Below are 117,088 nucleotides of genomic sequence, written 5' to 3' on the forward strand. Positions count from 1 at the left end.
ATCTTAGAAGGAAAATAAAAACAAGACATCCAATAAATATGAAAAGAATTAAAGATCGCCATAATTGGAATGGACCGCCCTACTTGAAATAAAAGAATCCGGATCAGCTGCCCACATGGGGACAATTGGGGACAGATCTGACTCAAAATAAAAGGAAAATTTCCAACTCCATGATAAGACACTGCCGTACAATATACATATTCTTATTAAAAAACATTGGAGTATCCAAATATGTTGCATTTTCATCAATAGGTTTAGGGGGAAGTTTTCACACACGGCCGTGTAAGCATGTACGATCGTGTCCCCTCTCATAAAGAGTGGAAAAAGTCATAAACCCATCCCCATTAATTAATGCCTTGAGACTCCCACCCTCTCACATACACGACTTACACAGTCATGTATGAAAACTTTCCTCATAAGTTTAATACCAATACTACTTATAACCATATCCCTAATAGTCTCACCAACACATCTATTATGCAGTAGACCAGTTTTCCTAAAATTAATCATGATCTAAAGTTGTCAAGGTTGAACTTCAATCAATTCTTATACCTTCATGTCTCATGCAGGGTTTTAGTAATCGATATCGATTTCAGCCGATACCATGCGAGACCCATTTGAGTGGATTCCATATGTGCGCCTCATGAATTGGCTTCTCTAACCTTTATGTACAGAACCATTTCATGGCTGGCTCATTGGTGCACTCTCTATGTCACTTGCTTCAACAACCCTCTCTCATATTTTATTTACAAGTTGAGGACCACCTTCTTAATATAGCCAACTTGTCAGCATTACTTCTACACGAAATACATTAACAATGACTTTATGATAGATATAATCGTGGGAACATGTGCTTCTTATAATTTAAAATAAATTAACCCTTTTAATCGCTGTCATCTGACCTCCCAATTAAAAAGCCTATTTTCAAAGACGCACAAATATTCTATTTATTTATTTATTTTATCTATTTTTGGTATCAATTCATTTCTATTTCACAGTCTCCCCTCCTTACATTATCTTTAGTTATGGGTCCACAGATCATAAAGTGTCACGATTGAACGGTTAAGATTCATTTTAACGGAATCATTTTTTACATTGACGTGGAAAAAGAGGGAAATGTACTGAATAACAAACGGTGACAATGCACGTCCCCTCGTGAGTGGAGAATCTTCATGTACGTGAGTGTACGTGAATAGTTCACAGCCGTTCAGATGAAATCCAATCTACTTCTTCGAAATTACTTTTTAGGGACTCTCCTCCTTCATCTTCGTCAATGATTTCACCGTCACCGATGACCCAAGCAACAATTTCCCGACGTCAACCGTAAACGTATCGTAACGGAGGAAGAATTCCACCAGCATGAGCCTCGATAACAGAATCACCAGATCCTTTCCCGCGCACTGTTTGTTTCTCTCCGTCGGAATCTCCGTTTCACGACCGTTAGACCAGTACACATACTTCAATAGCTTCTCTCCTTCTCCAATGAATCTTCTCCCCATGAACTCCTCAGGATTCTCGAAGACCTTAGGATCTTTAGTTGCGAATGGTTGATACCCAAATATCATCTCACCTTCCTTGACCTGAAATGCTGCTTCATGGCTTTCGATTATGAAATCTTTCTTAGCCTTCCCGTACTGGAACGGCACAGGTGGTTCGATCCTGAGAACTTCGTAAACTACTGACTTTGTTAACGGCATTTCCTCTATTGCAGATAATGTCACGCTTCCCTGTCGAAACAAGTTCGAATCGAAACTGTAAAAACATATAATAAATGGTTCGATTTTGGTTTCAAAATTGAGATTGTTTAGTTAAAAGATGAAAAATAAAAATGGAAAAAGTAAGTAAGAGGAAAGAGGCACAACCCAACACGTCACGAGAATCTCAACTAAATGAGGTCTGCTATAAGGATCATTGCCCTCTAAGAAGACTCTATCAGAGGTCATACTTGTTACAAGACCTAGGCTATGCACGTCCTTCCTCACAACTTCTCGTATGATCATTTTAAGTCTGTCCCTAGTTCTTTTAGTTTCTTCAATCGAAATCCCATATTACTCCTCCTTACTGGTGCGTCTCTAAGCCTTCGTTGGATAGACCATACCACCTCAAACAGTCTCTTATAGCTTGTTATTGATCGGGACAATTCTCAAGTCAGCTCTAATACATTTGTTCAGTACTTTATCCTTTCTAATTTTTTTCGCACATCCATCTTAACATACTAATCTCTGCTACACAGAGCTTCTCAATATGATACTTCTTAATTGTCCAACATTCTACCTCATACATCATAGTCGGTCGTATAATAGTCCTATAAAACTTTCTTTTTAAGTTTTAAAAAAATACATCTATCACGCAACACTCTGAACGCTCCTCTCCTCTTCATCCATCCTATTTTAATTCTCTATGAAACATCATTCTCAATGTCACATTCTTTATTTATAATTGACCCCATATATCTAAAATAGTCACATTACAATATCTCTCTTTCCTCAATTCACACTATGTCAGCAACCATCATAATGTGACTAATATTACACGTAATTTACTCTGTCTTCGTTCTAATAATCTTAAAGTTTCTTGTTTCTAAGATTGATCTCTATAGATATAACTTAGCGTTAATCCCTTCTTTTCTCTCATCCACTAAAATAATATCATTGACAAAAAACATACACCACAGGACCTTATCTTGAATGCTCTTGATTAGGTCATCTATAATGTGAATACATAATTATAGTAAAAATAAACAAATCCCATTAATTTTAATTAAAAACATTTAACCTTTTGAATAAAAAAATAAAAAATGTATATATAATTATAATCTTATAACTATTAATTCAATATTTGGTAAGTAATAATAAGTAATTCTAAAGCAAGAGTTTTCTATCCAAGAGCATGGGCTCTTCACCAACATGCGGCCAATACGAGCATATACAAAAGCATTAATAAGGACAGTATTTCCATTTTTCATGGGGATAGGGTTGTCATTTTATCCCATACTTTGGTTGGGCGCAAGAGCCATGCTCTAGGATAGAGTCATTTTTCCTCATAAATAATCGTAAAAAATCTTATATAGAACTGAACCGAATCATTTACACTGAAACCAAACCATTTAACATCCATACCTGTGACTTGACGACACTTCTGATCTCATCAGCAAGCTGTTGATGAAGCTTTTCTCCAGCTAAGCCAACCCACTTCATAAGAGCCGGAAACAGAGTTTGCATTCCACCGCAAGCATTAAACCCAGCAAGAAAAACGAGGTTATGACACGCTTCATCTCTCTTGATTCCCATCTCCTCCGCTTCGTCTAGAATCTGACTCGCAGATTCATAAAAAACATCGTAGAGCTTCTTGTAATCAGATTTCACAAGAAAGAAAGGAAGTGGAAAGGTGTGTAACAATAGATCTTCTAAAAGATTTGGAAATTTTTTGGTCACACCAAATGTTATTAATGGAGCAAGTTGAAAAAAAAGCCACTTGGAGAAAATATTTGGACCGTCAGATCCAATCTTGGTATCAGATGGACTTTTATCGCACAAACATCGAAACACATAACTAAAACACATAGAATTACTGATACTGTTAAAGTCAGCTTTACCATTGGTTGCAATCTGCCCTTCGAGTTGTGGAAAAAGGTCGTCAGAAAGACTAGATCGGAATTCGGGAAGGAATATTTTATGACGAGAAGCGAGAATTGAGAATAAGAAACGTTTGAGAAGAACGTGATTGGGTTCAGAAGGATCAAGAAACGCACAAACGCGATAACCACCGGTGTAATCAGTCGACGGCATGAAAGTGCCGTCGAGCACATTTTTTTTTTCGATCTTTGACATGTCGAAGAGGACAGGGAAGCTATTGGAGTCGAGGAGAACGATAACTTTAGGGTTAGAAGCCATGAAAGGTCCAGGTGGCATGTTGGCTCTAAAGATGGTGGATTTGTATTTTTGCATTCGAGATTTGAAGAACTCATCTTGGCCTTGAGTGTAATAGTAAGAGATACGATCTCTTAAAGCTCCAATTAATGGAAGACCATCAGTTCCTGGGATTTCTTGAATCTGGAGGAGTTTCGACCGTTGTGATGGTGAGTCACCGGATGCTTCAAGTTCTGTAGAAGTAGACATTTTCTTCGCTGTAATGAAAACAGAGAATTAAGAAGTTGAAGAAGAGATGGGAGGATTTTAGGGTTTCTGTGGAAACTGCAAATCGTGGTTTGGACAGATAGAATAGATAACGTGGTTATGACATTTATTAAGGTGACGAGAAAGTTAATTAAATAGGATTAGATCTAGATACAACTAATCCCTGACGAAATTTATGAAAAGAAATTATAATTTTAATGACTAAAAGAATAAATTATATTAAAATATTTGAAAAGTAATTACCAATTCAGATGAAGGTGTCAACAAGAATTATAATGGTAGAAGGCAAATAAGTTATTGTGCACGTCCTTAGATTTTAAAGGATCGAGATCCTCTCCAGCGCACATCGTGCGGCTGGGGGGCTTTGATCCACAGCACCGCACACATACCGGTGCAGTGGCATGTGGATCGAGGCCTCCCCAGTTGGACGATGTGCGCTGGACATCGTCCCGTGCGGGAGAAGATCTCAATCCTATTTTAAATGGTTTTCATTTGGAGGCAATTCAGGGATCTAGGCTGTCATCTAGCCCAGCCAAGAACTGTTTGGGTCATTTCACAGGTGGACCCCCTATGAAATGACCAAAACACCTTATGTTTTTGTTGGGCTGGATCCTCCAACTCCTGCCACGGTTGGAGGAGAGCCAGATCCATTTGGAAGGTGTTGGTTCACCCCGGCAAAATCGATACCAATATCGACACAACCGTATTGGTATGTACCGGTTGAGATTGGATCAAAAAATCATATTTTTAACCAAAAAATCTAGGGTGGAAGTCCGTGTATTGATATCATATCAGTTTTGTATCAGTATTAGATATGGCCAATACTGACGGATTGACTGATATGCCCAATCCAATACCAAAACCCCTAAGTTGGATTACACGCAAGGTTTGAGGAAGCAGAATTAGCAACCGGATGAATATCGACCTCAGTCGATTCTGATTTTGTTGGAATCAACAAAAAATCAGTGAAAATCGACCCAACTAAGTCATTGGCCGAATTTAAGAATAGGGAAGCAGATTCAGCAGATTTTAATCGGGATTCCAATCCTGTCAACCTCGATCCAATTCCGATCACTCAATCCATTATTTTGGATTTCAAGGTATTTGGTAAAAATTATAAGCACACAAAAGTTTTAAAAAATTACTACTTGATAAATATTTAAATGGGCAAAGGAACGCTAACCGGTTGCTGGGCATGGCGTTTACCAGTGCCTAGACACAGTTCAGCGTGAAAAGATTGGCGCAACCCCTGAAAAGGCGGAAAGGATCAGGGATGCACTGATCTTTTCGTGTTGGGCTGTGTTTGGGTACAAGTACATGCCGAGACACAACACCGGTTAACGCTCTTTCTCCCTAATAAAATTTAGGGCAATAGATCTCTACTTGATGCTAGGAATGATTTGTTGGCATAGATTTTTAAAGGGTTTTTTTTTTTTTTTTTTTTTTTTTTCTTGTTCTATCCTACTCAAGGGCCCACAGGCTAACTACAAACTAAGGGGGAAGGCTAAGACAAGCCCACAATCTACAATTAAGGCGGGGGCGGGGGGTGAAGGGGAGAGTGGGGTGCCATTTTGACACAATATGCAATCCAGGAGATCGATCCCTTGACCTCTTGGGTGGGCATGCACTCAACTTGCAATGCCTCCAACCAACCGAGCTAGCGGTTGTTTGCAAAGGATTCAGTATATGGGAGAAAGTGAGATTATATACATTTTTTATTTTTTTTGAATTGCCAGGTTTGACCAGGGGTAGGATGAAAGTTTCAATTACCTTACTTTGCGTAAAAGGAACTCTTGGCATGAAAATAGCATATCTCAAAAAAAATTTCTTTTTTGCATGTGAGGGAAACTTGAAAGCTCTCCTACGGAAATTTATCTCCTCCAATTTCTTGCCCGGCCTAGTTCCCCCTGTGCCTGTAATAAGGGGGGTGGATCCACTCGAGTAGAGTCTTCAGGTAGGGGTAGGGTGGTCATTGCACCCCCCTTATTATAGGTATTAGGGAAACTAAGCCGGGCATAGAACTGGATGGAACAAAGATCCAACTAACTCCTACTTGCCTAATTGGATGGCGTGAGAATACCATACACTCCCAGAGTTCGTGGACTATAATGGAATTGCAAGGTGGTTAATTTTACGCTGCCTAGTTGCGTGGTCCCTGCACCAGCACATGGCCAATAAGATGATAATACAACATGTAGAGCATCGATCAAAGGGATTTTTCATTTTTAGCGGGGTAGGACGGTCATTTTAGAACGGCTGTATCTGGACACAAGACCACAAGACTGGGCAGCATTCTTTTTTCCACTTTTATCACAAGTCTTTGTTGGACCGTTCTGTGCAATCCAAGAGAGTATCTTGGGTGTGGAATAATATACCAAGAGTGTTATCTTTACTTAATCAAATGGTCTGTAATTCGTGTTAGTGATTAGCCAACACGAGATTTGGGAGGATCCTTGAATTCCAAAGTTGATATGGGTCGGTTTACTTTCACCTTGTCGTCGACACTCTTATTTTAGTATAATCCAGAACTTTATTAAAGAGAACGAGTGGAATATTGAATTTGCATTCTCTCAAGTGCAATGCATTGTCTAATGCACCACACTTAAGAATCCAATCGTAAAAAAAATTGACAGTGACAACTTTTCATCCTTTCAAGTGTTGGGTGGACGGTTGGATCTTAAGTATGGTGCACTGCACTTCAGATAATAATTTTCCATGGAATATTCCTCCCCTGTCTAGCATGCTGCCTTCACCCCTAGTGACTGTTATTCTTGAGGCTTCACTGATGTATTTGAAAAATGTATAAAGACTATGACAACTTTTGAAAAATGAAAACAATAAATCACTTTCAAATTTTATTTTTTTTAAAATTTCTTATTTACCCGACTTAAAAGAACTTTAGAAAATCTGTGCACCTTGGCTTGCCTTTGATTTCTTCTAAATTTACTGTGCATCATTGTTCACCTATCCTTGATAGGCTTCGAAAGAGACTCCAGCTCTGGAAAAGCAGATTGTTTTCTTATGCAGAGGGGCTGAAGCTCATTAGGTTAGTTATGCAAGCTTCAAGTATTATTTTAACAAATTGAATCTCTAATGGGAATGGTCAAATTTCCTCCATACCTGCAGTGGGGAAGCTGTGAGTCTCCCTAAAGAGGAACTAGGGCTGGGCATCAGAAAAGCTAAGGTGGTCAACCATGGTGCCCTTATCAAGCTCAAAGTTTGAATCTTGTGAGATCTTCTAAGCCCGTTGTTCCTTGGCATAAATTGATTCGGGGTAAAGATTTCCTCCTCGGACACAGCTTTACTGCCTGGAGTGCTATTAATGACACCCTTCCCACCCAAGTTTTCTTCCACCACAAAACAATTTTTATCATCAATTGTTGTTTTCTGTTGGAATGCTTCTGAGGATATCAAGCATCTCATTTTCACATGCCCTTTCTCTAAATCTGTGGGGGAAGGTGTTCTTGCAAAATGTTGACCTTCTCCTAGGCCTATTTAGTCCTTCTCGAGGGAATGGACTTGGAATGCTCTACCAACTCTTCCAGCTCAAATCGACAGATTTAAAACTTCATCCCTTCAAGATCTCAAACTAGGATAACAGGGCAATCAGATATTTGGATGCCTCCAGTAATTCTGACTGAAAGGCAAATCACGCAAGATATCGATTCTTGAAACACCAACCTATTAGACTTGACTCCATTGAATAAATCACAACTAACCATTATGAATCTTGACGATATGTCTTGAGTCATATGAGGCAGCCTATCCTGCCAGTAATGTCAGTAAAAAATGTAGATGACTGAGAAAGAGGAAAATTGATTGTGCCCAACATAGTTACAGAGAATATACAGTAGCTATTACATAAATCAATAATTCTCAGCAACAGGTCTAGATGGGAAGAGCCTTATAAGAAATGTCATTAATGACCAGAGGCAAACTAAACCAAGAACCTGGAAAGTTACCAACAAAGCAACCAGGGCACCACTTCTCTCCATCAGTCTTGGGGATACAGATGGGTCCTTCATAGAGAAGATTAATTTCTCAATAAAGTGAGCAGCTTTGGTCAATTGATAGAGTCTATAAACCTGCCAAAGCAATTCAAAGTTGTTAACATCACTGTTGTTGTTGAATACCAGTGAGAGTGAAGAATTGTTCGGAGAGAAACAGCCAAGATACCTCAAAAATGATTGGTACTAAGGGCCAACATGAGGAATTGCGATTTTTTAGATGCACCTCAAATGCAAATTGAGCAGCACAGCCAATCAAAAAAGGGGCCACTGCAACCAATGCTGGTAAGCCTAACACTGGCCAAGTTGCATAGACAGCTAATAGAGGTGCAACGATCTTGAACCCCATGGTGAAGAAGGCAGAAGTTAGGTATCCTCTAAGCCCTGTGATGAGACCCCACCTCTTTGAACTGAACTCGAGATATGGCCCCTGAACATGATCAGCTACTAGCAGGAATGCAGCCAAACCAATATAGAACATGACGTCCGAAAAAAACGAGGCCACAATTTCTGCAGAAATATCGTCATAGTGATGAATACAAAATTATGTTTCAAACCAAAAACTTGAGCCAAAATTGCAAAAGCTGCACAGATGTAAAGGTCTATAAACTAGAGCACAACACCTTTCAAATGATTCCTCTAAAAAAGGAATTCTATATAAACAATTTAACTAAAACAAGAAAATCAGGATAATTAGCTACCAAGCAGCAGATTGTAGGTTTGTCCCAAAGGAAATGTTGTGTATGCCTCATATGTGACCAACAACACAGGCTTCCAACATATAAAAGTTTCACAAAGACAGTCCAACATGAATTTCCATAAAAAATGCACAATTAATAAGAATAGATTAAAAAAGAAAAAAGAAACCTAGAGGAGGGGGGATTTGAGGGCCGAGCAAGTTTGACAGAATACTTCAACTCAGGGTGTCGGCTAAATTCTAGCAATCACAGGTCAGACACAAGACAAACTAGAGGTGACCATTTATGCTGTCATTAAATAGTTGAGGTTGAACATTAACAGATGATATAAAATATTAATACTAGTAATAAAATATATCAGCCTTTGATGCCACTTGAGCAAAGTACAGCATACGGAAATGATTGAAGATATATTCATTTATGTATGTTCTATAAAGATTTGAATGATCCTAAAAGGCGATCTGATGTGCCCCAAGGATGGGGCTACCAACTTAGAGCTAGCTAAATATCTAAGGGTTTTCTTTATTATAAGAATATATACCAGGCACTGCAACCATAGATCATAGTGCTCCTAGATCATAGTGCTCCAAGTACCAAAGGCACAATGTACAATCTAATGGATACCTGCCCATCTAAAATCCACCATGAAGTGGCATTTGTTAAACCAACTTTGTCTGCATAAACGAGTATAAAGAAAGCCCAGCTTTGGAAACCAGCCCCAAATTTACGACTATTGGTCAGGGTAGAAAGTTAAAACGTATCAATCCCAACTTCCTTTCACCAAAATTTTCTCCTATACCAAGTGATTTATCTGGTTAATGCCCACCAAGCTAACTCTCTCATAATTCACAAGGACAAGAAACATAAGTTTGGGCAATCGACTACTGATTGCAGAATCTATGCATGATTTGTTCAACTAGAGGATAACAATCAGAAAAGGCCAACAAAAAAAGAGGAGTGGTGCATGTTATTGGGGTTGATCCTAGACCTAGATGGCTAAACCAGATAGGTCATTAATTATTATTAGTACTACTCAGTTCCAACTATTACTCAATTCAAGTATGGACATATCCTCAATCCTCAAGTTGTTTACACACCAACGCCCAGAGAAGAGTAAGCTTCTTTGCCTTCATTGCAGTCCTGTAGGAGAAGGTTGCTGCCCTCAAAAACTCTTCCATCCTGTCCCAACCAGACCAAAGGACAGAAGGACAAAAAGGTTGCCCAAGCTTCCTACCTTCCCTATCAACTATCTGTACACTCCAGTTAGAAATGAGCTGCTCAACCCCTGCCACGAAAGAAGCCCATGCCTGACCCAGAAAGATTGCTAGACCTCCAAAGAACAATGAGAGAACATGAATACATGCAACATGGTCTTCATAGCTCAAGTGCACATATAACAGGCATTAGGGACAACATTCCCTAACAGATCAGGTGATTTAATGTAAAGATTTCCTCCAGTTTCGAGCACCACAAAAAGAAATGTATCTTTGAAGCTTCTCCTTTCCTCGTCTCAACCAGGAAAAGTTCGGTTTCTGAATAAAGTCTCACATTGAAGCTTAAAAATGCACGAGACAGCGGAAGTACCATCCACAACCCATGTAATATGTTGAGTGGTTGGAAACGGCAGGTACTGACCGCAACACCAACCTCCTCCTCTCACTTCGGAAAGATTTAGCAGTATTTTCTTATGATGACCTGGTCGAGAGAGTATGATACATCGGTGCAGAAGATTGAATGGGATCTGTGAGGTTGGTTATTGTAAGGCCTGGCCTGAAGTGCACGGCTCACGAAAAGGTAAGCGGTTAGGTCGACTTTACCCCCATTTTTTGCTTTTTCTGAATCTGAATCTAATCCCATTTTGATTCTCCATGGGATCTCTGTTTCCTAGCCACTGTAATCAGCTTCACTTGGAGATATCTTAACCTAACCAAAAGGTACGTTCCTATGAAGGTTAGGTATCTTAAAGGCCGACTAATTCAAGGTATTTGAATAGTGAGAAACCATACCACCTTCTTAATCCACCACCAGATTTATATAAAAGGAAAACAGAATTGTAGGGACTTATCCCAAGATAATTGATCAGACCAAAACTTGATTTTTGAGATGTTCCATACCTGATCCCCACAAAATTGTAGATAAATCTTGCTTGTGTTTGGCCTTAAATAACATGCAAATACACACATGCTTCCTTTATCACAAATAAGCATGAAAAATAACATAAAAGAATGTACTTTGAAATGTCAACAGGGCATCTTAGAGTGAGAGGTTTTCTCTCTCGTGACTACATGGGAGCTGATACAACGATCCAAATTCCAGACAATCGATCTGATAGAAAAGGCTACTGGATCAGTGACCATGTATGGTCCCTTGTCCATATCAGTGGCTCAGCACCATACATGTTTCGGGAATAACATCTCTTATATTTCCTTTAAAAATATTTTTAAATAATCAAATGGATCTCTTTAAGCCACACACCAAGGGCTATTGAATTGAAGCTTACTACATTGTAAGGGGTAATAAAGTAGACCCATTTTTGCTCAGTTCAGCTGCCTTGTAGTAACAATTCTAATGTGAAGGCTTTATCCTGTATGCCTGATAACCTGACCCAGAATCTAGGCGAAATAGAGTGAGAATAAATCATCCAAAAGAAAATGCATAAAGAGAAATCAGCTGAAAGCAACCTCGTGAACACTTTATATAAGACACCAATAGTTATCATACTTCAGTAGCTAAACAGTCCATTCATATTTTACTTTCACTTATTGCTGAATGTTGAAAAAAAGAAAGGTTTTCTCAAACTTCTTAGAGAACAAAAACATTTTTTCTAAATCGAGAGCAATTTAATTACTTATTGATAAGATCATATTTTCTAAGAATAGTATAAACCAAATGTATGTTTTGATTGTTTCAAACTTCCAATAGCTTGATTCTTCAGTTTTGCTGTCTTTTAGTTCTTTTGTGGCTTAATATCGATTTTTTATTACTTAATGTGACTTAATATTGATTTTTGATGACTTGATGTTGCTTAATATTGATTTGTTATGACTTGATGTGGCTTAATGTTGATGCTTCATGATATAAGGTACTTATTGTAGCATACTAAATAATGTTAGAAAAGAAAGGAAATAAAAAATAACAATTGTGCGCCTAGGTAGGCGCCTAGTCACCTAAGCGCTTAGGCACCCCTCCACAGCCTTAGGTAGCCTAGTGAATGAAATGTATATTTTTTTTTATGAAAGTGTAATCACACAAACCACACACCAATCCCAAAAGGTTAACCGACTTTTAGGACCGTAGAATGGCGGATATACACAAGTACACAACACACACCATAGTCACACACCCGATGTGGAACTAAACCCATACACCCCTTATTTTTTTGATGAAAGTGTAATCACACAAACCACACACCAATCCCAAAAGGTTAACAAATGAAATGTATTATAATAAGACTAAACTAGGGCAAAATCATCAAATGTTGTAATGTTATACTCAATAGGAAATCAAAGGAGGACAACACACAACTAGGAAATACCTGCAAGGATCTCATCCTTTAGAAAAGCATCAAAAGCGCTGCTCAGGAAAAATTGTGGAAGCAGCAATGATGATATCAATGCCACTGGAGCCAAAACCCAAACAAAAGAACCAGTGTCATCCTTGAAAGGGGAAGAAACCAACTTCTTCTCTTCAACTAGCTCGTAGGTTAACCCATGAAATGAAACAGAGCCTGGTTTTCCACGGAATCCCTCCAAGCGATCAAACGCTACAGCAGGCAGATGAGGACTCCGCTTCCGCGAAGACTTCAATTTTGCATTTACATCGTAATTTGAAGTACCGGAAATAGCTCCTGTATCCGATTTGGCAGAGTGAACGCAACTGATTCTTCTCTGGAAGCCAAGAATCATACATGCTGCACAAAAACTCGAATCAGAATACACTTAAAAGCAAAACAAAACGAATACCCATTCATTAAACTCCCCAAAAAATCACAATATAAACGATACATTTTGAGGCTTTTCCATATCGAACCCTCCCATCTCTCCATTTGATATAGCTTCCAGAAGGTTCGCGCCAAATAGAGCAGGGTGCAGACACCTATTAAAAAAAACCATAACAGGAACTGAATAGAAGGAAAAAAGCAAAGCACAGTAAGGAGCGAAGCTCAAGTCTGTAAGATTTATACTCTCAAGAAAAAAAAAATCTGTAAGAAAAATGTATTACCATTTGAGATAAGCCAAAGCGATGATTTGATAATGTAGTTTTCGGCAGTCGACGCCATGAACAGACCGACTGCAGCTCCATTTGGTTCTTTCTAGTCGCGAGAGGAACGATTTCCTACTTCTGCAACTGTTTTCCCAAACTTCAACCGTTAAACTTTAAACCCTAAACCCATGCCCATCCCTAGACGAAGCCACGAAAACAAAATGGACACAAAACCCCTTAAGAAACACTGCTAAAATACGCACGAGTGCTCATTTTGTCAAGACCAAGAAAGCAGGTGCCACTTGTCACTTAAGAAACGACTTGGCGTTTACAAATTGTTTGCTTGTGTGACCTGGCAAATTTCAGCAACGCCAACTGGATGATGTATATGTAAGATGTTGTATAGCACATGATTTTATTTTTTTTTTGGGTTGGAGGCTGCCTTAGCCTTGGACTGGGCCCGTCCGGCCCAATCTCAATCTGGGATCGCCTAGTCTAGTCCACTGGGTTTTCAGACCAGACCAGAAAAGGCTTGGGCTCTGAATAATGTTAGGAACCTGTATATAATTTTGGATTTTTTGGGGGGAAAAAAACGCTACCTGGTCACGTATCCCTACGCCTAGATATGGGGGTGCAAAATGACCGACCCACCCCATGGAAAGGTGGAAATTTCATCCCTTGTTATTTTTGTGCACACGCTATCATTGACCCCCATGCTGGTGCAGGCCCATGTGACCATGTAGTGTTTTCTTGCCCATAATTTTAAGGAGGAGTGTTCATTGGTTGGGCAGACCACAATGAGAAATTTGAGCATATTTCGGGCACTTTTTGTTCTTTATTAGGTAAGGATGTAGTTTATTGATAAAGAAGACGTGCTATAGTCGAGGCATCAAAATTACATAGGTCTTGGAGCCAAAGAATGGCATACGGCAAAATTGTCTTGCACGTACAAGACAAGGCCTTCCGGGGCCAGGGAGTCAACAATGCTGTTAGTCTATATAGGAAACATGAGTATTTATTACATGGGGAAAAAAAGATCTCTACTTGGTGGTGTTTCCTACACCCTCTCACAAGGCACCGTGAAATGACTCCTCTACCCCTAGTAGATACCCAGGCATGCCCCTCATTGGCCCAGATGCTTGTGTAGAGACCATTCGACCAACTAGATATCTCTTGCCCTTATTTCATTTACATGATTCATTGCTCCGGACTATGTATTCCCTTAGTTGCATCACCGAGCAAAGAACCCTTTGCCTAATTTTTAAAGTTTTAAAAATTAAATCAAACTCTTAATTAAGTTAACAGTTTATTGCTTACTTATTTTTGCGTGTTTTCTATGCCTAGACACAAACCAATGCCTTTGTACATGAAAAGACCATTCAACCCTCTAGAGAAATCAAAAATTGAATCTAAATCAATGCCTTTGTGCACACTTTCATTGGCTACTGCTCTGGTGCAAGCCGCGGGGACTACATGACTGATTAACGTTCTCTTGCTCAAAAATTTAATATTCCACACCTATCATATTAGTGAAGGTACATTATATATTCTAAATCACTGGCGAACTTCACAAGTAAATAGTGATATATGATAGAGTATAATCGTATAACCACCTTATATTATATGCGCAGGGCTGGGCAGGCCTTCCGGCCTTTAGCCGAAGCCTGGCCCTGCCCGAACTTTGGCTGGGATTTTTGGCCCTAATCTTGGGCCATGGGCTGAAAAAAACCCATTCAAAGCTTAGTTTTTGGATGGGCTTTAGGCGGCCTCATATGGAGATGAAATATTTTGGGCATATGGGGTACCCCAAGATTCATTCTTGATGGGCTGTCAATAAAACTTTTTAAAATTAGAATGACTCCCTTTAATTGAAAGGGTACTTGAGAGGAAGGGTAGTGAACTTTCAAATCTATTAAAGAAACATTAGGAATCATAACCTCCACATAGTTATGTCGTTAACTCCAAATTATTTCATATTTAACTATTAAATTTCATTTTACTTTGCATCTAAAATTTTCATCTCTCACTTTTCTTATCGCATTTCTTCATTTTTCATCTCTATTCCCTCTTTACTTTGTTTTGAAAGGATCCATGTAACCCACCACTTCAGTTGGGACAAGGCTAAATTGTTGTTGTTGGTGTTTATTTCTAAATTCTTTGGATTTGAAAAGTAAAATAAAAAATAAATTAAAAAATTATTATTACTAAATGGGCAAAGGATTCATGTGCCGCTGTGCACATGCATTAAATACACCCATCAACTTCATTTTATAGGGGGCAGGTGTCTAGTAATTTGAGATCACTTGATATATGGCAGTGATGCACATGCACAACCACATATGAAACCTTTTGCTTTATTAAATATGGTAAGTTTTTTTTTTTTATTTATGAAATTTAAGTAATTTATATAATCATATTGTTTGGATAATGATTACAAAAATTTTATTTTTTGATTTGATAGAATTTATTTTCCTTCACTTTAATTTTCTTTGCAATCAAACGGAGCCTATGATATGACAGAAAATGTTATTTACACAACCCATCAGGTAATCCTTATTTGATGATCTACCCTTTTTTGGTTGGGGGAGGGGGGTATTTGGGTTCTTCATTCAAATGAATTGTTGGAAGGGAAGCACTCAACTCGGATTAGCCACGAGTTAATATTTTGGTCCATTTTCCCTATAGTCCTTTTTATTTTTACTGGAAGGATATCGTTGTTTGTTTCATTGAAAAAGTTTACACGCAGCAGATGGTATTTTTATGTAAACATTTCTTTCATAAAAATTTTCAGGGCATTTTGTATTAAAGTAAATAGCAAAAATTCCAGTTTTACAAGAAAAACTTTCCTTTCCACCTTTTTACACGGAAATAAAAGGAGCCATGCATTTTAGCCACAAAATAAAAAAGGGCCATGTATGAAATACCATGTTGAAACATTTATCTTTGCATATTTTATTGCTTCAATTGATATTGCACCAAATTTCTAAAATTGAACTTTCAAACATTTATATCTTCATATGGGAAAGGACAGAGGTTTTCTTCGTAGCCCACTTGGGAAACCTTCTTTACAGTACAAATATACATCATGTGGTAAGTTAGATGGAGTCCAAATTTTGTAGACAGATAGATCCTAGTTTCCGATCTCAATGTCAAATTTCATCCTAAATGGAATCATCCAAATATTAAAATAATACTTACAAAATATAAGACTACAAAAAAAAAGATGTGTGGATTTCCAAATGAATGCATTCCTACACAAATGTGAATGCCAAAATACAAAAAGGCAAAGGATTGAATTAGGTTATGATATAATTGACATGAGGCCTGTATTAAAGAGGTTTTCAATGGAATAATCACTTGTGTTGGAACTTAACAAGTTGATAGAATATTAGAATGTATGGAAAAAAACCACGAGACTATGCTCCTAATGAAGTTGATAAATATAAAGCTAACACATTACAAATGAAAAAAATAAAGTGCGATACATTATTGTTCATTACGTGACAATACATGGGTTAATCCATGTGATAGGGACTAGACAAACATCTTTTAGCTTAAATAAGTAGAGGAAGTAACTTTGAAGATAATAATCCTCATATATCCCTGTATCCTTCTTTTGCTTAGTTTTATATATTTTTATTTCATAAAAAATAAAAAAAAAGTAAAGGAAATAACTAAAATTAGAGTCTAGATCTGTTCCCCACTTGAGGTCGGTGGGGACAGATCTGAATCCTCCATGGGATGGGGTCCCACACCCCAAAGGTGGGTCCCATAGCCCATAGAGGGTTGGGATCTGCTCCCACTACTCCCCATATGCGCTGATCCCAACTCCTAAAATTATATAAAAGAGGGGGGGGGGGGGAGGTTAGCCTTGGGATTTATTAAGAAGTGGGGCAGTGTTATAGAGGGTGGTCTGCGGTTGCCGGTTGGAGAAGGTGGGTTGGGACGAAGGGGTGGTGGGGGCGGGGCGGGGCGGTGCGGTGCGGTGGTGTTTAAAAAGAAAATAGGGTTGGTGAAGAAGATGATGTGGGTCCCACTATATTGGTTATTTATTAAAATAATCTTCCTATATATATATATATCCATTCATGAAACATAATCTACTTATTTTTAGTATTTAATTATTAAATTATACATATATCAGATCCAATGGTAGATACCAAAATATCTCCCTCCATGCTTTAAAAATGGCTTCATGGATATTGTGCTATTGCTCTTTCTTCCAAAGACAAATAAGGGAATATGACTTTTGTGGGGGAACGTAGCGCTTGTGCCAGACACAGAAATGGCCTAAATGATTGCCCCACTTGACGCTTCCATGTATGCTTTCATTCGGTTGGCCATATTGTCTTTCAGGGAATCTTCTCCCTAAAATTGATTAAAGAGTGTTAGTCCTTAATATAAAGGTGCCAAAATGAAACCAAAATTAAATATTAGAATTGGAACTAACCGTTTGCAATTGAATCAAATCACACTACACAAAAATGATCTGTTTTGATTTCATAGCTTTTCTTTCTGGTTCAATTTTGATTTGCACTATAAAACTGATAGTTCTAAATCGAATAGGAACCGACAAAAATTGAATAGAAATCGATATCTCTCACTCGAATACTAATCCATGCGTCAATTAGGTTAACTAATAAATTAATAATTAATTTAATAAGCAACAATTGTTGCATCATACTTGAAACATTGAGTAAAATATCTTGGGACTACCTATTATATATATATGTTCAAATGCATATTGAAAACGGTAGGTCAACTAATGAAAGAAATAGTTTGTTTATCATGTGAGAATGAAGAAGGAAAAAAAGGAAAATAGTGAACAGGGAAGAAAATGGATGGGTGAAGATGGGATGATTTTTTATTATCACAGAAATATGGAAAATAGGATGAGTGAAGGAGTTCGGAAAAGAATGGGGAAACACGGGAATATATAGGATTTAAAATAACTAAGATTGTCTTCATTATTGTTTCCTAAAACCAAAGTATAAACCGCATGTAAATCGATTGTGGATCGAATAATAAAAACCCGTAAAATCGGATTATATAAAAAAAAATCTAATTTTGATTGATTCATATCCGGTTTGATTTTGATTTCACTTTGTCAAAATGTAAACCGCATCAGTGAAAGTGTAACTACCCCCACTTCGGCACACTTTGTCATTCTATCATTCTGATAGGTACCCATGTTGCTTCACGGCTTGAATCACCAACACAAATTCCACCAGTTTCTGCTACAAACCAGAATTCTATATCCACTACCCAAACTGAACCCGAGCCACCTCCAGTCCCACCTACAACCTCCGCTCATCCCATGAAAACTCGGTCTAAGAGTCACATTTACAAACCAAAAGCTTACTCCACAGACCTACCGAATCTACCCAATCCATTGCCCGTTGAACCCACTTGCTTCACCATAGCCACTAAAGATTTAAATTGGCGAAGCAATGGTTGTTGAGTTTAATGCTTTGGTGTGAAATGGGACATGGGAATTGATTCCACATAAATAAAGCATGAATGTGGTTGGTTGCAAATGGGTGTACAGGGTTAAAACCAAATCTGATGAAACCATAGATCGGTATAAAGCCCGTCTCATCGCAAAGGAATATAATCAAGAGCATGATTTTGATTATGAAGAGACCTTTAGTCCAGTGGTGAAGCCCACAACTATACGCCTAGTACTATCTCTTGCAGTTACTTTTGGATGAAGCATCCATCAGTTAGACGTTCAAAATTCATTTTTAAATGGAACCCTAACTGAGGATGTATATATGGCTCAACCACAGGGATTTGTTAATCAACGGCATCTGGAACATATTTGTTATCTCCGCAAAGCCCTCCATTGTTTAAAACAGGTTCCACGAGCCTAGTATAATCATCTCAGCTCTTATCTTTTGACGATTGGGTTCCATATCTCAAAATCAGATTCTTCTTTGTTTGTTAAGAAAAATGATACACCAGTGCTTATGATATTAGCCTATGTTGATGATATCATACTCACAAGAAGCGAGTCTAGTTGGGTATCTTCCCTAATTTCCACATTGGGGACTGAATTTGCAATTACCGATTTGGGCAACTTGAATTATTTTCTTGGGATCGAAGCCCATAGATGCTATAGTGGTTTTATTCTAACACCTACCAAGTATATGAAGGACTTACTCCACCGTACTGATATGGTAGATTGTAAACCATGTTCCACACCAATGTCTACATCAGGATCAAAGTTGGCAAAGGATACTAGACCATTATTCTTTGATGCAACCCTATATCGCAGTATAGTTGGCGCCCTACAGTATTTGATGTTGACTCGCCCTAATCTCTCCTTTTCGATCAACAAGGTATGCCAATTCATGCAAAATCCAACATTGGATTATTGGATGCAGTGAAGCGCATTCTATTATATATAAAGGACACAACAAATTATGGCATCGCCATAAGATCTATGTCGAAATTTGAACTTACAGCTTCACTGATGCAGACTAGGCTGGATGCCCAGATGATGGGAAGTCCACAAGCGAGTATTGCATTTATTTTGGTCCAAACCTAATCTCATGGAGCTCGAAAAAGCAACCAACGGTTGCAAGATCTAGCATATCTAACTATAAAGGGCTTGCCAATACGGCTTCAGAACTTATATGGCTTCAATTTATCCTTCATGATATAGGCTGCAAGTTGATAAATTCACCATTGATTTGGTGCGATAAAATATAAGCCACATACTTGGTGGTCAATCCAATTCTTTATGTCAGAACAAAACATGTTGAAATTAACTATCACTTTGTACGTAATAAGGTCTCCAAAAAGGTGCTAGATGTTCGCTTTATCTGTACACAAGATCAAACGGCTAATGTTATGATTAAGCCGTTGTCACACTCACGGTTCAAGCCAATTCGGGACAAGTTTACAGTTCAAGAAATCCCGTTGTGCTTGAAGGAGTGTGAAAGTATAACTACTCAAGATAACTCATCAAAATCACAAGTAGAGTCCTCAAACGATAATTCATCTCAAAGATTATCTCGAGTTAAGTCCTAAACTATAGCAACGGCTCTTGTACTCATCTAATCTTGAGTAACCATCAAATTACATTTAATGTAAAACTCTTATATAGATCAATATAAATATTCAACCTCCCATACCAACTGAGGAATTCTAAATCATCTCAAACTTTACAATGAGAAGTCAAAAGGCATGTTTTGTAGGAGCCGTCGCCGGAAATCCTTACACGTGAACATGTGTTTTACATGTTAATCTACCTAGCTTCGGTCAACATTCAGAAATCATTTGGTTGACTTTTATCAAACTTCAGTCCAAATCAAAACCGTAGATTCCGAATCTTTGTCATTGACATATACCAACCATCTTCAGTTTTACTAATCTTTATTAAGGACACCGTCTACAGAAAGACCAAGACCGTGTTGACTGAAATGACCATCAAGGTTTTCAAAATCGGATCGGTCTATCTGAACAGACAACCGGTTCGATTCAGTTCAGTTTTAAATTGGTCCAAATCAATTTCGCAGGTTTTTATTGAGTTTTCTTAACAGACTCTTATTGGTTCATTATTATATTTTGTTAATGATCTAGTTTGGGTTTTGCATGTATATTAAAAGAAAATAATGAAAAAAACATCATAATTATAATTTTTTTATTTTGGTATGTCTAAAAGTTTGGTCCAGCCAGTTCTGATTATGCGCCGGTTCCTAAAAATCCCAAAATGACATTGTTAGGTTTGGTTTATTGGTTCCCTAAGTCTAACCGGTTCAGATTGATTTTGACACCTATAAAATAAAAAATTTCCCTCCGAGGACCAAAATTCCCTTTCGATACCCTTTTCTATTTTTTTGCTAGCTCAAAAGAGTTACCCAACCTTTTCAAGCCGTGGAGTGTAAAGACAAACACACACCCTATCTAAGGGTGTCAAACGGTGCGGTTTACATTTTGATAAAGTGAAATCAAAATCGAACCGAATAGAAATCAGTCAAAAGCATAATCGTTTTGCATGCAATCCGGTTTTAGCGGTTTCTATTCGGTTTTCGTTATCCGATTCACAACTGACTTACAGGCGATTTGTGTAGTGTCGTTTTGAGAAACAGTAATGAAAACAATCTCAATTTTCAAGGCCTTTACATTCTCATGTTTCCTTATTCTCTCTCGGTCTATCATATTTCTCATGCCTATGTGATAAAAAAAAAACTTCTCATCTTCACCCACCCTTCTTTTTCTTTCCTATTGTATTTTTTTTTTTTTTTTTTTTTTTCTTCTCCACTATTACATGATAAACAAACTATTTCTTTGAACAAATATAATATATAGTTAACCCATGACATTTTACTTATTTTATGTCTTACCATATGAACTTTCATTTTTATCTTCTAACTAGGCTAATTGATTCCATTACTCAATCATAGGAAACTAATTGATTTCAATTCTAATCATAGGAGTAAATTAGGGGCAATTGGGTGATTGACCTTTGTAATATAGTAAGTATTCTTGTATAAATTAGACACTCTTTATCAATGGACAATTTCAAATCCCATATTCTTGGCTCCTTATGTTTATTATTATGTTTCAAATATGATGTAATAATTATGTTTATTAAATTAATTATTATATTATTAATTAATCCAATTCATGTATGGATTAGTATTCAAGTAAGAGGTATCGGTTTCAATTCGATTTTTTCGGTTTCTTATTCGGTTTAGAACCGTGATTTTACGATGCAGATCAAAACCGATCCAAAAAGAGAACCTATAAAATCAAAATCAGATCATTTTTCTACGATGCAGTTTGATTTGATCTTAAAAAATTGGTTTCGATTCCGATATTCAATTTTGATTCCATTTTGACATCCTTAATCCTGTCCACCCGATGTGAGACTAAACCCCACTGCCTGAGTACAAGCCATATCTTTTTATGGATTTCGATACCAAAATTATGCAGCAAAGACCATGTACACCATATGAGGCCCGTTGTGACACATGGCCTCTGCTGCACCGCATGATGCGCTACAGCACCGTGCTGTAACAGCAGAGGACGTGAGTTGTTCTACAGTTGAGACATCCAAATAATGGACAGAGAGATTAGACCACAGATTAGGTTCACGCACGTGAACCTTGGGAGTTGGGATCTAATCTATGCCCATATAGAATCAAAAGGGCCCGCAGAGGAGACAGTAGATTCCATGTGAGAACAGATCAGGTCCCAAGGATGGACCACATACGTGGACCTTATCAGAGTTCGACGCATAGAAATCCGAGAATCTAGAGCGTCTAAAAAATATGGAAAGTAAAACTCAAAAGATGACGATCAGATATCGCCAATTCGCACACCTTTCACGACTTTCCCCCCCTTTCTTTCAGTCTTTAAAATAAAATTCTCATTTCTGACCTTTCCGTCCAATCCGTCTCCGTCCATTGCCGGGCCTTTCTGGCTGTCCTCGTAGATAAATAGAAGTCATCAAGTGAGAAAGTGGGGAAAGCGAATTGAATTGATTACTTTTGAATCATAAATAATAACATCAGGTACTGTAAAGAAGATTTATAAACAACTCTCCACTCTCCTTTGATCTGATCCATTCCGTTCCATTCCATCACTCAGAAGCAGACCCAAAAATGGCTCTTTCCCTTTCTCTGCAATTCCAGTTGAATGGCCAGAAGGGATCGCCAACAACTCCTCTACCAATCCATCACCATTACCTTCATACACCAATCAATAGACCTATCCCCAACTTACGCTTCTCCGTCCGGCCGATCTCCGCCTCTATCTCCGAGAGACCATCTACGGCTGCCGCTCCTCCTTCTCCACCGTCGTCAACGGCAGTAACCTCCACTCTTCCGATTCGTGAAATCCCTGGAGACTATGGTCTGCCAGTCATCGGTCCCTTGAAAGATCGATCGGACTACTTTTACAACCAAGGACGCGACGAATTCTTCAAGTCTCGTCTCCTGAAGTACCAGTCAACTGTGTTTCGTGCTAACATGCCACCTGGTCCCTTCATCGCTAAAAACCCTAACGTCATCGTTCTCCTCGATGGCAAGAGTTTTCCGGTCCTCTTCGACACTTCTAAGGTCGAGAAGAAAGATCTCTTCACCGGAACCTACATGCCCTCCACCGAATTTACTGGCGGTTACCGAATCCTCTCTTACCTCGACCCTTCTGAGCCCAATCACGCTAAGCTCAAGAAGCTCCTTTTCTTCCTTCTTCAGTCCAGCCGCGACAAGGTCATTCCTGAGTTCCACTCCACCTTCACTAACCTCTTTGAGACTCTCGAGAGCGAGCTCGCCGCCAAGGGTAAAGCCGATTTCGGTACCCCAAACGAAGAGGCCTGCTTCAATTTCCTAGCTCGTGCCTTCTATGGGGTGAATCCGCCCGACACTAAACTCGGCAACGACGGTCCGACTCTGATCGGCAAATGGATTTTGTTTCAGCTTGGCCCTCTTTTCACACTAGGACTACCCCAACCCGCGGAAGACCTACTCCTTCACACTTTCCCTCTCCCTCCAGCCCTCATCAAGGCCGATTACAAAAAGCTCTACGATTTCTTCTACGAAGCATCGGTTTCGATCCTGGACGAAGGGGAGAAAATGGGAATTCAGAGAGAGGAAGCCTGCCATAACCTCATTTTTGCCACTTGCTTTAATTCCTTCGGCGGGATGAAGATCTTGTTCCCCAGCATACTCAAGTTTATCGGCCGCGCAGGCGTGAACATTCATAAACGCTTAGCAGAGGAGATCCGAACGGCCGTCCGATCCAACAATGGGACAGTAACGATGAAGGCGATGGAGCAGATGCCACTGATGAAATCGGTGGTGTACGAAACTCTCCGGATCGAACCTCCTGTTGCTATGCAGTACGGGAAGGCGAAGAAGGATTTGGTGATCGAAAGCCATGACGCAGCTTTCAAGGTGAAGGAAGGGGAGATGCTGTTTGGATTCCAACCATTCGCGACGAAAGACCCAAAGATATTTGATAGAGCGGAAGAGTTCGTGCCGGAGAGGTTTATCGGGGATGAAGGGGAGAAGCTATTGAACCACGTGCTCTGGTCCAACGGGCCTGAAACAGAGAACCCAACTCTGGAAAACAAGCAATGCGCCGGAAAGAACTTCGTGGTGTTGGTGGCGCGGCTGCTTGTGGTGGAGCTTTTCATGCAATATGATTCATTCGAGATTGAGGTTGGGTCTTCACCTTTGGGTTCTTCCGTTAAATTAACTTCGGTTAAGAAGGCCAGTTTCTGATGAACAAATAAGCACCGGCGATGATTCGCCGGCGAGCTTTCTCTTTCTTTCTTTCTTTATAATCTTTTAATCTTATCCCTTATTATTTTCTTCTTTGGGGAGTGGGGTCTGGGGGAGGGGTGGTGACTGTCAAGTCTGCAACTGTCTCTGAAATACAGTATTGGGTTTTTGGGTTATTTTGGGGAATTGGTGACCTTGACTTTCATGTCTCCATTGTAGAATAAAGAAGAAAGAAGAAGATAACTGAGAAAAAAAGTGGAGGTTCATTGAATTGCTGGGCCATGCGATCGTTGTTTTAAATGTCCCCAACAGTGAAGCGTCAGTCGGTCAGTGGCACTGACCTCCCAACAACAAAATTCAGCACCATCGTTATTGTTCTTGGTTACATCATGGAGGGATTCGATTAAGTTTTTTTTTCCCTTTCTTTTGGTTTCTTATCAAGTTCGGTATTTTTGGTTGTTGCGTCTATCAGGTGTTGAGTTCTCAACTTCGATTGAGGTGTCAAGGTCATCGCACTGTATTTTTAGGAATTGGAGAGGATTTTTTTTAGATCAAAGATGGTGTAAGGGATGGTCCCAGGCCCTCCCTAGTAATTAGGAAAGGACGGCAAGCCTCGACTGTTTAATTTTTCTTTTTTTCTTTTAATATATTTTGTTATTTTGTTATTTATCAGACTATTTTCTGGTCCAAATAATCACAAACTGTACTGGGTTTGATGCGAAAGGAATAATCTCATTTTGAATGTGAGTGGTCTCATGTAAATATTTGAGCACTTGGGCATCATTCTCTTAATGGCTAGTTTTTAAGGATGAGTTACTGAGGCTAGGATACACTAGCATTTCTAGTTTATCTTCCTCTTCCAAATCATAGTTGGAAAATCAGGTTTTGACTCGGGTGAGTCACTCAAATCAAGTCAAAAATTGAAAAACCTGATCATGACTCATGTAGACTCGATCAATGTTAAAAATAACTAGACTCGGTATTTATGCCCGAGTCACGAAATTCAATGAGTCCGATTAAAACTCTTTCTATACTAATGGACATTTTGTAAGATTTCAATACAAAGGCTGGATTTTTTGCATAGATAAATGTATAGATTTATCATAATAAATATTATCAATTATTAGTAAGCTAAATGCAATTCCCTTCCCTAAGCATAAAGACCAAAGGTCTTGCCCCAAGGTGGACTGGTTTATATGTTAATGCGTTTTCCCGAAATATGAGTGTATTAATGTATTTATTCACATTTAATAATAAATAGTTAAATACTAATAATGATGCTTTGATTCTTTTTGAGAATGAAATATTTAATGTTTCTCAATTAATTTTTAATAATGAAAAAATTCAAAGGTTATGTCCAATCTCGGTATTATGTATATTATTGGTTATTAAATGTGTTTAACAATTAAAAAAACATGACTCGCCTTAATCAGGTTTGACTCGTCCGAATCACCGGATTTTGAGAAAGGCGAGTCAAGTTGAAAAACTTGATTTTTCCAACTATGCTCCAAACATGAAAATGAGTACCATGGCAACTATTAGTCTCCTTTTAGTAAATTAATGGGCACACAAGAACTTCTAATATCTTTTTTTATTTATATTTTATTAAGAAAAAATTGTTACAGTGTTCTTATGGAGATTCTCTTATTCCCTCCCTAGTCATATAATAGAGCTCGGATCATGTCACTGGATTCCATTGGGTATAGATCAGGTCCCAAGGTCGGATCACGTAGTAGATTTGATTCGTGCTCTATAATAAATAGTGGGACACTGACATTTCTCTCTAGTATTTTGACCATATAGGCCTATGTAGACCCCATATGGATGATACCATTTTCCAACCCTTCACTAGTTGTAATGCGCAAATTTCTTCTTATACTTACCTTTGGGAAAATCATGGCTCTTCAAATAATGAAGAAAATAAATATATAGATTATTTTATTGATCAAATTGTTCAAGTTGATTTTCATAAATTCATTCTAGTTAATTTTTAGGTGGGGCCTACAATAATTGGAAACATGAAAAGTTTACCAAAAAAAAAAAAATGCCTAATCTTTTGCCTTTTTTATTTATTTGTTTATTTAAATATCATGATCAGCTATATGTAGTGATTGGAACAAATCGTGATACCACGCCACCCTTTTGAAGGTGGGATGGACTTTAATTGGATTAGTCAACATCGATTTAAAAAAAAGAAAAAAACCAAAATAAATTGGAAATTATTAAAAGGATTAAGGAGAGAGTGATCTTTGGTGGATTTTTTACTTATATTTCTTGGACAAATTGATGACCCTACGCCACATTTTTTCTTGTATGGCCGTGTATGGTGCACGATCGTGTCTTCAACCGTTGAATGGGAATGAGGAATCATATATTATACATGATCATGTTTATCCAACAGTTGAAAATACGATCGTGCGCATACACGACTGTGTATGAAAACTCTCCCCAAAAAAAAATAGAATCAGCATTTGCTAGCCAGTGGCCTACATCCTTAATATAATTTAGTCCCTCAACTGAAAATTAGTCTCAACTACTGATTCCTTGTTAGAATAGATTTATTCTTTACCGTACGAAATCAAAATATTGTCAATTGTTCCATTATTGCTGGGGTGTTTATCTCAATTATTTAAAATTAGATCTTAATTGATAGCTCTTGCAAAGAAGAGTTTAATGATCTACAGGTCATACCATAACATACCTAAACTAGAGAAATAAATAAAGTTAGGAGTAGCGTTCTCTCTAGGGGAGCATTGGGGTCACATGCGCACAACAGTCAATGAGAGCACAGGCGTTGGCATTTGCATGGGGCTCATCTCCAGGGAGCCCAATGCCCAGGGAGGATCCAACGGTACTGGGTTCATCAGGATGGGTGCTAAGCACACATCCCCACGTGCCCAGCAGCCCAGCGTTGTGAGATGCCTCTCTAGGCACTCCCTGGATGCTGGGGTCCCTGGAGAGGAGCCGAATCCTTGGCATTTAGGGGGGTTACTCGAGATGTATACGGTACAGCTCAACCGCTGGATGCCCCCTGACAGCACCCTGGGTGCACGCCTCCCTAGAGACAAACTAAATTCTTTGATACTTTTAACTTTTAAAGGAGAGCTCTTTAGTGGATGATGATGATCAGTCGCCACTAAAACAAAAGGGACCTTCATGGAATGTCAATTTGGCGACCACGTGCACCACTACGTTTGTTCTCCAACGTACACCATATAAAAAGCTAAGGACATATAAAAAACGCACGTGAATAAAATGACCGTCAACTTTCAAAGAAATTTAGATCTCATTATATAATTCTTGAAACTCCGCCATTGTTTGTTGTCGGTCCCAAGCCCAATAAAGGAGGGATCCAGATCCTCTATTGCGGTTTGTCCGTTTTGTGTTGTGCTGTGCAGATAAAGCAAGGTGCACAATTATCGCCTTACCCCTACTCAGGCAAAGCACTCGGGCAGGGTTCAGACAGTAATTGCACGTCTTGTTGTGTCTGCGCAGCACAGCGCAGGTCGAACAGGCGGCAGTAAAGGATCCAAATTGATAAAAGAAGGAGGGTTAATGTGTCAGGTCGACAGCTGACACCGCAAAGAACCCAGCCAAACAATTTTTGGGAGGAGGATCTCTATCACGTTGCAGGGCTCTTGCACCAGCAATAAGGGTCGGCCAATGAGAGTATCGTGTAAGAGAATCCATCAGGAATGAGATTTTTCATTTCGTATGGATGGGGTAGTCATTTTGCCCTTCATATGCCTAGATGTTGGCACCATGCAACCTGGCATGAGTTTATGTCAACATTCCTCTATGTCAGCAATTGTGCAATGATTCAAATCTGGACCGATTATGTGCGGTAGAATCACAAACATGGTGATCAATCAGCGAAGCATCGATCATGGCCATGAGATTCCAATGGTTAAAATAGGGATTTAAAAATCCGAATCAGGTCGATCTTTGTACAAAAACTAGTGTTATGGATCTACACACTAATTTCAAGGTCGATTTAGACTAATTCCGATCCAATTCCATGTTTTTAGACCCTAGGTTGAAGTGAAATCACACTATGGGCAACATTATGGTTCTATACTACATATCTTTACTGCTCAACTAGAAGAAAGTACATAGATCAATTCTCACACAAGATCTCACATGGAAGAGCATAAAAGAGAGTCTTCTCTGTCAGGGAGTGTGGCCCTCTGCAATAAAAACACAAGTGGAAGCATCAATAGAGATAGTATCTACACTTTTCATGGGGGTGGGGCGATTATTTCACCCATCTCTCCGTCTAGGTATAGGGCACATGCTCGTGGACAAAGTTCATTTTCACAAAAGAAAATTGAAAGATAACCCAAAATCCCTAGAGCCTTTGGCATACTCGTAATGCTTTGCCCTTGTGGTCAATGGTTAAGGAGAAGCTAAAATCTTTTTCTCTCTCATGATTTCAAATATTGGTATTGGATTGATTTACCCTATTGATATCGATGTATACAATCTTCCTATATTGGTGTTGATATCTATATCGACCAATCCTAGAGTCACAAAAATAAGGTCAATCAAGATCAATTAGGGTTGGGCTACAGTTTTGAAAAACCCGGCCCAACCTGGCCCTGTTTCACCCCTAGGTTGTATATATAACCCCCTCATTGTTTGGATTATGACTTATGACTACCCAAAAAAAAAAATTTGTTGGGTTATGAATAAAAGTAGTCAATGTAGAAGACTAATTGTATTTAGAAAAAGGGGGAAGTTTTCATACACGGCCGTGTAAGCATGCACGGTCGTGTCCTCTCTCACAAAGAGTTGGAAAAATCATAAACCCCCACCCATTAATTGATGCCTTGAAACTCCCACCCTCACATACACACCACCGTGTATGAAAACTTTCCCCAAAATAAAATAAAATTCTATTATTTGCTATTAAAGCAAGTAGATATGGACCCGGTTATCCATCCATAGGTCGGCCCCATATGGCTTATCCAACTGGATAAACCCGAATGTATCCGGACAGACAGATTTGACGCATCAGGTAATCCATATTCCAAACAGTATGGATTATTTCATTCATCTGGGTAGCCGGTAGGAGGAGAATACGACGACGACGACAACTTTTTTTTTTGGTTAATTGGGAGCTTTTATATATATAGTTGATAGAAGGGGCGGGGGGGATCGAACCGGGGAGGGGATAAGATACCAGCCAAGAGACTCAAACTCGAGACCTCTTGGTGAGCATGGGCATGAAGCGCACCACGGCTCACCAACTGAGCTAAGCAATTGTTGGTACGACGACAACTTTTTAGATTCTTAGGATTGCTTTGTTTTGCCAAGATTTCTACTACAAAAGTTCCTTCTTGACGGGATGAGCTTTTAGCTCAATGGCAGGCAGGGTTTTAATAATCAGTATCGGTATTGGTATCTGTAGAGCGATATTGGTTTTTGGCGATATCGATTCGGATAGGTTGTTTTGGTCTAAATCGGGTTTTTTTCATCAAAAATTTTTCTTTAAATTTTTTTTATCCCTGTTTGTATCGATCCATCAATACAGGATCGATCGAGATCAATACCGATATAAATCGATCATATCGGTCGATCTGATACTGATACCTCAAACCATGGTGGTAGGCGACAGTTGAGTCTAGTGTAAATCTAGGTAAGGGTTTCTATCCGTTTTGTTTCGATTATTCAGCTTGATTTTATGTGGGTTCAAGATATAAAATATAGAAATCAAGATTGAACTTAGAATAAGAACATGTTTCAAAACAAAAAAATCAAACCAATTCGATTTGGTTTTAATTTGGTTTCATATTCAATTTAGGTCATATTTAAATCCTTATTTGTCAGGGTTCATAGTCCACCAAACTTTTCTGAACATTCCTCGACCAAAAAATTAAAAAAAACTTTTCTGAACATTAAAAGGAAATAGAATATATCATCATCATTTGATTGAAATATTAAATAAAAAAAACAATTATACCCGATTCCTTATTTGGTTTGAATATAGATAATTTGATTTGGTTCAACGATTTTAATCATGAAATTAAAAACCGAATCGACTTAAAGATAGATTCCAACTTTAGAAAATAAAATCAAACCGTTTTATTTCTGTTTTAAACAGTCATTTTGGTTTCGATTCTAAATTGACACCCTTAAGTTCTAGAAAGGTTGAGACTTCAACCCTCCTAGACCCCAACCTTCTTAAAATAGTAGTAATATAGTAATCTAGTAATAAGTGTGGCCCAATAGGTCCTTGTCTAGCCCAATTGGGCCCTAACATTCCCATTTTTTTGTTTTTCGGCTGTCTTGCTCTAGCATGAAAGTAGCAAGAAGAGGCAAGCTAAAGTTGTCATAGAATATCCATCCAATTATGGAAGCTTCAATATTGTATAAAGGACCTCATGCGTGATCTACTCTTACCAACATAATCAACAAAATTTCTTTCATATTTAGGTGTTTTTTCGTGATCCAAAAGAATAAACGGGTCTAGCTTTCCAAACCCAATGTAATGTTTGATATGCATTTTCGAAATAAATTTTGGGTTGAGTAGAACACATTCTGAAGCAAGAAAATAGAGAGAAATCGAGTTTCAAAATGCGTTTTAGACCGAAGACTTAAACCCATAGGTAGGGTGGGGAAGGGGGGAAGAGCTAATCCCAAATTATTATTGTCTATTATTGTAGTTAGTTAATTGCTGTCACAAGATTCACAACTCACAAAAGCTATGGAACTATTTTTTATTAATTCAATAATTAAAATCATTGTAGCTTATTTTGTCATCTTGTACCATGTGACATTTTTAATTTAATTTTCAAAGAAAAGCATGTGCAATTATAACACAAAGAAAATGATGAGCAACGAAGCATGACTCCTTAACAACTACAATTTTTTATTTGTTTTTGGTAAAAAACAGCTACAACTTGAGATCTTATAAAGATATTGTAAAGAATATATGTTTGATCAAAGAGTAATAATAAATATTGTTATATTGGATATGCTTGGACCAAAGATTTCATTTGATGGGGGCATAGTTTTGTAATAAAGAATTGAAATTAGTCAGAACCTATCTGGATCTGGGTTCTGTGTTTTTAAATCCTAGTTGGAGTGAAACCATACTACGAGCAACATTATGGTTTCACACTATGGCAGTGTTTGGTATGCATTTTAAGTCGATTTTACATTCTCGAATAATAAAAATAGTTATTTTTATCGTTTGAGAATGTGAAATCAACCTAGAATACATACTAAACACAACATATGGTTCAATACTCTCTAATGCACAACCAGATGGAAGCACAAAGGTCAATTCTCACACATGATCTCACTGGGAAGAACATAAATTAGATAATTAGTAAAAAAATAAACCAAACTCTCTCTCTCTCTCTCTCTCTCTCTCTCTTGTGTCTCTCTACCTGATGTGTTGTGTGTGACCCCTTATTGTTGGGGTTTGAAAAAGAGATAAAAGTGTGGGAATGAGTATGCTAGCGGTATACTGTAAACTAATACTCTATGTGTCTCTCTCTCTTCCTCCCTTTGAGGGATAAGAGAGTCATTTCAAAGGGAAGAGGAGAGAGATAGACACAAAGGGTGCTAGCTTATGGTATTGTACTGCTAGCATACCCTTCCCTCTCCCGAAATATATTTAGAAGATTAAAAGCTCACTTGCTATTAAAGGAAGTAGATATGGGCCAAGTTATTCATTCATGGGTCGGCCCATATGGCTCATCCAACTTGATAAATCCAATTGTATTGGGCCGACAAATATGACCCATCAGGTAATCCATATTCCAAACAGTTTGAATTATTTTATTTTATTTTTTATTTTTTATTTTTTGGTGCAGAGTTTGAATTATTTGATTCATCTGGATAGCCCCATACGTGACAGAAAAAAGGAGAGAATACAATAGTTTTCTAGATTCTTAGGATTTCTTTGTTTTGTCAAGATATTATACTTCAAAAGAGAGCAAGACAGCAAGGGCCTACTGGGCCTTACTTATTGCTCCATTACTGTACTATATTACTATTTCAAGAAAGTGGAAGGGGGGAATCTTTATCTCCTCCAGTTCCAGAATTCCTCTAACAATGGGGGCTGAAATGACCACCCTGCTCCTGTCCAAACATTTTGCCTGGGTTGGGTCCACCACCCTATTAGAGGAACTGGGGAATTCGGCCAGGCAGAGAACTGAAGGAGATAATTTTCGGGGGAGGGGGGAGGAGGAGGGTCGACCTCTCGACCTTCCCTAGACTTAGCTTTTAAATTTTAGAAACTTCATTATCATATAAAGGACCTCATCCGTGATCTACTCTATCAACATAATCGATAAAAAAAAATTTAGCAAAAGGTTTCATGTACAGTTAACAACAGTTGCGTAGCGTAATTGGTGAGCTGTGGTGCGCTTCATGCCCATGCTCACCAGGAGCTCTCGAGTTCGAGTCTCCTGGCTGTTACCTTCTCCCTCCCCAGTTCCCTCCCCCTCCTTTAAAGAAAATAAATAAATAAAGGGTTTCATGTACGGTCGTGCATGGTACATGGTCATACTTGAAACCCTTAGGCGGAGATAAGACCCCTTAAAATACCAAAATCCGCTCCTATTTACGAAGTTTTTGATTTGCAAAGGTGGTTATACAAATCCCCTCCCCTCATATTTGGGTGTTTCTTGAAGATACAAAAGAATAAATTGGTTTAGGTTCTCAAACCTAAGACTTTGTTTAGTATGTATTCTCGGAATAAGTTCTGGATCTAAAATACATTCTAAAACGAAAAAATAGAGAAGAATTGGATTTTAGAATACGTTATGAACCTAGAATTTATTTTGAGACTGCATAACAAGCACTACCTAAGATTTAGCGGGATAAATTTGGGAATAGAAATTCTGAAGTAGCATTGTTTATTGAAAAAAAGTTAAGACTAATTCACCAGAAACCAAAAAAAAAAGGTTAGGCAATTGTTTCTTGCAAGAAAAATGGTACACTAATGTTATCTCAAGTTTCAACCCTAATTGAATAGGCTACGTGCAAAATAAAAGTTTAGACACAAAGGGTGCTTACTGTATACCGCTAGCATACCCATCCCTCTCCTGAAGTGTAATTAGAAGACTAAAAGTTTACTTGCTATTAAAGGAAGTAGATATGGGCCAAGTTATTCATTCATGGGTCGACCCATATGGCTCATCCAAACTTGATAAATCCAATCATATTGGGCCGATAGATTTGACCCATAAGGCAATCCATATTCCAAACAGTTGGAGTTCTTTGATTCATCTGGATAGCCCCCATACGTGAGAGGAAAAAAGAGAATACAATAGTTTTTTAGATTCTTAGGATTGGTTTTTTTTTGCCAAGATATTATACTTCAAAAGTTCCTTCTTGCTATCTTGCTTAAGGTGGCACGAAGAGGCTAAGCTGAAGTGGTCAGAGAATATCCATCCACCTTGGAAGAAATCACTATGAGGAATGAAGATATATAGAAGTAAATTTTATTTTCTTTCAATATCCACACTAGGATTACAAGTGTTTAGGGGAAGGTTTCCCCCCCCCCCCCCCTCTTTTTTTTTTGGGTGCTAGGTCCCACACCATGGGTGGACAAGGACTCATTAGGGGCAGAAGGGGCCCACTGGATCACATTTATTACTATTACTACACTATTGTATTACAATTACTATTTCTAGAAAGGGAGGGGGGGGGGTTAGGAGGGTCGAACTCTCGACCTTACTTGGACTTACGCTAGACTCCAACTGCCAAATCTTTTACGATTGGGCTTGAAGCTCATCCCCGGATTGTACCAGCTTTCAAATTTTGCAAGCTTCATTATTGTATAAAGGACCTCATGCGTGATCTACACGGTCATACAGGAAACCCTTTGATGGGGAGGATAAAACACCCCTCAAAAAACCAAAACCCACCCCTATTTACGAAGATTCTGATTACTAAAAGGCTCGTACACAAAATCACTCGCCTCATATTTTGGTGTTTCTTGGTGATCCAAAAGAATAAATTGGTTAGGTTCCCAAACCAAAAACTTTTTTTAGTACGCATTCTCAGAATAAGTTCTGAATCTAATATACATTCTAAAGCGAGAAAATAGAGAAGAATCGGATTTCAGAATGAGTTTTGAACCTAGAATTTATTCCAATATTACATACCAAGCACAACCTAAGATTTTTCTAAATAAATTTGGGAATAGAAGGGTTGAAGTAACATTGTTTAAAAAATAAACAGTTATTCATTAGGAAAGAAAAAAAGTTAAGCAATTGTTTCCTCCATACTCCCCCTGTGTGCCTATATCTGTCATTTGTCATATTTTACGTAAGGGTGTTAATCGGTTTGGTTTCGGTCATTTGGTTCGGTTTCATGCCTTGATGATGTGAACCGAAATCGAACCAAAAATTGATTCAGTTCTGGAAGTGGAAATCCAATCCGAACCTGCTCAGTTCGGTTCCGATTCTAATACGGTTTCAATTCGGTTCTCCAATACAGTTCCATTCTGCTAGGCTGTCAATTGTTGTTGCTTTAATGTGTTCTCAAGAAACTCCATTTGTATAAATAAAATGCACACCAAACCTTAAAGGAACCAGAAATATTAATAAATAAATGAGAATCAAGTGAGTTCTCTATTTTCAATATTATCTTTTAGTTTACCCATCAATACAGTAAGAGAAACACATCAAAATTATAGTTGCAAAAGGAAAGGCAACACTATTAAAAAAAAAGTTATAGGGTTTTGAATTTAAGTGTGGTATTCTGTTTGGTTTCGGTTCAAACCAATGCTTTTTGAAGTGAAATCAAAATTGAACCGAACCGAATTAAATGCTCATATACCAAAACCGAAACCAAACCGAATTTATTAGACTTAGTTTTGGGTTCAGTATTCGGTTTCGGTTTAGTTTTGACACCCTTAATTTTGGAGAAGGCTAGGACATTGGTACACCAATGTTATCTTAAGTTTCAACCCTAATTGAATTGACTATGTGTAAAATAAAATTTTATACATGCAAAAAAAATGTATAATTGAATATACAATGGGTATATCATCGATTTTATATTTGAAATTTGGCAAATATCCAATCCAAACTATTCCATACCTATCCAATGGTCATACATAAATAGATTTATAGAAAGCCTTTTGGGTAATACAAAATAAATAAAACAAATTATTTATGATTATGTTATTCATTCTCGTGGCTAAAAACAACACATGACAGAGAAATTTAAGATTTTCAAACTTACATTTATTGTTATTGCATTCAATTTTAGGGTATCAAGCATTGTATATTTTATATTTCAAATATCCAGGGGCAATGAGGTTAATATTTTAATGAGCTTATAGGTTGAGATATTTGGCAAAAAAAATTAATTTGTTGTCATCATATTCCCTGTGGTTTCCCAGAACATAACAAAACTATATGTTTGAAAGGCAAGATAATGTCCTTGTAACATGTGTGATGATAATTATAGCTTACATATCTTTAAATTATAGCATTGAAAAAACATGAGAGAATAATCCTAATTGAAGATTGTTTTTATTTTTTATACCCTTTCTCTGCATTGAAGCTTTGTTTGGGAATTTTAAATGATAGGTTTTCTATAAAAATATTTTCTTCTTTATTTTATCATTAACTCAAAAAAAAAATTTAAAAATAAATCAAATTGCGATATAACATCCTATATTATTTTTCTCGTTATTTTTTATAATAAGAATTACAGAATTTATATTTCGTAGATAAATAGATAAAAAATAAATGATGTTACAAAAAGATAAAAAAAGTAATAAACACAAAGTGGGGGTGTGGGGGAGGGCTATTCTCAAAATATCAATGTCTATTACACTATTATTGTTTATTAGTGTAGTTGCCACATATATTATTCCAACAAAATCATTATAGCTAATTTTGTCACCTCATGATATTTTTATTTATTTTTCAATGAAAACCATGTGCAATTATAATAAAAAGAAAATGATAGGGCAAGAGTAATGGAGCATGACTCTTTGACTCCTTGATGACAAATTTTGATATTTGAACATCATAATGACCCTAAAACAATTTGATGGTAATTCTCATGAATTTGAGATCATTTAAAGATATTGTTAAAAGGACATGTATGACCAAAAGATTGATAATGAATTCTAATGCATGCACACCAAAGATTCCATTTGAAGGTGCATAGATTTGTAACAAAAAAAATTCTCTCATTTTGTCCATCACATAATGGATTGACCATTATCAACAAATTTTTTTTTTTTGGGGGTGGGGGGGGGGGGGGAGAGGAGGAATAGATAAATTCATTTAATAAAAGAGCAGAATTCCAGGAAAAATTTTTGACTGCACATGATAGAGGGGTTTTACAAGGAAATAGGGTGGATGGCTCCACCAGACAAGTAGATATTAGCAATAAAAACATGATATTGCATTGAGAGAATACTTGTGGCTTCAAATTTAGTTTGAATTTCCTTTTCCTGCTTTTGATAGTAAACAGCCTTTATCAACTGTTCTATAGATTATCTATTAGAAGTACTTCGACTTTTCTATCTCACACTCTGTTCCTTCTTAATTTTTCCCTGGCCTAAATTGCCTGGCAGAGAGAATCCAGGCAGTGATGAGGTTTCATGCTTAAAGGCTATGGTGCCTAAACAAGTAAACAACTATGGTGTGTAATGGAAGTAAATCTGATTGCCTAGCTAGGAGCATTTTCGACCTGCACTTTCTGTGAGTGCCTGTGCGGTTGGTTGGTGTCCCTAGATGCATATGTTTAGTTGAATAAGGTGAGGGCTTCATGGTAATCTAAAGAATTCATTGATTTCAAACATTACAATCACTAAGAGCAGAAAATGGTTCTTCTTACTTATATCTGTCTAAAGCTGCACTTTCATGAAGGAAGATTCTTTCATCCAAATCTACACTGCACAAGATCGTGTTTTTAAGAATAATTGGTCATTTCAAAGCTAATGCCTGGATTTCTCTCAATGTTTCCATCCTCGCGTGCAGTTCAAAAGAAGAGACTCCCAAGCACCTACTGTTCTGTAATTTTGTTCAGGCTGTTTGGGAGCTTTCGCAACTGTTATTTTGAGATTCTGGAGGAACTCATAATGCAAGTGAGTGTAGAAAACATTCCTTAGAATTTGGCTTTTGCCAAACTTATGCTCTTCACCAAGTCATCATGGAAGGTGTTGTGCTCAGTTCTTCCATATTGTTGCTAATTTGCTTCATGATGCTTAGGTGACTACCTTGATCCATTGTGGCAGTTCAGTAAAGAGACTGTTGACAGCAGGAAGCTTCTTGAACATAACTCCACCATTACTATTTTGTTCCTAAACAGGAGTTCTCTGCAACAATGTGGCTTATTATGATGTTAAAGCTAATTAGCTGCCTTACGGAGAAAGAGGATGTATTCATTACACTAATATTTGAACAAGTTTTCTGCAAGAGTGCTTTTCCAACCCCCATCCCCCAAAAATAACAGAAAATGAAGAACAGCATGCAGTTTTGAGAGAGAGATTTCAGCAATTCCTCTGTACATTCTTTTTCTATATACCCTTCACTTGTTTAATGCTGGCTTCTACATTGTTTCACTCTATACCCTCCATATTTCAGATAAGAATGGAGGGAGATAATCACAATTTCTAACTAGGATGCACAAATATGAGAGAAAGAGAGAGATTCATAAGGTGTGGTAATGCTGCATGCTGCTATGACACAAAAAAGCAGCTTTTACCTTAGTGTATTACATGAACCAATAAACTGTTGGTAGAAGGGGAGCTCTGTCCACTGGCCCATGGATCCTGCACAGAAACAGGAGAGCTATCCTTCACCTCAATCTGTAATACAGAGTCACCCTTCTGTGGCACTAGCAGTCTCCTACTCCCTGAACGGACCTTTTCAATTCTTACTCCCAGAGACTTTTCACTTCCATTGTGAGGTGATGAGCAAGTGGATGCACTTGACGACTCGACGGAGATGCCCTCTTCGAGAGGGTCCCATCCACTAAGCCTGATGCGCTCTAGCTCAGCAGCAACTTCCATCATAGAAGGCCTCATATCCCTATGAAATGCTAGACATCTGAAAGCCAACTCCGCCATCTTGTGCACAGATGAAAGTGTCCAAGCATCCGTATGTGGCTCAAGGAACGGGTCTATTATCTCATCAATACAACCCTTCCCAATCTTTTCAATAGCAAGTGCAGCCAAATTCACTTCACTGTGAGGCCGAGAGAAGTCCACCACTTTCAAAGCAGTAATAATCTCCACAAGAACAACCCCAAAGCTGTAAACATCACTTTTATCAGAAAGGTGGAAGTTCTGATGGTATTGAGGATCAAGATACCCCGGCGTCCCTTGTGGAGCTGTGGAGATGTGGGAATCCTCTGTCATACCTAGTCTGGAAAGACCAAAGTCAGCTACTTTCGAGTTGAAATTATAGTCTAATAGGATGTTACTGGATTTAATATCCCTGTGGTATATTGGCGGGTAAATGGCGGAGTGGAGATGGGCGATGGCTTGAGCAGTTTCAGTGGCAATGGTGAGGCGAATTGTCCAAGGAAGACCATTGCCTCTCTCCCTCTGTAGATGCTGAGATAGAGTTCCATTTGGCATGTATTCATAAACAAGGATCTGTTCACCTCTCTCTATGCAGCAACCCAAGAGACGGACTAGATTTGGATGGCTAACAGATGAAAGAAGCTTGATTTCGTTCATGACCTGCTCAATACCATCAGTGTCTCGGTGTCTGATCTTTTTAATGGCAACCCACTCTTCATTGTGGAGTTTTCCTGCATAAACTGTTCCATAGGCACCAGTTCCTAGCCTTTGTTTTTCCTCGAAACCATTTGTGGCTTTCTCAATTTCCTTGTATGGATAAAAAGGGATGCTACAGTTCCCCGCAACATCAGAAAGTAAGCGTTTTGTGCTCTTTCGGGTTTTGAGAAAAGTGGACTGTTGTCGGACAAAGTAGCAAATAACAGCTAGACCAGCCATTATACAGGCTCCAGCAACAAGGCCTGAGAAAAGAGATCTTTCATATTTAGGGATGCAAATCATGATAGAAAAATATTTAAGACTAATTTTTTTTTTAAAAAAAAAGGGGAAAGAAAAGGCAGTTGTTTGCTATTTAAGGTACATGCATTGCCTAGACTCTGAACAGATAATTTATGTTTTCTTCTTAGACATGAGTTGTCATATATACATTTCTAAAACAGAGGACAGCAAACTTGAGGGAATCTTGAGATAACTGAACACAATCCAATGTACATACCAGTTTGGCCCATCACAGCTAAAGAAATTGAACACACTCCCCCCCCCCCCCCTCCCTTTCTTGCATACTTATAAATATTTGATGGGAAAAACTGCGATAAATTTACAGCAGACATCTAAGACATGCTAAATGGTCCTCTTTTGTGAGACATTTAAAAACCAGAATACAGAAATGACTCCTCAAAACCAGAGTACAAAAATGACCCCTCAAAATTTGATCTCCAAAGACGGTGAGACATTTAAGGAAGGAATACAAATCGAAGATAATTAGTTAAAAGACCTCAAATGATGCTATTATTCATTGGCCCCGTCTGGAAGAACAAAAAGAAAGCCAATCTGCCTCATAGAACTGAGCAATGCCATCTCAACAAAAACTTGAGAAACTGTGAGACAACTCAAGAAAAGCCAAGTTGACTCAAACAAACAGTCACTGCTAGAGAGTACCATCAGTTAGAATAACTTAATTTACAAAACCTGGAGCCTATTCATTCTAAAATGCTTCTTTATTTGCAAGCTAACCCCAGGGGTAGAGGTGGGTAAGGCATCTGTACAAAACATATCCTCATTTACAAATTCTGAAGGTGCAAGCATATAAGCTGGTGCATTAGCTTCTCTATGTAGTTGAAAACAAAATGTATATCATGGAAGGTGGAGTTCAGAGAGAGGATGTAATCAACATGCCATCTTGTTGTAAAGATTTACTTGCAGGGTTCACAGTACTAGGAAGGAATGCAAGAGTGCCAAGACATTAAGATAGTCTAAATGTAAGTAATCAAATAAATAGCTATTTACTGAAGAAGAAGAATATACCTCCCACCAGAACAGCAACTCTTGTGGTTCCACCACATTGACCAGACATGTACTTCGAAGGGTTGCAATTGGAAGAAACTGTTTCAAGTTTAAAAGAGAAATGGTTAGTAGAGACAAGTGCAATAAACTAAAACTAGTGCAACTTGAATTCCAAGAAACTACTACCCAGATAGGGTAGGTTTAACTTTTCGGTGTGCTTCTTTCTTTTCTTTGGCTGCTCAAGAAATCGTCAGAGACAAACAAACCTAGTAATTAGAAATTTTGCGGAGGAAAGGAAGCTGAAGCTGAAGCTGCCACGAGCTATATTCGCGGCGGACATTATTACATATTTACATTTCTATAGCTTCTACTTGTTCAGACTTCAGACTTGACTTCATAGGCAAACAAAACCCGCAGGAATTCCCATGAGATTTTCAGACTGTTGACAAATCCCTTCTCTCATTCAGTACTTTTGACAAACAGTAACTGTGTGAGTGCCAAAATTCTCCCGTTTCTACTCTATTTCCAAGAGCATTTTCGACTTTTCCAGAGAATAAATGAAATGACCACTACACCCTTTAAGTCCATTCCTTTCATAAAAAAAATAATAAAAAAAAAAAATGGCAGGTGAAAGTGAAATCCGACGACCGGAAAATTACCTTTGCGGCAACCAAGTCCAGCCTTGAAACCATCTCCTTCGAAGCCGTCATTGCAGCGGCACCGGAATCCTGACTTTCCGTTATACGGAGATGTAATTTGAGTACAATTGGCATTCGGAGAACATTGGCTACACTGCCCTTCTAGCCACCACCCCAGCTCGACCGTCTGTAACTGCATCGAAACCGACGAAGTCAAATTCGAATGAACGGCGATCGCTGAGAACAAGAGCCCACAGTTGCTTTGATTCACGTAATCGAAAGTCATGAAACCAGCACTATTGCCTCCTTTCGCTAGGCAGCTTAAATTCTCGTTCTTTGGTTTGCATGTTTTCATGTTAAAATAAGACTCCACCAGCGTTGGAGATATCAAACAACCGGAGAATTGCGGGTGACACTGATACAATAAAAGCTCATTCTTCCATGTCAGCGCGTAGTTCTGACTGAAGAGCTGCTTTAGGTGTTCGATTGAACGGTTGCATTGAACTGGTATTGTGACCACGATACTGTCCGTGATTACGCTCTGTACTGGGAAATCGCCGATGAAGATTTCACCGTCTCCGCTGCAATTTAGACTGATTTGACAACCCTCTGAGAATCCAAAAGGGAAGGGGACTCGATTCCTCGGGTTGTTGCGGCAGGATTGGTTGCAAGATGAGGCGTGAGCAGCTGCTGACGCCAGAACAAATATCACCAAGAGAAGAACGAGATTCCAATTATTTACCATCATCTTCAATTGGAAGTAGATCGAATTGAGGCGATAAAAACTCCGATGTTCTGCCGAAGATCAACCGGAAACAGAGGAATATTCATTTTCCAACTTTTTTTCCTGCTTCTTCAATACAAACATGAACCTATAGCTTCAAGAACAACCCTTTATAGATCAACCAAGAGCGAATACAAGATTTGATCCACACACTCAAGATAAATGAATCCCAAGCTCCCCTGTTTCTCACGTTTAGAAACTCAATTTACTGCAACTAATCATCGACAGAGTAAAAAATGCTATAGGTGATGATGATGTCGTTAAGATGATCGTCGAAATCTTTATTGCCTCTTAGTCCTGATCTCAAAAATATCCAACACTTGGAACTCTGCTAAAGTCTAGTCTTTGCAGTCTTACCTGCCCTTCTCTGCAAATTCTTCAGTGAACTCTGAAATTTCTCTACGAATTACGAGAGAGAAAGACTTGAAATGTACAACGAAACCCAACTGAAAAGGAAAAACCCTTTCAGTCCCTCCTCTCTCTTCTCTCTCTCTCTCACAGTTTCTGAAAAGAGAAAGAATGGAAGCCAATATAAAGTCTGAGTCCAAACGCAAAATACGTATTACGTTAATTACAGAATTTAATACATGAAAAGCTTGCTTACAGAACCCTTAAATAAGATCTTAAGAAAGAACACTCATGATGGTGGGTCCAGGGGTGTTGTAATTAAAAGTTAAATACCCCCACTAGTAAGCACTTGGAAGAGATTGTATTTGTATATATTCCATGAGGGCATTTTCGGTATATAAAAGTTGTGGCGTATTAATTTTTTGGGATAAAATAATGCAATTAATTCCACCAGCGGTTCCTGAGAATGACTCAATTCAATTACTTAATAAGTGCTGCGTTTACCTTTGGTAACATAACTATGTTGCAGGAATAGTTCGCAGTGGGTAAAAATTATTTTTCCAAACAAGACCTTACACCGAGTAAAATTACAACTCTATCCTTTTCCATTTTTAATTAGGTCCAGACGTTCACAGTTGAAACTGTAGACCCTACACGAAAACTGTTACTTTGGAACCTTTATCCCTCCAGATTTGTAGTCAAACTTAATCAAAGAACAAAGGACAAATTATTCAAAATCATAGGGAGAAGAGGCTAAGCCCCTTCTTAGTAAAGGAGACACAAAGAAAGAGGGTGGAAATTGCCACCAAACGCGTGAAGTTCTTCTACGTAAAACCCATGTAGCTAACAGTCACAGATGAGCCTCTTTATTAGAGGTTTTGAAAACAAACAAAAGTGTTGGGCGTAGAAGGTTAGTGTCTTCTCACGATTTTGGGACTAATCGTTCATCCTACACAAGAAAATAAAATCACACCCTCTCTACCTGTAATTTATTAAGCGTTTGATCTGAAAGGCCAACAATTGGCATAAGAGCCAAGATCTTAGGTTTGAGTCACTCAGAAAACGCTGAACCCCATTGTTGGACCTAGAAGGTCAGTGTTTTCTCGCAACTCTATCGCAACAACCGAGAAACAAGGACCACATTTACATCTAGCAGCCATAAAAGATTCAGTCTTTTGTGCAAAAAACAACCCCCTACTTTGGTTAGTTGAATTGAGAAATGTTTATAAACAATAAAATACAAATTTTTTTAAAAGAGTCATACCATACGTATTTAAAAAAGTCTTTTTCTGCATAAAACAACCCCCCTACTTTGGTGAGTTGAATTGAGAAATGTTTATAAACAAAAAAATACAAAAGTTTTTAAAAGAATCATACCATACGTATTTAAGGAAGTCTCTTTGTGCAAAAAACAACCCCCCTACTTTGGTGAGCTGAATTGAGAAATGTTTACAAACAATAAAATACAAATTTTTTTTAAAAGTCATACAAAAGAGTCATACCATGCGTATTCAAGAAAGTCCCTTTGCAGATTTATTATTTTTCTTTTTTTTTCGTTTATGAATTGTTATATTTTTTTTTTGGAAAAAATGAAATGGCGACGCCGGAGTGCAAATTCTAAGAAATATTAATCAACAATACGATACAAAAGTTTCTAAAAAAATCATACCATACATATTTAAGAATGTCCCTTTGCGTATTTATTATTATTTATTTATTTATTTTATGAATTAATATAAACCATGTATAATGTTTAAGATTGAGTTTTTTTTTTTCTTTTTCATGAATTGATATATGTTTTTTTTTTTTTTTTTAAGTAAACCAAGTATTATGTTTAAGGATATTCTTGTCTAAGGTTATAGAGGAATCAAACTCAAGACATCTGCACTTCCTAAGGCATGGTCCCTCATCACTCGAGGTACGTCCCTTGAGGGTATTGATATATGTTTTTTTTCCAAAAAAAAAAAGGTGGATAACACTAGAGTAGAGATTTCATCATGCACTGTTTTACATAATGAGATGTAGGATCCATAATGATATTTCTCTCAATAAACACATTTTGTTTATTGTGTGAATGATACTATTCTCTACACTGTCATTGATATGGCGTGCAAATTTCTCTCTACAATGATGTGGTGAGGACACTAGTATGAGAAAATCCGGGCCCATATAGAGGGAGTAGAACGGCCAAAAATTCAACAAGACTGACGCAAACTTGAATGTGGAAAAGGTAAGAGAACCCTAGAATTCTAAAACTGGCCAAAGGCTCAAAGGTTAGGTGAACCAACAGTGTTAGGCTCAAGGTTGAACGGGCCCCAAAGCCTTCAAAGAAACTGGTGCAACGACTTTTGTGGTTCTTTACATGTTAGTGGTTTTAGTAGCTTACGTGGCCTTATATTTTTTTCTAAAATATAGAGGCTCTAAGCTCCACTAAAAAATGGCCACGTGGTTTTATTGAACTTTAAATCTATTAAAAATAAAAATAAAAAATTTTAATTCAAGGTAGTAGAGAAATTGGCATTGAAGGAGGAGCAGACATATTTGACCGTTGACCTAATGAAGTCGGGGACCACGGAGGTTAATTTTTTTTTGGTAATGGGTTAGTTTTTCTTCTGCCAACGACTTTTTGTTAAAAAGACTGTCCACGTGTCATGAATATGCTTAGGGTTTGGGTATCCGAAATAAGACTTTTTACCTAGTAAAGGGCCTTTGCACGTGTAGAGCACGGGCTTCAATGGGTCGGATCTTACATGTGTCGGGTGCTCCACATAGCAGTTGTTTTTTCTATCTAAAAATTTAATTGGAGCAGGTGGGAGGATTTATGGAATGGTCATTAAATGCATGATCATATCTGGTTGACTGGTGGGTAAATATACGGATCTTTATCGTTTCCATTTATCTGTCCCTTTATTTTCTCCATTTTCTCTCAGAAGATGACGGAAATGATCACCCTACCCCCCCCCCCCCGAACATACTACTTGGAGGGGGTCCATTCTTTTTTTGTAGATGAAATAGAGGAAATAGAGGGCCAAATAAATGGAGACAATGAAGATCCGTAAATATACACATAAATTCTTGCCATGTGGATCATATATGGGCTTTTTGTTATTCTTGATTCATAGTTTGAGGTATCGGGCGATTTGTATCAGTGCAACGGTACAAATCAAGGGTAAAATAGTAAAAAAATCAGTTTTTTTTTTTTTAAAAAAAAGAAGAAAATCAATGGTATACTTATCAGATACGGACCAATCCGTATTGATATTGTGTCAGTTTTAAAGTTGATCGATAAACGATTCTATATCGCGTACTAAAATCATGTTTTGAATGCTCCAAGATATTTTTACCGAAAAAGATGGCCTGAGATATTTAAGTGACTTAGTTTTCCTTCGCTACTACCTTAGATTAGGGAGAAATGTTTTCGGGTTGTACAATAGAACCGAAAATTTATGATGATGTACAATTTTAATCATAAGATCAACTCAGTAGTGGTGAAGGAATTCTTTCTTCTCCACGTGTAGGAAAATTTTTGCCTTTATTATTTGGAGGGGAGAAAGAACGCCACCTAATCGTATGATGTGGTGTGTACCTGTGCCCAGACACAACTGGGTGCAAAATTACCGGTACATCCCTGTTTTTCATAGGGTTGGAGTGATCATTTTGCACCCGACTGTGTCTGGACACAGGTACAAGCCACAATACACGACTGGGTGGTATTCCTTTTCCCTATTTGGAGTTTGGACAAAATAATTGAGGGGGAAAAAAGAACAATTAGGCATATGGGGCTGTCCCTATCTGATTGCTTAAGAGACCCACCATTAAAGCTTTAATAAAGGAATTCAAAGACAAAAAAATCAACATTGACCATATGGTTGGTTAGACTTCTTTCTAGACGTTATCATTTTGTAAGGCTCATGCTAATCCTATCTAAATACTATTTGATTATCTTTTTATCCTAAGATTTTGTTCACTTGTAACGCTTTTTGTGACATTATTATTACCACGAATCCTATCCATCACATTGAGATTTAATAATCATTTCATTAGAGGACTTGTTTACAATTCTTGTCTGATCAAATCAAATTTCATCATGAAAGCCAATCTCCATAGACTCACATTTTAAATCAAAATTTTGGAAAAACATTTACCTCGAAAACACCAGACAGCTGACATTTTTCGCCAAATATTTTGGCCATCCCAGGCCATGGTTTTAAATATTGGTATCGGCCAATATCATTTCCTGGCCGATCCCATATCGATACAACGATTCTTAGTAAAGGTAAATTTGCCTAAAAAATTATTATTTTTTATTATTAAAAATGAAGGCAAAATGGTCTGCTACAGCCCAAAATATATATCGGTAATGATGTTGGCCGAAACCGACATGGATACTGATACCAATATTTTATACCATGCCCAAGACACTTAAAAACATTGTATACAATTGGATCTTTGTGGGGTTAATATCCACACCAAAGTCTGAACAATAAACACAAGCCTAATTAGACATTTGGACCTACAATTCCAACAATAAGCTTCTAGGGTTCATTCTAGCTAATTTTGACATCATTTTAGAAGGCTCTATTTTAAAACCTCTTTCTATGAAAGTTATAGGGTAGTTTTTTCAATTGAGGAAAAAAAAATGGGAGTAAAGAGGTAAAGCAAATTTAAATCATAAAATGTTTCTTTTTCAAAAATCTAATTTTCTATCAAATGGTAGGATTTCCACAGTATCTCATTGAGCAAATTTCAATTTAAAACAAACATAAGAAGTGATTTAATAATACATTTTAGGGTAAGAGATCGTTGCTTGGTCACGTGGCCCTTGCATTGACACGGGATCAATGAAAGAGGCACAGAGGCATCAATATGGATAAGATTTTATATTTTATGAGGGATGGGTGGTAATTTCGCACACTCCTTTATCTTGGCACAGGAGCCACGTGACAAGGCAGCATTCTTTTTTCCCTAAATTCTAAGTTTGTTTTCTAAACAAGATTTTGACTAACCCACTAGTTAGGCATTACCATGCTTGTTTGGTGATGAAAATTAACCATCAAGATGTGTGTGAGGTCCATCACTTGAATCCAATGTGTTTGTTTGGTGACAAAGAACTTAGAATTATGATCACGATAGACTAAAGTGTCATTAATACCATCCACTTACATAGTTTTCAAGGTAGCCTAGGCCATATGGCTCTTCAGAATGGACAACACTTGCACTCATCTAGTTTTTTTTTACAATTTAGCCCTAACTTTGGACACCAAAGTCTCACTAAGGAGTTATTTGGTCGCCTTGGCTAGGTTGTGACCTATTTTCAGATTTTTTTTTGGGACATTTTAAACGTCCATTTTCAAAATTACAATTCAATATCTATATTCGGTAAATAAGAAATATGAAGATTTTTATAACAATCTGAGTACAAATGAAGAGGGGGGAAAAATATCTATAATATAGTACAAATAAGGGAAAGGAAGAATAGAGGTTTCAACCATTTTAGATATATTAATGATGAAAATATTACGAGTAATAGTATCTGGGAAGGCTACATTACCCATCAAGACACTACATGACGTAGAATCGTAGATACATACGAAAATTAGGGTGTCTAAAATACAAAAAGCTTTAAAACGGATAAACGTAGGTAAGGCATCAGGTCCAGATGGGATCACAACAGAAGTATGGAAGAGCTTAGAAATTTGTGATTTATCTTACTTAATCAAGTTGTTTAATAAGATTATGAGCACAAAGAAAATTCCAATTGAATGGAGGAGAAGCATTGTGATTCTGATTTATAGAAACAAAGGTGATAGTCAAAGCTACAATAATTATAGACACATAAAACTAATGAGTCATACAATGAAATTATGGGAGAGAATTATTGAAACTCACTTGAGATAAGAAAATGAAATTATGGGAGAGAATTATTGAAACTCACTTGAGATAGGAAACTACTATTACGTAGAACCAACTTGGTTTTATGCCAGAAAATTTCACAACAAAATCTATTAATTTAAGAGACTCATCAAAAGATTTACAAATTGCAAAAAGGATCTCCATATGGTCATTATTGACCTAGAAAAAACTTATGCCAGAGTCCCTTGAGAGTTAATCTGGCAAGTACTAGAAAAGAGAAGTGTTTCAAGTAAATATGTGAACATAGTTAAAGATATGTATAATAGTATAATGAATAAGGTAAGAACTACGAGGAGTCACAGTAGTGAATCCCAATTACAATTAGATTACATCAATGATCAACTTTAAGCCTTTATTTATTTGCGCTTATAATGGATAATTTAACCAGAGACATTCAAGATGGTGTATGTTGTTTGTTGATGATATTGTTTTGGTGGATGAGACAAAAGCAATGATTAATGTCAAGTTAGAGTTATGAAGATCAACTTTGGAATAAAAAATTGGGAAAGAGAATGCTACCCAGTTGCACAGTGCACGCCGCCCCTGTGCCTTAACACAGGGGGCGTGCGAAATGACCGTCGCACCCCCTGGAACCTCGAAAATGACCAGGGGTGCTATCCTTTCCCACGCCCTTGTATCAAGGCGCAAGGGCGGCATGTCTGGCACGATCGGGTCGCATTCTTTCTCCCCAAAAAAAAATTAAGATAAGTAAAACAAAGATGGAGTATATGGTGTTTAACGTTACTTACACTAGGACGGATAATGAAGTGGTGAAAATTGATGAGAAAGACATTCCACAAAGCATAGAGGATGATGTTTCACAGAGAATTAAAATATGATGGATCAAGTAGAGAGGTGTGTCCAAAGTGTTATGTGATCGACGTATTCCCAAATTTAAATGAAAATTTTATAGGACAGTCACATGACCAGTTATGATGTATGGTGTAGAATGTTGGATAGTTAAGTAATATCATATAAATATATTTAATGCAGTTGAGATGGATGTGTGGCAAAAGTACGAAGGATAAAGTAAGGAATGATCATATTATATATGATTTGGGAATAGCTCTAATACAAGATAAGCTATGAGAAATTTATTTGAGGTGACATGACCATGTTCAATGGAAGCCTTTAGATGCTACAGTACGGATGAATGATTAGATTCAAATTGAAAGAGCTAAAATAGAGCAAGTGGCAGACATCAAATGAATCTAGGAGAAGAGGTGAGGAAAGACATGCATAAGCTTAGGCTTTGTATCAAGTATGATCTTGAACAAAACTGATTAGAGAGTAAGGATCCATATAACCGACCCCATTTAGTTAGGATAAGATTGAGTTGTTGTTGTCATTGATGTTGTAAAGAAGAACTAAAGTGATTAAAAAAAATTTTAATTTAAAGATAAACTTGTTCTCATGCAATAGTTAAGAATTCTTGATGGTATCAAACTGAAACAACCTCTTTGATTTAACGCCAAAGAATTTCTTGCCACTAGTCAAACACATGTATAATCATATGCTTTTATTGTTTACTTTATTGCAACTTGCCATACATTTAAAATTGATATATATATAATTAACCCTTTAATTGTGCTAATTAGAAAACTGATTAATTCCTCGATTTTATTGCTTGTTTGACAAATGTGAATGATCATTGATTGATTAGTGAATGCTTCATGTCTCTTCTTTAGTTTATACTTCATATCATGATATTATTACTAATTCATTAAACAAATAGGCCAAGATTAGATTTCTAAAAAGTTAATTACTAAACTAAACCTTGTTTTATGGATGCCTTGATAAGGCCTTGCCCAAAACATTGCTTAAGTGCGTAGGGTCCAAGGTTCCTCAGTCCTACCCATGCCCTGGCTCACCTTGGTGCCTTACAACTATGGTCACACACACACAACAAAAGGGTAGTGGCAAGTCTCCATCACCATCTCCCTTTCATGTGGCAAGTCTCATTCCAATGCCCCAATTACGGTAAAGAAACAAATTTAATTGCTCTGTTTTCACAAATACCCAATAATCTTTCACAACATTTGACTAGCGAAGGAAGAGTCTAACCCGAATATTTCCAAACGTGCCCATTGGATCAATCTCAATTATCAATGAACAAGTTGGATTGACCATTGACCCTGCAATCACTGAGAATCATATCTGAAGTTCTGAAGTCTCTACTTTGATACCAATGTAGGTAGGTATAATGGTATTAAGGTTGGGAAGGGAGAAGAATATCATGCCAGTCACTCACACATAAACACAAACACGTTATGGTCATTGATTTTAATGGGATCACGGGATCGGACCAACTTCACTTTCTCTGTTCCTTTTTTCAAGACAAAATAAACAATCATGCAAGCCCATGTGATTCCATTCAAACTTTTCTCACCTTTCTTTTTCCATTCTACACCAGTCTATCTCAGGGAGGAAGAGAAAGAAAAGATGAATAGAAAAGCCCAAGACATGGACAAGTCAACTAGCGAACACCTAGAGTTGCAAATTTCTTTCATCTACAGTGCACCAAAAGTATCTTATACCAATGATTCTTTTTGCTCTTGCCTCGTTTCCTCTCCCTTTAATTTTGCCAAGTTGGAGTCTGATGAGTCAGCTGCCACATGGCACATAAAGGGTCTCAAAATGGTCAGTTCAATCTGGTTTTGGTTGGTTTTTTAGTTTTTTGTATATACTGGCCAGATTGAAACCAGACCGATACAATGTTCAATCTATAAAAGCCAAACCTAAACTGGTAGCTACCGGTCCAGTCAATTTCGGTTTCTTTTAACAGCTTCTTATCAATCTATTATTTGTTTGGTCTCAATATTTCATATATAAAAGGGCTGAGTTTTCCTTCAAACCACTGGGAATGAAAATCCATTCACCGTGTGATTCTCTATGGGAGCAAGAGGGTATCGGGAAGGTATTTTGGAAACATACCAAAATCCTATAGGGGTTTTACAAACCCTAGGATGGTGGCTGAACCATTACCACATGATGAAGGAAAAATTTGTCCATAAAAGAAACCAATGTTAAAAAAATATTGAACTTTATCAATTTTATTGGGGTTCTTTCTATTTTTAATTCATGATATCAGTTTCAGTATCGGTCTCCACCGATATTGATATTAATACTGATACGAACTGGCCGTATCAGTCCAGATCGGATGATTTTGCCCCCCTCCATACCAAAATCTAAGAAGCCCATTAAACAGCTCATTACCCTTTTTGAATGATTCGTTTCATACTAAAATCAACTTGCGTGCTCAGCACGTATAATACTATAATATATTAGCAAACAATTCAAATCAGTTTCAAACAAAGAAAGTTCACACCAAATTAGGGATTTTGGGCACATCACTAACGTACTCCACAGGTTTTTGGTTATCATTTTCAGCAACCCTTTCCTTCCCATTTCATGGAATCTTCCTACCCTAACTCCTAAGCCAAACATTAATTTATGGGGTGCTTCGCAATGAACAAGCTGCCCCCCTGCACTGGCTGCTCATGTGCCTGGGCACAGGCTGCACTGTGGCACAAAGAACATTCTCCCTCAATTTATATAGTTACTAATCCAGATATTTCAAGCTTTCTTTGACTTATAATTAGTTGGAATGATTAAAACGTGATTTCATTATATTAAACGACCTCATCAACCCTAATTCTCTAACTTGCATATCTTATTCAGTTAATCTTATCGTTTCACTGCCAAATTCTCTACACTTCCCTAAGGCCTCGTTTGGATAGTGGCAAGAATCGGTGAGATAGTTGTCTGTTAACTCTCACCCCACAAAACCCTGTCAAACAAACAGGACCCAAGGAATAGCTTAACAAAGATAAGGATGGATCATGGGTGTCTGGGTGAGAAACTAATGTAGAAGATGAAATGCCCCTTCATTTCTTTTGCAAACATACAAGATTAAGGAGACAATTTGTTTGTTGATCTTATCTAAATCACTGACAAGGGCACACCCCCAAAAGAAAGGGGGAAAAATTCCATAATTCCTGATAGTGTTCAAAGTATTGGTATCGTATCGGCTGATATGTATTGCTATTGCCAAAGCCTGATACTGATATGATAAGGATCAGCTGGTATAGACAAAAAGTTCATTAAATAAAAAAATGACATCTTGATCTGAAATCAGACCGATATGGACCAATTCAACCGATACGTATTGGTATCGGCAGCCAGAAGTCAATATACATGGAAATAGACTAGATATACACCCTCACCCTTCCATAGAGGGCAGAAGAAGGATTTAAGGCCAGTACAATCACAAAATTTTCAAACAGAAACTGCCAAATGAAGAAGATAGCAACTAGTGCCTTCTTGAACATGCAAGATTTGTGGTTCATCTTCCTTATCCAGTAGAGGTTGCAATTTTCATGAGAGGACATGGATAGACCTTGACCCAGCCCAACCCTAAATATGGGCTGGAATAGAAAGGTCAGACTTTTTGAGCAAGTAGACAAGTGGGTGGAATACTTTGCATAAATTATGCACTTACCAAAAAAAAAAAGAATACTTTGCATTAACTTATTTTGTCCCATATATGAATATAGTGGAAGAACTTTACCAAAAAAAATATATATAGTGGAAGAAAAAATAATCAAATTGACCGGACAAGATTGTTTTCCCTACTCCACGGTGAAGAGAGAACATCTTAAGCCACAACATCTGATCTTGCGATTAGATCGGGAAAGGGTATTGTTTTCAACTTCGTACAGTAAGGATGGGAGTTAATGATGAAACTCACTAACTCAAAAATCCATTCATAGGATAACATGATGATGGATGAAGAGATTCTCTCTCCATCCTGGGCAAGGAAAAATCTTTCTCCTAGTTCATATGTAGACAATATATGTATAGAAATTTGGGAGAACACAAGTTGTTTGGATGAGGCTATATTTGCATAAATGTAAGCATGGTTGAATGGATTGATATATAGAACTTAAAATATTCTTACAATTAATAATATATAAACATTTCGCTTAAAAATGTCAATTACAAATTAAAGTATATAGAAAAATTAGGGTTGTTAATCTGTCTCATACAAGTCACTCCTTTAATTTCCAGTTTCATCACATGAAGTCCAAGGAAGGCTACTAGCCATCTACCATACCAAATTACAGACTAGCACTTTCCCAGATAAATACATTTGCTATAATATATATATTATTAACAGACCGAGCATTCCTTTACTCGGGGTCAAGGGAGAATCCATTGACCGATGGGCTCGGACGGTGTTCATAAGGTATATGGGAAAATGGTAGGTATTATCGATCATTCATAAATAGGAGCAGATAATATGGTCATTGATGGCTGTACGGTTCCTTGACCACACGGTGTAGGAAACCTTTCTCCGTCATTAATCCGTATATTTCGAAAGTTGAATCCTAATCCTTTGAAAACCATTCAATTGATCTCATTGTTCCTTTGATGAATCTGATCATTGTTTAGATAACTCTAGAGTCAATTGGCTCCAAGGATTATTATGTGGTGGTTGTTTGATAATTTATATCTTATGGCAACTATGATTGCAAAGGCGGGTTGGTCATCTATTTTTCTATATAAATCCCATTTACTTGTGGTTTTTATGAATACTGGTTATACAGGGAGCACCTGAGATTCACAAATCAAAAGCATCTTACAAGGATTGCACGAGGTAGAAAAGCAAGGATGAAAAGAGGTAGATCTTTGGACTGAATCGAAGGAAATATCAGACTGAATGAGTCAAGGAATCAAGCAGATTTGGCCTTGGGATATTTAATGTTTTGTTACTGGATGGGATTATGACTATCAACCCTTTTAAATCTGTAAATATGGGTGTTGCTTGCTAGGGTTCTAGCTAAAAAGTTAAATTATATGGCGTCGGATGTTTCCTGGATTGTTTTGTTTCTCATCAAATAGAAAAAAGGCTCGGCATGCCATCAGGCTGCCCAGCCATGCCTGTCTCCCTCCCATCCCCCTGCGAATTGATACCCCTGTCCTGCCCATCTCACACATCCCATTGGTGCATGCCGCCAGCTTGTGGAAAGCAAGCAGTGTGCCCAACCCCACCCAAAAAAGAATGTTAATATGGTATTCATTAACTATGTAGTACATACTACCAGCATTTATGTGGACAGGTTAATTGGTGGTTGGACCAGGACAACCATAAAGGCCAAACTCAACATACAGTCTTGCCAGGTCAGCCCTAACCAGAAATTGTCACCCTTACTTGTCTTGACTGAGTTGTCATCTTCAGACAAATCTGAGTGTCTCAGGTGTCAAGGACTGCATTTCTGATCACTAAAATGTCCTTGCAAATCTCACTGCACCTTAATCTGAAGCAAATTACACCTCTATTGGTTATGGAAATACTTGGTAGGTGTTCAACACTGATGAAGTAGAGGTCACTGAAAGTACATATTTCTGAAGTTACCAAAAGGGTCTTAAGTCACTATTAAAGGTCAACCAGTTTCTACCACCCTTTGATCAAAGGGCAAGTTAAAGCCTAAGGTCAGTTCTTCATCTTTAATGGGCGACCTGTGATACATTACAGCTCCATGAAAATAATAGAAAATGCAATCCTCTAAGCAGGTACCACGAGCGAATTGTCTAACTCATACTAGTGAATCCAACATCCTTGTCCATTATTCAAAAACAGAAATGAGAAATCTGACTATTTTTTGCTCCTGTTTTTACCACTTCCATGCCAAAAACTCCACTCCTTGCATGTAACTTTAATATCAGAATCTAACTTTAGGGCTAAGAGGCAAGAATTGGAGGGGAAAATGATTATCGAATTTTTTATGGCCCTTAAAAGAATGTCACCTTTATCCACTTCTAGTTATTTTCTATCAGTATTAGATAAGGTTCAAGAGTTTCAACTTGTAGCATTATCAAAGGTTACATACTTACATGGCTAGTTTAATTATGAAGTTTGTTTCATCAGAAGTTTAATGAAAGATAGTAAAGTTCTGTAGTGGGAAACGCTATTCTGTGATAAGAGAGGTAAAGGGCTGCGGCCTGCTTTATCCTATGAATGATATGAATCTGCCATGTCTATGTCATCCTTATGTGGCTGAAGTACAAGAAACATCTGGTAAAGAGACATAAACAACCCACCTACAAGGATTCTTTGGGGAAGAAGGGAGGAAAACCCAGAGCAGCCCTACCACAATTTATCACTTACTGCATCATCAGGGATGATGCTAGACCGGTGCAACCATGATAAGAGGGATATGACTCACCAGACTCAATCCAGTTGGACTATCAAACCTAGAATATGAAAACAGAGCCAAAGATCCAAACTCGTCCTGTCATCAGACAATGACATTCCCCATGTTCAGCATTCTGCTTCTTCCACTCCCAACCATCTCCCCCTTTTCCTTCCCTAGGGAGTGAAGCTTCTGGTATAGGGCTGGAAGTTCAGCTCTAAAGTTCCCCTCACAAAATCACCTTGATTTAACTGATGCCTAATTAGGCTTTTTTTTTTAAAAAATAAAAAATGGGGGGAGTTGGCTTACCTAGACATAGTCAAATCTACTTGAAGCAAGGGAGGAGTGTCCATTGATCGGGTACTATTGAGAAAGCTTAGAGGTTGGTCTGCACATTCAGTATTAGTTTCTAAAACAGCAAAGGATCCAGAATTATATGACGGACTTCAAAACAGAATTAGGAGCAATAGAAGGGAGGAAACCACAGAACACCATCATGAATCAAAGACCTCAACCTTTTGTTTATTTATTTATTCTTTTCACGATCAAGACCTCAGCCTTAAATGCAGTAAATAGCACCATTCAGGCACACAAATAACCTTAACGGATAAATCAGACAGACAAATAATATTCATAGATAAAAGAAATTTGGAATTTTATTAATACATGGAGAACAATTGCCTAACGCAGTTGGTAGAAGTGTAGAGCGTAAAAGCCCACCCTACCAGGAGGTCTTGGGTTCAAGCCTCTTGGTTCTCATCTTCCCTCCCTCCCCCATAGCTACCTCTATGGAAACAAAAAAAAAAAAAATACAGGGCAAAACCTCTGGTGCTCCAAAAGGATGCCAAAGATGCCTAAGTTTGAAATCTAATAGTTGTGAATCCTCTTTCACAAAATATTTTCATTTCAAATCTCATTTCTGACCCATAATTATGTCCTATCCCGTCTTTCCTCATCTTCCATATGTTTCTTTTTCTCTTTTCAGATCCAAATCTTGTTGAGATCTTTAAAAAAAAAAAAAAAGAAAGAAAAACTCTTCCAATTTGAAATAATATTGACGTCATACTTAATGAGAACTTTACCTTTTCAGATCATGTCATTATGGCCTAGAAGAGTGACATGCCTGGAGGTGGCCCATAAACAGTCTTCCATGATAATGGAATGACCCATCCACCACCTTCATATCCTGCACAAAGCAATCAGAACCATTTAGTACTGAATAATAAACTTTTTAAGCCATTCACCATTTTAATCTAATAATCAGGTTTGTTCACATGGTCTTAAGCTGGAGGACTGATGGATGACATAACCATTTCAACAGGTATTCGTCATTAAAAGGGGGGGGGGGGGGAAAGGACTAGCATAAAGATATTTTACGCAGATGGGTTTCATTAAACAATTATAACTTGGAAGATAAAAAGGGGAAAGGAACATATTTGGTCCTTTAAGGGTTGTCAAGGCAAGGCAACCAGCCAATCCAAGGGGACTAGGTGAGGTCTCACTAGGTAATCGCACATTAAGTAAAATTAAAGGGCGATTGTTTTCTGCCTGGGAGCACAGGCGCCCAGACACATGGGGCGGTCATTTCAGCCATTCAGGGGAGCGGGGTGGTCATTTCGCCCACCCCCCATGTGTCTGGGCGCGTCCTACCCCTGGTACAGAGAACATTTGGCCAAAATTAAAATACATAGAAATACAATTCCATCTTTTTCTATTTGTTGTGTTAATACATATAGTCATGGTGCTAGGCAATACCTAGGTGAGGCCAAGTTCCCCAAGGCAATCACCATATTTGAGGAAGCTGATCCCATTTCCTGGTTTTGTTTTATTTTTATTCCTTTTCCTTCCCTCTTCTTCTTTCCCTTCTTTACTTTTTCCCACATTTTTACCTTTGTTTTCCTCATCTTCTGACTGAGAATAATCTGGGCACCTAGACATGTAAGGCGACCAGTTACCTTGGCCTTCTCTGGTTGCCTAGGCGTCTTGACAACTAGAGCTATATAACTATCATAAATACTTCTTAAATTTATCAATTGAGGAAAAGATTAATATAAATACTGTTCTTTCACTAGTGCTTATTCGTTGATATAGCACATTTACTGTACATGTGTTATGCTATACCACATGGTATTAAATTGCCCCAAAATATCTCAAAATCGAGGATTAGAGAACCCTAATACAGTTCATGTTCATTCGGTTTTTTCCTTATTCATCTGCACCAATTTATCCTTCTAGATATGTATACCACTTGGGATGGGCATTTATTCAGATCCGGATTCAGGGCCTGACAGAATTGATAGCTATGTATATCTTACATATAAAATGCTTAGACTGTATTATAAATATCCAAATCTGACTGTCGATCGATTTAGAGTCAGATGCAGTTTCAGATCCGGACTCAAAACTTTACAGATCCAACCAGTATTATGCCCTAACATGCATCCAGGATGTGGTGAAGTGAAGGCATATCACCTAAGTTTCTAATGTAGGTAAATGATAAAGAGGCCCACATACAGAAAGTCAGTTGCAGCACCTTCTGTACACATTTATGCACAAAAATTTGAAGAAAACAATAACAAGAATGGGACACTTGAACCCAACGATGTTTATTAGGAGTTTATAGCTCAAGGATCTACTTGTCTGCAGTAAAACCATGATCATTGCCTTTGTTCTCCCATATCCATTCTCAAGGAAGAACATCATACCCAACCAGAAGATACATGTGAAAGCTTCAAACTAAACAAACTCACCTCGGAAACTGTCAGTGCCTAGCCTCAGAAGTTTGCATGCTGCTTTTGCCAACTGCAAGAATCAGGAATGTTATCTCCTTCTGAACAGTAGCTTAATACGCAAGTGACCTTCAAACCTTTTGCCTGATAGCATAATAATAAAAGCTTTCATGAGACAGATTCCCCTTGTTTCAAAAAAATATTGATCTTCAACAAACTACAAGCAAGTGATCTGACTTTTAGTGCTTATGGTTGAGAGCTCATATAGCCTAAGGAGGAAATAGTTTAAAAGGTTGAAGGATGTGCAACAAAAAGAAACTTGACCACAAAAATACTGGAAAGAGATAATAAAGCATGAAAACAGGACAATTTGACTAGCTTTTTACATAATCCATACTAAAAGATTAGAGAGCATCAGAGAAAATTCTTTATAAAGAAACACAGAGCAATGGCACATAAACTAGCTAATACTATCCAAGTTTAGTGACTTTTGAGAACATCATTATTTCTAATAAAACAGAATTATTATAAATTACCACTGGCCTTAAAAAAATGCTAAAAGATTAAGTATATTAGAAAGAAATTATAGAACTAGCCATGGTTCAAGTCAATCAGGATCATCCAAGACAATCCAGCATTGATACCACAATAATTCAAAAACTTCATTTCATGGTACCTTTTTCACCTAGGATCCCAGGAATATATCATTAAAAAGAACAGAAAGCTTCCAAAAATATAGTAGAAGCACATAAAAGAAGAAACCAGATTACATATAATTACAACTATTCTTAATCCATTGCGGACAAATCAACTATTCCTTCAAGCTTCCATAGGGACGAAATACCCCTTGCCTGCACTCAAGGATCTAGATTTCTTGACAGGGTAAGAATATCTCTAAGGACCATCAGAATTTGACGAAACCCATCCAGCTACTAGCACTGAATCCCCCGCAAGGATCACATCACATGCTGACCCTACTATATTTATGTTCAGAACTAGAATACTAAAAACAGAACTGAGAAAGCTTGAATGATCTATTGTGATCACCCAGGCACCTTTATTTATAATGCTGGAATATGAAATTACATGACCAAAATACCCCTACCTAGCCGATACAGCTAGGCAGTACATAAACAACTATAAAACATAATACTAAAGCACCCAAAAGACCAGAATACCCCCACGGTATTCTGGTTTACATTATTCAACACTCCCCCTCAAGTTGGAGCAAATATGTCGATCATGCCCAACTTGACTAGATTAGGGTGAAATAATTTTCCAGGCAGACCCTTGGTGAAGATATCAACAAGCTGATCCGAAGAAGTCACAAAGGGAATACAAATCTGCCCATCTTCTAATTTCTCCTTGATGAAATGCCTATCCACCTCAACATGTTTGGCACGGTCATGCTGCACCGGGTTGTGTGCTATACTTATTGCAGCCTTGTTATCGTAGTACAGCATCATAGGAAGGCGAATAGGGAGACCCAAGTCTTGTAGCAGCCCTTTAAGCCAAAGTAACTCACAAATTCCTTGTGCCATAGCTCTGAATTCAGCTTCGGCAGTAGAATGAGCAACTACATTCTGCTTCTTGCTACGCCAGGTAACAAGATTTCCACCTACAAAAGAACAATATCCAGAAATGGACTTTCGATCTGCTGAACCAGCCCAATCAGCATCGGTGTATGCCTCTACCCGTAGGTGACCATGTGAGGACAAAAGAATGCCCTTTCCAGGAGCTGACTTCAAATAATGTAGAATACGAAGAACAACCTCCATATGAGAAGTGTAGGGATCATGCATAAATTGACTCACTGCACTTACAGCAACAGCAATGTCTGGACGAGTGTGTGAAAGGTAAATCAACTTCCCTACAAGTCTTTGGTACCGGCCTTTATCAACAGGCTCACCACCATTTTCCTTGAGCCAAACAGTAGGATCCATAGGAGTGTCCGAAGGGTGGCAGCCTAGCAAACCGGTTTCAGCCAACAAGTCTAGGACATACTTTCTTTGGGAGAGAAATATGCCTTTCGCAGATCTGGCCACTTCAATCCCAAGAAAGTATCTTAATTTGCCTAGATCTTTAATCTCAAATTCCTGGCCAAGGAAGGTCTTCAACTGTCTGATCTCATCACCATCATTGCCAGTAACCACTATATCATCAACGTAGACTATAAGAACAGTGAGTTTTTCACCAACCCTCTTGATGAAGAGTGTGTGATCAGCATTACTCTGCTTATAGCCCACAGAAATCATGGCCTTGTGGAATTGACCAAACCAAGCCCAAGGTGATCAAGTTTCAGCCCATACGGTGCACGCTTCACCGCACACTTTTCCTCTATTATGTCACAAGAGAACCCTGGTGGAATGTCCATGTATACCTCCTCCTCCAGTGCTCCATTCAGGAAGGCATTTTTAACATCTAGCTATTGCAACTCCCAACCAAGGTTGACTGCACAAGATAACAACACACGAACTGTATTCAACTTTGCAACAGGTGCAAAGGTCTCCTGGTAGTCTATGTCGTATGTCTGAGTAAAACCCCTGGCAACGAGCCGTGCCTTATATCTATCCACGGTGCCATCCACCTTCTGTTTCACCACAAACACCCATTTACATCCAACGATTTTCTTCCCAGGTGGAAGAACAACAAGCTCCCATGTGTTATTTTTTTTCAAGGCTTCCATTTCTTCCATCATGGCTACCTTCCACTTTCCATCTGATAAAGCTTCCTGCCAATTATTAGGAACACGAACAGAAGAAAGAGAAGTAACAAAAGCACGAAATGATGGGGAAAGGGAGTCATAAGAGACAACATGAGATATAGGATGCTGAGTACAAGTCCTGACACCTTTGCGAAGGGCAATAGGCAAGTCAGGAGAAGGAACATTACCAGGTGGAGAGGTAGGTTCTGGATCCAGGTTCGGCAATTGGATGGGTACAGGAGCAACAGTGGATTGAACCTGATTATGTTTCCTTCCTTAGGTCTTCATAGTGCTAGCATCAATCCTCCTCTGAAATTCACTAATGGTCCTCTGGACAGGAGTTTGGGCTTGAGGGGTCTGCTCCCCCTGAACAGGAACCTCAGTCTGGACTGGAGTGGTCTGCTCCCCCTGAACAAGAACTTCTCCCCCTGACTCGGGGGGAGGACCAGAAGTAGGCTGAACAGACTCATTATAGACAGACTGGAGTGGAGGAGGATGCTCAACAGTCAACACATCTTCGCTAACACTCTCCCCCTGAAGAGGTGGGGACACATAGTAGGAGAGACGCTCATGAAACACAACATCCATGCTGACAAAAGTCCGGCGAGATGGAGGGTGATAGCATTTATACCCCTTCTGAGTAGTAGAGTACCCCAAGAAAATGCACCGAAGACTACGGGGTTCAAGCTTGCTCGAGGACCTGATATCTCGGGCATAGCACACGCAGCCAAACACCTTAGGGGAACAATAAAGGAGGAAGAGCCAAGTAGTAGCTCAACAGGGGTCTAGAGTGAAGGACCGACGGGCAGCCTATTAATTAAATAGGCGGCGGTGAGAACAACATCCCCCAATGAAGCGAGGGGACATTCCGGCAAACAAAGGGCCCGAGCGACCTCTAAGAGGTGGCGGTTCTTCCTCTCGCCACACCATTTTGGGTGGAGTATCAACACACGGTGGTCGATGGAGGATCCCATGGGCAGCCAGGTATTTTTGGAACCGACCTTCCATATACTCTCGCCCATTATTACTCCGTAAAATTTGAATAGTGCTATGAAATTGAGTTTGAACCAGCTAGTGAAGTGCTGAAAACATGAGAAAACCTCCCTTTTGTTGTGCATCAGATAAACCCAAGTAAACCTAGAATAGCAATCAATAAAGGTGACATACCACCGATGACCCGAAAGGGCAACTTTTCTACAAGGACCCCACACATCAGAATGAACAACATGAAATAAAGAAGATGACCTTTTATTAGAAATAGGATAGTTGGAACGTGTCTGTTTGGCCAAGACACAAGGCTCACAAAAAAATCTTCTTTATTATAAGTTTTGCCTAATGCGGGAAATAAAGTAGATAAGGTTCCTAAAGGTGGATGTCCTAGTATAGAGTGCCATAAGTGTAATTCAGAGGAAAAAGATGCTGGTGAACAAAGCCTAGAAGGTAAAGCCTGTGTAGATGCAGGATCTCCATCAAGCAAGTACAATCCGCCATGCACTTTACCCGATCCAATCATCTTCCCCGAGTCCAGTTCCTGAAAAACACAATGAGTAGGAAAGAATGTCACTTTGCAGTTTAAAGATTTAGTGATACTACTAATGGAGAGAAGGTTAGTAGTAAACTTGGGAATATATAACACAGAAGATAAAGACAATGAAGGAGAACAACCAATGGAGCCCTTCCCAGATATGGAGGAGAGGGACCCATCAGCAATTTTTACTTTGTCTTTACTAGAAGCAGGGAAGTAGGTATTAAAAAGACTGGAGGAACCTGTCATGTGATCAGTAGCTCCAGAGTCTATGATCCAAGGAGTGGAGACCACTGATGCACAATGACCAGCAAAGGAAATACCTGTATGGGCAAAGAAGGAACCTGAATTGACAGCAAATGTAGTGGGGGCAGCAAATGTGTTCAACAGACGCTGGAGAGCTTGAAGTTCTTCCTAGGAGAAACCAATGTCAGTAGTGGGAGCTGAAGCTACACTTTCAGTGTGATTGGCCTTGTTTTTAGATTTAACACGACCACGTTTGCTCTCAAAATCAGCTGGCTTCCCATGAAGTTTCCAACACTGAGCCTTAGTGTGATATGGTTTGTGGCACTGATCACACTTCACAGGCTCTTTACTAGCAGCAGAGCAGCAACATTATCGGCAGAAGTGTCGGTAGTGATGGAACCGTGAGTCGTAAAGCTGATCTGTCAACCTTAGGAGTAATCATCATAGCAGCCCTCCTTGTCTCTTTGTGAACATATGAAAAGGTTTCCTCCAAAGTGGGAAAAGGAACCCGACCAAGAACCTGCACCCGAATAGGGTCATAATCATCATTAAGTCCAGCCAGGAAGTCATAGACTAAACCGATCTACATAAGTGTGGTAGGTCGTAATATCTGCAGCAGAGTAGGCGAGAATCGAGCATAGTGATCCGATTGCTGCCATAAGCACTTGAGGGCAGCATAGTACTTGGTGATTGTCATCTCTTTCGGGTAGTGTTTTGAAGAGTCTTTCGGATCTCATAAACCGAGCACCACCCCTGACGACCATAAGTACCCTTGACAAGCAGTCCATATCGAGTCGCAGTTGTCAAGGAGAAGGTCTGACTAGAAATGTCGATGGTCATAGAATTCGAACAAAAGACATCACCATCGCATCATTAGCTGCCCATTTAGTGCGGGCAACCCCTTCTTGATGGGCTGTTTGGTGATACCATTAAGGTGGCAGTGAGTCCCCTGCCGCCACGATGAGGGATAAGGATCTGGCCCAAATCGGATAATTGGTACCATCTAGTTTTATGGCAGAGATAGGGCAGGAAATCAGTCCTGGTCTGATCTCCTCCAAGATGCTGATGTAACCTCTGAGTCACCCATAATGCAGCAAGGTAAAATTCGAGTTTTTTGAAAAAAACTGAATTTCCAAAAATTCTGCAATAGTCGATCTGAAATTGGACAGAATTCTGATCTTCAAAAAACAGCAGGAATTCAAGGCTGAAATAGTGTCGAGTACAGCAATATAACCAGGGAATAATCCCTCAAAAAATCTTCCCAAACAGCAGCCTAGAAGAACCAAATCGATAAAGTGTCAGGGTTTTGCAAAACCCTGACAGTTGAGATCGATAAGAAGAGGAAAGAGGCTGCAGCTGTGGGATCTTCAATCAATGTGAAATCAGAGAGGATAGATGCTGTCGTAGGCCTGCATTGATGCTCCAAAGAAACCAATCGATCTCCCAACTGTTATGAGATCGATCTCCAAAAAATCTGAAGCAATCCTGAATCGCAGAGAGAGATAATGGCAGCAGCTATCGATCTGAATTAGGTTTTAAAATTGAGGTGAGATGGAGGGCAGCACTCGAACCATAGATGGATCACCTCATGGGTGCTGCCCTAAAAAGGGTTGAATGGATCAAAGGAAGAGAAGAGAGAAGGGAGAAGGGAGAGGAGAAAGGGGAGAGGAGAGGAATCAAGGGAAAAGGGTTTTTTGAACAATCGAGCAGGTCTTAAAACCCTAGCTCTGATACCATGTTCAGAACTAGAATACTAAAAACAGAACTGAGAAAGCTTGAATGATCTATTGTGATCACCCAGGATGACCTTTATACCCCTGCCTAGCCGATACAGCTAGGCAGTACATAAACAACTATAAAACATAATACTAAAGCACCCAAAAGACCAGAATACCCCACGGTATTCTGGTTTACATTATTCAACAATTTAGTTCAATGACTACCCTGCTATATTATAGTTTAACATTGTTGGGCTTCAAAACAACACCTAGCAAGGAACTTAAAATTTATTTTTTTTTAAAAACCTTGCAACGAGAATGTTGCAGCAAAAGGCAAAGTGGGGAAGTAGTCCTCATCTCCCAGTTCATCATCGATGGACAAATTGTCCTCTAAAAAAGAATCTCCTTTAGCTAAATCATCAAGATACTTCAAGCATCTTTGAAGAGGATTGTACTCTTGCAGCCTTTCCCATCCTATACTTTCACAATCATGACCCATTCCATCGGTATTGGCAGTCGAAAGGTAATAAATCTGCATTTCGCTGAGACAAAGGAATCATGCCCAGCATAAACACAAGTCCAAACTTAGGAAATGATGGAGAGATATTTCAGTACAGACTGATGACAGGTTACAATTCACATATCTTAACACGTCAAACTTTTGCCATTTCCCTGAGTCTAAGCTTGAAAGAACAATAACATGCTTCTTCCCAGTGGCTGCTGCAAATTTGGCCAAATTCTTTGCAAATTCAATCATCATTCCCTGTCATTGTTGATAACCCATTTAAGATAATTTAGTACTGGGAAAAGGTTCTGTGGTCTTTTCTTAGGACAACAAAAATAAAGTCAGCTATTGCCCATGAATTTTTTTTTTAAGAATAAAAATCACTAGGTTTGGACTCCTCCCACAGGGAGCTGTGAGCTGATCATACACAGTGCCGGTTCCCCCAATTAAATGGACCTTTTACAAATTACTCGGTAGCTTCTAGTGCTGGGGAGATCATATTTCAGTGGAAGGATACATTCGGGCTCCCTTCCTATTGAATGAATGGTTTAAAAATGCTGAATCTCATCTCAATCATCATTTGTCAAGACTCTTCGGACTAAGTTCCTTGACTTGGACAGGGCATTTAGTTCATGTCGCTATTCCCGGCTCCAGGGTTATGTTCGATGGAATAATTTATCAGATGTACTAACGCATCCCCAAGGGTTAGGCCCTTTTTTAAAGGGAGACGGGATTGTCATTCTAACTCTTTTCGGGGGATTTCATTCCCAAACGCAAAGTTTATGGCTGCCCGATATTGCGAGCAAATGAAGCAAGCAGGAGAGAGAGTGCTGCAAGTGTAAGGTGGTTGGGGGGGTCTCTGATCCTGAAATCGTGGACCGACCCATCAGGAACCTATTTCACTTGTTTACAGCTCTTATGGGTCTTTTAGCTGCTTTCACATGATGCGATGTCTGGGCCTCTGAGACCTGCTCTCTCACCCAAGCCTCATAGCATTCATATTCCAATCACTAAATATTCCCTGCCTGCTTTCTTGGCTCCAATTCTTCAATCAGGGGTCCCGAGCTTCTGCAAGCTTGGTATGGAGAAGGTAAACAAATTTGTTGCCTAGGACTTCCTAGATTACCCCCTTCATGAGATAGTTTTTGGAGTTATGTGGCAGGAATTGGATTCATGTCTTTTATTTTTTGCCTCTGGTGAGTGGCCTTCTTTTGGAGCTACATAGCTATTCAACAAAGATATTCCCTTTCCCCCTTTATCTTTTCTGCGGTCATGGAAAGTGTTAGTAAACATGGAGGTGGTCTAGAGGGCTTTCAGACTAGTCCCTCAGGAATGATGGTATTACACTCACACTTTGCTGACAAATTCAGCTTGGCAAAGCAAACAAATCAGATCGTATAATGCACTCTGCTCTATTTGAGGACTTTTGTGGTCAGAAATTTAATTATTCAAAGACTGCCTACAGGAGAAATCCTTAATATTGAGCACTGGGTATTTATGCATAATTGAGTGGAAACCCCTGACTTGGCTGTTCTTTGGGTGCAAACTTATAGTCTGCCTCAAATCTGGACTCTAGTGGAAAGGGATTCAGAGTATGTTGGCCGGTCAGGGACCTGAACATCTCTCAGAAGGCAGAAAGCTGGAGTTGAACAGCAGGAGATTCTTTGGAACAGAATAAATGACACTAAGGCTACGTTTGGTAAATGGCTGAACGGCGTTCAGAACAGTTCTTACGTTCTTTGAGAACGAAAAAACAGGAAAAAACGTTTGGCATGCCGGTTCATTTTTTCGTTCTTTTAGAACGAAACGGAAGGATTTTTGCCTAAAAGAACGTTCTTTACAGACTGTCTCAGACACGGTCTGTAAAGAACAAGAACAAATCTATCGTGGAAAAATGAAGCGAAGATCGACAAAAAGGGGAAAAAACCCGTGATTGCTAAACGTTGATGAGAAGCTCGCCTTCGTGGTCATCCCCAACCCTCACTCTGCAACTCGACTCAATTGCCAAGCTCACCTTCGTGCTCCTGGTTCTGCTGCAACTCCACCAAGGTCGTCTTCGTCCTCCAACGAAACAGGTACCTGCTTCCTCGTTCATTCCATTTCCCTCTCTTTCTCCGTCATTCTTCTCCTCTACCTCCAACAAACGAGCCTTACCCATCGCTCGACATGTCCACATACAAATCGTCGGTTTCCAAACCCTAAAAAGTCTCAAAATCCCTAGAAACTCATGCATCTAATCGATCTTCGTCTTCACTCATCATCTCCATCCGTCGTTAGAACCCTTTTCCCTTTGGATGATGAGTGGCATCAAACTTAAATATCAGACCAGCTTGATGTGACACAAAATACCTTAAAATCTTAGACATGGCATTTTTTAGGCAAATGATATCCTCTTATTAAAGCAAGAGTAACCACTGAGTTAGTATCTTAAAATAGAAGAAGCATACATAAAATAAATTAAACACTGATATAACCAAAGCTGGAGAGGAGACTCCTCAGCTGAAACCATCACGGAAATTGAACTGCAGTCACAATCCGTTCACCCAAAAGGAAATTTGAACATTGTTCTTTCCTCTAACAAAAATGGCCAATCAAAATACACTGATATTTGACTCATCCAAATAATTTTTTAAAAAAATCGTGGAAGTCATCCTTAAAACCTCAAACTTCTTCATTCCTCAACAACGAAGTGACTAGGCAGACCATAAATGATGTCCATAACAAAAATTTGGGAGGGGTCCCATGAACAAAAAATTTGCAACTAGACCCTACATATACAAGGAGCCATATTACCATAACCAACTCCTAATGATTTTTTTCTTTTTGGGGGGTGGGGGTGGGGGTGGGGGTGGGGGTGGGGGGGGGAGGCAATATATGAGATACCCATCTTCAAACCTCCACCTCAACGAAAAAGGAAAAAAGAAAAAATAATCAACGTAAATTGAGAGCCCTGTGCAAAAGAGGGAAGTATGCATGAATTAGGGGTATCAATCAGCCGGTTCAGTCTGGTACTGGGCCAAGCCAAACCGGTAAGTTGGAGTTTTGTCTCGGTCTGTTTCCCTTTTTTGTTTTTGGTTTTCTTAATGGGTTTGTATCGGTCTGGCATCAATTCAGTTTTTTCATATATATAAGATTTTTTTGGTCTATTGGTTTCTTAAAACAAAACTAGCTGAAGCCAAACCGGTAAGCATTCGGTTCGGTTCGGGTTGAACCAGTCATTTTGGTCGGTCCAGGTTTGGGCTGGAATTTAGCACCCCTTAGTGTGAATGTTCTCATTGGTTTTAACTTCACAAAAGTCTTTTTTTTTCCCTCGTTTAATGACTAACTTCTACATATCATTTTATTCGCACCACTTTAGATTTCTACCCATTGCCACTGTTCTGCCCAATTTTAAGATACTAAATTAGATTTTCATAAATACCATTTCGGCCATCCTTATGCCACTTTTCCCAACATGGAAATAATGTACGTCTACTTCACATCAAATGTTTCATCGAAGAGATCTAAATATCCAATACATTACATCTTCAAAAATATCTTCATCTATTAGATGCCTATATAGGCAAACGCCATGAAAAATGAGCAAGCAAAGCAAGAGGTGAGTATGGGTATCTCTCCCCCCAACCCCCCCCCCCCCCAAAAAAAAAAATTTTGGGGCATTTAGTCTTTTTTAGATTCTTATATCTCCCTACCTTTGACTTCTACTCAAATTTATTATAATTTAAAATGAGAAGTCTAAAAATATCTTTGATGAGTTCATTTACGTGTTCATAATTGGCAAACAGTAGCACAAGAGAGAAAATGTTGAGGCAATACCTTAACAACAGGGGATCTTTGCTGGATAAGAGTCAGTGCATTAGAAGGAGAATCATAAGCTGCAAGTGGAAAGTAGAATGTTATGCTACGCTTGTCCAATGGAGGTACCAAAAGCATCAGAAAGGTGTATGTTTTCAGAACTTGAATCACACCATTACCAATTAAAAGTTAAACCGAACTGTGGTATGAATTGGCTTAATGAATTTCCAATTCAATTGAGCAGCATCACACATTCAATCAAGAGGAAAGCATTCCCATAGAACAAGAAGGACTTCCGGTCAACAGCTTACAACTAATACAGGCATATGCACAGGGAGTAGGGATACATCATTTCATAAGTCTCACTACCACACACACACACACACACACACACACAAAAAAAACCTTCTAGTGTCAAAGTTGCAGGTAAGAAACTTTGATTGTCAGTCTTAACCATCTGGATCAATTGCACTTTCTTCTATAACAATAAACAAAGTAACAATGTCTTTTTTTTTTCCTCGTCTTTATTTATTTATATATTTATTTTTGGGTGGACGCAGAAGTTTATTGTCATCTAATAAGGTAGAATTTTCAACAACAACAACTCAGCCTTATCCCAACTAAATGGGGTCGGCTACACAGATCCTTACGAGGACAAAAACAATTAATATTAATAATAAGAACAAAGGAAAGGGAACACAACAACCACAACTACGAATCAGTCTAAAACAAACTAACTGGGGTCGGCTACACGGATCCTTACCCTCCAATCAGATCTATTTGACGCCATACTAGAAACAAGACCTAAATCATGCATGTCTTTCCTTACCACTTCTCCTAGGGTCATTTTAGGCCTGCCCCTAGCTCTTTTAGCACCTTCAATCTGAATCAAGTCACTCCTCAACGTGGCCATACCACCTCAGGCGATTTTCTCGTAACTTATCTTGAATTGGGGCTACTCCCAAACCAGCTCTAATATGGTCATTCCTTATTTCATCCATCTCAACATCCTCATCTCCGCTACTCTTATCTTATTAGCTTATTTAATAAGGTAGAATTTTATGGTCCTTAATTTTCCCCTTCCATTAAAATCTTCTAATTGAGAAATGTAACTACCATTCACCATTAAAAGCACCAATTAACTACGAGTAAAAGAATTTCAGGTCTACGAATATCCTTCACAAACATGTTAAAGTTTATCCTACGATCATATTAGGAGTTAAAGGAGAGTGGGATGAAGAAGAAAAAAAAGTTGAGGAGGTGAAACTTGAAAAATACCTTCAAGAGGCAAAGCAAGAAGGCCTCGACGTTGCCAACGCAGGGCACAACAAAGGGATCATCCAAATAACCGATTTTATCTGCTAACTGACCGACATTTCCAATGGATAATGCAGGCTGAGCCAAAGAAGTACAACCAAAACCATGATTGTCATTCAAATCCAAGCTCTTTACACGAAAAACAGGAGATGCAAAACAATACGAAGAAGACAGAAAACCTACACTTTTAGGAAAACAAATAACAGACCAGATACGTAGATGGAAAGAGAGACAGAGAGAGTATAGGATGAAACATACTAAAATAAGTGGAGCATTCTTCATGGAAACGTTCCCCTTCTTCGACTATGAATTGATTGAATTCCATCACTTGGAGAGAGACACAGAGAGAGAGAGAGAGAAAAACAAACATGAGCAGTTGTCTGGACTGTCTCTCGCCCACTGTGGATCTGGCTCTCCTCGAGCCGTGACGGGAGCTGGAGGTTCCAGCCCTTTAAAACCACCCAAAAAACAGGGGCTGGTGAGTTGGTCATTTCACAGGTGGGCCCCACCTGTAAATGACCAGCCCACCCTTGTTTTTGCTGTCCTTTTGCGGGGCTGGACCCTCCAGCTCCTGCCACGGGCCGGAGGAAATACATTTCCGACCACTGTTAGCAAAAATGACACGTTCGTTTTAAACAAGGTCTCGTCTTTTATCGTTTCAAGAGTGGAGCATTCTTTGGTTTTAAAAAAAAAAAAACATTTCTCCTGTTTATGTCATATTGTTTTTTTTTTCTTTTTATTTTTATAAATAAAACTTTTATTGAAGATAAAAAGAGGCAAACAAGCCTAAAGATAGATTAAAGGCAAGAAAGCTAAGGCTAAACAAAGGGACTCAGTCTTAAAACATATTGGCGAGGGCAAAAAACTATGGTGGATCCGTGAGGCACACCAAGGGGGTCCTTATCCTATTCGATCGTCGGGGAATCTCAGCAAATACACCAGGCTCCTCCTCTGGCGAAAAGGGAGATAGAATTTTTTGCAACCCCATTCCTAACTCATTTTCAACTTGATGTTTTTCTACCGCCGCATCCACCACCTTAACATCGAGATTTGCATTCCTTTGACTTCGAGTTCTACCAATTACTGGAGTTGCCATACGAAAACCCGCACGACCACCTCGAAGAGCATTTCTACGTTTATTACGATTTTTCCGACCCAACACCTGAGTCCACCCGCCTTGCACCTCCTTTTGATCAGATTGATCATAACCCGACCCATGAGAATCCGATCTTTGAACTGATACCACCTCATTAGGCATAATTAAACCGGAAGATTCCTCTCTAGCGTTCAAATTTGAAAACAAAGGAGCAATTACGTGAGGGTTAATAGAAGTAGTAACCACCACGTCGGAAAATTATCACCTCCAGTTTGCTGACCGGCCCAGTTCCCCAGTTCCTCTAATAGGGGGATGGTGGACTCCACCCGGGCAGGGTGTTTGGGCATGGGTAGAGAGGTCATTTCAGCCCCCCTTTGTTAGAGGAACTGGGCCGATCAGCAAACTGGAGGTGATAAAGATCCCCACCACGTCTTTCTCCACTAAATCAGAGCCCAAACCGGCATTCACTCGATTTCCTTCCAAAAAACCTCCAGCCGATTGGAATTGATTAACCAAATCCCCCTCAATAGGATTCCTTCCCAAACTAGACTCCCCAACCCCAACGTCTCTCCTCTCAATCCCTCCACCACCTGCAGATTCCGGCACCTTTGAAAGATCCGGCGAGTTCTCCATTCCTCCGCCATTGGCAGACTGAGAAGAAAGTGGCCTAGCCAAAGAACCCTCACAACCATCGGCTAATCTAGCTTCTCCACCCTCTTGGACGATCTGCTTCTTCAATGCCTTCTGTGCATAAACATGACCTCCTTCCCTGGAATAATGCCTTCACCAGTATTCTCACGGTCTTCTTCGACATCAGAATTCTGCATCCTTTCTGAATCAGTTCCTTCCACCACCGATTTTGTTTCTAAGGAGTCATCCTTGCGCCAATTAAATCGTTGACCTGTTGGCCTCCAAGACAGCCGATTGCCCTCTGCAATACTTGCCTACCGAGAATCAACCTCACAATCCCCTCCCTGAATATCAGTGCCACCCCTTGGCCGATGCTCCTTTAATTGAAAAGAGTCCTACGCCTCATCTTGTTGATTTTTCAAAAGAGTGGAAGCCTCCACTAACTTTCTTCCTGCTGCCAAATGTCTTATTGTTGTGCTTTCATCATTGTTGATAACCACCACCTCTGAGCTTTCCACCACGCCTTCCATTGCAACTTCCATTCCTTTATCAGGTTTTTGGGCATTGACATTCTTTAATTGGTCCATAACATGCTTATTCCCAAAGTCCGTAACCCATTTACTCTTAGCGTCCTCCTCTCCTCTATTCTTTTTCCTGCAGCTCGCTAAAGAGTGCCCAATCTTGTAGCAACCCGTGCAATAATCTGGAATGCGCTCATAATCCACTTTTTGAAAGAAACTGGATGCGCCACAACCAATCCAGATACGATTTGGATGGCTGGAGCAAAGATCCAACTCAATACAGGCTCGAGCAGCCACCGTACGAGTACACCCTGAAGTCACACCATCAACCTTCAACACTTTGCCGATAGTGCCTGCAATCGAAAGGAAAAAATTCCCTTGGTAGAGATTCACAGGCAGATTAGGGAATGAAACCTAGGCAGGAACAATGGGAGATTCCACTCCAGCTTTGAAAAACCGTGTCCACTAGAAGAATCTGAACCGGAACCCCTGGATAAACACATGTTCTTTCAACCAAACCCTACCAAAATCAGAGCGGTTCATAAAACGGAGAAGAAGATGTCTTGAATCTAGCGTAGAGATGATCACATCTGCCGCCAAATGAAAAGAGGATTGCAGGGATTTTTTAATATAAAAAATTGTAGGCCTCCCATAAGTGCATTTCGCAACCAGCGCAAGTTGAAACGGTTCTTCCGAAATTGCTATTTCCTCAACCGAGAAGAAAATAGCAGGCGATCCCATATGGATTGAAGGGGGTTTTACATTAATCCTCGGCAGCGAGGGAGCAGAGTTTTGAGAGACCACAGCGGCAAAAGATCTGGATGGAGTCGAGGGTGAGAGAGGAGTTGGAAGCACCTTTTCTCTACTCCTGCAGGCCACCGCTTGCAGTAAATCCGGTAGACGATCCTCCCTTGTAGGGGGAGGATCGGCCATGGCAACCCCGCTCAAACCTTAAACCCTAGCCATCGCCCTAGCGGCGTTACAACAACTATTTCCAACACAAATGCAATATTAATGGAAGCAATATTTAATTAACGAATCTTTTTTTCTGTGTTTTTTTGGTCGTCTGCATTACCACGCTTAACTAACCATATCTCTCTCTCCCCAACTTCAATCGACCTTATTTTTTCACTTATGTAAAGATGACTCGAAGGACAATATTTCTCATGATATCACCTTCAGCTCAAGGTCAGTACATGGATCCCGAAATCGATCTACAAACTGATGCATCTATTAAAACAGGTTTCTAAAACGATGACTCCCTACTCCAACTAAACATGCATCACTCCATGAGTTTGAGTGAGTTGGTTGTTTTAACAACAATGAGTAACACATCAGTCAAGCCACATTTCTCAACAAAATTTTGGACATTATGGTGTGTGAATTGGGAATTGACGGGTTGTGAAATATATATGGATTAATTTTTTTATGTTTACAATTGTTTTGGACATTAGAAGTAGGTATTCAAGTAAAAAATCCTCAATTTATATAAAAATAGTGGCCTTTTTTTTTCTTTCTAAATATACATGTTTAAAGCATGTACTGTCTGTTTCTCATTTTTTACCATTCTCATTTTATTTTTTTTGTTACTGTTTTATTTAACGGCCCATTTGTAATTTTTTACCTTTTAAAAGCCAGATCATCTGTTTTTAGTTTTTTTGTTGTTCTAGTTTTTTGCTAACTATGGTCTCGCCTAAAGGCTAATTCGTGTGATTTTTTTTAATATGAAATATAGAAAATTATAAATTATTGGAAGTAGTATTCTGTCCAAGAGTGTGGTCTATGCCACTCCCATGTGTCTATCTCTTTCCTCACCAAAAGAAAATCTTAAACTTAAGGTGGAGCTTAAGCTTCCAAAAGAAACTCCACCATGGTGGGTGGAGGTGGGGAATCAGAGACTGAGGATAGGATCTAGATTCTCTCAAAGCTCTAGAGGCACGGGAAGTTTTGAAGACACCATTATGGGATAGTGTTACCCTTAAAATAATAGGTAGTAAAATTGGGGGAACACAAGTAGCAAAGAGATTTACATTCCACTGATGCTCACTAATGAAAGCAGTCACAAGCGAAACAACTGATGCAATAGATATTGAGCTCATCACATGGATAGGGCAGGAAGAAGGGATCCAAGGGACATATTAGAAAAAAGGTAGTCCTGCCATTTCCAATAATCCAGCAAACAAAAGATCTCAGCAGAGGTAAAATGTTGGTTAAACTATTCCATGTCCAAGAAAGCTAAAACTTTGGGATAAAAAATGGATTTCCTATTATGTTATTCAGGGAGATTAATAGTCTTGCTAACTTCCTTGCTAGGAGGGCCTTGTCTAGTGCGAGTGAGACAGTTTGGCCCATCTCCACTCCCTGGATCCAAGACCTTTGTCAGTTGGACTTCTCGACTTGTACGCGCTCCTCTTTTCAATGAAAGGATCTTTTACCCAAAAAAAGAAAAAAAAAAAAGAATCTGGGCCAATATAGAAGATTGCTCAATGAGTAATCTCCAACCCAACTTTAGGAGGTGAGCTCTATTTTGTATTCTACATTATGAAGACCCAACTTTAGAGAGGAGATCTTCAATTGTTGCCATGCAAAAAGTACGTATCATTTGCAAACAAAAGGTGGGAAACTTCAGGTGCCCTACGTACCACCTTAATATCTCTGAAAATACCTAAATATGATTTCATAGCAGTAATAAAAATGTAAGGATTCAAGGGGCAACCTTGATGAATGTCTCTCAAATGACATTTATATTCAGAAGAACTTCAAGCTTGATCGTATAAGAGATAGAGCATAACAATGAACAATCCAATCACACCACTGATTATCAAAAGCTAAAAACCGAAAGATACCCATAACAAAATTCCACTTAAGCCTATCATAAGTCTTGGCCATGTCTTGCTTGAGAGTCACATAACCAACTTTCCCCTTCTTACGACGAAGATAGTGTAACATTTTTTGGGCGATAATTATATTATCAGAAATTTAACACCTTGGCATGATTGTGAAATTGGTTAAATGTTAGATGTATTCACATTGTTCAGATGTTACGGTGGCAATTGCTGGGATTGAGCTCCCCTTCAGGGAGCCCAACACGCCCAGGGGGTATCCAGCCATTGGGCTATGTCGCACACATCCCTAGGCATGCATCGAGATGTGTGCGGCACAACCCAACCCTTGGATGCCCCCTGGGCACTCCTTGGGTACTGAGCTCCCTGGAGAGGAGTCTGGTCCCACTTTTCTGCTGATGTCGAGAGCTTAGTAAGTAAATAAGTGTATAATACATTTATCCATCCATATTGATAAAAAAAAAAGTATTTTTTAAAAGCCACGGATTTTAAAGGATCAAGGATTTTTTTTGGGGTAAAGTACACGTACCCCCCTGTAATGCACCCAATATTCCTCGTACCCCCCTAAGCTTCTGAAAAGTCCACTTACCACCCCTCAATATTCCACGTACCACCCCTGCTTTACCCCTCTAATGCCATTTAAGTCCACACCAAGTGTTAAATGCTAAAAAATGACCAAACTACCCTTTCTTCTATCTTTTCTAAAATTTGAAAAGACCAAATTGCCCTTACCTATTTGCTAAAATTTAAAAATACCAAAATGCCCTCATCTTCCCCAAATCATTATCTTCTTTTACATACCCAATACCACCACCACCACCCACCATTAACACCATCACCACCGTGAAGCCCCACCTCCAGCACCACCGCCACGTACCACCATTAATACCACCAACCATCTTCTTCCCCAGATCGTTTCTCCAAAACATGAAACCCTAAACACATTTTAGGCTTCCTGTTCCTTACCTGCAACAGATTCCGGTGACATATAAAGAGGGGTTCCTCTAAAACTCAAAGACTGGCGTTTGTTCATCCTCTTCCTCTTCCTCTGTTCTATCATGGTATTCTTAGCAGAACCAAAATCAGCAATTTTCGCGACATAGTCATTACGAGTTGTGTCTAAAGAAGAAGACGAGCAAAGCACGAGCATGATATTCTGGGGTTTGATATCGCAATGAACGTAATCACGATCATGAATATGGTTAAGACCCTGAAGAATCGAGTGGGTATAGCACCTAACATCAGTTTCAGGCAATCCGCCATGGGAGTTCTTAATCCGAGAAGCTAAGGTACCTCCAAAGGCATATTCCAGGAAGACATTGTAGGTTAACTCACCATTCTCCATAGTCATCTCGTTGCCGTAGCAGCGTAGAATGTAAGAACATCCTTTGGACCTGGTGAGTATCTCCCTTTCCTTCTGGAGGGTTCCGGAACGAGAGACCTCAGCCCATTTCATAGCCATCAATCGTGGGAGATGGTTTCGATGCTTGATGACTTTCTGTTTTGCTGTGGCCAAAGAAATAGTACCGAAGCTCCCTCGACCAATGGTATAGCCTCTCCTCCTCATTCCTCCAGGACTCTTCTGTCGTTCCATCTTGGTGGAGTGCTCAGAATGCTAGGGTTAGGGCTTCTTTCTTTCAATGTTGAACTTCCAATGTAGAGGGATTTGGGGTTTCCTGGCAAAGCAATAAAGAATTTAACGATATTAGAAGGATTAAAGAATTAAAGGAAGCCACCACACAGTAAAATTAGGATTAATGGCTGACAGTGTGTGGGGACAGTCGGGTTTTGCAACCCTAAAATGGGTTTAGGGTTTCATGTTTTGGAGAAACGATCTGGGGAAGAAGATGGTTGGTGGTATTAATGGTGGTGCTGGAAGTGGGGCTTCACGATGGTGATGGTGTTAATGGTGGGTGGTGGTGGTATTGGGTATGTAAAAGAAGATAATGATTTGGGGAAGATGAGGGCATTTTGGTATTTTCAAATTTTAGCAAATAGGTCAGGGCAATTAGGTATTTTCAAATTTTAAAAAAGATAGAAGAAAGGATAGTTTGATCATTTTTTAGCATTTAATACTTGGTGTGGACTTAAATGGCATTAGGAGGGTAAAACATGGGTGATACGTGGAATATTGAGGGATGGTACGTGGACTTATCAGAAGCTTAGGGGATTACGAGGAATATTGGGTGCATTTAAGGGGGGTACGTGTACTTTACCCTTTTTTTTTTTTGGGTAGAAAGATCAAGGATTAAACACGTATAAAGCGTATTATACACCATTAAATACGTTGATTTATTAAAAAAAAAAAAAAAAAAAACTACACCCACGAAGGAAATCCCAAACAAAACTGTTCACGTTCTCTGGTTTTGGTAACCTAGCCCTTCCCCCTTGTCTCCATCTGAAGTGTGAGGACTCTGAACGTCCCAAACTCCCAATCGAAGTGCAGCGGCGGCCGGCGATATCCCAATCGAGTGCCGTCTCCGTTCTCAAAGTGTATTGAGTACTCACTGGCAACTGAAGGGCGTGAAAGCAGCCTTGGAGTTTCAGCCTTTTCAGGTACATTTTCCTTTTATGTTCTTCTTCTCCTCTTCCTTTACCGACCCCACAGAAACCTCTTACCTTTCTCCAAAGTAAGGAAGAAGTCGAATGAATTAAGAAAGTAGGTAACTAGCTTCTAAGTATTGAATGCGCTTGGAATTCGGTGTGTTAAGCATATACATTTGGTTTCGTTTACTTGGTTCTTTATTGTCACTTTTGATTGTATAGTTTAGTTATCCGTTCCAGCCAGCTTCTCTATTCTGTTCTTCTTCCTTCTATTATACTCTTTCCCTCTCTGGTAACTTTTTGGAGTTTGGAGCTCCCAACAGAACAGCTGCCGAATGACCATGAAATCCGGCCAGTTTTGGCCGATGTTTGTTTGTTCATTACTTGGGGGTTTAGGAATCCTTTCTTTGTATGATGGGCCAATGGGAAGAACTGAAGACGACTGTGAGGGTTGAGAAGGGGTGTATTTGCCCAACCGGCAAGGTCAGCAACCACCCGCCTTCTCCAGGTTATCCTTTTCCTTAGTATTTTCCCTTTTCGTTTCAGGTTTTAGGAAAGCGTCTGGTCCTTTCCTGTGTTGCTGTGATGGTATCATGAACTTTCTATTATTTTCTTTACTTTCATCTTATTTTGAATGATTGTTGTGGCATCAATTGTGGACCAATTGCATGAGATAGATGTGTAACCCTTGATGTTTGAAGGAATATCTGTTGCAGTCATAGTTATCAAGGCGGGAAAGCGACCATGGCATTTTAGAGGGGCAAAATTCAAGGCGACACCGCCATGGCGCCCAAGGCGTCCAAGGCGACCAAGGGGCATGGACGCCATTGCGACGTCTTGATAACTATGGTTGCAGTTGCTTCAAAAAATATAGGCTGTAATAATGATTAATGTTATTATTTTGTTTGTTAGTTGGTGTACATGTTTGTTTCCTAGTGCATATATGTCCGTATTTTTTCTTCAGAGTGGTCGTATTAAACACGTACCGTATCATTGCCATATGCAGTTCATTATGCCGGATTTTTAAAAAGTATTATTGTCGTCTAGTCCGTTTAATTGTTGTATGTATCCGTACCCGTTTTATTGCTGTTACCCAACTTCATCTGTCATTTCGCAATTTTTCACTTCTCATATTTTTTCCCTCCCCACCTTTTCCTATCTCTTCAGTCACTTATTTTGTCTAATCCTCAGCTTTACGTACTTTGTTTGTTTGGATCCATGTAGCCGACCCCATTAAGCTGGGATAAGGCTGAGTTTGTTGTTGTTGTTGTTATTTCTCAAGATAGAAATTGGAATCTTAATTTCTTGAGATATTGGTATTTCTCAATTTCCAGTTGCAGTGTTAACTATCATAACTCTATCACTCCCTTATGGAGCTTTGAATGAGCATAGCTTCATGGAGTGGTATACTGAGATGTTTTGTTTAAGGGTGAATATAATTTTAGGTGGCTACTGCCTCGTATCGTTTATTGACTTTATTCTGGATATTACAATCAAAGTAATTCAAGAATATCTTTTAGGTTCTTGATTTAGTGTCATGCTAATTTTTCAAATATAAATTTGATTGAAAACTAGGTGGATGCCTGACATGATTATGTATTTGGTTTGTTCTTATATAGTTTTCCTGTTGTTGTTACCTATGACACTAATAATTAATTTGCTATGCAGGCAATTATCGTGTTTTTAAACTATGGGAGACGAAGACATTGGTCTAGATGTTGAGAATCAGCCTCAGATCGGCATGAAGTTTAATTCAGAGAATGAGGCATATGATTTCTACAATAGCTATGGGGGAAGGATGGGTTTTAGTGTTAGGAGAGAATATGCACATAAGAGCAAAAAAGATAAGACAATCATAACTTCAAGGAGATTCGTATGTAGTAAACAAGGATATCGAAAAAAAGACAAGCGAGATATTGGTCCAAACAAACCTCGAGCAGAGACAAGGACCGATTGTCCTGCACGGATGGGGATTGCACTTTTGGATAATGGACAATACCAGTGTCGTGATTTTGTTGAAGAGCATAATCACCTCCTTCATCTACCGATTACCATTCATATGATGCGGTCACAACGGAAACTTTCAGATGTACATGCTTTTGAAATCAATTTGGCTGATGATTCCAGAATCATACCTTAGGCCATGTTTGAGTGTATGGGTAGGCAAGCAGGTGGGACACAAAACTTTGGGTACATCCGAGAAGATCATAAAAATTATCTCCGAACTAAACGTCAGCGTGACTTATCTTATGGTGAAGCCGGGAGTTTGTTACTGTACTTTCAAAAACAAATTCGGGTCAATCCCTTTTTTACTTACTCATTGCAGTTTGATAGTGAAGAAAAAATAACAAATATATTTTGGGCCGATCCGGAGATGATATTAGATTATGCACAGTTTGGTGATGTTGTTAACTTTGATACTACATTTTTCACCAACAAAGAATATAGGCCGTTTGGTATTTTTGCTGGATTTAATCATCATAGAGGAGTTGTCATATTTGGGGCTGCACTGTTATACGATGAGACAGTTGAATCTTTCAAATGGTTGTTTGAGACATTCTTGGAAACTAATGGGCAAAAGAAGCCTATAACCATTTTTACTGATCAAGATGCTGCAATTGAAAAGGCAATACTTGAGGTGTTTCCTGAGACATGGCATAGATTGTGTACTCGACAGATTATGCAAAATAGTATAAAACATCTAGGGAATTTGATGAAGGATGAAACAAGTTTTTTGAAAGATTTCAAAACTTGTATGTCTCATTATGAGGAGGAACTAGAATTTGAAAAGGCATGGAAAAAACTGTGTAATGATTATCGAGTTGAAAATGATTTATGGTTGGATCGTATTTATGGGCTAAAAGAGAAATGGGCAAAGTGTTATATGAAGAAGACCTTCAGTATAGGTATGCAAAGTACACAACTCAGTGGAAAATTAAATGGGGACTTGAAGGATTACTTGAAATTCAGTTTGGATATTGTGCAATTTTTTAAACATTTTGAAAGGGTAGTGAATGATAAGCGTGATAAAGAATTAAAGGTTGAGTTTGATGCAAGAAATAAGCTGCCAAGAAATCTGTTTTCCAAGTCACCCATTATGAAACAAGCAGGAGAAGTTTACACTCCTTGGATATTTGAAGAATTTCAAGAGGAGTATAAGTGGATTAGTGCTTGCTACATTAAATTTCGGAATGAAAGTAATGCCTTGTATGAGTATGTAGTTGCTGTTGTTGAGCAAGAAGGGGATTTTAAAGTCTTGTGTAACCTATTTGAGTCTATGGTTGAATGTAGCTGCAGGAAATTTGAGACATTTGGTATTCTATGTTGCCATGCTTTGAAAATTCTAGATGTGCTAGATATCAAGTTCATTCCTGAAGCATATGTTTTGAAGAGATGGACGCGGGCAGCAAGAGACATGGTGGTGAAAGATAATAAGGGAAAACAAGTTGAAGAAGATGTTCATTTGGATTGTACACAACGTTATAGGCTTCTTTGTCCCATACTAATTAAGATAGCATTACAAGCATCTTATTCAGTAGAGGGATATGCTTTGGCAATCAAAGCTGCTAATGAGTTGTGTAAAAAGCTTAAAAATCTTTACATCGATGCTCCGCATCTAGATGCTTCAAGTAACGGTTCTTATGTGAGAAAAGCAAAACGACTTAAGAAGAGAAAGGGTTACAAAGTTGGACAATGATTGAATAGTTGGGTGGAAAAGTAAGGCACGAGAAAGAAAAAAGTTCTCACAACTAATTCCCAAGCTTCTCAGGAATTGTAATCAAGTGCACCCTCCAATTCAGTACAATGGAATCCTTCAGATGGATCTCAAGAAATGGAGAACAACAACAGTTTTACTTCACTATTAGTGGTACATCTCATTAAACATTGCACATTTCATTAGATATGACTCCAATCCCCTATATTAATTGAATTGTTGTCTTTGTGCAGGGATCATTTGATCATTCCCAGCCTCTGCAATTTTCCTAACAAGGCTCAACATCTATGGTACACCATACTCAAGCAGAGGAAAGAAATGGTGGATTGAGTCAACCATCCATGTGCCCTTCTCCTAATGTTACACCTACCGTTCATGATCAAATTTCCAATTTTTTTCATGATTCGGATCATATTTGTATGTACTTCGAAACACATTTGGAGTAGTAAGGAATGATATGTCATTTTTTGGAATCATATGGAATTTGTTGGATTGATATGAAAATTTTTGGAATGATATGGGATTTGTTGGAATGTTATAAAATTTTCTGGACTGATATAATTTTTTTTGGAATTATATGGAATTTGTTAGAATGATATCCAGCCCATAGAGCAGAGAACCAGGTTCAGCAGTGGTTACCACTCCAACAGCCTCCATGCCTGCATCAGATCACTTCTGAACAAATTGGCATCACCTTAACCCAAACAACAAGGATTGACAGAAATAGATTCATTTAAACTTGAAGAATGAAATGGACTGTCATCCCAAAAGAAAGAAAAGGGGTGGGGGGAGTAACAGGAATTACTGAATGTGTTAAAATTCTTGTAAACTTGTATCATTAATTATAGTTTTAGTACTTCTTATCCAAATGGTTCCTTAGGAGATATTTTAATTTCAAAGGTACACATATACATCAAATTGATGTTTATTAAGTATTTATTTCAGTCCAACTTACAAAAGGTTGGTAAGGAGGCAGGTGACATTGCATGAAGCAAGCTCAAAACTAGGTCTCCTACTGCATGGTCAAGTCAAGACAACATGAAGATCCTCAACCCTTTTGTGATATTTTCTTCTCATTAACCTTCGATATGTCTTTTGTAGAAAATCCCCCCCCCCTCTTACCTATTTGAGGATAACAATTTTGGAAATTTTTTTCTTTTTCAATTTTCCATAGCTTAGTCCCAAGAGGAAGAATATTCATTGTTTATGTAGTGACAACACTGTCTAACCGAGTCACTATGGCCTCTGTCCCATTGGTTTACTGAACCGAAATGATTCATTTCCCTGTTACACAAAGTTTGGGCCTTTGGGGGATTGGGGTGTGTTGGAGGTGGAAGCCTATTCAGTTTTCTTCTCTCGTGTTTTTTTTTTTTTTTTGGGGGGGGGGGTGTGGGTTGTGTTGTCAAGTTACTTATATGTGGTCATCTGCTTCCTTCACTGTTCTTATATATGGTGCTTGAGATTTCCATTGTGTAACTAATGTAATGCTGAATGGTCTCTAGTTGACAAACTTGATTGGATGCTGCTTTAATTGGCCATGGCCAATGGTTGTATTGCCATAGAGTCCAAACTGTCAGATAAAATGGATCATCTTGTGTTGTTACATAAATGATTGATGTACAGTCTTAGTTCAGATGGGTTGGCCCCCGGATATTTTAACTGGTCCAGATTGGGCTGGATTCACTGGTTTAGATGATTATAATGCCTAGCAAATGGCAATGTATCCTGTTCTCTCCCCCCCCCCCCCCTCCCACACACACATAGAAAGAACTTGTAATTGTGTTTCTTATTTTTGTCCTTGATTCTCGATGCGTGCATCTCAATACTTGTGTTTTGCTTGATTGAACCTGTTCATGGAAAGGTTGAATCATCTAACCAAGTCATAAAGAGAATTCCATTTTATAGAGTCAGCAAATGCCCTGTGTAATCTTATCCGCAATTTAAACAAGTCCTTCGGACAGCTACTCTTAGTGAGTCTTCTGAAAAAATAACATTGTATATAGGATCCTTCCCCACCCCCAACCAAAAAAAAAAAAACCATGTTGAGAGGCCATTCAGACAAGTAATGTGGAACACAATAGCTTAAACTAGCTAGGGCCTAAGGGATTCCAGGATTTAAGTTAGCTTGTTGGGAAAATTCATGAATAATCTCTTCTTAGGAACTAAGGGGCTACTAGTATTTTGTGCAACCTGGCAACTCTTGCCTCTGTTTTGCTTCCCTCTTGTATTTACACTCAAGGACTTGCTTCCTCATTAAGATCTTACTCCCTGTAAGTAGAACAGTATGAATAAAATGTAATTGAATCACCAGATATAGGTTGAATAAAACTTGACTCGCGAAGCCATATTCCAAACTACTTATTGGCTACCCAAATGCTCTTCAGTCATCCCAATATAGTTAAAACTATATAAACATCTCAAAACTGACAAACACGTCATGTTGAATAAGGAGGCGGCCAACGAAACATAATTTAGTAGGCTCTCCTTGTTATCCTCGTCTCAGATCTGATTCACTGTTCACTGGTCAAACATTGCTTCAACATATTTCTTATTTTCTAATTTTCTTGTGGTTATTTTGTTAGTTACTATTTGTTAAGGATGGGAGCTCAGTTGAAAAACCTATTTCCACATTAATTGCTCTGTTACTATCTCTGCTAGCTAGTATGATATGATCATATAAAGGAACTGGGCTCATATCATCTCTAGAACTTCTTTAAATTTATTGAATACCTAGAAAAGAAGCATATGAACTTTACACTTTTGTTGCAGATACATGTAATCACTCAATTACTTAAAATATTGTGGTCTTAGTTTGAGTTCACAGTCATGTGGAAGACTGGGAGGCAGGGGATTAACTGCTTACAGCAACTGAATGCTGCAAATGTCCACACTGCTTTGTTAGAAAAGGGTCAAAATTGTGTCATGGAGGCATCTCTTACTCTCATTCACGAGATAGAGATTTTGGAAGAAGCTTTGAAGGTGATGAACCATTTGGAGGAGAAAAAGAAAAGGGGCTGCGGACAAAGTTTGGAGTTGGAAGGAAGAAGGAAGTCATTGGAGTTAAAAGGAGGAAGTTAGGATACAGAGGATTTCTTGAACACCGATTTGCGAGGGGGGGAGGGATAGGATCCAATAACAACACCTGTGTTTTATTATTCTTCCCTGCCCCTTTATTATTGCATCATCGGATCTTTCCAATGCATAGGGGTATTTCATTGAATTTTGACAGGTAGATTATCTCGACCATGACCTCTCTATCCAACGGCTTGAATCGGTTTGGCACTGTGCCGCATCATTCTGATTCAATCTGCAAAAAAGGTTTGAATCAGTCTGGCACTTTGTACTTTGTAGGCGGTTCAGGTTCAGGGTTTTGAAACGATGGGTTGAACCACTGATGCAAAATTGCAATCTGTAGATAAGAACACTTCCCAGAATCACTATTAGCAAGCTGCAATAGTTTTCATTCATAATCTTTATATCGAATACCAACATCCTGATATATAGATTGGCGACAAGTCTGTTATGTGAAAAAGGAAAGAAAGATTTGATACATAATGTTCTTAATGTAGTTCCTTACCCTCACATTCTTTTGTATGGTTTTATTGTTAAAATATGCAGGGCATGATGAAGAGATACAGCTAGTTCAGTGTCGAAATAATGCCAGGTTTTGTTCTTCTTTTCCCATTACTCATCAAGAAAAGCTTTTTTTTATTGGGTATTGTCAAATTCTCAAAAATTCATACATAATAAGTAGCATTTGTCAACAGAACGTAACAATATCACAATTTCCACCTTCACTCAAGGTAACATTAATCTATTTTCAAATAATCTTCTGTATCTTTACCTTGTGGCATCAATTGTAGTGGCTGCGTATAGAAGACAGATCCTTATGGATTGTTATTACAGTACCTTAAAATTTTTGTTATGCATTTATGCTTCTTCCAACTAAAACTGGTATTGGTGCAGGTTTTGATCATCTGCAAGAGAGTTTGCAGAATTTTTAGACCTATGAAATAGCGAAAACTAGTATAGCAACATGAAACTTCTCGAAGAAAGTACGCTTGAGCCTATCTCAGCTTTGTTAGTAGGCATGTCAAGCTTTAGGAATCAAATAGGAGAAAGTAAAAGTCGGTCAAGGGGTTATAGTTGCATCCTCAAGTCTTCTTGGAATAGAACAATTACCATTTCAAGCAAACCCGTAGACTCACATGTGGTGATGAAGTAACAGAAAACTGAAATCCTGGTAGTTTTACCTTATTTATGATGTAGAGCGGCAAAAATTTTCTAATTGAAACCATATGACCTCTCTAATGTGTACTTGAGTTTTAGCATAAATCTCCCACACATGCTTTCAACCATGTCCTTAGTTGAAAATTCATTATTTTTCCTCACCTTTGGCTCACATCCACCTGTAACCTAGTTACAGAATAGAAGATCTGGTTCTCTGGTCTATTTAATAACTCAAAAAACGAATGGCTTTCCCCTTATTTTTTGGGGTCATAGGGTTATTTTTGGTATTCTGGGATTTAATATCTTTTATATGGTGTTTATTCAATTTTATTGTTTTTTTAGGAGCCATTGCTTAGAGCAATGGTTAAAGGTTTGGGCTGCCTGGGCAAATGCTGGGTTCGAGTCTTAAGGGCCATCACTTTGTGTAAAAAATGCAAAAGGTTAGGACTGACTCCAAAGTCACCCCTCCTAGGAACCCTGCATAGGTGGGACCAGCGCTGGGTAATGGACCCTCTTTTTTATATTTTAGGTTCGTTTAAGGTTCATAAGTTGAAATATGAGCCGATTGAAAACACATCTTTAGACAATGTTTTCAAGAATTTACCTTGCCATGGATCATTCAGGTTCAGTGGTTGCCTTTCTGAAGAATCCAATTGCAAGGCAAGTCAATCGACCAGGAATGATCTACAAACCTGTGGACCTTTTGGTAATTTTCATTGATGACCTGGACAGTTGGACCACAACCGGTCCCCTGGCTCAGTTGTTTTTTAAAACTGTAGTGAACTTCAGAATCAAACTGTCAGTTCCTTCACATCATGGCTGTCTCCAGTTTAAACCTATGCCCTCTATTGTGAATTGACTTTGCTTATGTTCGTATATCCCACATCGTTTCCTTTTTGAGTCCGCTACTCTCTTGCCACCTTTGAGACACTTTAATGTTCCAAAGCAGCAGCCCAATATACTCCATCTGGTTAGCACAGTGGAAACTTCTGACCAAGTTATAGTGCTGAAATCCTTGGACCATCATAGTATGCCCCAGAAGGGTGAAACACGATAAAAACATGCATCTCATGTTCCTAATTACTTGTCGCATGCCTTATATAAATAATGATTTATTTGTATGGAGTGAAAAGATTTTTTTTAGCTTCTTTTTTGATAAATTATTTTGTTTTGAATTGACCAGACTAATTTTGTGGATTTATCTTCTTCTAATTAAACATTGGGAAAGTAGGCGAGCTCAAGTTACAATGAAATCTCCAATAGCTCCCTAAATATCAATTGTTTAAGATCTATCTGCCTTAAACTGCAGTCATGCATCATATTATTTTCATGTTCTTCTATGGAGGTTCTCCCCCCCGTCCCCCCCCTCACCACACACCCCCAACCCCCCACCCTTCATGCAGGAAGTGATGGGCTTTAGAAGAGCCCTAATTTAAATAAGTATTTTAAATTATCACCATGGAGGCCCCATGGAGGCAAAATGATGAATTGACTGCTCATAATGATACAAAACCGACTAACATCAACTCTTGTATGATGATATAACTATGTGTTGCTTACCGAAAAGGAAGAAATGATATCAAGCGTAGACACCATCTAATCAGAACATGTATATGGATCCCTTGTGTGTGTGTGTTGTGGGGGTTGGGGGGGGGGGGGGTTGGTTGTAATCCATGTACCACGTGTGTGAAGCTTCTTCATGCCTGTGTATAATGCTAAAAGTTTTGAACCCTTTTATTTTTATGGGATCTTTGCCAAACCCCTTGGAGGAAAAGAATCTCTTTGAACCGTGTATGATAGTAGATCTTCATTCATTAATCATCCAAGGATTTGTAAGTAATTTATGCTCTCTTTGTAGGGTTGCCCAGGAAGGCAAAGAATGCCGAAGGAGGTGGCTGAAAGGAGAAAACAACGACTATCAGAAGATCATGAAAATGTTGAACATGAAACAGAACCAGAACAACATGAGTAGGGTCTTGATACACCTGATATGCTTCCAAATGATATTGTCAATCTGCTTGCAGCTCGTGAGAAGTATGTGATATTTGGCTTCTTCTTCTTCCTCTCCCTATCTCACACATGCACACACACACACGCATGAATTCTTCTACATGCAGGAAAGTCTTCTTGCCAGATTCTGAGGAAGAGAAATTTGAGAAGAAGGGCACCCCCTAAAAGAGAAAGCACAAAAGCTCTGGGTGAGAATCCTCTTTCTTTCCTTTTGGTGAAGTAATGTTTTCTAGTTTCTTTTATTCAAGACAGTTTTTGAGTTGAATCTACTGGCCCAGGATGATGATCTGCAGACCAGAACCTGTGATTTTGAAGGACATACCCCCAGCCCAATGCTTGCAGAACTCACTGGACTTCTTGAATAAAAGGAAAATGCAGGTTTCTAGATCATCATCAGTTTTGGACAACCCCAACCAGGCATTACAGTCTCCTTTCGAAATGTGGCTTGTTAAGTAAGACGTGAGATGTTAACAGAGCATATGTTATTGTTTCAATAGTAATGAACTGAGATACCTTTTCCCAATGCTGTGCAACTAATTATATCGACTTATTGTTAATCTCTCATACTGTTTATATGCTCTTTGTTTGGGGCAATTGGTGTCAAGTCTCAATGATTCAATTGAAATTGAAGGAGAGGGAAATGCTAGCCGTGCCTTTGGACAAACGCTCCTGGGGTGCGTTGGTCAATAAATTGGGCTCATGTGGCTGCGAGTATATGTCACGGTGGTTTGACCCCTGCGAGTATATGTCACAAAAATTGTCTACTGTTGATTGTTGACCCCTGCGAGTATATGTCACGGTGGTTTGAGTAGTGATTCTTGTGAATTGTGATAGCATTTCCTCATTGAGAAACCTGTTTCCTGGATGAAAATCCATCACAATATGCTTGTGGAGTGATTGAAATGATTCCATTATTTTTTCTTGGGAGGGGTTCTTGGTCTTATGTCTACTATGGCAAGGTAGATGGTAGTAAAATTTTGGGGACAGGTAGTTCCAGGGGTTGCCTGGTCACACGTTAAATTTCAGCTGAAACCAGGTAAGTCATATGGCAAAACAAAGCATTTGAAATTGACTAAACATGGGATGCTTACTACTCAAGCTGTTGCGAAACATATTGTTAAACCTAATTCTGGTTTGATTAGCATTAATTGTTTTTCCCAACTATCGAAATGTGTTTGGAAAAATGTATATGGTGTATGATGTATACGTTTTATGTACTTTGTTAACCTAGTTTCTTTTTCTGTTCTTTAAAAAAAGTATTCTCTTAAAGGGACACAAGACCAATTTTTTTTCTTGGAAAGGCTCCCAACTTTGAAACCCTAAGATCATTATACACGGAATCTATCAAATTGGGCAAATCAAAGTTTTCAGACAAGTTGCCATAATTAAGGACCCAATATCTATATCTTTATCAAGGATGGTATCAATGGAATGCAACAATTTAAGTTAGATGAATTTAAAGATTAAGTTTGTCAATGAAGCAATATGATGATGAATGGAGAAGAAATCAAAGTGAAGTTTGAATATTTCAACTATGGTTAATAATATATATTCATTAGTGGAATCCAACAAAGTTCCCTCACTCAATTTCTAAAATAAATGGATTCCAACTACAAAACTTGACAAAATCCAAAATTTCCTTTTGACATCATTGGCTATATTAAAGGTCTATTTGTTACTTTGTTCATCTTTAATGGAGAAAATATCCTGCAAGCCTGAGATTAGATTGTAAATAGTTCTGAAATATATTTGTTTTGATGTGTGAAAAAGAGAATAAAGGTCCTATAGGTGGTCCATGTAGCTAGCCAGGCTTGGTTGGATGGATCTGTTTAGTAGCTACATAAAGTGTCAGATCTGGCCATTCGAAACACTCAATAGATAAGTGACTCTTTGGATTACCCATAGTATTTTCCTTGGGTAAAAGTACAATTCAATTTATGACCTCATTCTTTATGTAAAACATTGATTTTTCCAAGAATTTTTTTTTAAGGAAAAAGGTTTTCTGAACCGCTACAGGCAGGGTATACTTGCACCTTTGCGTCTGTCTCTCTCTTCACATGAAATATCTTTTCTAGTTTTTAATGTATGATATTATTTTGTCGCACTCTATTGGTACGCTCCCTTTGCCGGGTTCTATTGAGTTTGAAATTTACCACTGAATAGAGGTTGTCATGGACTATATCTCCATAGACACCATACTATTATAGTAGTATGGGTTTCCATCTTTCCCTATAAAACTCATACGAATGCTCCTATGCTCCTAGTGCCTGGATCAGCTATCCGTATGTCTATGCTACATGTACAATTAGGTGATGACAAGCATCTACGTACAGGTAGGTGACCCAGTTTCATGCCCTATGCTTATACTCATGGGATCTAGATTTTACTCTTTTTAAGTTTTTTATAAGAGATTGCTGGCTGGTCGCATGGGCCCTGCACTAGTTCGGGGGCTAATGAGAACGTGTGCCAGAGCATCAACATGGATAGATTTTTTTTATTCCTTGGGGTGGGTGGTAATTTCACACACTCCTGCATCTAAATGCGAGGGTTCTTCCATTAAATTTTATACTCTTCAAGATCTTCATGTAGTAGGACTGTAAGAGGGCAATGACAAAGTTTGGAGATGAGCTAAGGCTGCAAGTGAAACCCATTTTATCAACACTCATTTGGAAGGTAAGGGTAAATATCTTATACTATTTAGCCTAGACAGGGAGGGTAAGGGTAAGATTTTTTTTTATGGAAACAAAAATATATTAATTAGGGAAAAAAAGGGTAAGAATTTATTCTGACCCCCTCCTTACACTTTCACCTACCTAGTTATATTATGGGATAAAGTTTTCTAATGGCGTATCCTATGCTAGCACCCCCTCTCTCTGTCTCTCTCCTCTCCCTATGAGATAACCTCTCTACCCCTCTTATTGATTAAATCGATAGTGGTGCTCATAGACTCTCACTTGCCCGCGTAGCCTCTATTATCGGGCAGGTATATATTCTGTTTAGCTCAACCTGCATATTTTTCGGATGTCTCCGAAGAGACCATCCTGCATATATATTTTTGGCTTAGCCTGAGCCTTACCCATCCTGGGCCCATTCCTAAACTATGCAAGACCCAAGCATGAAGGAATAATGTAATATTATGTAGGGAAGAGGATTGCTACACTGCCCTTGTATAAATTCCTTTATATCCTCCTTACATAATAGATAGAGACCCACACTCACATTTCTCTCTCCTATTCTGACCATATGGGCCCCATATAGATGGTATAATTTTCCAATCCCTCATTGATTGCAGTGTGCAAATTTCTTCTTACACTGTCCTTGTAAGAAATTCACTATTGTGTATATATTATTAGGGAGAGTGATAGGCACGACAGCTGTGACACCGACGGAAGCGCAGGCAACGTACCTAACCTTTTCCCATATTTGTTAAATTGTATTAGGAAATTCAACAACAAAAAAAAAATTTGTATTAGGAAATTAGGTACAACATAATAAAATATTTTTTTGGTGGAGCATTCTCTGTGGGGGAGTGTAGGGACACGTGTGGGGGGCCAACGAGACAGTGCGCAAAAGCACCTTGGGGAGCAGGATTTCCGCCAATCATAGCGGGTTGGGCGGTAATTTGCCCCCCACTATGTTTGGGTGTGGGCGGTACATTCCCCCACAAAGAACTTTTCTTCTATATTTTTACCCTTATCCTGACAGGTAAAGATAAGAACATTTTACCTATGATAGAATTGAATAGGGTCTGATCAAAACCATTTTTAGTTCCTAGGCTTGGATAGAATTGAATTGGTTTGATTTAATTAGATATTTTATATCTATTTTTTTAGTCTCTTTTTCCATAAGCTGGGAGGTACTTCATTTCAATTTTTGGAGCCCTCTAGGGTGATTAGACATGGATACCCGTTGAGTCCATCTATTTTCATTATTGTGATGGAAGTGTTTTCTCGTCTTTTATTTGCTTATAGAGATTCAGGTTTGTTTTGTGATATTAAAGTTTTTATTTTTGATAAAGGTTTCGTAACATTAAAGTAACTCCATCTTCTTTTTGTCGATGATATTTTTATTTTTTATCCTGTCACCACAAATGATATTACGACGATTTGTTGTCTTTTTTTTGATGAAAATTATAATTTGTTGTCTGGACTTATAGGACAATATATTTACTTTAGTAAAAGTGGTTTGTTCTTTAGCTGAAACGTTCCTCAATAGGAGAGGTTTGGACTTGGCTTCTATTATTGGTAGTAAGGAGATGCCTTGTGATTCAATCTACTTAGAAATAATTCTCTTTTACCCTTTGTTCCCTTGTTGGGTGACTCAATCACATTATGATACAATTGGTTTGGTAGTTAAAGTTGTGTGATTGTATCATTCAACCTTTTCACAAATTGATACAATTGTGGGTGAAGATTGAATCTTGTAATTTATTAACCAGAGCTGAAGAAAGACCCGAGAAAATTTGTATGTAAAATGTTCGATTGAAAGTCCCAAAGAAATCAACTTAATTTCATAGCTCGATTCATATTCTTAACACAGTTTTCTTTTCTAAAGGTAATTGTAGGTAGGGTTGGCTAAACCCATTCCCATTCACGTACAAAAGTACAACCAACACAACTTATTACTGTACAAAAACTGAAGAAAGAAACAACCGGCCGGCCGGAAGGTCGTCCGTCCGTCCATCCGTCCGTTCGTCCATCCATCCGGCGAGAGAGCCTTCCCTTCTCCCCCCAAAGAAAAAGGAAAAAGAGAAAATCTGTCGAAGTGAGCGATGAATGTGTGGGTTTTACGCCGAAACAAACGGAGCCTTGGAAAACCCACATGAGGAACGAGTTAAGCACCGCCAGCAGCTGAGGGTTTAAAATGTTTGCAGGTGGAGATGGCGTCTAAGGAGCAGAGAAAGCATCGTCGAGCCAGCTGTGGCCGTGAATGTGGACGGTGACATTATCAGTAGGTTCAGCTTCCTTCAAGGGGGTGTTCAACAACGCCTGGAGAGCGTTACTAACCTTGTTTACCCTTTTACGATGACGGATACGACGGAGGATTTGATCTTTGTCGAGGGTCTCTGAGGATTGAGAAGGTTTCAGGTAAAGGCAGCTGCTCACTGTGTTTAGGGTTTCTGTTTCTTCTCTTTCCTCTGTGTTGGATTTAATCCTCCCTTCTTCTACAAAGCTTGACTTCTTTTTGGAAGCCATGAACGCCATTTTTATCCAAATAAAGAATGAATCACTACTTGTAGAACTCGAGAAGAGTGTCACTATGATCTCTGCGTCTTAGTGTTTTTATAGGGTTAGTTGATCGGTGGCTTTATGCTTTTTTCTGAGAAGCGGCGGTTTCAAGAATTGGGGTAACACCGGTGGTTTCTGGACGAAAGGCGGTTTTGAGTGGATACAATTTTATCTGTACTCAATCAAGTTGGGCCTTGCAACCCCAAAAAAATAAATTTTGGGCCCACCTTGTTTTCATATAAGAATCTGATATGATGTTAGGTGGGTCCTTCTTTTATATATATGTACTGACGATAATACAGTACCCACTGGGCCCTACAAATTTGATCTCCGTAGATAATTCTAGTAAATTGATCTGAGATAGCAGATGACCGTCTGATGGTGATCAAAGAGAGAGTAAAACTGTGGGACTCCCACGTGTGCTTTGGTGATTGTGGGACGTTGTTCCCACTGATTCAATTTTTTAAAAAACAATGGGCACCTACCCATACACAATTCACTTGCTGGTTTGGTATATTGTATATAGTTAGAATGGGAGATTGAACCAAACAATGGGCGCGTTTGAAACTCTTTTATAGGGTTTCACTTACCTAAAGAAAGCTGATATGTTATGTGTTTAATGGGGTTTGATCTAGTGTATGAACGTTAAATTGGGTTAGCGTAGTATGGGATAAGTGAAAAGACTTGATTTAACGTGTTCTATCAATTTTGGAGCTTTTGGTGTATCGATCAAGTATCTAATATTTGGTATTTAAGTCAATCGCCACGTCACATATTTAAACCAAGAAAAGAGCTACCTAGGAGTAGAGTGAAAGCCATTAAGAAAGGATTACCTGTCACCAAACAAATATCTTGAAGAATGGAGCCACTTGGAAAGGGCTACCTACTGTCAGAGTGAGAGCTGCATAGAGTGAGATCCACTAAAGACAACAACTGCGGCAGCGTAGTGGTCTATTATGTATTTAATGGGATTTGATCTAGTGTATAGATGATAGATTGGGTCTGTTGAGGTTTTTTGGTGTCTTTGACTTCTGATGATGGACTGTTGTGTGGGTATTTCGGTAAATTTTTTGTATAGAGTTTCGCTATAAATCTATAGCGAGAGTTCTTTCTCAGTAATGCAAAATCTGAGAGAGGTGTGAGGAACGCGCGTATGTAATTCTATTTTCCCCATTGATAGTAAAACAGATCTCATCTCATCGTGGACATAGACAATCTTACCGAACCACGTAAATCTTTGTGCACATTATGTGATTGTATTTCCGCTTTTCTATTACTTTCTTGCATCATGTCAGGGTTCAACAGGATCAGCCTAATATGAGATAAATTAAAAATTTTAATTTAATACGTTCCATCAAACTCTGAATCTTTTAACAATATCAATCAAGTACCTAACATGAAACCATAAATCAAGAGTCTAATAGAGTCAGGTGACGGTGTTATCCACTACAATTTAGGATTATCTAATTTTAATTTTTTTTGTTTGGGTAAAAGGATTATCTAATCTTTTATCTCCCAATAAGCCGCGCTTCCTTGGGAACCCAAAGTTGATTCTTTGACAAGGAAAGGCGTCCAGTTTTGCATCTCCGGAGTTTTGAAATTGCCTTTCCTGCCTCGTGGGTTTCTTCAAAAACTGGGGGCCCGTAAGGCCCGAGACCACTTTGCTCTTTTTCTTTAAAATTTTTATTTGCCAAGAGGGCCCATGGTTTCTAACTTTCTATCTGAAAACTTATACCCCTAAAAAAAATAATATTATATCACATCTGTCAAACTCGTGTTAACTCAAACAATGTCGGTCACATATATAGCAAATGTATCTGCCGAGCAACTTTTACCAAAAAAAAATTTCTGCCCAACAAGCAACCCTCAAGTATGGGAGGAATCCCCCGATCCTGATACCATGTTAATACAGTAGTGGTGAAACGGTACGGGTCAGGGGTATAATAGTAAAAAATTTTGATTTTCTTTTTTAAGAAAAACAAGGAACAAAACTATTTGATACAGACCGATCCGTACCGATATGTATCAATTTCAAGAGTGACTGGTGGTAACTTGTACTAAAACCATGTGTCAAATGGTTGGTTTGATTCAGTTTAAATAATTGAGTGGTGTCAACTGGTTTTATCTTATCAGTTTTGGTTGGGCCTAATCAGTCCCCACTAATTTAAAACCTTGCACCTATATTGACTGTTTAGTTAATCATACCTACTAGGCCAAACATGGACACGTTTCTATTGGATAGGCGATTCGTAATCGGTCTCATGTTAATCAGGTTATTCGGGATGTGAACGGGCTATAATCAAGCAATAAATGATTAGGTAACAGTGTCGGTTGGGCACCTATTAGGGTACAACCAAAACACCAAGAACGATCGGTCTAGGTTTGCATTGGGCCGTTTACTAACCAGTTGGTCCAATGTCAAGCTTTATCAGGTCAGTTTTCGGTCGGACTTACCGATTTGGACCAGTACTTGACACCCCTATTTAGGGGATTACAATCCTCTGCAATTCCTTCATCTTGTGGTGCCTTTGCGAGTCTGCGAGCTCGATTAACCCATATTTTTTTCTCTTTCTTCTAGAGCTCGACACTGTTGGATGTCGCATCTTCATGTGTCAAGCTCTTAGGCCTGAACTGCAAGGCACCGCAAGATTAAGGCATTTTAGAGGATTTTTTTTCCCTATATAGGACTACCAAAATGATGCATGAGACTATATTAAGGGGTGCATAGACAAACATGGGGGCAAGGGTCTATACAAATCAGAATTGCCACATCATTCTTCCATGTGCTAACAATATAGGTCATACTGATTTGAAGATCGGATCCAGGCGTGGTGGAACCATTTCCCCATATTCTGGTAGTTCTGCTGGAGATGGAGAATTTATTCATCTATGAGACCAAAGGGAGAGAGGGCCATGGGAAATGGTAGCCCATGATATAGGCCCATTGGGAAGACTTTATAAGATTAGATCAGCCCATTTAGCATCTACAAGTACAATCTGAGGCCCCTAAGGCCCTAACCCATTATACTCCACAGTCCACACTTCCCGCAAAAGAAGGGGACATTTCTGCTGGTGCCGGTCACCCTAGAAATAAATGCCTTTTTGCATCCTTTATGATAAGGGATAGAGGTGTCAATTTCAGGTCTGGCCTTACCGAACCTGCCCGAATAATACCTGAACCGGACCAATCCGATTTATAATCGGTTGTTCACTTGTTCCCAATGTACAGTTTAGAACCGTGGGGCACCCGACCGAAGCCCAACCCTTTAGGGAAATACGAATTTCCTAATTTACCCCCAAAGCCCAAAGGATTTGAAACGACCCAAGCCACGACCCTTTATTCAGGCGACTGATTTTGACTGTGCTTCTTTACTCAGTGCTTCGCCAATGCAACCCACCACGGCACCAATAGTCCACTGATTTGTGCCTTTGCCGCTGCAATCCACCACGGCACGTTGGCACCACCATTTTTTGGTTTTCGCCGCTGCAACCCACCACTTCACTTGATTTAGGATATGATGAAAATAAGAGTATGTACTTCTTGCTTCTTAAATTTCTAGTTTGCATAAATAATAACTTCAAGCACCATTTATTTAATTTTACTTTAATGTACATGTTTAACAGGATAAAGAGGCATTTGCTATTGCTCAAGCACTGAAGGCAAATGACGATTTGGCAAACTGGCAATCATCGTATTTAAAGACCGTTGCACCCCTGGGCATTTCCATCTTTCCAAGGGGCACAGTGGTCATTTCGCACACCCGGTGTCTGGGCACAGGGGCAGCGTGGGCTGCGTGATAACTAATTCAAGGTACATGGTTTCCATTTGTTGAATATTATTGAATTGTGTAGCAGTTCTTTCTTTCATGTTTTTGCTTTGCTAATTACATTTTTGATTTCCTTCCCAGAGTCTGGTGGGAAGAGGCCGATTACATTTATTGAGTATTTGAGTGTCTTTTTCATGACATTCTTTGGTATGGTTCCCCTCTGAACTGCAAATCTTTTGTTGAATATATTTCTTTCTTTCTTTTTTCTTACCCTACTTTAACTATATAGGTTCTATTTTGCTTTCTATTGTAATTGCTTATGTTTCTTTGATCAAGATTCGTTGTTTTATTTTTGGTTTTCTAAACTGTGCAAAAGTGGATTTATGAACTTTGGTAAGTTGAATTAAGGCTTAAGCAATGATGATATACCATTTCATGCTTGAACCATGGATTGGTTTCTGATTTGAATTGCTGAAACTAATTTTACCTTTTGCCAAGTTTGGGGACATCATTTGTTTTACCTTGTCTAGTTTGGGGAAATTACAGTTCTCTTACTACGAGCAATACAAACTTTTTCTTACCTTGATGGAGATTCTTTCTTGTTTATTATTTGTAGCCTATTGTTAGTCATATATTTTAAACTAGAAATGCCAAATCAAGGAATCCAAGAAGTTTAGATGACTGCTAATGAAGGCGCCCAAATGATATTAAATGGAGGTGATGGGAATCTGACACTTACAAGTAAGAAGATTGAGGCAAAAGTAGTGTGAGATATGATTACCATGCTTATTGTTAGAAGAGAATTACCTTTAGTATTTGTTTAGTATCAAGAGTTTAGGGATTTGATTACTTATCTTTACCCACAATTCAGCCCGATTAATAGGAATACCCAATTGGCTAACATCTTGAGTGGCACAATTGAGAGAGTAAGAGGATTAAGGAATTTTTGAATTCCTTCAATGGTAGGATTTCATAGACCACTGATTTGTGGTTCTCCATCACGACTAACTCTTATATTTCTCTCACTTGTCATTATATTGACACAAAATGTGTATTGCATAAGAAATTGCTAAAATTTTGCATCATGCCACCATCACACACAGGAGTTAACATAAGTCAAATTGCATAAGAGATGTTATTGGATTAGGGGATTGAGAAGAAATTGTTTTCTATTACTCTAGATAATGCTTTTGCAAGTCTCTCTTTTATTGATCACTTGAAAAGAAATTTGGTATTGAAGAAGGCTTTAATGTGCGATGATGATTTTTTTCACAACCGATCTTATGCCCATATACGGAACCTAATTGTACAAGATGGTTTGAAGGTAATTGATAAATCTGTACAATTAGTTCGATCCAGCATAGCATACGTGAAGGCATCTCAGGCAAGGAAAGTGAAGTCCCTAGAATGCTGCAAGCATGTGGGTTTATCAAATAAGAAAGGGTTGCATGGAGATGTCACCACAAGGTCGAACTCCACATATCGCATGCTTAATTCTGCTATCTTCTATAAGAGTGCATTTCATGAAAATTATAGTGAGTGTCCAAACAGTGAGGAATGGTGCAAGGTTGAGCAGCTGATGAAAATTTTGAAGCCTTTTAATGACATCACCGAGTTGTTATCTAGGTCCAAGTACCCAACAACAAATTTGTAATTTTATAATGTATGGAATGTATATAAGTCTTTGTTGGAAGCGATAGTACATGGAGATGACCATATGCAGAAGATGGCACAAGAGATGTAATAGAAGTTTGATATGTATTGGGACTCATATAGCATTATTTTAGCTATTGCAATTGTATTTGACCCTCGGTACAAGTTAGCCTTCGTTTCATTTGCTTTTGATAAGATAAATAGTCTTGACTCCGGATCAAGGGACAAATTTAAACTTGTAAAAACAAGTTTAGAATGACTCTTTGAAGAGTACCGGAGCATGGAGGTGACTGAGGGAGAGGGTGGATTACACTCACATGCTATTGAATTTGATACGGTTGGAGATGCATCAGACTGGCAGGCATAAATCATTTTGTTTTTATTTATTTTTTATTATATATTCATTTCAATATATTACATTCTTGATAGTGGTTCTTTATTTTATAGGAGCTAATCATGTATGAGAGTACCAATAATACAACAAGACCAGATAAATCTGAATTGGAGTTGTATCTGGATGAGCCAAGCATCATAGATGAAACAAAGCAGTATGATGTATTGGCCTATTGGAAATCACTAGGAACAAAATATTGTAATCTTTCTCGAATGGCACGGGATGTTTGGCTATTCCGGTATCAACAGTTGCTTATGAATCCATTTTTAGTGTTGGAGGTAGAGTTATTGACAAATATAGAAATAAGTTATTAACTACAAATGCTGAAGCACTGATTTGCCTCCGAGATTGGATGTTTGGTGTAGACTTTAGAGGTAGTTTCTGAAAATTTAATTGTACATTTTGTTGAACTTATATTAACTTCTCTCTTTTTTTTATCATATTCTTATTATCTTATATGTACTATTGTTCATTTGTATTTCTTTAAAGTTGAACTAGTTGATGATGCCGATGATTTGACTGATGCTTTAAAAAATGTGTTGTCCGTGAATGAGAGCGTTGTAACTAATGATGTTCCAGTACCTTCATAAGGATCTTCAGTTGCTTCTACTACAAGCTGCAAACGTCTTGCCTGACCGGGGGTAAAGCGGTCATTGCATGCACGGCCCAATCTACGCCGCACAAGCCGCTACTGGCAGCTGCGCCATAGATGGTCTGAACTGTTTTTGTTTTGTAAGAACAGGAGATTGAAATGTTTGATTGTGTTATCTAATCTACTTTGAAGCCATAAGACTTCATGAACTTGGATGGAATTAATATCCTTTGGCAGAATTTATGAGATGAATTTTTGGGTTACAACAGTGACTGCATGATGATAAGGTTCTCAACTGAACATGAGACCTCATCACAACAAATATTCGAAATCCTTCAATTAACAAACTAATTTGTCTATTTAGACTTGGGTTGAGAAGAGTACTCCTCACATTTGAAATATATATATGGACATTATTGGACAGATTTGCATCAGTTACAGTTTAATAAAAGGATTGATTGTCTTAAGCCCCCAACAAAGAATCAATTTTCGCATTTGCTGCAGCTGACAAGAACTTCATGCAGATGGGTGGACTTATCTTATTAGCCAAAGCAAGAATGGAAGTGGGCAAAGACCATATCCCATCACCACAGATCAGACCAGAAGCGACTGCAGGTGCAAATATATCTGCCCTAGCCTTGTTCACTTTTTGCCTAACATAGACATGCTGTGGTAGACAAGTGTGATGCCCAGGCCTACCCATAATTGCCCTAGCCTTGTTCACCACAAGGTCCACAAGCTGTAAGACCTGCTAGAACCCCGCCATGTGATTCCCAGGCCCATGCACCAATTGTGAAGATGGCAAGCATCCCATATGTGGAGGCTAGAGACCAATCAGTAAGCCCACATCGTTTAGAGCCCGTTTACACTTAAACGGCTCACTAGCCCAAATATGGGTAGCCCAATTAAAGACTGAATATCGATCGACCTAAATAAGACAGCACCATGCCTGCCCAATGCAAGCCCAAATACTTAAACAGTCGGACAAGGTGTGAAGCCTGCAAAATTGGTGAGGCCCGACCGAGCCTGACCGATTGACACTCCTACTAAGGAATGCCTAAACTTCACCGGAGAACTAATTTTATTAAAGCATATTTTCTTTTAAGGGGGTTTCATATTGATACCCCTTGCCAAAGGATCTATAATTTTATTTTTTCTACTTAAAGTATAGTACATTTTTTTCTTTCTAAAAAAGGTAAATAATATTTTTTCACGTGTATACTCTTGCACTATATAAAGCGTGAAATTATAAAAATATCTTATGTAGGTATTTGTACCATGGATTTATTAATCAGAATCGGGAGTCCTATCAATCCTTGCTGATATCAATACGGATCGGCCAGATCGATCTATATCAGACCAATTCCAGATCAGAAAACCAATTTTTAACCTAAAATCTTTATATTTTTGCTAACTTATCAAAACCATGACGATCTAGTATCAGTAGACATGACTGATACAGATACATATCGACCGATACATCTGATACGATACCAATACCTAAATCCCTGATTTATACATGACTCGATAACCAACTTGATAAAACTTTTGCTTGTCAATTATCTAACATGGATCGGGTACTGTTTAGGCACCTAGTATTCAACCCACCCAAGCATAAATTTTGAAAATGCATCAACATCAAGTTTGTTAGGAACAAACCTTTCCGTCTAATCACTCAAGCTCTTAGGTTGAACATTTTAATATAATAGCAAAGCCACGAGACCCACAACTATCAATAAATTCACTCAATATTTATATGTACGGCCACTTAAAGATCTTAAAATGACTTCATATATCAGGTGGACCTCTTCACCTAAGTGCTTAAGTTTTTGGGTTAAATTTCTCAAATTATTTTCGATAACTTAAGCTTTTGAGTTAGATATTTCAACAAAGTTGGCTGTGGTACATATAGTAGATCTCCATTATTAACTCGACCGACCAAATCAGTACCCTGTAACTGTACCAAACTTCTAATGTTATGACCATATTTATTAGACAAAGCTTGATTCAATTGACTTTTATAATCAAGTTTTTTTCCTTTACAACAAAGCCAAAATTGGAAGACTTGGTCCGCTTTAAAAATTGGGAAATAGTTTTCTATCTGGGAGTGTGGCCTACGTCAGCACTCCCATGAGTCTATCTTTCTCTTCCTCAAAATAAAGGGGCAGAGGTATCTTTTCATATGAGAAGAGAGAGATAGACTCATGGGAGTGTAGGGGTAGGCTACACTCCCGGATAGAGCCAACATTCCCATGAGTCTATCTCATGGCGTAGTCTATTTTTCATTCGCCACATGTAGACCTCTCAACCGTTGTAATTCTATCTCTCTCTCTTCATTGAACTAATCCATTATTGTCACTGGTGAGCATGCCTAGACTGCTAGACATCTACTCAGGGGGCAGAAACATCATCTTACAGTGCACTGTGAGATTTTAGTAGAGATCTTTTTCCCTTAATAGATTTTAAGGTCGCTTAATTTTAATAAATTTTTTTTTTCACCAAAAACAAAAAATCCGCCCTTTGACACCCATGATACATACACTATACCTAATACCATTAATTCATATTTTAATATTAAACTAAATTAAGGTTATAAAAAAATAAAGAAATAAACTAAATTAAGATCCAGGTGGACCCACCCAACATGGATAACACACACAAGCACATGGGATTGTAATAATATGGATCGCTTAAAAATGTGAAATCCCACGCGTGATGTATGAGATAAGCCGTCGTTTTCAAGCTTAGAGAGCACACGTAGCAGTGTTCTCATATTACACGTGCCGTTCTTAAGGCACTACACGTATCTTGTACTCTTGTATAGACACGTAATCCTTGTATTGCTCATGTGGTATTATATCGTACAAGGCTAATAAGTCACGATGGTCCCTAAACAACAACAATAACAATAATCATCACCTTATCTCAACTAAATAGGATCGACTACATCGATCTCAAGAGTTCATGACACTAATAGAATTACAAGAAGTAGAAGGGGTCAGCTCAGTTGGCAAAAGATCAAATCCTCAAATAAGAAGTCATGAATTCAAACCACCTTGGGGGCTGGGGCCTATCCCCATCCCCTATCCCCGCTCTATTTTGAAGTTATTGTAAACTATGGGAAATGGTTGCCAAGATGCCAGTGTGGGGATTCTATTGCAAATTTACACCATAATGGTGTGGGAGACTAATAATGGGACACAAATGATCTAGATAAAAAAAGAATAAAAATATGTATGAGAATGTAATAGTACATTGGTATTGTGAGAAACTATTTTGGTATTGTGAGAAACTATTTTTTTTATGGTAAAAAAACTATATCTTGGAGTGTGGACCACACCAGCACTCTCGTGAGTCTATCTCTCTTCTCCCCATATGTAAAGACACCTCTGCCCCTTGTTTTGAGGAGGAGAGAGATAGGCATACAAGAGTGCAGGCGTAGGCCACACTCCCAGACAGAAAACTATTTCTCTTTTTTTTTTTTTCTATCTACTTAATGGAAAAAAGAATGCCACTTGATCGCGCAACGCGGTGTGTACCTGCGCCTAGACACAGCTGCGCTTGAAATGATCGGCACACACCCTGGAAAGGACCAGGGGTGCACCAGTCATTTTGCACGCAGTTGTGTTTGGGCGCAAGTACAGGCCACATTGCGCAACTAGGTGGCATTCTTTCTCCCATACTTAATTATGTAGTTTGTTACTTTTTAGTTGGAAAAAAGATCCCCACAACACAGGAATATAGATTCCTTTACATGATACTCTCAGGCTATATTTGGAAACCAAGAAAACAGAAGAAAAACATAAGAAAACAAAAAGAAGAGGGTTTCTGTGTACAATCGCTTAAAGAACGAAAACTTCGTAAATAGGGAGGTGGGTTTTGATATTTTAAGAAAAGCTTTTAATACATTTGTTTTTAAATATAATCTTGTATCATACACAACCATACATGAAACCTTTTGCTAAACAAAAATCATGATGAGATAATAATTGATTAGGCCGAGTTTATGTCCACCCACGGCCATACAAATATCTCACTAATCATTATTAATGAGATTGATAATTATCTATTCATTTAAAACCTTATCTAAGAAAAACAAAGGATGGGTTTGTCGACCGGATCATTCCAAAATTTAGAAAAAAAATTGCAAGGTTGAAGCATCTATTTGGTCCCTTTTACTTGAACCCACCGCTTTTGTCTTCCCCTTTTTGGCGCATATATATGGTCTCTCAAGTCCACCTTTATGTCAAAACTAAATCCTCCTTCCTCCTAAGTGCATGATTTATACTGAAAATATAAATATAAATAAGTAGAAACAATATCATAAATATATTCCAAATGCTTATACTTACAATAAATAGTCTTTTATTTAGGGTATACCTACCAATTTCAACATCGTGTCATTATTTGAATTAGGAACATGGTCCATCGATAAGCTCTAGCATTAGGTTAACACTACCTATTTTTTAAATTAGAAACTTTTTTATTTTTTCTTGTTGATGTGATTGAAAATTGAAACCTTGGATTTAAAGGTGAAGCATGGAATTGGGATGGTGGTTAGATAGCTGAAACCATTGACTTGTAGACTGAGAGCTATGAAGTTGCTTCTCATTACCCTCTTGTGATCTGTTCAAATCTCAAATCAAACCACACTTTAACTTTTGTTGTTTAACTATTAAAATTGAACTATGATTCCATGCAAGGTGAAAATAAGAATCAAGAAATAAAGATATTTATTTTTTGTAGATCCAAGATTTTTAGAATATTTAAGAGAAATTATTAGCGCCACCCCTGAGTCATCATGTTATTTTAATGCAATTTCACTAAGTATCAAAATATCAAATATGTGTGTCTTGCACCATTGTAAAGCCAATGAGAACACACGTAGGGGCATCCAACAAGTGTGGGATTTTTTATTTTACAAGAAATAGGATAGTCATTTCGCCCTTCCTTTGTTTGGGCGCAAGCAACATGCAGCCTAGTAGCTTTCTTTTTCCTATATTTAAGTAATACTCGCACATCCCAGGCCCAGAGATCATTCCTGCACAAACAATTTCACCCTTCCCATGTTGAAACCGATTGATTATGTAGTTGGTTTGTACCATTTGGGTGGCCATCAGTTTGCTACCTTCTTTAAACGTTTAACTAACTAGCTGGATCAGTCTTAGTTTTTTTTAATCACGTCAGTTGGTCTAATCGATGCAGTCGATAGTTGACACCCTTACTTGCCAAACTTATTGGATAAATATTTTTTGTGGGGAAAGCGAAATGATCGCCTATCCCCACAAAAGGGGGTGATGACTGTCATATTGATGCTATCGCGTGCATTTCCGTGTGTATTTCTATTGGCCCTCGCACACGCTCTCTTCCACAGAGAACTTTTGCCTAATTTTATTTTTTTTTTTTTTTTTTTTGGGTGGTGGAGCCCTACCCGTAACCTTTTAATCAATGTTTACCGTTTAGTGTATTAGTCAATGCTGGGTTAGCTACCTACCTTCTGACAGTACATGAAAGCCACCTTATTGCTACCAACATCACTGAAAAATAATGGTAGATATTTTCCACATAATTTCACACATAAAAAGACTAAGAATCCAGGCTGACGTGTTAAAGTGGATAAGCATTGGCCCACACAAGCTGCCAAGCGTCGCAAGTTTCAAATCCCTTCGTTAAAACAATTCAAAATCCAAACTCAAAAGAAAGTCTTTACCATGTCAGCCCTACTTCATTTCGTCAATAAAGTACACGTCAGATCAACCTTTTAAGTTAACGCGTCACGATCACGTAAGCATTATTAAATACTTCCACGTGTCTTCTTAATGTAATGGTATAAACTATAAACGTCTTACTTTAAGCCACGTGTTTTTATAGGGCGGTACCGTACAGGACCCTATAGCGAATGGAGGATGAAGAATGGAGACAGAAGCAACCACGCAAGAGGACCCCAATTAAGCAAAACGGGGCCTGTTAGGTGGCGGCTGTCGGGGTGGGCCCAACTCCAAACTCCTGAGAAATCGTTCTCTGACCCGTTTTTCGTTTTCCGTTTTCCGTTTCCCGTTTTAAACTCGTTTTTGTGTTTCACGGCGTTAATTGACCGTTGAAGTTTTGGCGCGCTAAAACTTTTGAAGTGTGAACCGCTGAACCGTGAAGAGGTTAACCGCTAACGTAACGTCTCTTGGCGCCGCCGTCCGACTGCTCGTATGTAGGTAAACGTCTGCATCACGGTCGCCCGGTGTTACCCTTTATTACCGGATACTGATTTAGATTGGCTAGCCAATAGTCAAACCCGTTCTAGAATCAGATTTGAATCTCCCTCCCTGAGTTTTAGGAATTGGTATCGGTTAGAAGATCGGTCTCGACTGATACAGATCTGAATTATATCGTGTCGGTCTGGATCGAACAGATTTACCCCTGATTTTCATTTAGGAATAGGTTTTTTTTTACCCTTTTACAGTTTGGCATATAGTGATCCACCGATATGGGATCGTCTCAGAATTATGATTGACCTCCACCGATATTGATCTGATCTAGATGAATCCTCTGACCTACTACCGATCCCTAGAATCGTAGTCCCCTCCACCTAAGTTGTTAATATGGAATCAGAAAGGCAAATTAGCATGATGGACTCCTCTTGTCCAAAACAAATTGAATCGACCGATTAAAACACATAACTTATCCCATTTAATTGGTAAATGGGACGGTTTTAGGAGCTGGTTTTGAGATACTTTAATAAATGGGACAGAATGGTTCTAAGACTGGTTTCCAACAATTCTTGAATTGAAGTACTAATAAGCTACTAATTAGAACCGAAACCGCCAGAACCCGTTTAAGATGTATGTTTAAATTAGTTAATACTTAATACTAATAAATTATAAGGATTATATTATAATTGCAAAGAAAAAATTAATGTTTGATTATTTATTTGTTGAGGAATTCAAATTTTGAATAATTATTTGTATACGTAGGAATCTTTGACTCAGTGAACTGTCTTAAGTGCTAAACCCATTGAGGAACAAGAACCAGATCGATTATCTTAAATGGGATCAGATCCTAATTTTGGAACCATTTAAAAAATGGAAAAATTATAGGATTGGTCCTGTGGAACTGATTAAAATCCATCCCAATTATCTATAACCGTCCCAATCGAAAATCTTACGTCCACCCAAAATAAAAGAAAAAGAGATTTTCTTATTGACACCTTTTAAAATATCAAGTAATTTATAATTTTACTATTTTACTATTTTACATCTAGGTCTTCACATAAATGTGCCCCAAGATATATTTTTTTTTTCGGATGAAATGTGCCCCAAGATTTGACTAAGATCGAAATGCAGTTTCATACAACAGTGGTCTTTTGATGCCATTGGATCATATCACTCTTTAGTGTTCTTTAAAGTTTTCTTTTTAAAAAATGCAAGTAGTACTTTGATTTAATCCATAGGGATTCCCATCCATCCAGTAAACCACTGAACCTGCATGTGGACCATATTCCTGATTGTTATGTTCCATGTTACAAAAGTGGATCTGCTTCTGCGACCATTAACAAGCTAGTGTCTAGGATTTTCATCTTATCAAGTATGGTGCACTGTCCACTGCATCAGATGGTGACCACTGTACTTGGGAGGATAAAAATCCAATTCTCAAGTGTGGTGCATCGTTTGATGCACTTTAAAGGTGCACTGCACTTGAGAGGATAAAAATTGTACTGTCTTCAGCAAAAGAATAACTTATGAACCAAAGATTGAACCATGACAATCAAAAATATCTTAACTTTGTGAGGGAGATCAGTAGCACACTGTGTGGCCCTCCTTTACTGTGGGGATAAATGAGAGCATATGCAAGGGCATCCAACATGGATGGAATTTTTCATTTCACGGGGGTGGGGCATTCACCCTTCCTGTGTCTGCATGCTGGTGCTATGTAGCCTCACAACTTTCTTTTTTTCCCCCTTTACCTTTCAAGTGATTGAAATCTATAGGTGGCCAAAAAATATTCATTAGATGTTCCCCATTGGACATTGTTTCAAGAATCGAGATCCAAACCCAATCCCGGTTCTGGCTGATCTAGCTCGTTCTATTCTTATATAGAAAAACCCTAAATGACATTAAAACACTGAACTCAGAGCTGATTCAGACCAATTCCAATGGAACCAGAACTTGATTCCGTGCTTTTATATCTCGCATTTGGGGAAGGTTTCCCACAATGTTAAGGAATTCTCTCATGCCAATTGCCACACCAATGATAAAATAAAAAATAATATAATATATATGAAGGACAATCTATGAGAGTAAAAACAGGAAAAAAAAATAACCCACGTGAGAAAACATTAAGGATGATGGTGGCAAGAAAAAGGCGGCAGAGAATCCGGCTTCCTCCATGGGGTAGCTCACCAAATTTAAGTTTTCATCCGTTGCTTTGTAATACGGACTATTAATTCATATTAGTTTACGGTAATTAAATATATAATATTTGACTTAATTTTTCTTAATTCCATGTACTGCCCCCAAAAAGAATCACAAAAAACAAATAATTTTCACACCATAAAATAAACTTCGTTTAAAAATAAGTTTGAAAAATACCTCAATTAAAGGTCGTGGTAGCGTGATTTGGACACAATGGAGGGGCACTCCAGAGATTTTCGATAGATTCCTCCTAATTAAAAAATTAAATATGTTCAAATTACTATGTTTAGTTAATAATTAAGATAATTAATACTGTAACAGATCAGAAGCAGATTGAACAGACAAGTATACAAGATTACATTACAAGTCAAGTCATTAGATACCAAGGACAATATTTCAATCTATTTTTTTCCCTAGAGAGAAAAACTCAAACATCCCGTTCGAAAATTTTGTAGTCCAATGTGAAAGTTCCTACATCCAGTTCCACCAAAATCCCAAATGGTCTAGCAAACTTGTATCAAAAGTTGGCCCGAACTGGTAGAAGTTCGAAATTGGGTTTAAATGCGTCAGCCTTAAGCAACGATTAATTAATAATTGTATAGTATTAGTGCAATGTGGTGGTTCGACGGTTGCCCAATTGGGATTGACTGGATACTGTTATTGACCAATAACTAACCATTTATAGTTTGACTAGTCTGTTTAAGAATCTTTTATAGCTCAATTAGTCAATTAACCTGTTAAAAGCTCGATTTTAGCTTGTTAGACCCCAATTACCTTGAGCTTGATTATGTATCGTTAATCTATCGGCCAATTAAAAATATGTCTATTCCTTGGCCTATGAATTAAATTACCTAAATGACCAGAAAATGATGCGGTCCATGCGGGGGCTTAAATTAATGGGGACCTGATTATATCCCGATCAAACTAGACCAGCCCAACCGATTAACACCCCTATCTGGATGGTTTTGGAATTAGTTAGGAATTTCAAATTTCGAGCGAAATTCGTAACTAATCCCATGCAAGAGGTGTTAATTGATCAGGTCTGACTGAACCAGACCCGGCCCAACTGTTTAACTGTGGGTTCGATTCCAATTCTTGAATCCATGGTGGAAAGCTAAAACGGTTCACCGTAGGATCCCAACTATCCTCAAGGCCTTAAAATAGTAAAACAACCAGTCATGATAAGTTTGTTTTTACAAAGTCATAACTGGTTTTCTGTACAGGTAGATCAGTACCGTACACGTGTCAAGATTTTAACTGTCCAGATTTCTTGAGGTGGTTTATATAAATAAAACCTCACCAATCACCAATCTCTGAGTTTTAGTTCTTTCGTTCATTTTTACCCTTTTTTTCGGGTTTTCCTGACAGTAATCTATCGGCTCTCCGTATTTGCGTCGAAGCTTTCGGCTTTCTTGTGTTCTAAGTTTCGTCTTCATTCCCCCTTTTATCGTTAATTAAATACAGACTCTTCTTCTCCATTTTCATCTTCAACCTTTAGGGTTCGCCTTCCTTTCGTCCTTTCTTTTTTTATGAGGAACGTTTAGGTAGAGAATGAGAGAGGAATCGAGAGGAGGTACCATGTTTGCAGAATCAGACGGTGTTTCCCGTTCTAAATTCGGTAATCTCTTACATTCTGATCCAAGCATTCCCACTGCAACTGACGAAGACGAAGATTTCAAACCTCGTAAAAGCAGCGTTTCTGAAGCAACTCCACCCTTCTACGATCGTAGCGGCCCCATGAGTCCAGATAGCTCTCCCTATAACATGTCCCCTTGGGACGCAACTTCATCTCCTTACAGCAAGTCTCCATGGACGAGAAACTCTCCTGTAAGTCCCTTCGATGAGAATTTCCCAACCAATGGCCTAATCGGATCCCTAGTTCGCGAAGAAGGTCATATTTACTCTTTGGCAGCTTCAGGGGACCTTCTCTACACCGGATCGGATAGCAAGAACATTCGCGTCTGGAAGAACCAGAAGGAGTTCTCTGGTTTCAAATCAAACAGTGGATTGGTTAAAGCAATTGTTATTCGTGGTGAGAAGATCTTTACTGGTCACCAGGATGGGAAGATTCGTATGTGGAGGGTTTCCTCTAAGAACCCTAGCGTTTACAAGCGTGCTGGAGCTTTACCGACCTTGAAAGAATTCATCAAGAGCTCACTCAATCCGAGCAATTATGTGGAGGTAAGACGTAACAGGAATGGTCTCTGGATCAAGCATTGTGATGCTATTTCTTGTCTTAGCTTGAATGAGGATCAAAGTCTGCTTTACTCTGGTTCTTGGGATAAAACCTTCAAAGTTTGGAGAATCTCAGATTCCAAATGCTTGGAATCAATAAACGCTCACGACGATGCCGTCAACTCTGTTGTCACCGGTTTCGATGGTATGGTCTTCACCGGCTCCGCCGATGGAAGCGTTAAAGTCTGGCGGAGAGAAATACAGGGGAAAGGAACGAAACACTTCTTCGTACAAACGTTGCATAAACAGGAATGTGCCGTAACGGCGTTAGCCGTGAACCCATTGTCGCAAATTCTGTATTGTGGTTCATCTGACGGACTCGTTAACTTCTGGGAGCACGGGAAGCACCTTTCACACGGTGGGGTCATTAGAGGACATAAGTTAGCCGTCCTATGCCTATCTGCAGCTGGGAATCTTGTATTTACTGGGTCCGCGGACAAGACGATTTGCGTTTGGAGGAGAGAAGGTGGGAATCACTCGTGTCTTTCTGTTTTGACAGGTCATACTGGACCCGTTAAATGCTTGGCCCACGAAGAAGATCGGGAATCAACGGCTAGTGATCAACGATGGATCGTGTACAGTGGAAGCCTAGATAAATCTGTGAAGGTGTGGAGGGTTTCAGAGCAAGCACCTGATCTGCAACAATTGGCAGCCATGCAGGAATACATGGCGGAGAATTACACGAATCAAGATGGTCAGAGCTTCTCTTTCCCTGGCACTGGCACTGGCAAGAAACGGCATTACTGATGTGATTATAAGATTCCAAATGGGGGGGGGGGGGGGGAGGAAGGATTGGAGATGAAGTTTGATTCCCAACATCGCAACTACGGGCCCACCCAATTGTGTGATCCGAATTTAGACGGTTTGTTTGATCATCGAGAGGGCTAAAGTGTATGGGGTTGAGGTATAATTGGCACGTGTCAGTAAGAAATGGGGAAAAGAGGGTTAATAAAGGGTTGTAAATAGCCCTTTTCTATAAATTTTTGTTTTGAAGGTAACGCGAAAGGGTGACAACTCGCAAGAGTGGGGCCCAGTTGTGGTTGTTGTAATCTGTAATTGTAATACTGAAGTTTTTTTTTTTTGGCAAATAAAATTTCATTCAAATAAGTTGCATGAAAAACAAAAAAGTTTGGGTACGAAATATCCAAAACCAAAGAATGGAATATGATCAATCTGTCGTACATGTACTTAATAGGGTCCTCCAAGCTAGGGTATGGGCAAGCCCACCAATTTCAGATAAAAATCCTCTCCTGTATTGTCGGGTGTGCGGTGTACATCTTGCGGCACAATAGAGGCCATGTGTGCCACGTGGCCTTTGCTGTGCCGTAAGATGTGCGTCGCACAACCAGTAATACTACAAAGGATCCTAGTCCAGCAATTTCCCTAGATAACACGCTGTAAACACAGCTTACATTACGATTACATATATGATTCTTGTGAGTGGTGATGGGCATGGCAGACAACACCATGTGATTACCCATCATAATTAACGATAGCCTATCTAGTCCCCACTTTCCAAAAAAAGGCATGACAAACAAACCGGGTTTTCCAGCCCATTGTTGGTGACGACGTTTTTTGGACCGTTGTCGGTAGCGGGGGTGTTGGCGAGCCAGCTACGGTTAGCAGAGTCTTGGAGAAGGACTGGCATGAGCGCACAAACCTCCCATCTTCGGGATCCAGTGACGCACATCTCGGCAGCCACGAAGATGCACCTGCTACCAGCAACAAGGAAGCGAAAGCTAAGGCGAGCAACGATGAGGTCGTGGCACGCTTCCAAATGGTGCCAAGTGAGGAGGAGGGCGTCGAAGGAGAAGGGGCTGGTGGAGAAAATGCAGACAGGGTGTTGGGACTGAGAGGATCGGAGTGTTGGGAAGGCGGAAGAGGAGGCGTTGGAGTTGGTGTTGGTGTTGGTGTTGGCGTTGGTGTTGGCGGTGGAGTGATGGATGTCACCAAAGACGAGGTAAAACCAGATGCGAGAAACAAGGTTGAAAGCGCAGATTGAAGTGAGGGAATGGTAGTTGTAATACATTTTTTTTTCCCGTAAAACCTCATACACGAATGAATAACATATTTCAATAAAATGCCTTTGATTCCAATTAATGTATTCAATTAAACTTGGACAACTTGTGAAGTCTCTTTTATACAATTTGGATCCTCTACTGCTGTTGCCCATCCTTCCTCATACAGGTAGGGCCGTAATGACTGCCCTACCCACTGCTGGACCACCCTGCCCAAGTGGAGTAGGGGAAGGTGGTCATTGTGCCTTCCTCACACAAGAAGGACAGATAGGCAGCAGTAGAGGATCAAAATCCTTCTTCTGTAAGGTCAGCGAAACCTTAAGAAGAAAAAACATTTATAATTAGTATTGAGTGTTGTGTAGAGCAAACTCAAACACATAGTTTCCACTCTCTAAATTTGGTCAAATTTTATTGTTGCAAGATCTTCTTGACCAAATCCCTTATGCAAGTCTTCTTTCATATTGGAATTATAATATCGATTCTTACCCAAAAAAAAAGAATTATAATATCGATAGATGTCCCTTTTGTGCATCTACCATTTTGACAAATCATCTATTTCTTATTTGCTCTTATGTAGAATATATGTGAAAATTCATTCCCTATGGACATTGGATCACTTCCTATTTCAGAATAAATCACTGGATTGTGCTCCTTCTTACTCCACGTGGTTCTCTATATGGGAGGGGTTTGGGTCATCCAAAGGGTAGGTCGGTCATTTCGCTCACCTCCATGTGTCTAGATACACCCTGCCCCCATGTAGAGAATTTGAAATAAAATTTCATTCAAATATGTTGCATGAGAAACACAAGGTTTAGGTACGAAGTATTCAAAACCAGGGAATGGAATATGACCAATTTGTCGTACATGCACTTGACAGGGTCCTCCAGGGTAGGGTATGGGCAAGCCCAACAATTTCGAATAAAAATCCTTTGCAGTACAGCCGGGTGTGTGGTGCACATCCAGCAGCACAGCAGAGGCCATGTGTGTCATGTGTGCCACGTGGCCTCTGCTGTGTTGCAGGATGTACACCGCACACCTAACGGTACTACAGAGGATCTTGGTCCAACAATTTCCCTAGATAACACGCTGTAAACACAGCTTACATTATGATTCCATACATGATTATTGTGAGTGGTGATGGGCATGGCAGACAACACCATGTGATTACCCATCATGATTAACTACAACCTATCTGGTCCCCACTTTCCAAAAAACAGGCCTGGCAAACAAAGCGCGTTTTCCAGCCCATTATTGGTGACAATGTTTATTGGCCCGTTGTCGATAGTGGTAGTGTTGGCGAGCCAGCTACGGTTAGCAGAGTCCTTGAGAAGGACCAGCATGAGCGCACAAACCTCCCATCTCCGGGATCCAGTGATGCACAGCTCGGCAACCACGAAGATGCACCTGCTACCGGCAGCAAGGAAGTGAAAGCTGAGGCAAGCGACGATGAGGTCGTGACGCGCTTCCAAATGGTGCCAAGTGAGGAGGAGGGCGGCGAAGGAGAAGGGGTCGGTGGAGAAAATGCAGACAGGGTGTTGGGACTGAGAGGATCGGAGTGTTGGGAAGGCAGAAGAGGAGGCATTGGCATTGGTGTTAGCGGTGGAGTGATGGATGTCGCCAAAGGAGAGGTAAAACCGATGCGAGAAACAAGGTCAAAAGCGAAGGTTGAAGCGAGGGAATGGAAATTGTAATACAAGGTAAAGATGACGATATTGTATCGGCTGATATGTAATGATTATGTATCGGTTTTGGTTACAGTCGATATCGACATGAGTCATTTGTTACGATAGATCTGACACTTAAAAAACTACGAGTGTATTATCGCCAACTCTTTATTGTTTTTCTCTATTGTATTAATCATATGGATCTCATGTGAATTATACCATTCTTTGCACCACCATTGATGTAGCATGGGAGATTCTCTTTGGCGTCATGCCAATCCTTCCCCGTGAACTAATTATGTGCACTCTCTCTCCAAAAAAAAAAAAAACCAACTTACTTGGACAGACTGGTCCTTTCTCCTTCTCCCAGTTTCGGTCTCTTTTAAACTTTCACTATTTTCTTATATTGAAGATCCCTCTTATTTCTTTGGTGGTGCAAACATGTTGTTGCTGTCCTAAGTAGGGAAGCGATGGTATGTTAATTCATTTTCTTATTGATTACAAGTTTCATGCAGGTGTTAATATTCAATGTGGCTGTAATCAGATTTTTTTCCGTCTTGTGTGTGTCCTTTGTCCGCTTTTGTACATAAATATGTATTCTATGAAATATTTATCAAAGATATTTGACATTTCTGTTAGAATGATTCTAAATATTGAACTTGATGTAAAGGTTTAAGAAAAAAATTCAATACATTAAGCTGTCCGAACTCTTCTTCTCAAGATATCTCAAAAAAAAGAGGGCAAGGAAGACAATTGTTAGCGCATCTGGCTTGAGGCTAGCCCCCAAGAGGTTCCGAGTTTGCAACCTCCTATTCCTCATCTAGTCTAGGATCCGCCACCACCCCACAAAAAAGGGAAGGGAGGGGAGGGGAAACAAATAGAGACAAAAGAGACATTTGTAAGCATTTAATTTTGTCTTTCTTACAATGCTTGGTAATTTATTAAAGTGCTGAATCAAGTAAAACACTTAAGACAATTTGAAAAGCCTAGGGAAGAGGGAAAGAAGAAAGAAAAATTAAATTTTAGGTATTTGATCTTTGTTTTTGTTTGTATAAAAAAAATTGGATTTGAACTATATAGGGGAATTACCCTAAAGAATTATTGGTGAAAAAAAAAATCTAAGTGGTAATATGCACCAAAGTTTTAAATATCATTATTAGTATCAGTATAAGTCTCCGTCTATATATTAGTATTAGTTTAGGTCTCCGTTTATATTGATATTGATACCGATATGTATCGGTTGGATCGGCATGTAGCAGATGTTGTTTCGCCCTAACAAAATTGATTTCTAAACGATTTTACCTTTATCACAGACTCAGACGTAAGAAGAACAAAATGTTTGCTAATCTCATACATTTTTTTTGGGGGTAAAACCTCATACATTAGTGAATAACATATTTCAAGAAAATACCAGAAAAAAAAATATTATTTTTTATCCCTCCTATTTTATGAGGTTCCCAATGCCTTTGATTCCAATTAATGTATTCAATTAAACCTGGACAACTTGTGAAGTCTATTTTATACAATTTGGATCCTCAACTGCCGTTGCCCTTCCTTCCTCACACAAGCAGGGCCATAATGATCGCCCTATCCACTGTTCGAGCGCCTTGCCCTGGTGGGATAGGGGAAGGTGGTCATTGCACCTTTACTTGTGTAAGGAAGCACACAGGCAGGACGGGCAGGCGATAGTAGAGGATCAAATTCCCTCTTTTGTAAGGTCAACGAAACCTTAAGAAGAAAAAACATTTATAATTAGTATTGAGTGTTGTGTAGAGAGAACTCACACACACACAGTTTCCACTCTCTAAATTTGGTCAAATTTTATTGTTGCAAGATCTTCTTGATCGAATCCCTTATGCAAGTCTTCTTTCATATTGGAATTATAATATCGATAGATGTCCCTTTTGTGCATCTACCATTTTGACAAATCAACTATTTCTTACTTGCTCTTATGTAGAATATATGTGAAAATTCATTGCCTATGGACATTGGACCATTTCCTATTTCAGAATTAATCACTGGATTGAGCTCCTTCTTACTCCACATGGTTCTCTATTTGAGCGGGGTTTGGGTCATCCAAAGGGCAGGTCGGTCATTTCTTTCACCTCCATATGTCTGGGCACACCCTGCGTCCCCGTGTAGAGAATTTTATCCCTAATATTAATGGCAAAAACGTGTAATAAATGATGGATCATATGGTTGTGAAAGAATTGGTTACATCACCCCTTCATATCCATGCATGAGGGTAGCGTGTGTAGGTATTTTTCTCCATGCAAATGTCTTAATTTATAGAAGTATCTTATTAACAACTTTATTCCTTCCAATAAACAATTACATACTTTATCTTACTTTATTATAACTTCAGTTATTTTATCAGCAATGGGGTATTTCAAGTTTAAACCTTAAAATTAAATAATATAGAAGCTAATTTTTTTAAGGATAACCCCTCACCATTCTAGGGTTCACAAACCCCTCTTAGGGTTTTTGTATGTTCCAAAATATCCTCTCGATACCTATTTTCACCCTCTTCCGTCCCTCAGTGAATGAGATCTCATTCACCGTTGGTGGAGGGAAACTCGGTCTTTTTTTAATGAATGTTTAGAAACTATTTCCTTGACTAAGATAATGCTGAAAAACTCATTGAGTGAAGGGTACCTTTTTTGTTTTTTCCATGGTAAAGTATACAGAGGAGTATTATAGGGATTATTATCCTCTCCAAATCTTAAAGTGTGGCAGTTCGGCAGTGCTAGGTGGAGATGTCAACATTTGGCAGCTGCCGCATCCAACCGTTCGAGCTCATCGATATGGACCGTTGGATACAACAGTTGCCAAGTGTCGACATCTCCACCTAGCACTGCCGCACTGCCATACTTTAAAGAATTGGAGAGGATAATTTTCCGTATTATAGGGTAGGGGACTCCTATTATATTCCCAAGGCTCGATCTTGTTGGAAGGTAAAGGAAGAAAAATGGAATCAAAATAAGGGTTTCCTATCATGTGCAGCCTATGTAACTGTACAAAATATCTACCACATGATTGATAAAAATTGTTTTTTTTTTTTGTAAGTACATTGTAGATCAAGGCTCTTGCATGGACCACCACATATGTGGTGCATTAACATTCATGAGAGGGTATATGTTTAAAGGGAAAAAGAAAGATGTCTGGTTGCGAGGTCTCTATGCCCAGGCACAAGAGCATGCGAAATTATTGCCAGCCCTCTGTGAAATCAAAAATCTCGTCCATGTTGATGTTCCTACGTACATGCGCTCTCATTGACCCCCAAACTAATGTAGGGCCACACGACTAGGTAGCGTTCTCTTGCCCAAGTTTAAATTTGATGCTCAAATTGACAAAGGACAATATAGATAATTTTATTAATATTTAACAGTTAAAATTACCACATCACCGTCATTTAAATTGCCAAGACTGAAGTAACATACATGGTTGTGCGAACTAGGAAACCTTTCACCTTAAATCAACAATTTAATGGAAAAAAAAAATTCTAATCATAAATTCATTATTTACCACCAAACTGCTGAGCTCAGTTGGTGAGCCGTGGTGCGCTTCATGCCCATGCTCACCAAGAGGTCTCAAGTTCGAGTCTCTTGGCTGGTATCTTATCCCCTCCCCGGTTCGATCCCCCCCCCCCTTCTATCAACTATATATATGTAAAGCTCCCAATTACCAAAAAAATCCATTAATTAAACTGGGCTGGCCTGGGCTTGGGCTGGGCTTGGGCTTGGGCTTAGCATGACAAATTTAGAGACAATGGGCTGCTTGTATGGACCGGACTTCTCTTGCCCTTCAAATTAACAGAACTTGGATATTTTGATCC

At 38.8% G+C, this 117,088-nt stretch overlaps 7 protein-coding genes, 2 long non-coding RNA genes and 1 pseudogene across 10 annotated transcripts; 6 read left to right on the forward strand and 4 right to left on the reverse strand.

Moving 5' to 3' along the window:
- Positions 1–1,244: 1,244 nt before the first annotated feature.
- On the reverse strand, positions 1,245–4,118 carry LOC122661867 (allene oxide synthase 1, chloroplastic-like). The gene is made up of 2 exons (XM_043857376.1): positions 3,120–4,118; positions 1,245–1,727 (listed from the first exon to the last, which is right to left on the reverse strand). Exons 1-2 carry the CDS (start codon positions 4,116–4,118, stop codon positions 1,245–1,247), a joined length of 1,482 nt encoding a protein of 493 aa, XP_043713311.1.
- Positions 4,119–7,943: 3,825 nt separating this feature from the next.
- Positions 7,944–13,284, reverse strand: LOC122660803. Its single transcript, XM_043856038.1, has 5 exons — positions 13,063–13,284; positions 12,846–12,936; positions 12,377–12,751; positions 8,313–8,653; positions 7,944–8,221 (listed from the first exon to the last, which is right to left on the reverse strand). The coding sequence occupies exons 1-5, from the start codon at positions 13,141–13,143 to the stop codon at positions 8,003–8,005; spliced, it is 1,107 nt and encodes a 368-aa protein (XP_043711973.1). The 5' UTR covers positions 13,144–13,284; the 3' UTR covers positions 7,944–8,002.
- Positions 13,285–21,414: 8,130 nt separating this feature from the next.
- LOC122661857 (wall-associated receptor kinase-like 14) lies at positions 21,415–41,777 on the reverse strand. 2 transcript variants are annotated; one of them, XR_006332929.1, is made up of 4 exons: positions 40,956–41,777; positions 40,318–40,395; positions 37,877–39,254; positions 21,415–21,428 (listed from the first exon to the last, which is right to left on the reverse strand). XR_006332929.1 is itself a non-coding variant. In XM_043857367.1 (3 exons), the coding sequence occupies exons 1-3, from the start codon at positions 41,680–41,682 to the stop codon at positions 37,975–37,977; spliced, it is 2,085 nt and encodes a 694-aa protein (XP_043713302.1). In that variant the 5' UTR covers positions 41,683–41,777; the 3' UTR covers positions 37,757–37,974. The 2 variants fall into 2 exon arrangements, 1 of the variants encoding a protein (XP_043713302.1); XM_043857367.1 differs by lacking the exon at positions 21,415–21,428 and having other exon boundaries at positions 37,757–39,254.
- LOC122662757 (allene oxide synthase 1, chloroplastic) lies at positions 22,659–24,326 on the forward strand. The gene has a single exon (XM_043858478.1). It carries the CDS (start codon positions 22,659–22,661, stop codon positions 24,279–24,281), a length of 1,623 nt encoding a protein of 540 aa, XP_043714413.1. The 3' UTR covers positions 24,282–24,326.
- A 14,325-nt stretch (positions 41,778–56,102) lies between the features above and the next one.
- Positions 56,103–69,996, reverse strand: LOC122662758 (annotated as a pseudogene).
- A 9,042-nt stretch (positions 69,997–79,038) lies between these two features.
- LOC122662759 (protein FAR1-RELATED SEQUENCE 5-like) lies at positions 79,039–79,488 on the forward strand. Its single transcript, XM_043858479.1, has one exon. It carries the CDS (start codon positions 79,039–79,041, stop codon positions 79,486–79,488), a length of 450 nt encoding a protein of 149 aa, XP_043714414.1.
- Positions 79,489–79,722: 234 nt separating this feature from the next.
- LOC122662760 (protein FAR1-RELATED SEQUENCE 5-like) lies at positions 79,723–80,939 on the forward strand. The gene is made up of 2 exons (XM_043858480.1): positions 79,723–80,818; positions 80,935–80,939. The coding sequence occupies exons 1-2, from the start codon at positions 79,723–79,725 to the stop codon at positions 80,937–80,939; spliced, it is 1,101 nt and encodes a 366-aa protein (XP_043714415.1).
- A 74-nt stretch (positions 80,940–81,013) lies between these two features.
- On the forward strand, positions 81,014–81,527 carry LOC122660775. The gene is made up of 2 exons (XR_006332786.1): positions 81,014–81,216; positions 81,297–81,527. It is a non-coding gene; the product is annotated as an uncharacterized LOC122660775 (long non-coding RNA).
- Positions 81,528–87,121: 5,594 nt separating this feature from the next.
- Positions 87,122–87,856, forward strand: LOC122662565. Its single transcript, XR_006333054.1, has 3 exons — positions 87,122–87,327; positions 87,411–87,491; positions 87,597–87,856. It is a non-coding gene; the product is annotated as an uncharacterized LOC122662565 (long non-coding RNA).
- Positions 87,857–108,653: 20,797 nt separating this feature from the next.
- LOC122662762 (protein JINGUBANG-like) lies at positions 108,654–110,321 on the forward strand. The gene has a single exon (XM_043858482.1). The coding sequence runs from the start codon at positions 108,891–108,893 to the stop codon at positions 110,319–110,321; it is 1,431 nt and encodes a 476-aa protein (XP_043714417.1). The 5' UTR covers positions 108,654–108,890.
- The last annotated feature ends 6,767 nt before the right edge of the window (positions 110,322–117,088 follow it).

The sequence above is a fragment of the Telopea speciosissima genome, chromosome 5 (genome assembly GCF_018873765.1).
Source record: "Telopea speciosissima isolate NSW1024214 ecotype Mountain lineage chromosome 5, Tspe_v1, whole genome shotgun sequence".
Taxonomy (NCBI): Eukaryota; Viridiplantae; Streptophyta; class Magnoliopsida; order Proteales; family Proteaceae; genus Telopea; species Telopea speciosissima.

Coding starts and splice junctions, on each gene's coding strand:
- LOC122662759 (XM_043858479.1), top strand. CDS start 79,039: ATGGGAGACGAAGACATTGGTCTAGATGTTGAGAATCAGCCTCAGATC.
- LOC122661857 (XM_043857367.1), bottom strand. CDS start 41,682: ATGATGGTAAATAATTGGAATCTCGTTCTTCTCTTGGTGATATTTGTT. Junction 40,396..40,955: donor TGGACTTGGTTGCCGCAAAG/GTAATTTTCCGG, acceptor AACTTGAAACAG/TTTCTTCCAATTGCAACCCT. Junction 39,255..40,317: donor AGTTGCTGTTCTGGTGGGAG/GTATATTCTTCT, acceptor CTCTTTTCTCAG/GCCTTGTTGCTGGAGCCTGT.
- LOC122662762 (XM_043858482.1), top strand. CDS start 108,891: ATGAGAGAGGAATCGAGAGGAGGTACCATGTTTGCAGAATCAGACGGT.
- LOC122662757 (XM_043858478.1), top strand. CDS start 22,659: ATGGCTCTTTCCCTTTCTCTGCAATTCCAGTTGAATGGCCAGAAGGGA.
- LOC122661867 (XM_043857376.1), bottom strand. CDS start 4,118: ATGTCTACTTCTACAGAACTTGAAGCATCCGGTGACTCACCATCACAA. Junction 1,728..3,119: donor GAAGTGTCGTCAAGTCACAG/GTATGGATGTTA, acceptor TTGTTTCGACAG/GGAAGCGTGACATTATCTGC.
- LOC122660803 (XM_043856038.1), bottom strand. CDS start 13,143: ATGGAGCTGCAGTCGGTCTGTTCATGGCGTCGACTGCCGAAAACTACA. Junction 12,752..12,845: donor ATATGGAAAAGCCTCAAAAT/GTATCGTTTATA, acceptor GTTTTTGTGCAG/CATGTATGATTCTTGGCTTC. Junction 8,222..8,312: donor TAGTACCAATCATTTTTGAG/GTATCTTGGCTG, acceptor TTGCTTTGGCAG/GTTTATAGACTCTATCAATT.
- LOC122662760 (XM_043858480.1), top strand. CDS start 79,723: ATGATATTAGATTATGCACAGTTTGGTGATGTTGTTAACTTTGATACT.